Raw genomic sequence first — 144,179 nt, 5'->3', positions numbered from 1 at the left:
GTGAGTACAGGCCCAGAGCTATCAAATGTTCCTCATATGTTAACCCTTTCATTCCTGGGATCTTTTTTGTGAACCTCCGCTGGCCCTCTCCAATGCCAGCACAGCATTTCTTAGATAAGGGACCCAAATCTGCTCACGGTACCCCAGATGCAGTCTGACCTTCAGCCAGCTTCACTTGCGTTTTGAGATGTGAATTGCAAGCACAGAAGTGGGGATGGGTAGTTATGGTGAGTCATACATCAGTAACTTAACTAACCTCTGCGGAAATCAGCTGAGAGTTAAAGTAGACCTTGGGGATTTGTCTATTTCCTCTGAAGTTGCAGAGGCAGAATTCTCTTGGCTCCGAGAACATTCCAGCCCAAAGTGATTAAAGATGACATATTTGTGTGTAACCAATAAAAAGAGCCACACTCATCATAGTGCATCATTCTGCATTTCCATAACATGTAACACATGGAAAAGAGTTTGGTTTTCTGCATTTTGAAAGGACTGCTCATCAATTAATTTGAGATAATGCTGTAGGCTCTATCATGTGTTAAATCAAATATTCATTGCACAAATCCACTCACTACGTGCCACAATCAGATTGTCTAACAGTTAATCTAACAACCTAATTTTGTAAGTTTGCTTTCTCAAGTCTGTTTTACACTTTGACTTGAGTTGCTATGATACATGCTGCAGCACATGTGAACGAAATGCTGTAAGTTGTGGGTGTAGGCCTCACCTTTGAGAATGAGATGTTAGGCTGAAGAATCAGCATCAGGTTTAATATCACTGGCAATACCTGTGGTGATTTTTTAAATTTTTGCAGCAGCAGAACAGTGCAATACATAAAAAAATACTGTAACTGACAATATAAAAAGTAATTAAGTAAGTAGTGCAAGAAGAGAGGGGGCAGTAGCGAGGTGGTGTTCATGGGTTCATTGTCCATTCAGAAAACAGATGGCAGAGGGGAGGAAGCTGTTCCTGAATCTCTGAGTGTGTGCTTTCAGCCCCCTGTACCTCTTTCCAGATGGTAACAATGAGAAGAGGGCATGTCCTGGGTGATAGGTATCCTTAATGATTAATCCCATCTTTTTGAGGCATCGCCTTTTAAAGATGTCTTTAATGTTGGGGAGGCTAGTGCCCATGATGGAGCTGGCTGAGTTTATAAGCTTCTGCAGCTCTTTCTGATCCTCCATACCAGACAGTGATGCAATCAGTCACAGTGCTATACACGGTACATCTGTAGAAACTTGCAAGAGTCTTTGGTGACATACCAAATCTCCTTAAGCTCCCAATGAAATACAGCCGGTGTCGTGCCTTCTTTGTAATTGCATCAATATGTTGGGCACATCTTCAGAGATGTTGACAAGGAGCTTATGGATTTTTCCTAAGAACTTGAAATTTCATCCTTTGCACTGCTGATCACTCAATGAGGACTGGTGTGTGTACTCTTGACTTCCTCGACCTGAAATCAAATTCAACCCCTTGGTCTTTCTGACACTGAGTGTAAGATTGTTGTTGCCGCACCACTCATCCACCTCATTCTTGTACACCTCCTTGTCACCATCTGAAATTCTTCCAACAATACTTGTGTCATTGGCAAATTTATAGACAGTGTTTGAACTGTGCCTACCTGCTCAGTGATGGGCGTAGAGAGAGTAGAGCTGGGGGCTAAGCATGCAAGAGTGTTGATTGTCAGCATGGAGGGGATAATATTGCCAATCTGCACAGGCTGTTGTAACTATTGTAACAAAGTGTACTTTATTGACATAGTTGACTACTGACACAAATAGGAATGGGAAATGAATCTTTACTGGATGTACAGGTAGTTGAATGCGGTTCCTGGATTTGTATGATGTTCTTATATTGGAGATAATAGATAAAAAGGGTTAAGAATACAATCAGAAGAACAGAACTCACAACCTGGATACCTGAATTTGATGATTATTCCAGGGAAAGTGAGACTGTTAAACAAAATTTGAAAATGGATGTTGATGGATTTTCTGAAAATACCGAGTCAAGACCAACAGTGATTCTGAGTGGTCCTCAGAGGAGGAGAGCATCAGCAACTTTAAATTCCTTGGTGTTATGATTTTAGGGGACCTGACTTGGGCCCAGCATGTAAATGCAATTGTGAAGAAAGCACAGCAGCACCTCTACTTCCTTAGGAGTTTGCAAAGATTTGGCATGACTTTGGCAATACTTTGACAAACTTCTATAGATATGTGCTGAAGAGTATATAACTAGTTACATCACAGTCTGGTATGGAAACACCAATGCCTTTGAATGGAAAATCCTACAGAAAATAGTGGCTATGACCCACTCCATCATGGGTGAAACCATCCCCATCATTGAGCAAATCTACACGAAGCGCTGTCACAGGAAAGCTGCATCCATTGGCAGGGACACCCTGACAAGGTCATGGTATCTTCTCACTGCTGCCATCAGGAGGGTAGTACAGGAACCAGGACTCACAGCACTAGGTTCAGGAACAGTTATTGCATCTCAACCAGCAGGCTCTTGAACCAGAGGGGAAAACTTCACGCCCCATCACTGAATTATTCCCACAGGCAATGGGCTCACTTTCAAGGATTTTTTATCTCGTTATTGATATTTATCGCTTGCTTATTTATTGATCTATTTATCTATCTATCTATGTATTCATTCATTCTTTCATTCATTCATTCATTATTTATTTATTATTTTTTTCTTTTTTTTGTATTTGCACAGTTTGTTGTCTTTTGCACAGTGGTTGTCCATCCTGTTGGAGCAATCTTACACTGATTCTGTAATCGTTATTGGATTTATTGAATATGCCTGCAAGAAAGTGAATCTCAAGTCTGTAGATGGTACTTTGATAATAAATTTAGTTGAACTTTGAATGTTGATCATTTCAAAAAGTGTACAAACTTGCATACTATTAGTCTTTGACATAATTAGGAACTTTGACCTGTTTCTGGCCCCTACTGGGTTCAGTTCCTACTGCTGTCTGTAAGGAGTTTGTACGCTCTCCCTGAAATTACAAATCACCCGCCAGCTTACACTCCTCTCGTCACCTTCTGCCTTGGGCTTTTACCCCTTTCCTTTCAACGCCTGATGAAGGGCCTCGGCCTGAAACCTCAACTTTTCATTCTCCTCCGTAGATGATGCCTGATCTGCAGAGGCCCTCCAGCCTGTGAATAGACGGGGAATGGAGGATACATTTAACTTGGCATCATGGTCAGCACCACCATAGTGGTCTGAAGAGCCTGTTTCTGTCGTGTACTCTCCCAAGTTCTTCTCCTGTGTCCAAATAAGATATCACTTTCATTGGCCTTCGTGAAAGACTCATGACCCTCAGAGAAATACATTCGCCTCATCTCTGTCACGGTCAGTACAGTGGCAAGCAGTTGGTACACAGCTCCATTCGATGTTGTTCCCCACTGCTGTCTGGATGGAGCCTGCGGTTTCTTGCTATTTCTGCATGGATTTTCCCTGGTGCTTTAGCTGCCTCCCAAATCCCAAAGACTTGCCGGTTGGTGGGTAATTGGTTACTTTAAATGCTGGCTAGAGCAGGTGAGTTACGGTAAATGATCACCGCAACCAATGAAGAGTCGAGGCATTTTTGAGATGAAGTTGGGGCAAGTGGAACAGTGAAAACCTGGAGTGGAGGAGAGGCAGATTTGGGGCCCATCCGCCTAAACTGATTTAAGCGCAGGGCTGACTGGAAAGCTTGGGTAGAGGCCGAAACGTGGCCATGCTGTCCAGGCGCAGAGTATATCAGTACGACAGGGCCTGGGCCTCAGAGTGAGGAATGACCCGATGCTTGGGTGATTTAAATGTTGGGTCAGATGGATTGAGAGGACAGGGTGTCGGGACCAGGGATGAGGGTCAGGCTGGTTTTGATTGTTACTCCACAAGGTCTACTCGGCTCTTTGCTGCACGGAGGCTGAGGATGTGGGCTGCTTCGGCTGCTCCGGGCTTCATGTTGAGGACTCACTTTCATTCAAAAAACTATTTGCGTCCTTTTACTACTCGCACGATTTGTTTCTTTTTCTTTTCCCTCTCTCTGCACATTGGGTATTTGTTGGTCGTTTCCTTTTAATGGGTTCTCTTGGATTTCTTGCTCTGTGGCTGCCTGTAAGGAGAGGAATTGCAAGATAGTATATAATGTACACATACTCCAATAATAAATGTGCTTTGAATGTTTAGAGAATCAGTGTGGTGTTCATCAGCACGTGAAAAAGAATGGATTCCAAGGAGATAAGTGGTGGATTGGGAAAGACGAGAGCTTGTCTGGACTCAATAAACACCTATGTTGCAAAAGTAGATGAGAATAAGAGAAAAGGGAAAGCTACCCTCTTACCACAGTGTTTGCCCCTTCTCCTCTTTACCTGAAGGTGATATGTTCATCCAACTTACACCATCAGTGTGATTGGAGCAGGACTTAGTCAGATTGGAAGAATGGGTAAAAAAGTGGCAGATGGAATACAGTGTTAGGAAATGTATGATAATGCATTTTGGCAAAAGGAACAATAGTGAGGACTATTATCCAAATGGGGAGAACATTCAAACATCAGAGGTGCAGAGGGACTTGGGAGTCCTTGTGCAAGATTCCCAGAAGGTTAATTTACAGGTTGAGTCTGTGGTAAAGAAGGCAAATGTAATGTTGGCATTTATTTCAATGGGAATAGAATATAAAAGCAAGGAGATATTGCTGAGGCTTTGTAAGTCACTAGTCAGACCACACTTGGAGTATTGTCAACAGTTTTGGGCCCCAAATCTCAGAAAGGAGGAGTTGTCATTAGAGAGAGTCCAGAGGAGGTTCACGAGGATAATTCTGGGAATGAAAAGGTTAATATATGAGGAGCTTTGGCAGCCTTGGGGCTGTACTCACTGGAATTTAGAAGAATGCAGTGGGGGTGGGGGGAATCTCATTGAAATCTACCAAATGTTGAAAGCATTAGATAGGATGGATGTGGAGAGGATGTTTCCTATGGTGGGGGTATCCAGAACTAGAGGGCACAGCCTCAAAATTGAGGGGTGTCCCTTTAGAACAGAGGTAACAAGGAATTTCTTTAGCCAGAGAGTAGTAAATCTGTTGAATGTTCTGTCACAGACTGTGGTGGGGGCCGATTCTGTGGGTATATTTAAGGTGGAAGTCGATAGTGTCCTGATTGGTCAAGGCATCAAAGGATATGGTGAAAAGGCAGGAGTATAGGGTTGAGTGGGATCTGGGATCAGGCAAGATGGAATGGCAGTGCAGACTCAATGGGCTGAATGGCCTAATTCTGCTCCTATGTCTTATGGTCTTAAGAGTGAATAACTATATGACATTGTGTCAGATTGCCTTTTTGTTGATGGTCTAATTGAGGATAAATACAGTACTGTACAAAAAGTCTTAGACACACACACACACACACACACACACACACACACACACACACACACACACACACACACACACACACACACACACACACACACACACACACACCTTGGGTGCCTAAGGCTTTTGCACAGTACTGTATTTGTCAACATGAAGTGGAGAATGAGTTTGTAAATCTGGTGGGAGGAAAGGATGTTGGGAATGGTGAGTGCAGAGCACCACAGTAGAGGTATGGGACAGGTGGCAGAGAAGGAGTGCCAGGGGTGGGGGGTTGGTGTGGGTGCAGACACACCCAGTCCTGGGACACCAGGCAAGGTCGCTTGAATCCAAACGATTGGTTTATTCGTCATTACAGCATATCTCTCTGGTGCTTCCCGCATCCCGCCCTCTCCCTGCCCACTTCGCACTCTCAGTTCACAATAGAGACCCATATCAGAATCAGGTTTATCATCACTCTATAATGTTATGAAATTAATTTTTTTTGCAGCAGTACAGTGCAATACTTAAAATTACTGAGCAAAAGTCAAAGGCACCCTAGCTATATATAATATGTGCCTAAGACATTTGCACTGTACTGTATATGCAAGATTACTAGAACATACCTTCAGAATTTCTGTAAATAGTGCCATGGAATATTCTAACAGCAGAGCATAGGAAACAGAAGCAGGGATGTGACTCTCACAGCTGCTCCACAGTTCAATATAAACAAGTAGTTGTTTCCCCTCACTTTGCAGTTCTAAATCCATATCTCTTGACTCTCTGAACATTGAAAAAGATCAACATACTGACTGTTTTGCTGACTGTTTGACAAACCTGCATGCTGCAGTGATTTGTGTGAAAGAGCAACAGATCTCTCTGAACACCAACACCTTTCCATTCATCACCATTTCCTTCAGTCACCTTATGTACAGACATTCCTGTGCCTCGCGTCGCTATATAGGCACATTATCAAATTATGTATTTATGTTTATTGTGTTTTTAATTATTATTGTTTTCTTTATCTTATTGTGCTGCATCAATGCCAGAGTGACAACTGTTTTGTTTTTCATCGCGCTTGTGTACAGGAAATGACAACAATCTTGAATTTTGAATTTTCAACCTTGAGCTTAATAAATACTCTTCTAATTATGTCTATTGAAGTGGGTAACACACTTATTCAGCCTCATGTGGGGCTTCAACCTTAAATGCCAGCAATTTCCACCCCCTTCAGCCCAACAAATGCTGCTTGACCCATGGATTTCCTCCAGCAGATCATCTGGTATTCCAGTTTCATGCATCTACAGTCTCTTGTGTTTTTATTTATTTATTGAACTACAGAGCGTAATTGGCTCTTCCAGCTCTACAAGCCACGCCACCCAGCAATCCCCCAATTTAATCTTAGCTTAATCACAGGACAATTTTACAAAGACCAATTAACCTACTAACCAGTGCATCTTTGAACGGTGGGAAGAAACTGGAACACCCTGAGAAAACTCATTCAGTCATGGGGAGAATTCCTTACAAGCAGCAGCGGGAATTGAACCTGGCTCGCCTGTAGCGTAAAGCGTTGTGCTAACCATTACACCTCACGTTACTTACGTTTTTCTCCATTTGCTGTATTCTCGCCTATTTATTTATCCTTCTGAAGCCTCTGTGCATCTTCCTCTTATCTCCCACTACTGCCCAGCTTTGTATTGTGGGCAAGCTAGGAGCCCTCATTGACACCGATTGTGAAGATCTGAGACCTTACCAAGGCCTCCTAAGGCACGCCAGCTTCAGACGCCAAAAATGGAGCAGATCAGATCCGTATTGTTTGTTCTTAATGAAGACAAACTCGGTGTGGGTAAATGCTAGAAGATGTTATTACAGCTCTGATGTTCAGCACAACACGTGCAGCCAGCTCACCATTGGAGCTTCTGGTGTCAAACTTAAATGAAATTACTCTCTCAGTCACAATTCATTCTGTTTTACCAGCAACAGCAGTCAGAGGAGAATCTACAAAGACCTCCTCCACTTCCTCATCAATCATGTGTACCTTTCTCTTGGTAGTCCCAGCTTTGCACGATCCAGCTTTAAGTAAGGGAAGTGCCCGATTAATCCCTCTGTGTATGCTGCGTCTCATTCCTGAAGTTATTGGAATTGAATTCTGGAATGCAATTTCCAAAAGCTACTACTCCTTCATTGAATGTAATCAAAGGTCAGTTTCCACCCCTTGCACTTTGAACAAACTGCTCGACATTAGACTTGAGCTTATGACCTACTCTGGAAGTGGTGAAATGGCGATGAAATACCATACATGGAGCACCGTGTCATAGAATAATGGACTGGAGTTGGCCTCATAAACCGTACAATGGAGGAGCAGAATTAGACCATTCAGCCCATCCGGTCTGCTCCACCATTCCATCATGGCTGATACTTCTTTTCAACCTTATTCTCTTGCCTTTTCCCAGTAACTTTAACCTCCTTACAAATCAAGAATCTACAGATTTCTGCCATAAATACACAGAATAACTTGGCCCTCTGTGGCAGCAAATTCCAGAGATTAACCACCCTCTGTCTAAAAAAATTCTTCCTCGTTCTAGTTCTAAATGGATACCCTTTGTTCTGAGGCTGTGCCCTCAGATCCTGGGAACTGAACATAGCCTTCAATGATGGGCCCCTCATGTATTACAGGGGCTCTGAAAAAGTTTCAGACTTCAGTCATAGACTGCCAATTAGAGTTCAATGTAAATTTATCAGCAAAGTACCTATGAGTCCCCATATATACCCTTGAGATTCATGTTTTGTGGGCATTCATAGTAAATGCAAAGAAACACAATAGAACCAATGGAAAAACCGAGACAGCAAAGATGGGCAAACAAGCAATGTGCAAGCACAACATGTGCAAGTACAAAAAGAGGAAAAAATCAAAAATAATTACAATAAATAAGCAATATATATCAGAAACATGGAGTTAAGCAAATATGTTCTCAGTCGTGATGTTGTTTTGACCAATGTTTCAGTAGCAATAGCGAGGTGGAATCGTTGGCTAAATGCTTCAGATGAAAGCATGTTTTAATCATCCTGTGTAATGGATGCTCCCTGATTTGAAACATCTTCATGTTTTTGGCAAGGCCCGGTGCCCTGGATACGTAGCTGATTCTTCATTGAAAGCCTAATGCTTAAGGCACGCCTATCATTGACAGTAGCAGCTAAGATAGTGGTTGTCAGACAATGGCGAACAGTTTTGCAGGTACAGTTTTAAGGCCAAGACTCTGCAAGGCTGAAAATGAAAGGAAGCCTTCGTGAGACTGTGCTGTGGAAGATTTCTTTATTTGTTTTTTCCCCCTGTCTTGTGCTTGCTCGTCTGACATCACACAACACAGGGAACTTCTTTCTTACTGCCTCTAAATAAGGGCTGATCAAATACTTCCTTTAATGTTAGATAGACTTTCACTTGTGCAAGGCTTATTTTGATAGCAGCTGTTTCGAGATGTCAGAAACGTTTTTCATCACAGTTATTGATATCTTTGATATGAACTCTTTTAACTTAAAGATGAAAGAGAATCCTCAGTCCTTCCTGCACAGAACTAGAACTGTTTTTTTTTCTCTTAGTATGGCACCCCGTAAATCCTATCAATTTTCTTTCAAACAAACTTTTTACTGTAAGTTTATCTCTGTCAGTTATACTAAGCTAGAGTGACTTCTGGCAAAAACTAGCACAATTGTTTTGATTGATCCATAGAATTTAATATTTCAGTCCAATATAGACAATTGCTCACTGACTTCCATTCATCTTCCACAGCATTTCATGTTAATGTTAACCACAATCCCTTAATTCTACTTTATCCATAGACAAATAATTATACTATTCACAGCCTATTGCATTAACTTATATCATTCTTCATAATGTTTGAAAGTTGTGAAATGCACTTCATCCAATGAAATACTGTGAAGCTGTTGGTATGGAAACACCAATGGCCAAGAAAAGTCTACTGAAAGTGATGGATACAGGCCAGTCCATCACAGACAAAGCCCTCCCCCTATTGAACACATTCACATGGATAACTGCCACCAGAAATCAGCATTCACCATGCAGGTCATGCTGTCTTCTCACTGCTTCCATTGGGAATGTCATGGTCCTGGCTGGCATTTCCCACCTTTTCCCTTTCCTCCCTAATTGGCCTTAATCCCCACACTTGATTCCCAATCTTTCCCAATTCCTCTCAATCACCAGCACCTGGTTACCATCAGCCACCAGAGGATAAGACTCTGACAGCTCCGATCAGCCCTTGTCAGATTGTTGGTTGACTCCCAGAGAGAGAGGAACCTTGCTCCAAGTCTTCAACCCCGTATCTCTCCATAAACCAAGTCTCCCAGGTCCCGACTCAGCCTGGTCCTGATTCTACACTCGCTACGGAGATTCTGCCTCCTGATCCTGCCTCCGTGTCGGTGTCCTGCACTTGGGTTCATTTTCCTGTCACATCCATGTCACAGGGAAGGAGGTTCAGGAGCCTTTGCTCCCACACCACCAGGTTCAGGAGCAGTTATTACCCCTCAGTAATCAGGCTCCTGAACCAGTGCGGATAACTTCACTCACCACAAATCCAAACAGAACCTACAACCTGCAGACACACTTTCAAGGGTTCTTTACAACTCATATTCTCAGTTTTTTTTTATTGTTTGCTCAATTTGTCTTCTTTTGCATATTGTTTGTTAATGATTCTTGTAAATTATTTTGTATTTCTTTATTTTTTTGTCAATGCCTGCAAGAAAATGCATCTCAAGGTTGTATATTGCAACATGTGCATACCTGTACTTTGATAATAAATTTTACTTTGATGTGGGAAATATTTCAATGGATTTATTCACATAGCTACCCCAACAAACTATAATCATAAGATATCAGAATCAGGTTTATTACCTTTGACTTGCATCCCATGATAATTGTTGCTTTGCAGCAGCAATATAGTGCAAAATTATAAAATTATTCTAAATTACTAAAATCAATATGAAGTGCAAAGAAAAGGAATAGTGAGGCAATTTTTATGTTCGAGGACCGTTCAGACACTTTTGTCCTCACCCCATTTTCCTGCCACCTTAACAGAAATGGAGATCCTCTTGTCTTTGCCTACCACACCATGCGCCTCCACATTCAGCACCTCATTCTCTGCAACTTCTGCTCACTCTTTGCCTTCTACTCTCTCAGTAATTCTTATCCCTGCAAGTGGAGTAAATGCTATGCCTGCCTATTCACCTCCTCCCTCACCTCCATTTAGGGCTGCAAACAGTCCTTCCAGGTGAGGCAACACTTCACCTGCACCTTGGTAGGTCAAAGGTTCATTTTTCTTCAGGCCTTTATCTTTATATACAGTATATAGATATAGCTGGGGTGCTTAAGACTTTTTCATAGTGTTGTATAATGCTCCACAGTTCATTTTTATATTTTCTACAAGCTGAGTCTCATACTCTATTTTTTGCTGTATCAATTTATTTGTTCTCTTTGCTAAAATCTAAACTCTTGGTATTGGTGCTAATATATTATTGTCAGTTGTACCAAGATTCAGTGAACATACATATGGTGCTCATACAGATCAATTCATTACACAGTGCATTGAGGTAGAACAAGGTAAACAATAACAATGCAGAATAAAGTGTAACAACACAGAGGAAGTGCAGTGCAGGTAGACAGTAAAGTGGAAGATCATAACAAGGCATACCATGAGGTCAAGAATCTTATTGTGCAATAGTTCCTTTCATGAGTCTCATAACAGTGAGATAGCAGCTCCTAACTTTTAGATTCGCTGCTTTGTCTGGAAACCTCCTCTATGTATCTTAAGTTTTTGATACTCGTGGCTGGGTTTCTTTATTCTGTATTTTATAGACTAGGCATTATAGATCCTGTGTTTGTTATTTGTCTTGCCTATTCACTGTCATGCATTGTAATGAAGTACCCAGGTCACAGCCAGCTGACTTCTTGCATTTTCAGTTCCTTTGGTTGAGATTTAGGAACTTAACTTTGGTTGGAACATTTTTGTTTCTGACTTAATGAAAAACTCAATCATGTATTGGTCACCCCTTTCTCACAAACACCACGTGACAATGTTATTAAATAACCCAGTACTGGAGGGTGTAGGTTTAAAGTAAGGGAGGGATATGAGGGCCAACTTTATCACATAGAGGGTGGTGACTAACTGGAACCAGCTACCAGATGAAATGGTAGTGACATTTATAAGATATGTGGACAGTTAATGGCTAGGAAAGATCAAGAGTGATATAACCCAAATGCATATAAATGAGGTTAATTCAATTAGGCTGCAGTCAGAATGGATGAGTTGGGTCAAGGGGCCTAGTGTATAACTCTCTCACTCTTCCCTTTTCTCATTGCACAATGTCCAGCCCAGAATCCCTGGTCCTTATTCAATTGTTTAATATACTGGACCAAATGAAACATCTGAACACACACCAGGAATTCTTCCTCCACAAGGATTCATGTCAATTACAGTCACGCATAAGTAATGTGGTAGTTTAGTTCTTTTGCACAGTACCATATGCTGGTTAAAACAGGAAGGTGGTTGGGAAACAGAAATGCTTAGCTTTGTATTAGATCAGTGGTATTAAGTGTGATTTTGTAACTGGAAATACATAACATACAGGACCAGTCATTTAGTTTCTGGTTGGTGCAACTGTGTGAAGATACATAGGCAACTCCCATTGATGTCCTTGACCTCTTGCTACTTCTTAGTTTTACTTTTTTAACAAACATTGTGTCACCGTTCCAATTTCACTCTTATTAACAATTCCAACCTACCACTTTTCATTTTTTTGCTTGCCTTTTCCAAGTATCAAACATCTTTTGACATTCAGCTCACAGTCTTGTCATCTTTGTTTCAGCATTCACACCTTTCAGTGCTGTTCAGTCATCTTGAAATCTTTTGCTGTCCCCTCACTGTTTATTACAGGTCCAGGATTTGTCTCCTGGGGAACACCACTTTGCACCAATGATTGAACAAAAAATCAGAAAAATCTGCAGATCCTGGCAATGTGAAATGAATCCAAATAAAGCTGGAAATAGTCAGCAGGATGGGCAGTTTCTGTGGAGAGAGCAACAAAATTGATGATCCTTTGCCAATGTTCCAATGAAAGATGACTGCCGTGAAGCTCATCTTCTCCCTCCACAGTTTGACTTCCTGTCTGCCACTTTTGGTTGATAAATTTAATGTGCAGTACTGTGCAAAGATCTGCGGTACATATAGCATATAAATCTGGGGTGGCTAAGATGTTTGCATAGTATTGTGTTTGTCAACGTGGAATGGAGAGCGAGTTTGTAAATCTGGCGGGGAGCAAAGGTTGTTGGAAATGGCAAGGTTTGAGTGCCATGGGAGGGGTGTGGACAGGAGGTAGAGATGGAGAGCCAGGGATGAGAGGTGGTGTGGATGCAGACATGCCCAGTGCTGACTCACCAGGCAAGATCATTGGATTCCAAACAACTAGTTTATTGAACATTACCGAAAGTGCCTCTGGTGCTTCCCACACCATCCCCTCTCCCTCCCTCTTTTCCCAACCATGAATCCCCTTTCCTTGCCCCCTTCCCACTCTCTGTTCACAGTAGAGATCCGTATCTCAATCAGATTTATCATCACTCACATATGCCATGAAAATTTGCTGCTGCAGAGCAGTGCAATGCATAAGATTAAGACTTTTGCACATTACTGTATTTGCATTTTAACTTCCATCCGATGTTATTGTTTAATAATCAAAAGCAAGTCCTTAAACTTTTTCTCCTGTATCACCCCAGGAAGACCCCCCAGTGTTTCTTGGAAAATAAAAGTACTTCTGGTTTGTGCATTCTGTTACCATGTTGGACATGAGAACATTATTGCAGAGCGATATGAGTGAAAGCACGAAGTTCCATATTTGATTATTCAGCATTACAAATTCTCTGCTTTCGTGTTCATACATATTGTTTGCATTAGTGCCTCAAGATGTAATGCAACATATAATTTTTAAATAATCGTGCTAGGCAACTTTCAAATGAAATTCCATTCTGTTACATGAGAACCAGAAACATAAACTGTATCTATTAACTTATGAATCTGTTATTCTAGTTTAGTGTTACATTTATGTCAATTTCAGTTCACTTACCGAGGTGTTTTATTATCCAGATGATCATCAGTTTGATATTTCTTTAGAGAACTATATTATGAGCGAGCATTATATTTCAGTTTTCGGCATGCATTATATGTTGAAAACCTTACTTTCCTTGTTATCTTAAGATCTTGCTTTCTCTTTGAAGTGAAGAGTTTTGAACCACGTCTATTGAAGCTAAGCATTATTGAACTGAAAGGTATTGTGTGTGGGCCTGAAAGGGACAGCATTATTTTGAGATATGGAAGTTTTGACCGGGAAGGGCTCCTGTTTACGGCTAATTGTCATCTCATTTAGTAGGTCAAGGATACCACTACCGGGTACCAGATAATAACCTGGCCACAGGAGTGAATAAAAGGAAGGAAACCTGGGGATTTTGAAGTCCAGAGGCTTGTAATAGTGCCCTGAAGTCACAACACTTAGACTTCCATGTGAAACTTACTGATGGATCATGGGTAAGGGGTTGACTTACCTCTTTGCCTGCACAAATACTGATGGACATTTTGAATTCCTGTCATTCTTGTTCTCTGTTTTCATTCATATTCACTCCATCCCTGACTTCCCTTTGTCTCTCTCCTTACTATATCAATGCTCACATTTCCTGTCTTCTCCCCCTTAGTACCAGTGTTACATTAGATTCATAGAGTCATAGAACACTACAGTGGAGAAACAGGCCATTCTGTCTATCTAGTCCATGCTGAACCATTTCAGTTGTCTACTCCCATGGATCTGCACCCGGACCATTGCCATCCATGTATCTATCCAACTTTCTCCTAAATGTTGAAATCGAGATTGCATCCACCACTTGCGTTGGCAGCTCATTCCACACTCTCACCACCCTCTGAGTGAAGACATTTCCCCTCAGGTTCTCCTAAACATTTCACCTTTCATCCTTAGCCCAGGACCTCTGGTTGTAGCTGTGGTGAACTACATATACCTGTCTGGACACGCCCCCTGCTGACTGCTCCTGTGGCTCCTCCCACAGACCCCTGTATAAAGGAGATTGAGGCCTGAGCCCGGCCTCTCAGTCTCCAGGATGTAGTATGGTGGTCACTCACTGCTTGTTCCTTCTTCCAGTCAATAAAAGCCAATATCTTGCCTTCACATCTCAGACTGAGTGCATCAGTAGTCTCACCCAACATCCGTGGAAAAAGCCTGCTTGCTTTTACTCTATACCCCTCATAATTTTGTATACCTTTATTTAATTTCCTCACATTTTACTAGATTGTAGGTAATAAACTCTTAACCTATTCAACCTTCCCTATAACTCAGGTCCCCAAGTCCCAACAACATTCTTGTAAATTTTCTCTGCACTCTTTCAATTTTATTTACATCTTTCCTGTAGGTGGTTTACCAAAACTGCACACAATACTCCAATTTAGGCCTTGCCAATGTCTTATACAACTTCAACATAACATCCCATTTAATGTGTTCAGTACATTGATTTATGAAAGCCAATGTGCCAAAAACTTTACAACCATATTTACCTATGAATCAACTTTCTACTATCTACTTTCAATGAGTTGTACGTCTGTACTCCCTGGTCCCTCTGTTCTACTGGTTGGTCCTCCCAAATTGCATCACCTTTGTCTGCATTAAATTCCATCTGCCATTTTTCAGCCCATTTTTCCAGCTGGTCCTGATCGTGTTGAAAGCTTTGATAGTTTTCCTCGCTGTCCACTATTCTCCCAGTCTTGCTGTTGTCTGTAAATTTGCTATTCCAGTTAACCACATTATCATCCAGATCATTGATGTAGAAGACAAACAACAAAAGGCCCAGCACCGATCCCTGCAGCACACCACTAGTCACTGGCCTCCAGTCAGAGAAGCAAGCATTTCTGCAAAGCCAATATCCAATCCAGTTTACAACCTCACCGTGAACGCCAAGTGACTGAACCTTCTTGACCAATCTCCCCTGCGGGGCCACGTCAAAGGCTTCACTAAACTCTGTGTAAATAACATCTTTTGACCTTCCTTCATCAACTTCCCTTGTAACTTTCTCTAAAAGTTCTACAAGTTAGGTTAGACATGACCTTCCATGCTTGAAGCCACGTTGACAATCCCTATTCATTCAGCATCTTTCCAAATGCTTATATATCTGGTCTATTAGAATACCTTCCAATAATTTTCCTACTACTGATGTCAGGTCTATAATTTCCTAGTTTGTTCTCAGAGCCTTCCTTGAACAATGGAACAACATTAACCATCCTCCAATCCTCTGGCACCTCACCTGTGGCTAAGGATGTTTTAAATATCTCTGCTAGGGCCTCTGCAATTTCTGCACTTGCCTCCCACAGGATCCAGGGGAACACATTATCAGGACCTGGGGATTTATCCACCTTAATCTGCCTCAAAACAGTAAACCCCTCCTCCTCTTTATTCTGCTGCTCTGCCTCACTTCTAGACTCTGTGTCCATCTCCCGAGTAAATACAGTTGTAGAAAATCTATTTAACATCACTCCATCTTGTTCAGCTCCACGTATAGATTTCCACTCTGATTTTCCAGAGCATCAGTTTTGTCCCTTCCTATCCTTTTGATCTTAATATATCTTTAGAAGCCCTTGAAATTCTCCTTCACCTTGTCATGTCTTGTCTGCTAGAGCAACCGCATGCCTTCTTTTAGCCTTCCTGATTTCCTGCACAAGTGTTCTCTTGCATTTCTTGTACTCAAGTACAAGATTTGTTCCTGCCTGCCTGTACCCGCTCTGCACCTCCTTTTTTTAAATTTCTCTCAAAAACCAAGGTTCCCTAAGCCTGTTATCCTTGCCTTTTATTTTGACAGGAACATACAAACTGTGTACTCCCAAAATTTCCCTTTTGACACCCTCACAATTACCAAGAACACCTTTTCCAGAAAGCAGATTGTCCCAAACCACACTTGCCAAATCCTTTCTGATAACATCAAAATTGGCCTTTTGCCAATTTAGATTCTCAACCCATGGGCCAGACCTATCCTTTTACATTTTTACTTTGAAACAAATGGCATTATGATCACTAGATGTAAAATGTTCCCCTACACATATTTCTGTCAACTGCCCTGTCTCGTTCGAAATAGGAGATAAGTATCACACTCTCTCTAGTTGTAACTTCTATGTACTGATTAAGGAAACTTACCTGAACACATTTGACAAACTATTTCCCACCCAGCCCTTTTACAGAGAACCCCTGAAGGAAAACCTCTACTGACTTGTGGCCATTCCCACCCATGGGAAAGGCTTCAGGAGTAAACCCTGAGGGAGAAATCCGGAGCCGGGGTCCCTAAGGCAGTTTGATGTTGTTTACAACTTCACTCTGGCAATCTCCGTGACGACACTGGTGCCAAGCTGTATCGACACTCGCCCTTCCCTTGGACTACATCAGTGATGTGGAGAGGGGGAACCTGCTGCATGGGCTTCAGCCGGTTCTTCAAATCTTCCTGCCTGGGCTTGTTCCCTGGAGAGGACACGGTCCACCAGATGCGCAAACCCACAATTCCCTGGGATCAACAGCTGCCTACTACTATCACAACTTTATGTTTCTTGCAACAGTCTGCAATTTCTCTATAAATTTGCTCCTCTAAATCTATAATACTATCCCATGAATATGGTCATACCTTTCTATTTTCTCACTTCCACCCATAAATCTTCACTCGACACGTTCTCTAGTCTGTCCTGACCGAGCACTGCCATGACATTTTCCCTGACTAGTAACACCACCCCTCCCCATTTAATCTCTTTTGTTCTATCACATCTAAAGCGCAGAGCCCTGGTACATTGAGCTGCCAGTCCTGCCCCTCCTGCGACCAAGTCACACTAATGACTAAAATATCATAATTCCAGGTACTGATCCATGCCTTGAGCTCATCTGCCTTTCCTATAATACTCCTTACATTGAAGTACACCGTATGTAGCTCAGATCATTACTCTTACAACGTTTGACCTTTTGATTCCTAACTTTGTATGTAGGCTTAAAAATATCTTTCTCTATAGCCACCTCACTATCTGTTCTGGCGCTCTAGTTCCCATTGCCCTGCAATCCTGGTTTAAACACCTCCCCTATGCTACACTAGCAAACCTTTCCACTAGGATATTAGTCCCCCTCCAGTTCAGGTGCATACCTGTGTGGGTCTCACCTTCCCTGGAAGAGAGTCCAATGATCCAAAAATCTGAAGCCCTCCCTCCTGCACTATTTCCTTAGCCACCTGTTAAACTGTATTATCTTTATTAACTTCTTACTTCTGGCCTTATTAGTATGTGGCATGGGTAGCAATCCTGAGATCACAACCTTTGCCTAACCCCCTGAACTGACTGTGTAGAACCTCATCACCCATCGAACCCACGTCATTGGTACTGACGTGGAGCCCCACCAGCTCCCTCCCACTTAAGAATGCTGTGGACTTGACCCAAAATGTCCCTGACCCTGGCACCCAGGTGATAACATTTTATCTGTTCTCATCCACAGAACCTTCTTTCTGTTCCCCTAGCCAGCAAATCCTCATAATGTCATCATACCATTTTGTCCCTTCTCCCCCCTTCCCTTGTGAGCCACAGAGCCAGACTTAGTGCCAGAGACACGATCGCAGTGGATTTCCTTTGCTAGGCCATCTCCTGACCCCCACCAACAGTGGCTGTTATTAAATAGTATGATTATGGAACGCCAATGCTTCATCAAATGTTGTAGGAATTTCACAAATATTGGGTGTTGTTAATACATAATAAGAACTTATATTAACCATAAGTGTGGGACAGAATCAAAAGCTTTTTGTTAATCAATATAACAACATGAAAGATTTCTGCTTTAACACCAGGCTTGATGTAGAATAACAGAATCTATTACCGGCTGTTCTTTACATCTTCTAATACCCTTACGATATCCTTTCTGTTCTTCTGTAAGTATATTGTGATTATCTAAGTGAGTGGTGATTGATTATTATTATTATTTTCTTTTCCTTTCTTTTTGTATTTTCCGTTTGTTGTCTTTTACACACTGGTTGTTTGTCTGTCCTGCTGGGGATGGTCTTTCATTGATTCCATTGTGCTTCTTGTATTTACTGTGATTGCCCGCAAGAAAAAGAATCCCAGGATTGTATATGGTGACATACATCTACTTTGATAATAAATTTGCTTTGAACTTCTGAAAAACTGCTCACAAAGACTGACAAACAACCAACATGCAAAAGAAGACAAAATGAGCAGATAGAAAAAATTGATAATCACCATCCTCATCATTGTTATCATAAATAAGTAATTAAATATTACTGAGAACAAGAGAGATGGAGACCTTGTAAGTGAGTCTGTAGATTGTGGAATTAGTTCAGAGTTGAGGTGAGCAAAGTTATCCACGCTGGTTCAGGAGTCTGATGGTTGAGGGGTAATAACTGTTCCTGAACCTGGTGGTTTGGGGCCCAAGGCTTCTGTACCTCCTTCCCGATGTTAGTCGCAAAACAAGGGCATGGGCTGGATGTTGGGGGTCTCTGATGATGGATGTGGCAGTGCTCTTTGTAAATGTATATATACAGTAATATTGGTCCTTCTCAGCCTGTTTGTACAAGGCCCACATCACTCAGTACCTCGTAACATATCCAATCATTCACCTTAGTGACAGCTTCCAGTGTGCAAGTTGATAAATGCATTTCTTCCCTTACAACAGTGTCTTCATTCAAAAAAATTTCACTTATATTAAATTTCTCTGTGATGTCCTTGAGTTCATGAAAGACTCTATTAAAATTAAATTGTTCCTTTCCTGACTTTAATGTGTGGTGCCTCAGCTGAAGAAGAATGTTTGTCCTTATTTAACCATTCAATGTGATAGTCTACATTGGATTATTCTAATGCTAGGAAAAGGTACTGCAAATAGGTTGGGACTCTATCGCTGGAGCACAGGGAATTAGGGGAGATCTTATTATGATTACAAAACTATGAGGGGTGTAGGTTGGGTGAATACACGCCGGCTTTTTGTGTGAGACTAGAAGCAGAGGCTGAGGGAGAAAGGATTAATATTTAAGGGGATCTGAGGGGAACTTCTTCATTCAGAGGGTGGTGATGAAGACTGCAATCACAGAGGCTGATGCGAAGAGCAAGTGGGTGGTCAGGGCCCTCTACCAAACTCTCGTTCACTGCTGCTTCTGCATGTGATGGTTCTTCTCTCCCTCTAGCTTGCTGCTCCCAGCACTGGAATAGTGTCTCTCTCTCCCTTGAAGTTGTCAGAGGATGATGCCAGATTTCTGGGCCTTGGGCGAAGTTTAATCAACATGGTTTGTGGATTGGACTCGCTGGTCCAGTCATGATGTGTCCCTGGCTCTGGTTGCTCCTTTTTATCAGTGCTATTTTGGATGATTTTGAATTTATCACCTCTCTGGACATCCAAGGTTCTCTTATATTTCCATCCCTGTCCTTCTTTCTAAAAGGAACATACCTTTCCTGTACTCTGTGCAATTGATCCTTAAACACTCTCCACATGTCTGAAGTAGACTTGCCAGAGAAAAGGTGTTCCCAATTAACTCTTCTTAGTTCATGCCTAATGCCCTGATAATTTGCCCGACTCCGATTTAAAACTCTCACGCAAGGACCACACCTGTCCTTAACTACAGCTTTTCTGAAAGTTAAGGTGTTGTGGCTACTGTTCCCTAACTGTTCACCCACTGAAAGGCCAAAACCAGGTCCAGTACAGCCCCTCCTCTCTTTGGACTGTCCACATATTGGTTTCAGAACACCCCCCCCCCCGGGTACACTTAACAAATTCTTCCCCGTCCAGGCCCTTCATGGTATAATGATCCCAGTTTATTTCAGGGAAGTTGAAATCCCCCATGACAACAACCTTATTATTTTTACAAATTTCCTTAATCCGAATACTTATCTGAACCTCAATGGCAGTACAATCCCATCAACGTGATTGCTCCCTTCCTATTTCTGAGCTCCACCCAAGTGAACTCTGTGTCTGACCCCTCAGTCACGTGTTCCCTGAGTGCAGCTGTGATATTGTTCCTGATCAGTCGTGCAACTCCCCCTTTAAAAACTCCTTCTCCATCTTTTCTAAAACTTTGAAAACCTGTTACATTAATCATCTATTCCTGCCCCTCTCTCAACCAAGTTCCAGTAATGGGTACAACATCATAGTTCCATGTACTGATCCATGCTCAAGTTTATCACCCTTACCCATAATACTCCCAGCATTAAAATAAACACACTTTGAACTATCCTACCATCATGCCTGTTATTTCAATTTTGTCTTTCAATACTTCCCCTGACATCCACCTTCTGGTCTGATCTGGTGCTCTGGATCTCAGGCCCCTGAAAAACTAGTTTAAACTCTCCTGAGTAGCATCAGCAAACCTCCCGGCCAGGATATTGGTTCCTTCCAGTTTGGATGCAACCTATCCTATTCTACATGTTACCCCCTTCCCCAGAAAATGTTTCAATGATCCAGGAACTTGAACCTCTGTCCCTTGCACCACCTCCTCAGCACATCTATGTTTCACCCCATAGCCTGTGGCACAGAGACTAATCTGGAGATTACAACCTTGGAGGTCCTTCGCTTCAGCCTCTTCCCTGACTTGATGTACTCGCTGTTGTTGTCCCTCTGTTCAGGAGGAGAAGGGTAAGAGCAGAGTGGAAACACTCTCTTTCACCTTTCACCTCTTGTTTTTCCGCAGCCCAAACGGCCTTTCCAGGTGAAGATTCCTCCAATTGAGTGTACTGCACAGAACGTTCACGATGATGCTTCCTCTATATTGGAAAACCCAAAGAAAGATTGTGTGGTCTTCTTAGACTACAACACCGTAAGATACAGAAGCAGAATTAGGCCTTTGACCCATCGAGTCCTCTCTGCCATTCCTTCATGGCTGATTTATTGTCCTTCTCAATCCCATTCTCCTGCTTTCTCCCTGTAACTTTTGATGCCCTGACTAACTAATAGCCTGTCAATCCCAGCTTTAAATATACTCAATTACTTGGTCTCCCCAGCCATCTGTGGCAATGAATTCCACAGATTCACCACCCTCTGCCTAAAGAAATTCCTCATCGTTTCTGTTCTAAAGGAACATCCCTCTATTCTGAGGCAGTGCCCTCTGGTCGTTAGGGAAGATCCTCTCCATATCCACTCGATCTAGGCCTTTCAACATTCAGTAGGTTTCAATGAGATCCCCCATCATTCTAAGCTCTAGCAAGCAGAGGCACAAGACCATAAAATGTTCTTCATGCATTAACCCTTTCATTCCTGGAATTCTCCTGAGCCTCCTCTGAACCTTCTCCAAAGCCAATGCACCTTTTCTTCGAAAAGGGGCCCAAAACTTATAAATGCCTTATAAAGCCTTAGCATTACATCCTTGCTTCCAATCCTCTTAAAATTAATGTTAACATTGCATTTGCTTTCCTCACCACAGACTCAAGTCAAGTCACTTTTTTATTGTCATTTTGACCATAACTGCTGGTACAGTACATAGTAAAAATGAGACAACGTTTTTCAGGACCATGGTGTTACACGAAACAGTACAAAAACTAGACTGAACTATGTAAAAAATAACACAGAAAAAAAAACTACACTAGATTACAGACCTACCCAGGACTGCATAAAGTGCACAGAACAGTGCAAGCATTACAATAAATAATAAACAGGACAGTAGGGCAGTAAGGTGTCAGTCCAGGCTCTGGGTATTGAGGTGTCTGATAGCTTGGGGGAAGAAACTGTCACATAGTCTGGTCATGAGAGCCCGAATGCTTTGGTGCCTTTTCCCAGATGGCAGGAGGGAGAAGAGTTTGTATGAGGGGTGCGTGGGGTCCTTCATAATGCTGTTTGCTTTGCGGATGCAGCGTGTAGTGTAAATGTCCGTAATGGCGGGAAGAGAGACCCCGATGATTTTCTCAGCTGACCTCACTATCCGCTGCAGGGTCTTGCGATCCAAGGTGGTGCAATTTCTGAACCAGGCAGTGATGCATCTGCTCAGGATGCTCTCAATACCACCCCTGTAGGATGTGATGAGGATGGGGGTGGGAGATGGACTTTCCTCTGCCTTTGCAGAAAGTAGAGATGCTGTTGGGCTTTCTTTGCTATGGAGCTGGTGTTGAGGGACCAGGTGAGATTCTCCACCAGGTGAACACCAAGAAATTTAGTCCTCTTAATGATCTGTACCGAGGAGCCGTCGATGTTCAGCGAGGAGTGGTCACTCCGTGGCCTCCTGAAGCCAACAACCATCTCTTTTGTTTTGTTCACATTCAGAGACAGGTTGTTGGCTCTGCACCAGTCCATTAACTGCTGCACCTCCTCTCTGTAAGCTGACTCGTCATTCTTGCTGATGAGACCCACCACGGTCGTGTCATCGGCGAACTTGATGATGTGGTTCGAGCTGTGTGTTGCAGCACAGTCATGGGTCAGCAGAGTGAACAGCAGTGGACTGAGCCCTGGGGCCCCCCGTGCTCAGTGTGATGGTGTTGGAGATGCTGCTTCCGATCCGGACTGACTGAGATCTCCCAGTCAGGAAGTCCAGGATCCAGTTGCAGAGGGAGGTGTACAGGCCCAGTAGGCTCAGCTGCAAGTTAACCTTTAGAGAATCCTGCACAAGGACTTGCAGTCCCTTTTCACCTCTGATGTTTGAATTTTCTCCCTGTTTACAAAACAGGCTTTCCTTTTATTCCTTCTATTAAAATTCATGACGATGCAGTTCCCAACAGTATATTCCATCTGCCACTTTTCCCGTGCTTCCAATGTGTCTTTGTCCTTCTGTAGACTCTCTGCTTCCTCAACAAAACCTGCCTCTCTGCCTCCTTCATATCACCTGAAAATCTGGCCACAAAACCATCGATTTCATTATCCAAATCATTGACATAATGTGAAAAGAAGAGCTCCCAATATCTCTCCGTCAGAACAAACCTAGCAACTGGCAGCCAACTAGAAAAGGTCTCCTTTATTCCCTTTATTCCCATTCTTTGCCTCCTGCCAGTCAACCAATCTTCTAGCCATGCTAGTACCTTTCCTGTAATACCATGGGCTCTTATCTTGTTAAGCAGTCTCACATATGGCACCTTGTCAAAGACCTTCTGAAAATCCATGTAACTTGTCCAGGTGACTTATCCACTGACTCCCATTTGTCTGTCCTGCCTGTTATTTCAGTAAAAAATTCCAACAGATTTGTCAGGCAAGATTTCCCCTTGAGGAAACCATGCTGACTTTGGTCTACTTTATCATGTGCCTCCAAGTACCCCGAAACTTCATCCTTAATAAAGGATCACAGAAGTCAGGCTAATTGGACTATAATTTCCTCTCTTCAACCTCCCTCCTTCATTAAAGAATAAAATGACATTTGAGATTTTCCAGTCCTCCAGAAACATTCCAGAATCTCATTATTCTTGAAATATCATTGCTAATACCTCAGCAATCTCTTTAGCTACATTACTTCTTCCAGAACCCTGGGGAGTACACTATCTGGTCCAGGTGACTTATCCTCTTCTCAAAATCTAAAGGTATACTAGATAGAGAAATAGTCATTGTAAATTGTCCTGTGATTAGGTGAGCATTAAATTGGGGTTGTGGGGTTGCTAGGTGGTGCAGCTTGTCTCACTCTGAATAAATAAATAAACTTATATATATATATGAAGATTCAGAGAAGGGATCTGATCCTCCTGCCAAGGTTCACTCTTATCATGCAGGCTACTCAAATCAATCCAATTTGACTCAAGGTTACAATAATTAATTATTTGGAAACATTTATCTTTTTAGATTTTTGAAAGGAGAGTATTTCACTCAGGTCCAGTGCCTGAGTTGAAAAAGGCAGCAGTGTAATTGAGCTTTGACCAGCGATCAATCCGCGTTTGGAATTGATTAGCAAGAGCAAATTAAAGGAGGGCAGGGGCAAGCATTTCAGACATCATTGCAGAGGCCATCGTCTGTGTGGAAAAGTCAGAGTGGTGAACTTGAGGCTTTAGCTCTTCGAGGCTTCAACAAAGAGAGGCGTCAGGTAAGGAAAGAAAAGAAAAGCTCTCGGTAAAGTTTTTTTCCATTCCTTTACATGTACAAAGCTTGTATGTGCCTGTCAGAATAAAAGGAAAAGATGACAAGTGTAGGGAACATAGGTTTCAAGAGATATTGAGGTCCTGCTTAAGAGAAAAAAGAGGGTGTATAGCCGATATAGGCAGGAACAAATGTCGTGCTTATGGAGTACAAGAAATGCAAGAAAACACTTAAGAAAGAAATCAAGAAGGCTAAAAGAAGGCATGAAGTTGTCCTAGCAGACAACGTGAAGGGGAATCCTAAGGGATTCTACAGATACGTTAAGAGCAAAAGGATTGCAAGGAACAAAATTGGTCCTCTGGAAGATCAGAATGGGAATCATTGTGTGGAGCCAAAACAGATGAGAGAGATCTCAAAGGATTTTTTTGCACCAGTATTTACTCAGGAGATGGACACAGAGTCTAATGAAGAGAGGCAAAGTGGTATCAGCTTCTTGGACCTTGTACAGATTACAGGGTAGGAGGTGCAGAGTTTGGAGCATGCGCAGAAATGACAGCATGTTCGAGAAGCTTGTATGGTTAAGATGTGGTTGCTGTTTGCTGTTAAGTAAAAGTTCTAGTTAAGTTCTTCCAGAATTTGTGTCTTTATGAGTAACCCATGATGCGTATAAAGGACACAACTACCCCACTACCCCACTACCCCATTTCTGTTTTGCACTGCTTTTTTAGCTAAGCTATATATATATTTACTGTAATTCAATATTTTTCTATATTTTTCATGTATTGCATTGTACTGCTGCCACCATGTTAACAAGTTTCATGGTATATGCCCGTGATATTAAAGCTGATTCTGATTCCTCAGGCTATTAATGAAGTAGAGCTGCTGGTCTGCCTTCATGATTACGTCAATATTCAGGCCACAGGATAGATCCTCTGGGATGCTGATGCCCAGAAGCTTGACGCCGCTCATCCTTTCCACCCTCAAGAAGAGCTGGCGGATGTTCTCCTGACTTATGCTTTCCCATGTCCACAATCAATTCCTTGGCCTTGCTGACTTTAGCCAGTTCCTCCTCTATTTTTCAATCATTTAGAATGCACTGGGACAGCTGGGAAACTGCTGGAAGAGGGTTGGGTGGCAAGGTGTTGAAAGAATCTGGGTGCAAGTTCAGAACTACTCCATTCACAAGCTCTACTCCTGAGATTTATATTGTTTAAAAATGCAATTGCTAATTTCATAAATGCTAGTGAATACATGCTACTGATGCTCCTCTGTTTAACTAGGCTGGTATTCATTACCTTCTCACTTAGGGAAACAAGATATAGACCAAGAAAAAATAGTATTTACATTAAAAATAGATCATATTTATGCTCCATCTAGACTAGACACAGTGCCTGGTATCAGGCACCTCTGCTTTCCTGGAATTTCCATGGCTGCGCCTAAAATAGAATTGATTAGATCTTTATTGTCATTGCTCAAGATAACAAGATTGTGGTGTTACTCCAGTCTGTGCAAAGCCGATATGTACAATGCATGCTGTATGTAATAAGTACAAAGAAAATTTACAAGGTTGTTTCTAGGACTGGAAGACCTGAGTTATCAAGAAACACTGAATAGGTTATTCCTTGGGATGTAAAAGACTGAGGGGAGATTTGATAGAGGTATACAAAATTATGAGGATTATAGACAGGATAAATGAAAGCAGGCTATTTCCACTGAGGTTGGGTGGGACTACAACCAGAGATCATGGGTTAAGGACGAAAGGTGAAAAGTTTAAGGGGAACATAAAGTATGTGAAGTTACCATAACTAGGAGAAGGTTCTTGGGGAATGGAAAAGTCTGAAGGTAAATAAGTCACCTGGAGCGGATGGTGTACACCCCAGAATTCAGAAAGGGGTGGCTGAAGAGAGTGTGGTTGCATTAGTAATGATCTTTCTAGAATCACAAGATTCTGGGAAATTGCAAATGTTACTCCACTCTTCAGGAAAGGAGAGAAGCAAAAGAAAGGAAACCATAAGCTGGATAGTCTGACCTTGGTGGTTGGAAAGACGTTAGAGTCAACTATTAAGGATAAGGTCTCAGGGTATTTGGAGGCACATGATAAAATAGACCATAGTTAGCATGGTTTCCTCAAGGGGAAATCTTGCCTGACAAATCTGTTGAAATTCTTTGAAAAAAATAACAAGCAGGATAGACAAAGGAGAATCAGTTGAAGTTATATACTTAGATTTTCAGAAAGCATTTGACAAGGCTCCACACATGAAGCTGTGAGCCTATGGCATTCCAGGAAAGATTCTAGCAGTAGTGGTGAGTACTGGTGTTCCACAGAGGTCTCTGCTAGAACCGATTCTTTTAATGTTATATGTCAACGATTTGGATGATGGAATTGATGGTTTGGTTGCAAAGTTTGCAGATGGTGTGAAGATAAGTGGAAGGGCGGGTAGTTTGAGGAAGTAGAGAGGCTACAGAAGGACTTGGACAGATTAGGAGAATGGGCATTGAAATGGCAGATGGAATACAGTTTTGGGAAATGTATATTCATGCACTTTGATAGAAGAAATGAAAGGGTTGACTACTTTCTAAATAGAGAGAAAACACAAAAAAACTGAGGTGCAAAGGGGCCTGAGAGTCCTTGTGCAGGATTCCCTAAAGGTTAACTTGCAGGTTGAATCTATAGCGAGGAAAGCAAATATAATGTTAGCATTCAATTCAAGAGGCCTAGAATATAAAAGTAATGACGTAATGCTGAAACCTTATAAAGCACTGGTGAGGCCTCACTTGGAGTATTTTGAGCAGACTTGGGCCTCTTATCTTAGAAAGGATGTGCTGAAACTGGAGAGGGTTCAAAGGAGATTCATGAAAATGATTCTAGGATTGAATGGTTGGTTATATGAAGAACGTTTGATGTCTTTGAGTCTGTATCCACCAGAATTCAGAAGAATAAGGAGTGACCTCATTAAACCTTTCAAATGGTAGAGTGGGTGGAGAGAGGATGTGTCCTAAGGTGGGGAATCTAAGACTAGAAGACATAGCCACAGAATAGAGGTGTGTCCTTTTAGAATGGAGATGAGGAGGAATTTCTTTAGTCAGAGAGTGATGAATTTGTGGAATTCTTTGCCATAGACAGCTGTGGAGGCCAAGTATTTATGTATATTTAAGGCAGAGGTTGACAGATTCTTGATTGGTCAGGGCATGAAGGAATATGGGGAGAAGGCAGGAGATCGGCACTGAGAGGAAATTTAGATCAGCCATGACCAAATGGCAGAGCAGATTTGATGGGCAAAATGGCCTAATTCTGCACCCATATCTTATGGTCTCTTAAGTGGAAACCTCTTCACTCAGAGGGTCATGAGAGTGTGGAACGAGCTGCCGGCACAAGTGATGCATGCAAGCTTGATTTCAATGTTTAAGACAAGTTTAGATAGGTAGATGGATGGTAGGGGTGTGAAGGGCAAATGGTCCAGGTGCAGGTCAATGGGAGTAGGCTGTTTAAAGGGTTCAATGTGGACTAGATGGGCTGAAGGGCCTGTTTTGTGCTGTTCTTTTCCATGACTCTTAGTGAATTCGATGGTCCAGAACACTCAAGGCCGTTGGCAAGCCGGGAGGTAGCATTATCCAGCCGCCCAACAGCTCTCGGGGAGAAGCTGTTTTCCAGACTTACTGTCTTTGCTGCTACCGGCTGGCAGAAGGTTGAATAGACGGTGTCCAGGATGGGATGGCTCCTTAATGATGTTACGAGTGCGCCGTAGGCATTGAGAGCTATAGATTGTCTCCAGGTCCGGTAGTTGACACTTGTAACCCTATGGGTCCATTTCTCATCAAGCCTCATTGAAATTGCCATGACGCTGAGTGCTCTTTATATATAAATTTAGTCCTTATTACTGGATCCTGAGGAGCACAATCGCGAGGTCAGTAGAGTGGCTTCCTCGCAGTTCCAGTGGCCTGATTCAGGCTTTACCTCTGGTGCTGACTGTGTGGAGTTTGCAAGTTCTCGTGCGACCGTGAAGGATTCCTCCAGGTGTTCTGGCTTCTTCCCACATCGGTGCAATTAGCCCGATGGAAGTTCAAGGAGCTGGGTTAGGTACAATAGACAGTGTTTTAAGCAAAGAGAGGAAGAATGGGCTAAGAATTCTATACCTGAATGTGCGTAGTGTCAGAAATAAGTCAGATGAGCTTGAAGCTCAGATGAAAATGGGGAACTACGATATTGTTGGGATAACGGAGACATGGCTGCAAGGGGATCAGGCCTGGGAATTGAGTGTACCAGGGTATACGTGCTATCGTAGAGACAGAAATATGGGAAGAGGGGGTGGGGTGGCCCTGTTGGTGAGGAATGAGATTCAGTCCTTAGCAAGAGGTGACTTGGGAACAGTGGAAGTAGAGTCTGTGTGGATTGAGCTGAGGAACAGTAAGGGTAAAAAGACCCTAATGGGTGTTGTGTACAGGCCCCCAAACAGTAGCGTGGATATTGGGTACAAGTTGATTAGGGAGTTAACATTGGCATGTGCTAAAGGCAATGCAGTCGTTATGGGAGATTTCAACATGCAGGTGAACTGGGAGAATCAGGTAGGTACTGGACCCCAGGATAGGGAGTTTGTGGAGTGTCTAAGGGATGTATTTTTGGAACAGCTTGTGCTTGAGCTATTTTAGACTTGGTGATGTGTAATGAACAGGAATTGATAAGTGATCTTGAAGTAAAGGAGCCATTAGGAAGTAGTGATCATAACATGATAAGTTTTTATCTACAATTTGAGAGGGATAAGGGCAGATCAGAGGTGTCAGTGTTGCAATTAAATAAAGGAGACTATGGAGCCATGAGGGAAGAGCTGGCCAAAGTTAAATGGGTGGATGCCCTGGCAGGAAAGACAGTGGATCAGCAGTGGCAGATATTCTTGGGGATAATACAAAAGATGCAAAAGCAGTTCATTCCAATGAGAAGGAAGGATTCAAAGAGGGGAAAGGGGCCACAGTGGTTGACAAAGGAAGTCAGAGATTGTATAGCATTAAAGAAAAAGAAATATGACAGGGCTAAGATGAGTGGGAATACAGATGATTGGAAAAGTTTTAAGGAACAGCAGATCTTAACTAAAAAAGCAATACGGAGAGAAAAAATCAGGTATGAGCTCAGTCTAGCCAGGAATATAAAAGGGGATAGCAAAAGCTTTTTTAGCTATGTGAAGAGAAAGAAGATAGTTAAGAACAATGTTGGCCCCTTGAAGAATGAATTGGGAGAAATTGTTATGGGAAACAGGGAAATGGCAATAGAATTTAATGCATACTTTAGATCTGTCTTCACCAGGGAGGACACAAGCAATCTCCTAGATGTATGGATGGGCCAGGGTCATAAGATAACAGAGGAATTGAGACAAATTGACATTAGGAAAGAAACTGTGATGAGTAGACTGGTAGGACTGAAGGCTAATAAATCCCCGGGTCCAGATCGTCTGCATCCAAGGGTTCTAAAAGAGGTGGCTCAGGAAATTGAGGATGCATTGGTAATCATTTTCCAATGTTCCTTAGATTCAGGATCAGTTCCTGAAGATTGGAGAGTGGCTAATGTTATCCCACTTTTCAAGAAGGGAGGGAAGGAGAAAACGGAGAACTATCGCCCTGTTAGCCTAACGTCAGTAGTGGGGAAGATGCTTGAGTCCATTATTAAGGACGAAATAGTGGCACATCTTGATGGCAGTAATAGGATTAGGCTGAGCCAGCATGGATTTACCAAGGACAAATCATGCTTGACTGAACTGTTGGAGTTTTTTGAGGGTGTAACAAGGATGTTAGACGAGGGTAAGCCAGTGGATGTTGTGTACCTAGATTTTCAGAAGGCATTCGATAAGGTGCCACATAGGAGATTGGTGAGTAAAATCAGAGCTCATAGCATTGGGGGCAGGGTTTCAACATGGATAGAAAACTGGTTGGCAGACAGAAAGCAAAGGGTAGCAGTGAATGGGTGTTTCTCGGACTGGCTGGAGGTGACTAGTGGGGTACCACAGGGCTCTGTATTGGGACCACAGCTCTTTACGATTTATGTCAATGATTTAGATGAGGGCATTGAAAACTATATCAGCAATTTTGCTGACGATACTAAACTGGGTGGCAGTGTGACATGCGAAGAGGACGTTAGGAGAATACAGGGAGACTTGGATAGGCTGGGTGAGTGGGCAGATACTTGGCAGATGTCATTCAATGTGAATAAATGTGAAGTTATCCACTGTGGAAGCAGGAACAAGAGGGCAGAGTATTGTCTGAACGGTGTAGAGTTAGGTTAAGGGAGAAAAGCAAAGAGACCTAGGAGTCCTAGTTCATCAGTCAATGAAGGTGAATGAGCAAGTGCAACAGGCAGTGAAGAGGGCAAATGGAATGTTGGCCTTTGTTACAAGGGGAATTGAATACAAGAGCAAGGATGTTCTTTTGCATTTGTACAGGGCCCTGGTGAGACCACACCTGGAATATTGTGCACAGTTTTGGTCTCCAGGTTTAAGGAAGGACATTCTGGCAATTGAGGAAGTGCAGCATAGATTCACTAGGTTGATTCCTGGGATGGCAGGGCTGTCTTATGCAGAGAGATTGGAGAGATTGGGCTTGTCCACACTGGAATTGAGGAGATTGAGAGGGGATCTGATTGAAACGTTTAAGATAATTAAAGGATTTGATAGGATTGAGGCAGGAAATATGTTCCAGATGTTGGGAGAGTCCAGTACCAGAGGGCATGGATTGAGAATAAGAGGTCAGTTATTTAAAACAGAGTTGAGGAAGAACTTCTTCTCCCAGAGAGTTGTGGAGGTGTGAAATGCACTGCCTCGGAAGATGGTGGAGGCCAATTCTCTGGATGCTTTCAAGAAGGAGCTAGATAGATATCTGATGGATAGGGGAATCAAGGGATATGGGGACAAGGTAGGGACTGGGTATTGATAGTGAATGATCAGCCATGATCTCAGAATGGCGGTGCAGACTCGAGGGGCCGAATGGTCTACTTCTGCACCTATTGTCTATTGTCTATTGTCTATTATCCCAGAATTGTGAGGGTTAGTAAATTAATTGGCTGGTGTAAAATTGCTTCAGATATCCCCAAATATGTGAATCTGGGTGGTAGAATCGTGAGGGAGTTGATGGCAATGTTAAAAGAGTAGAAAATGTGGTATTAGTGGTAAACGTGTAAGTTTAAATCAAGGTTCCGTGCCATTTGGGTCATATGTTATTCTCACTGCTTTTGTTGGACAGAAAGTGCAGAAACCTGAAGTTCCTCACCACCAGGCTCAGGAACTCTTAGAGCCATTGGCTTCTTAAAATGACCTGCACAAGTCTAACCCTTCTTCGGTCATGGAACACTGCCCACGACTTCTTGCACCACCATGGACACCTCTGATTATGTTCTTTATGTTCTCTATGCTGTCTGAGCCTTTGTGCCTGTGAAGCAGCTGCAAACAAGCTTTTCATAGATCTTGTACCTCACTGTAGAACATAGAACAGTACAGCACAGTACTGGCTCTACAGCCAAGATCAATCTAAACTTCCCTCTAGATTCAAAGATTCAAAGTCCATTTATTATCAAGGAATGTATAAATTATACAACCTTGAGATTTGCTTGCTCATGGGTAGCCTCAAATCAAGAAATCAGAAAGAACCCAATTAAAGAAAAAATTAAAAATAAAAGACCAACATCCGATGTGCAAGAGAAAGAAAAAAAACACAAACCATGCAAACAATAGAAGTGAACAACAACATTCCAAACCAAAGTGGAGACCTCAGGTCCAAATTCTGGGAGAAGCCTAGAGCATGCCCAAAGCCTTGCGTCTCCGTTCATTATATTAGCAGGCACAGAGCCCAGCAACCAGGGCAGTCTTCATAGCCTCAGGCCATGGAGGGAGGCGAGACTATAGCAGAGAATGAATGATATAGGCTCTCTCCTCAGATCCTGACACCCTGTATGTTCAGTCTATGCAGGCTGATGTTTAAACTGACTGAATAATGGACAGTGAAAGCCCGGTGCCCTGGAGGAAGGAGTGAACATCGCAAAGTGCAAGTGAAATTGGCTCTCACCTCCGAACTGGGCTGATGTTTAAATTGTCTAAACAGCAGATTGTACCTTGCACTATGACCTGGTTACTGTGAAGTACTTGGGCTTAGACCACACTGCCTGCTGACCTGCTCTGGGCCCAGATTTTGCTGTCCAGCCCGAAGATACTTTCAAGCTCTTCAAATCAGCTTAGTGCCCAGAGCAATTTAACTTCGCACCTGGGCCAGTTGTGCAGGCACTGAATCTCCTCACCCTGGGCCCTGTCTTCTCACAGCGCCCAAAGTGATCCAACCTCACACCTGAGCCAGTCATACGGGCATCAGAACTCCATCTACAATGAATCTGCAACCCACCACCTCAGCTCATCCCCCAAACTCACCTTGACCTTCACTGTTTGCAGCAATAACTGAACACAATTTACCTCAGAAAAAGTATCTTCAGTGGTTTTAGTTGGATCTCTTAACTTTTTAACTACCAGCGAGCTGTTGCCATGGTAGCACCATCTTAGCCAGAAGTGCTATATTTCATTTCTCCATGTGCCTATCTATGCAATGTTAGCATTCATTTTGAGAGGACTGGAATATAAGAGCAAGGATGTAATGCTGAGGCTTTATAAGGCATTGGTCAGACCGTAGTTGGAGCAGTTTTGGGCCCTTTATCTAAGCAAGGATGTGCTAGCATTGGAGAAGGTCCAGAGGAATGTTTCCAATAATGAAAGAGTTAATGTATCAGGAGCATTTGATGGCTCTGGGCCCGTACTCACTGGTATTTAAAAGAATGAAGGCAGGGGGTCTCACTGAAAAATATTGAGTGTTGAAATGCCTAGGTCGAGTGGATGCGGAGAGGATGTTTCCTGGTGTGGGGGAGTAATTACACTGGCCTGTAATTACGTGGTTTAGTTTTGGAGCCTTTTTTAAACAACCGAAGAGAATGAGCTACCGTCCGATCCACTGGCACCGCGAACTGTGGCTAAGGACATTTTAAATATTTCTGCCAGGGCCCTGCAATTTCTACATCAGATGACACATGTAGAATAGAAGGACATCCCTTTAGAACAGAGATAAGGAGGAGGAATTTCTTTATCCAGAGGGTGGTGAATCTATGAAATTCATTGTCACTGATGGCTGTGGAGGCCAAGTCATTGAATATATTTAAAGTGGAGATTGATAAGAGTCTTGATAAGACAGGTGTCAAAGGTTGCAGGGAGAATGCAAGAGAATGGGGTTGAGAAGGATAATACCATTGATGGAATGGAGGAGAAAAATTGATGGGCTGAATGGCCTAATTCTGCTCCTAACTATGGTCCTGTCTAGGAGTCTCTTTATTCTCCTTAATGTGCACAAGACAACAAACTCAACCTGACTAACAAATTGGTTTTTAGTCACTGGTGTAGATGTAGTGAGCCAAAGGGGTCTGTTTTCTGATGTATGACTCGAAGACAACACTCACCATTAAAGATTATCTCTTTAACACCCACTGTTAATAATGGAAGACTTTTCTAAACAATTTAAAATGATTAAAATAATTGAAAGTGAATAAAATTATTAAAATGAATAAAAATTGAGAATAATAAAATGTTAATGAGTAAACATATTAAGATTAATTAAAATAAACAGAAGTTCTCAAAACAATTAGCTACAATTACCATTCTAATTAGTGTCAGAATATCTTATTTAATATGAATGAGCTGTGCTACAGGCTGTAGTGATGGCTGGTCTAAAACCAAGGGGCCAATTGTGCTGCATCCTTATTGGTGGGTCAGTACTCTGTCTGTGCTCAGAACAGGGCCTCGCAGTGGAACAGCAGGTCAGGTGTTAACCTTTGCTGTGGATACCTATGAGCTGTGGATGACACAGTAGCATAGCATTAGTGCAGTGTGTTACAGCACCAACAATCACTGATCTCGGTTCAATTGCCTAAAGAGGTTCTGCATCCTCCCCATGTCTATGCAAGTTCCTCTGGGTGATTCCATTTTCTCCCACATACCAGAGATGAATGGTTCCGGTTAGTGAGTTCTGGGCATACCATGTTGGTGCTGGAAGCTTGGTGACACTTGCCATGTACCAAGGACAATTCTGGTAGGTCGGATCTCTCTTCCAATAGGCTAGTGACAACCAATCATTAAAGCCCACACTCCAACTTCTGTCTATAATAATAGAAAAAAAACTGTGAATTACAGTAAGTATATAAGTTAAATAGTTAAATAAGTAGTGCAAAACAGGAAATTAAATAAGTGGTGCAAAACAGGAAATTAAAAAGTAGTGAGGTAGTGTTCAAGGGTTCAATGTACATTCAGAAATCTGATGGCAGAAAGGAAGAAGCTGCTCCTGAATCGTTGAGTGTGTGACTTCAGGCTTCTGTACCTCCTCCCTGATGGTAGCAATGAGAAGAGGCATGTCCTGAGTGATGGGGTTCCGTAATGATGGATGCTGCCTTTTAGAGGTGTTATTCCTTTAATACTAGATATGGAGCTGACTAGAAACATAGAAATATAGAAAACCTACAGCACAATACAGGCCCTTCGACCCACAAATGTGTCCCTACTTTTGAACTACCTAGGCTTTACCCATAGCCCTCTATTTTTCTAAGCTCCATGTAGTCATCCAGGAGTGTCTTAAAGGACCCTATCGTTTCCACCTCCACCACCGTTGCCGGCAGCCCATTCCATGCATTCACCACTCTCTGTGTAAAAAAACTCACCCCAGACATCTCCTCTGTACCTGCTTCCAGGCACCTTAAAACTATGCCCTCTCATGCTAACCATTTCAGCCCTGGGGAAAAGCCTTTGACTATCCACATGATCAATGCCACTCATTATCTTGTACACCTCTATCAGGTCACCTCTCATCCTCCGTTGCTCCAAGGAGAAAAGGCCAAGTTCACTCAACTTATTCTCATAAGGCATGCTCCCCAATCCAGGTAACATCCTTGTAAGTTTCCTCTGCACCCTTTTTATGGTTTCTATGTCCTTCCTGTAGAGGTGACCAGAACTGAGCACAGTACTCCAAGTGGGGTCTGACCAGGGTCCTATGTAGCTGCAACATTACATTGCATCTCGGCTCTTAAACTCAATCCCATGGTTGATGAAGGCCAATGCACTGTATGCCTTCTTAACCACAGAGTCAACCTGCGTAGCAGCTTTGAGTGTTCTATGGACTTGGACCCCAAGATCCCTCTGATCCTCTACACTGCCAAGAGTCTTACCATTAATACTATATTCTGCCATCATATTTGACCTACCAAGTTTACAACTCTCTGCGGCTTATTCCGATCCTGTGCATTAGACCCAACCCTATACCATTCAGTGACGCATCTAAGTTAGAATGTTCTCCACAGTGCCTCTGTAAAAATTTGCTAGTATCTTTGGTGACTTACCAAATCTCCTCAAACTCATAATGAAATACAGTCACTGTCATGCCTTCTTTTGAGCTGCATCAATGTATTGGGCCCAGGATAGATCTGCAGAAGTATTGACACCCAGAATCTTGAAATTCCTTACTCTCTCTACTTCTGATCCCTCCATGAGGACTGTTGTATGTTCCCTTTCTGAAATCCACAATCAGATCTTTGTGTCACTGACGTTGAGTGCAAGGTTGTTGCTATGACACCACTCAACTACCTGATGTATCTTGCTCCTGTACGCCCTCTTGTCACTATCCCCCGATAGTAGTAGCATCATCAGCAAATTTATAGATGCCATTTGAGTGGTGCTTAGCCTCACATTCATGGGTGTGGAGAGAGTAGAACAGTGGGCCAAGCACACTTCCCGGAGGTTAGACAGTGTTGATGGTTGTTGAGGTGGAGATTGTTTCCAATCCACATGGATTGTAGTCTTCTGGTAAGGAAGTTGAGGATCCAGTTGCAGAGGTCCAGCTTCTGGAGCTTTTCGATCAGAATGATGGTGTATCAAAATGATGTAGGAATGATGGTTTTAAGCGCTGAACTGTAGTCAATGAACAACATCCTGAAATACAGTAGGTACTTGTGCTGTCCAGGTGATACAAGGCCAAGGGGAGAGCCAATAAGATCACATTGTGATGATAGGCAAATAGCAGTGGTCCAGGTCCTTGCTGAGGCAGGAGTTAATTCTAGACATAATTATCCTTCCAAACACTTCATCACCATAGATGTGAGTGCAACTAGACAATAGTTATTAAGGCAACTCGCCCTGCTCTTCCTGGCTACTAGTATGATTGTTGCCCTTTTGAGCAGGCGGGAACTACTGACCGTAGCAATGAGAGATTGAAAATGTCTTGGAGCACCCCCGCCTGTTGTTTGGCACAGGTTTTCAGAGCCTTACCAAGTACTCCATCGGATCCTGTCACATTGTGAGGCTTCACCCTCTTGAAAGGCAGCCTGACATCGGCCTTGGAGATCGAGATCGCAGGGCCACCAGGCGTTGCAGGGATCCTCCTAGCTGTGGTTTTATTCTCCCTTTCGAAAGGGTGTTAGCCTTGTCTGGGTGTGAAGCGTGTGCTGGCATTCACGATGATGACTCATGATGAGAAAATGATGAGTGAACTGAGATGAGACAGTAAAATAAAAAAAAAATCAACATAAACATTTTAAAAGATGGTAGAATTATGAAATACTGGATTATTTTTTCTGGAGCAGTGGTGACGGGTGACCTGATAGAATTATATACAGTACTTTTAAACAATCTTAGGCATACATATATAGAGTGCCTAAGACTTTTGGTCAATACAGTTAACCAGAAAGAACTAGAGTCTACAAATCAGTAGATTTGGATGAATCAAGGACAGGGGGAGTAAAACACACAAATTGTCTTTGTTTTCCCCCATTTTGTGATTCTTGATCTGGGATAATCTAATCAGAGCAATTGAATACAGACACAAGGAGCTTCAGCGAATAACCTGCTAAAGTGTCTGATTTACCGGAGAAGCGATCTGTAATCTAGTTAGACTCAGCATCTGGGTCACCCAGTTTTGACTGGTTTGAGCCAGTCAGGGTTGAAATGGGCAAAAGCCACAAGGCTGGGGGATAGAAGGTGTATAAAAATGTTGGTTGCAATCCTGGACTAGAGCCAGGAAGAAGGTGACCCAGGTAGGTCAGGTGACCTTGAGCCAGTGGGACGGAGATCCACTAACTCAACTGATGAGAACACTATAAGAGGTAGGAGGTCCAAATAGAAGCAGCACTGACTCATCAGCAACCAGAAAGCAAACATTGCTGTTGAGGAGGACCCCATGGATGTGTGGAGATCGGGACCACGAAGATCACCTGGCCAGCATAGACTCTTTTCCCAGGTAGCATCTTTTCTCTTCATTGGCTGTTCATGGAAGGTCAAGGAATTCTGGTGGGGGTGCACTTATGTGCTTGTGAACCCATGTGCTTTTTGGTTGAGATAATAAAGGTTACTTGTTGGTAAATCCAGATTCTGTTTGTGCCTCTCTGATCATTATTACTAAGGGCTAGATCCTTATAACAGTCGTGTATTTGTCAACGTGAAGCAGAGAACGAGTTTGTAAATCTGGCAAGAGCAAAGGCAGTTGGGAATGGTGAGGGTGGAGTGCCTTGAGAAGAGTATGGGGCAGGTGGCAGAGAAGGGTGCAGACACACCCAGCCCTGAGACACCAGGCAAAGTCATTTGATTTCAAACAATTGGTTTAGTGATCATTACAGAATGTCTCTCTTGTGCTTCCCACTCCCTCCCCTCTCCCTTCCCCTTTTCCCAACCATGATTCCCATCTCCCTGCCCCCTTACCCTCTTGGTCCATAAAAGAGACCCATATCACTATCAGGTTTATCATTTACAAATGTCATGAAATCTTTTTTTTTTGTGGCAGCTATACAGAGCAAGACATAAAATTATTACAGTCCTGTGCAAAAGTTTTAGGCACCCTAGCTAAATATATGTGCCTAAGACTTTAGCACTGTACTGTAAAATTATGAGAGGCAGAGAGAGGGTCAGATTTTTTTCTTCCCAAGGGGGAGAATTTATCATTAGATGGAATTAGCTTAAAGTGAGGGGAAAGTTTAAAGGAGAAACACAAGAGAGTGGCGAGGGCCTAGAATGCATTGCCTGGGGAAGTGGTAGAAGTAGGTATGACAGCAGTAATAAGATTTATTTGAGAGGCATTTAGACAGACACATGAACAGACAGGAAATGGAGGCATATGGACCATAAGCTGGCTGACGGAATTCACTTAATTTGGCTTCACGGCTGGAACCCGCTCCTGTGGCTGTAAATTTCTGTGTCCCATGCTGTACTTTAAAGAGGGGGGAAGATTGTATGGTATCGATTGGTTTTGGGTTAGGGCAATGGCAAGGAATTTTCATCAGGACGTGGGCATGGGAACAAGGATGAAATGACGTAAGCACTAACTACTCTTACAGCCGTAGCCTCTGTTCATGATCACGTGCAGGACTGCAGGTACCACACCTTGATGCAGGTGGAATTTGGCCACCTTCGCTGGAAGAGATGGCTGGTGCGGACTTCAAGTCAGATTAAAGTGTTGAGGCCCAAGAACTGAAATCGAACCAGTGCTCATCCCCATTGCTCTGTGCCAGCCAAGATCTCCCTCCTGTGACCTTCTCCCTTTCTTCTCACCATCGGACAGGGGGTGCAGGAGGCTTGGGATCCACACCTTCAAGTTCAGTGCAGTTATTACCCTACAGCCCATCACGCCTCCTGGACTGGGCATCACTCGCCTCTGTGCTGAACTGACTGCAGACTGTGGATTAACTTGCGAGGACTCGCCGGCTCGTGTTCTATATACTAATTGCTTACCTTTGTATTATTTGCACCATTTGTTCTCTTGCACATTGGTGTCTGTCAGTCTTTGTTCAGTGTGGTTTTTCATGGATTCTGCTCTATTTCTTTATTTTCCTGTGGGTGCCTGCAAGAAAATGAATCTCAACATTGTATATAGTATACATACTTTGATAATAAACCTATTTTGAGCTTTGAGCTTTTCTGGGTGTTGTTCAGCCTCTTTTTTTTACCTATGGCTTCTAAATCCCTTGATGGATGGTAACAGCCCTTGGCAAGATTAAATTCTATAAACACAAAATACTCTGCAGATGCTGGGGTCAAAGCAACATGCACAACATGCCGGAGGAACTCAGCAGGTCAGGCAGCATCCGTGGAAACGAACAGTCAACCGAGAAGGTCCTGACAAAGGGTCTTGGCCCGAAACATTGACTGTTCGTTTCCACAGATGCTGCCCGACCTGCTGAGTTTCTCCAGCGTGTTGTGTGTGTTGCTTAAATTCTATAAATTGTATTGGATTAAAATTACCTAGGCTGTATTGACCAGGTTGTCTCATAAGATTTGTTCTGAAAAATATGGAGTCACAGACCCCAGGAGTGAGACTGCTCAGTAAGATGCCCTTCAGCCTCATGGCCTCTGCTGACAAGATGCCTATTCAAGCTCATCCCATTGCCAGCATTTGGCCCATTACATATCTGCCTCAATCACTTCCTCTGGCAGTTCAGATAACCAACCTTTGTGCAAAAACGTTGCCCCTCATGTACCCATTAAATCTTTCCTCTCTCATCTTAAGCTTATGCCCTCAAGTTCTTGATTCCCCAACCCTAGGAAATGATTTCCAAACCTGGGGTACTTTTCTCCACCAAGTCTATATGCCCTCATTGCACCTCTTTGTATAAATGCAAGCCTTCCTTTTTAATGCTATTTCCTTTTTAATCATTTTTTATCTTTTATGGCAATGTGCAGCAACCTTCAAATGTTTTAATGGACATCCAAGCACTTTGCCACATACAAAGGCAAAACCTGAAATTGTTTTTGTTTCGGGATGTGGGAAAGCTAAAAGGTTATTTGACAGAACAGATGCAAGAATTCCTCCCACTTCAGCAACTGTTGATAAGCTCATCTTCTGAAAGAGCGTCTCATTGAAGTGTGAAGCTAGATTGTTTGGGTCGACATTCTTTCTGCCCTTGAGAAGGTTCAAGCTGGCATTTCGTGAGGACACAAAAGAGCTTCACAAACAAAACTAGGAGATTGTGCAACCTATGAGAATGTGCAAGCAATTTTGTTAGTGCAGTTTAACTGAGGTCAATATTGGATCCGTTAAGTGTCGCATTATAACAATAATACAAGTAGGAGTGAACTGAAGAAGTTGAATAATATTAGTTATGCATCAGCAGAAAAGTAGCTAATTCATTTATTTTAATTGATTGCAATCTGACTTCCGTGTTGTTAAAATGCTAAGAATGGACAAAAATAAATGGCCTAATAATCACTATTCTCAAGCAAAGTCGTGAATGGACACATCAGTGGAAACAAATTGCTTGGCATTTATCAAAATTATAGTCCCTAACAGCTTCATAAGTCCTTGTACTGTATGTTTGTAGAGTATGGAAAACTTGTTGCTAAGATACTTAACTGAATCCACAATAAGCTTCTATACTTTTTGTCTTTTGTTTAGAATAGAAAGAATAGCTTTTGATTAAGTTAATTTGATCTTTCTGTATGAAGTATACTTACAGTTTTATCTGTTTTTGATAGTTTCAGAGGGTTTCCTTCTTTAAATTGAAATCAGGAAATAATGTCCTTGAATATACAGAGGAGATTTGATAAAGGTATACAAATTATGTGGGGTATAGATAGGATAAATGCAAGCAGGCTTTTTCCCCTGAGGTCGGGTGGGACTACAACCAGAGGTCATGGTTAACAGTGAAAGGTGAAAAGTTTAATGAGAACATGAAGGGAAGCTTCTGCACTCTGAGGGTCGTGAGAGTGTGGATTAAGCTTCCAGCACAAGTGGTGCACGCGAGCTCGATTTCAATGTTTCAGAGAAGTTTGGATAGGTACATGGATGGTAGGGGTTCGAAGGGCTATGGTCACAATGCAAGTCGATGGGAGAAGGGAGTTTAAAAGGTTCAGTATGGACTAGATGGGCCGAAGGGTCTTTCTGTAATGTACTTTTCTATGTCCCTGTGACTCTATGAATCTGCTTGCAACAAAGTGGAGAAAGTATTTCGAGATAATTATTGTTAAGTCAGTTGAAATCTTTTGTATAAATACCACACTAATTTTGTGTAATGATAGTTCTGAAGACCTACGTAAATACCCCTATTAAACTATTAATTCTATGCAGTCACTCATATTCTATGTTTGCTAAATTAGTGACTCATTTCCTGTGGTCACACACATCAAATCTGTGACACATAGTGTTAACTGTTGAACAACTGTTCTGTTATTTAAATCTGTTACTTCATAATCCATGATTACAAATTTGGAATGAGTTATTTTGTTGAAAATTTAATTGCAAATCTTGCGTTATTAGGGAAAATTATAAATTGAGGCAGGCTTTTGTGAACCAAGCACTTGATTTAGAGCAAGGGAAGTCAAAGAGAGGCAGAATGAGGGGAATAACGTGTGCAGCACTGCAGCTGGTGCTGGGCTGCTCATCTAATGAGTGTTGCAATGGTGCAGTGGTCACCATGGCAAAGTTTTTCATGATGGCAAACCTGATGGAGGCTCCAGCATTATGCTGAAACAAAAAAAAAACACAACAGCGAACCTCTTGGCTGTGATGAGGTTTGATTCCTTCAACATTCTCTCTCCCTGAGGTACAGAGGTGAGGGATCGACCGTGTTTTTATCAGGGAGCAAAGGAGAGTGTGGGGAAAGAAGAGTTTGGGAGCTAGCTATTGGGTGATGTTACATCTGAGCAAAAAGTCACTGAAAGAGGTATAAGAGCTTCATGTTGGAATGAAAATATTATTTAGAGTAACAGATGATGCATCAGGGCACTAGGACTGAGTTGCAGGAGAACAAAAATACAGCAATTCTCATAATTTTTCCTTGAGGTAGTATAAATCAACTGGATACCTCATTTTACTGAACAGCATGTGAGCTCTTCTAGTTTAACTCAGAAATGCCATTTCGGTTATGATAATATTTTCCCTGCTAAGCATTAAAAGCCATTTAACGAGGCTGGATCAGGAATTAGAAAAAAGGCTGGGAGTGCTATTAATGGTCCAAAAGCAAGACTTTGAAGGGAGGAAAGCAGATATAGGACTAACTTACATTTGTATTTATAGTGCTTTTAAAAACAAACAGCAGTATTAATCACTGGTGGAACAAATCTGGTGACTCTTTAAAAGCACCAGCACGAGGCAGGCAGCCTGAATGGACTTCTGCTTAGTGCCCTTCTGGGGTAGATAGTGATCTTCAAGGGCGTGTCACCTAAAGGTACTCATTGGTGAATGAACATTATAGACCCAAAACAGTTCGAAGTGTGACTAACAATTTTGCATTCCTCACCGTAGTTAGTCACAGAACCACATGCAGAGGCTTGATCTACCTCTGTGAAGCAGGGTAAGGCAGGTCCAACATTTGGTGCAGGGTTCCTGATGGAACCATGATGTGACCCTGGGCATTTATCTTCACCTGAGGGAATCAGAAGTGAATAATGCTGAGATCTGAATGCTTATGTTGAAGTATTCTCTTCTGTTAGTCTGTATTATGTACAGATGTGCGCGGGCAGCACAGATGATCTCAGTTTGTATCCTGCAGAATACTCAGTTAAGACTTTTGGCTGCTGCTTCACAAAGCAAAGCCTGTGAAATCCTGATGGCACGGTGATGTGCAAATGCAGTTCATCCAAATACATTCACTATCAAGAACCCAGAACTCTCCGTCAGGTCTAAATTCCACTCTGTGGCAATGCCAACCATCAGCAAAATATCCATCTGAATATGAATATCTTCAGAATCTGCTCAAGCAAGTATTTGGCAATAATTATACATATTCTTACTTTCACTATTTATTGTTCTTATTGCATGTATTTAATTTTTATTGTTCTGACTCAACTATGTTGTTATTTTTTCTGCTCAGTACTTCTTTTAATCAAATGTGCAAATGTGGTTTAATTTGCATCTTTCTGTTCTGATTGGCTGTCTACCAACTTGGGGAGTGATAACCTTTTTGTTCTATGTCCAAACCATGATGCCTGGATTATAAAGTCATAAAGTCCTAGAGTTGAAAGGAACAGAAACAGGCCCTTCAATTCATCACATGTTTATAATGATCATAATGTTTACCTGCACAAATTCCACATGCCTTTATTAATCCTATCTCTCTCTCTCTCTCTATGGCTTGCCCATTCAAACAGCTGGCAAGATGCCCCTTATGCATCCTTATTACTCCTACATCCACCATCTCCTCTCACAGCTCATTCCAGATACCAACTGTTCTTTGTGTGAAAAATGTACTTTTCCAATACTTCATCCCTTTCAAGTTAACCCTATACCCTCTAGTTTTAAACACTCCAAATATATGATACTGACTCTGGGTATCTACCCTACCTATATACCCTATCAATCTACCCTGTCTGTGTGCTCTTGTCTATCAACCCTCTATATGTACCTTGCCTATGGACCCTTGTCTATCAACCCACAGAAGGCAAAGAGTGGTTGTAGACGGCTCATATTCTGCATGGAGGTTGGTGACCAGTGGTGTGCTTCAGGAATCTGTTCTGGGACCCATACCCTTCATGATTTTTATAAATGACCTGGATGAAGAAGTGGAGGGGTGGGTTGACAAATTTGCTAATGACACAAAAGTTGAGGGTGTAGCGGATAATGTGGAGGGCTGTCAGAGGTTACAGCGGGACATTGATATGATGCAAAACTGGGCTGAGAAGTGGCAGGTGGAGTTCAACCCAGCTAAGTGTGAGGTGGTTCATTTTGGTAGGTCAAATATGATGACAGAGTACAGCATTAATGGTCAGACTCTTGGCAGTGTGAAGGAACAGAGGGAACTTGCTGTCCCAGTCTATAGGACTCTCAAAGCTGCTGCACAGGCTGACTGTGTGGTTAAGAAAGCATATGGTGCATTGGCCTTCATCAACCATGGGACTGAGATGTAATGTTGCACCTATATAGGACCCTGGCAGACCCCGCTTGGAGTACTGTTCTGGCCGCCTCACTATAGGAGGGATGTGGAAACCATAGAAAGGGTGCAGAGGAGATTTACAAGGATGTTGCCTGGATTGGGGAGTATGCCTTATGAGAACAGGTTGAGTGAACTTGACCTTTTCTCCTTGGAACGGTGGAGGATGAGAGGTGACCTGACATAGGTGTATAAGATGATGAGAGGCATTGATTATGTGGATAGTCAGAGGCTTTTTCTCAGTGCTGAAATGGCTATCGTGAGAGGGCACAGTTGTAAAGTGTTTGGAAACAGATACAGAGGAGATGTCAGGGGTAAGTTTTTTACGCAGAGAGTGGCGAGTGCGTGGAATGGCCTGTCGGTGGCTGTGGTGGAGATGGATACGACAGGGTCTTTTAAGAGACTCCTGGACAGGTACATGGAGCTCTGAAAAATAGAGGGCTATGGGTAACCACAGGTAATTTCTCAGGTAAGGACATGTTTGGCACAGCTTTGTGAGCCAAAGAGCCTGTATTGTGCTGTAGGTTTTCTATGTTTCTATGTTCCTATGTCTATCAACCCTGTCCGTCTACCCTCTCTATGTACCCTGTCTATGAACCCTTGTCTATCAACCCCGTCTATCTACCCTATCTGTCTACCCTATCTATGTATGCTATCTGTCTATCCTGTCTGTTCATTCTATTTGTCTTCCCTGTTTATCTACCTTGTCTAAGTGTTGTATCTGAATGTGCGCAACGTACAGAATAAGGTAGATGAACTTGCAGCACAGTTGCAGATTAACAGCTATGATGTTGTAGGTATCACTGAATCATGGCTGAAAGGAGATTATAGCTGGGTGCTTAATGTTCAAGGATACACATTGTATTAAAAGGGCATGCAGGAAGGCAGGGGAACTGGCTCCGCTGGTGAAAAAAAATGAAATCAAGTCGTTAGAGAGAAGTGACATAGGGTCAGAAGGTGTTGAATCGTTGTTGGTAGAGCAAGGGTAAAAATACCCTGATGGGAGTTGTATACAGACCCCCAAACAGTAGTCAGGATGTGGCCTACGAATTACAAAGGGAGATAGAAAATGCATGCCAAAAGGGCACTGTTGCGATAGTCGTGGAAGACTTCAATATGCAGATGGATTGGGAAAGTCAGGTTGGTGCTGGATTCCAAGAGGGGTTGAGCTCACTGGGGGATCAGCTGTTCTGGATTGGGTGTTGTGCAATGAATCAGAATTGATTAGAGAGCTTAAGGTAAAAGAACCCTCAGGCGCAGAGATCATAAAATGATTGAATTCACCCTGAAATTTGAGAAGGAGAAGCTAAAGTTAAATGTATTTGTATTGCAGTAGAGTAAAAAGAATTATAGAGGCACAAAAGAGAGGAGCTGGCCAGAATTGATTGTAAAAGAACCCTGGCAGGGATGACGGCAGAGCAGCAAAGCTGGAATTTCTGGAAGCAATTCGGAAGGCACAGGATATATACATCCCAAAGAAGAAGAAGTATTCTGAAGAAAAGATGACACAACAATAGCTAACAAGAGAAGTCAAATTCAACATTAAAGCCAAAGAGAGAGCATATAATAGAGCAAAGATTAGTGGGAAGTTAGAGGATTGGGCAGCTTTTAAAAACTAACAGAAGGTAACTAAAAAGTCATTAAGACAGTAAGGATAGAATATGAAAGTAAGCTAGCCAGTAATATTAAAGAGGATACCAAAAGCTTCTTCTGATATATGAAGTGTAAAAGAGAAGTGAGCGTGGATATTAGTCCACTGGAAAATTGTGCTGGAAAGGTAGTAAAGGGGCACAATGAAATAGCAGATGAGCTGAATGAGTATTTTGCATCAGTATTTTGGAAAACCCCAGCAGTATGATGGAAGTTCCAGGGGTCAGCGGTCTTGAAGTATGTGAAGTTATCATTATGAGGGAGAAGGTTCTCGGGAAACTGAAAACTCTGAAAATAGATAAGTCACCTGGACCAGATGGTGTACACCCCAGAATTCAGAAAGGGGTGGCTGAAGAGATTGTGGGGGCATTGGTAATGATCTTTCAAGAATCACAAGATTCTGGAATGGTATCAGAAGACTGGAAAATTACAAATGTCATTCCACTTTTCAAGAAGGGAGAGAGGCAGAAGAAGGGAAACTATCAGCCAGAGGGTCTGATCTCAGTGGTTGGGAAGATGTTGGAGTCGACTATTTAGAATAAGGTCTTAGGGTACTTGGAAGTACATGACAAACTACGCTGTAGTCAGCATAGTGTTCTCAAGGGAAAACCTTGCTTGATAAATCTGTTGGAATTCTTTGAAGAAATAACAAGTAGGATAAATGTTGTGTATATAGATTTAAAGAAGGTCTTTGACAAGGTGCCACACATGAGGCTGCATAACAAGTCATGAGCCCATGGTATTACATGGATAAAGCAGTGGCAGATTGTCAGAAGGCAAAGAGTGGGAATAAAGGGAGTCTTTTCCAATTGTATGTCGGTGACTTGTGATGTTCTACAGGGATCTACAGGGACCAATTCTTTTTATGTTATATGCCAATAATTTGGATGATGGAAATTATGGCTTTGTTACAAATTTTGCAGATGATATGAAGATAGGATGATATGGAGGGGCAAGTAGTTTTAAGGAAGTAGAGAGGCTACAGAAGGACAAAGGCAGATTAGGAGAATGGACAAAGAAATGGCAGATGAAATATGGTATTGGGAAGTGTATGGCCATACACTTTGATATAAGAAATTAAAAGGTTGACTGTTTTCTAAATTGGGAGAAGATACAAAAACTGAGATGCAGAGGACTTGGGAGTCCTTATGCAGGATTCTTTAAATGTTAGTTTGCAGGTTGAGTCTATGGTCAGGAAGGCAAAATGCAATGTTAGCATTCATTTCAAGAGGACTGGAATATGAAAGCAAGGATAAAATGTTTAAACTTTATAAAGCACCAGTGAGGGCTCACTTGGAGTATTGTGATCAGATTTGGGCCCCTTAGAAAGGATGTGCTGAAACTGGAGAGCGTACCAAAGGAGGTTCATGAAAATGATTCCAGGATTGAATGGCTTATCATATGAAGAGTGTCTGATGGTTCTGTGCCTGTATTCACTAGAATTCAGAAGAATAAGGAGTTATCTCATCGAAGTCTATCAAAGAGTGAAAGGTCTTGATAGAGTGGATATGGAGAAGATGTTTCTTATTGTGGGAGAGTCTAAGACCAGAGGACACAGCCTCAGGAAGTACAGAATCTGGAAGGCACACACTCAGTGATTCAGGAACAGCTTCTTTCCCTCTGCCATCTGATTCCTAAAATGCATTGATCCTATGAGCACAACCTCACTTTTAAAATATATATTATTTCTGTTTTTGCATGATTTTTAATCTAGTCATTATATGTATACTGTAATTGATTTATTTATTTATATTTAATTTTTTTCTTCCTCTATATTATGTATTGCATTAAACTGCTGCTGCTAAGTTAACAAATTTCACGACACATGATAGTGATAATAAACCTGATACTGATTCTGAATAGTGGGGTGTCCTTTTAGAACAGAGATGAGAAGGAATTTAGAGAGTGGTGAATTTGTGAAATTCTTTGCAACAGTTGGCTGAGGGGGGCAAGCCTTTATGTATATTTAAGGCAGAGTTTGATGGATTCTTGATTGGTCAGGACATGAAGGGATATAGGAAGGAGGTAGAAGAATGGGGCTGAGAAGAAAATTGGATCAGATATGATGAAATGGTAGAGTAGACTCTAAGGGCCAAACACTCTAATTCTGCTCTTCTATCTCATGACCTTATGGTTTTATGGGTTATATACCCCGTCCATCTACACTGTCTCTGTACCTTGTCTATCTAGCTTGACTGTGTACCCTCTGCGTACCATGTCTGCGTATCCTGTCCATCTGCCCTGTCTGGGTATATAGTCTATCAATGCGTTCTACACAGCCTGTCTATCTATCAGTCTATCTATCCTGTCTATCTTCTCTGTCTCTCAGCCCTTTTAATCTGCCCTGTATACGGACCCTATCTATCTATCCTGTCTGGCTACCCTGTCTATCTACCCTGAGTGTGTACCCTGTCTACTTATCCTGTCTGTGTACCCTCTCTGGGTATGTTGTCTATCTATGTGTTCTACATATCCCATCAACCTACCCTGACTACCTTCCCTATCTGTGTACCGTTACTGTCTACCCTGTCCATCTACCCTGCCTGTCTATCTACACTGTCTGTCTACCCAGTCTATCTACACTGTCTGTGTACCATATCTGATTCCCATGTCTGTCTACCCTGACTGTCCACCCTATGTCCCCTGGCTATGTACTTTATCTACCCTGTCCATGTCTCCTGTCTATGTACTGTCTGTCTGACCTGTCTATGTACTCTATCTACCCTGTCCATGTCTCCTGTCTATGTACCGTCTGTCTGACCTGTCTATGTACTCTATCTACTCTGTCCATGTCTCCTGTCTATGTACCGTCTGTCTGACCTGTCTATGTACTCTATCTACCCTGTCCATGTCTCCTGTCTATGTACCGTCTGTCTGACCTGTCTATGTACTCTATCTACTCTGTCCATGTCTCCTGTCTATGTACCATCTGTCTGACCTGTCTATGTACTCTATCTACCCTGTCCATGTCTCCTGTCTATGTACCGTCTGTCTGACCTGTCTATGTACTCTATCTACCCTGTCCATGTCTCCTGTCTATGTACCGTCTGTCTGACCTGTCTATGTACTCTATCTACTCTGTCCATGTCTCCTGTCGATGTACTGTCTGTCTGACCTGTCTATGTACTCTATCTACCCTGTCCATGTATCCTGTCTATATACCGTCTGTCTGACCTGTCTATGTACTCTATCTACCCTGTCCATGTCTCCTGTCTATGTACCGTCTGTCTGACCTGTCTATGTACTCTATCTACTCTGTCCATGTCTCCTGTCTATGTACCGTCTGTCTGACCTGTCTATGCACTCTATCTGTTCTGTCCAAGTTCCCACTCTATGTACTGTATCTATCTGCACACTCTATAGTTCTCATAATTTTATTATGTCATGTTATCTCATGGTTTCTATTGTTTCCATGTGATCCAAAATAGACTGGTACATACTCTGTCGAGTGCTTTATCTGCCGGAAATGATACAGTCTCCCCATTGACTACCATTTCGATTTACTTCCCAGTCCCATTCTGACATGTTTGTCCATGGACTCTTCTACTTCCATGATGTGGCCATAATCATTTTGGAGGAGCAACACCTCATATTCCCCCTCATCTTCTTATTCTAGCTTCTGCCCTCTTCCTTTCCAATCTTAATGAAAGGTCTCAGTCTGAAACATCGACTGATTACTCCCCTCCATAGATGCTGCCTTACTTGCCAAGTTCCTCCAGCATCTTGTGTGTATTTCTCTGGATTTCTAGTATCTGCAGAACCTCTTGTAACCAATTTGTCCATCTCTCTTTATAACTCAAGCTCTCCAACCCAGAGATGATCATTGTGATATTTTTACACATACTCTCTGAATCATTACATTGTTCTTGTAGTGTAACAACCAGAACTGTACACAGTGCTCCAAGTGTGGTCTAACCAATCAATCTCCTGTATTCAGTTCCTCAGCATGGTGTGCACCTTCTTTAGTAACCCGATTATAACTGCCAATAGAGACTTGCATCCATCAAAGATTGGCATTGGAAATTTACAGGTGCCTGCATGTTATTTTTTGGCAGTTTATTGATATAGCAGGTCCCAAAGCTAAGTGCTTGAAGATATTCTAGAATGTTAGAGGTGCAATGTTTTGAATAAGATTCTAAATCCAGAACTTTAGTTGTCTTATGATATTAACAGGATGTTGTTAGAAGAAGAGCTGGAGAAATCGAACCTCATGCAGCACCGCTAAAGTGAAGTCACCTGACCACATATCTCACATGTTATTGGTGGAAATTGACGCACATTAATTGTGTGCATTTACTTATGTGACAAGTATGACAACAATTCAAAAGTACTGAACTTCACTACGTTCTGAAATCATGAAGTACCTCCATCATTTCTTTTAGGATCAGTTAATACCACTAACTCCCAGCCTGCAAATGAGCAGTCTGAATTTAGAACTTTCCCAATAGTAGGACCTTGTTGTTCTGTTTTCTATTTCCAACATGTTTTCCTGCTATTCATTGTGGTTAAGTTTGTGCATGGTTGGATTCAAGCCACAATCCATAGATTTACCATAGAACAAAGAACATTATAGCACTGAATGAGTCCTTCAGCCTAGAAGTTGTGCAGGTCTTTTAATCTACTCCAAGATCAATCAAACCCTTCTCTCCCATGTAGCCCTCCATTTTTCTTACAGCTAAGTGCTTATGGAAGAGTCTCTTAAATGTCCCGAATGTACTTTTCTCTACTGCCAACCCTGGCATAGTGTTTCAAAAGTTTCATAGTGTTTTTACTGTTGTGTTTTATAAGTCCAAAAAACGGGAGTGCATGGATAAACTCATTCCCTCTTAGTTTCATTTTTGCTTCTTTAGTTGGCTGCTCACTAATGATGTGGTGGTGTAATGACGTATGCCATTTGTACTTTTAGATATCACCCATAATGAACATGTAATCAAACAAAGAATGCCTAATTAAACAATATATTTACAATATTTCTCAAGTATTACCCAAGTATTAAATGCACAACCCTTGTCCCTGTTTACCTATAAACTCCAACTCAATATAGAATGCTGTGAAACAATCTCAGGTTTTGGGAGCTCGTCTGTGGTGTTTGTAGGAGTTGACTCTGGGACTGCAGGAAGTGGTTTTGATGGCTCTGGGCACCTTCCTTCTGGGCATGTTCACATCCCGAGCAGCTTGATCTGTTGATCCATCACAATCAAGCTTTGAGCCAGCACTTCCATTTTGACCACTCCAAGATGGCCAGTATGTAGCCTCACTAACAATTTAGCTCTCAGCTGTGATGGCACAACAACTCTGAATTCCCACGTAAGGCAACCCCCATCAAGGGAAAGTTCATCTTGGTATGGGTTTTTTTTCCGGTTTCCCTTTGGATCATCTCTGCCATAATAGGGACATCAAGAGGAGTGTCTTCTTTTGTGAGTTTTTCAGGTATTTCCATCTCCATGATTAGCTGTTCTCTTGAATTCAATATTGTAATTATGTCCTCCAAGAAACAGAGTCCATCTCTGTATTTGTACTGCCACTATTAGTGGAACACCCTTCTGTGGATTGAAAATCAGCACTAATGATCAGTAATGAGGGTAAACTCTCTCCAATACAAGTACTGGTTGAAAGGTTTTATACCTCCAACCAGATTCAAGGCCTCTGTCAATCTGTGCATATTTTTTCTCTGCAGTGATAAGGGAATATAATGCAAAGTCTATGGGGCATCACTCATAACATCTGACATGAATGCACCTACAGTATGCATACGGCAAGATGTCACCGCCAAGCTTCCTTGGACAATGTGAACCATAATGCGTGAGTACAGTGTCTGATCTTGCCATTTCCTTTGCCTTTTGGAAAGCCACCTTACACGGCTTTGTCCATTGTCATTTCTTCCTGATCTGTGGTAATGAGTTCAAGGGGTGGAGCACTCTAGCCAGGTTTGGCAGGAACCTGTTATAGTAATTGACAAATCCTGCAAAGCACCACAGCTGTGACATGTCCTTTGGCCTTGGGGCATCCACCTCTGCTTGTATTTTCTCAGCACTCTTGTGTAATCTTGTGCGTTAATGGTGTGACCGCGGTAAGTGATGCTTGGTTTAAAGAAGTTACATTTCATGCTCAGAGACCTTTGGTCTTCTAACCTTTTTAACACTGCCCTGAGAATTTGGAGATGCTACCTCACTGGCAGCAATGACATCATCCAGGTAACACTGAGTGCCCGGGCTGCCTCGCAGCATCTGGTCCATGGCTTTCCGCCAGAGTACAAGTGCAGATGCTACTCCAAAAAATAAGCTAGTTATAGCAATAAAGCCCTTTGTGAGTGTTTATAGTGAGAAGCACTTCGATCTTTTCTTTCATCTCCATCTGTAAGTAGGCCGCAGCTAAGTCCACTTTGCTGAAGTATTTTTCTCCAGAAAGGTTTGCAAAGATATCCTCTATTCTGGGCAGGAGGTATTGATCAACTTTCAGTACTGGATTGATGGTGACTTTAAAACCACCACAGATTCTGCCAGACCCTACATTTTTGGCTACTGGGACCACTGACATTGCCCATGGGCTCCACTCAAACTTAAATGAATACCTTCAGCCTCCATGCAATCTAGTTCCCTTTAGCATGGGTGGTATAAGCAACTGGATGGGCTTTGTGAAACCTGGCTGTGGCATTTTCATTTAACACTATTTTCCCCTTGATATGTCCGAATTTTTAAATGCCCTCTTTGAACACTGTGGTGGCAGCCTCCAGTAGTTTTATTTAAATTTAATTTCAGTTGTCTCTGTTGCAAGGGATGTGGCGTGTAAATGGTGGATGGATCTCCAAACAAGCTGCAGTTACATATAAAAGATCTCATGACAATATTTCAAAGCAATTACCCTTCATAACCTGGACAGTGTTTATTTAAGGCTTGATTAAGGCTCACTTAAAAGGAAGGTGAATTATGTGGTCACTTTCACATGTGATTTGTGGGAGCTTGCCGTGTACATATTAGTAGATCGATTTCTAAAGTAGTAACCATGACTGTGAAACAAGTACTTCATTGGCCTTAAAGTGCTAGTTGTTAATGATGCAGTAAAAATGCTTTCTTTCTTTTTCTTTCATCTGAGAAGCAAGCGATGCCGATTTAGGTCTAAGCTACAAGACAGATTATCTCTAACTGCCTACAAGACATCAACTATCTCTGCAAGAAACCATCTCTCACCAGTTCAGCTTTGGTGTTCCATCTGTATCTCCATTTTCACTTCTGAGCATTCAGAAACCATCTTTATTGAGCATTTGGCAAACTTTAATTGTTGCCTGTTTGCCAAACTCTGTGAAGGCTCAATTTGCATTGGAACATGTTATTATTTCACAAAAACCTCATTACATTGATGTCATTATGACCAAACCAGTCCATCAATGACCACTTTCCAAAAGATGGAAACATCTCCTCTTTAATTTCCCTCTATTTTTATCTTAATGCGTAAAAGGAGAACCAAGTAAGCTTTTTTTAATAGGCAACTTATTTTTTTCAATGACGGAGATCATGATGTATAGCTTTACATTGCAGTTTGTTACTTCTTGTCCTTTCTCCTTAATAATTTTAGTGTAAAATCACAGGGCATTGAATGTTGGTCACTTATTATGGTTATGATTTCAGGATTTTCATTCTGAGCTTCGCGTTTGTTTTCCAGTTATTTTTGTATGGCAAGCATAAGTATTAGTTATTAAGAATGTTAGGCATTCAGTATCAATAATTAATTAATCTAAATTGACGATCTAAAACTAAATCTAAAACATATAATTTTTGCGTGTTTAAGGTGGTACATTGTGGGCTCTGTAAATAATGATCTGAATTTTCCCCTTGAGTTAGTGCGTCATATCATTATTCCCTGCTCATAATGTGTACATTCTAACAGCCAGACTCTGAAAGTGAAAAAAATATAATTCAACAGTCATTGTATTGGGGGTGTTTATTTGGTTATTACTGTTGAAAACCAGAAATTTATTTTTTCTCTGAGGTTAGCCTTTAATATACTGCAACAATTATTTTTTTTTACATTTAAGTAGGTTCCTTATTTATCAATGTGTTACATTTTCATTAAACATGAATACTAACAACTTTGATATTAAGCCATCCACGATGAGTGGGAGAACTTCAAGCCTAACACCTTCAATGTGAGCAACATGTCACAACTTACCTGCAGCCGTTTAACAAGAGTGGACAAAAGAATATGTGCTTATAAAGCCATGAACAATCAGCATAGATAATCAATACATTGAAGTGGGGCCCTATATATCCTAATACATTGTAATTGGGTTGCCAAATTTTCCACTTTGGTTTACTGATGTACTCAAACTAGGATTTTTACACTGCCCCTCCCAGTACTGCATCTGGGAAATAAATCTCTGCCAGATGAATGTAATTCATCAAAAATTTGCAGACGAGTCAAAGCTTAGAGTGAAAATGAGATGTCAAAAGAATACAAAGAGCTATAAGTGAGGTTATCATTAAATTAGTTTTTTTTATTAATAAAAGTACTGAGTTGTCCTGATAATGTGATGTTATAACTCCGGACATCTCAAAACAAATTTGTTCGTTCGTTATGTGCCGTGTCACATGACAGAGGCAATCATGGTACTTCCATGTCCATGATTGTTTCAGACAAATTTTACTACAGAGGTTGTTTGCCATTACTGCCTTCTGGGTAGTGGCTTTACGATTACTCTTCAGAGATTCTCTACCTGACGTCAGTGGTTGCATAACCAGGACTTGTGATATTCACCAGCTGCTCATATGGCTGTCCACCACCTGCTCCCATGGCTTCATGTGACCCTGATCGGGGGGCTAAGCAGGTGCTACACCTTGCCCAAGGGTGACCTGCAGACAAGGGGAGGGAGGGAGTGCAATATGCCTCCTTTGGTAGTGACGATTTCCACCCCACCACCCCAAAGTGCCCAGTGAAATGTTGTCACTGAAAAAATGTTGCAAAGTTCTTCAAGAATTCCTGGCACTTTATCGCAACTATTTGTCACAGCTTCGGAACCCTGGTTCGATTCTAATCTAGGATGTTATCTATGTTGAGTATGTGAATGCTTGCCTTTGTTTTCCTCAAACATTCCCAGAGACTTGCTACTTATTTGATTAATATTCCTATATAAATGTTCTTTGTTTAGGTAGGCAGGAGAATCATGACGACTTAATGGGTAATTGAGACCATGAAAGCACAGGAAAGTAGTGGCGACCATCGAATTGTGTTAAGAGCTGGCATAGACTCAATGAGCAGAATGGCCTTCATTTGCATAGATGGGGAATGGGAAATATAGGCAAGGAATGTACATAGGAACCTTCTATACATTAACTTTAGCAGGCAAATTATAATTTGCTCTTATTTTTCCAATAAGCCACAGCTGGTTTCCATCTGGGATTTTTGCCCAAGATCAGTCTTTAGTCCCGAAGAAGGGTCTTAGTTCAAAACATTGACGGCTTATTCCTCTCCATAGATGCTGCCTGACCTGCTGAGCTCCTTCAGCATTTTGTGTGTGTGTCACTCTGGCTTTCCAGCATCTGCAGATATTTCTTGTGTTAATAATATGCTCTGTTAATGCTGGCAGAGGGCTAAGTAATGACCAGTGCACCCAGAAAAATTCCACTAGCTTAATTTAAAAAAATTCATGTACTTTAAATAGAAGGCCAGATGGGGCCTCAATTTCTGCTTCATCTGAAGGATGGCACCTTTGACAGTGCCAGCCTAGATCACGACTCTCTGGAGTCAGATTTGAACTCACTGCCCTCTGAACCATAGGCAATAATATTTCCAGTAAGCCACAGCTGGTTTCCAGCTGGAGCTCTTGCCCATAATCAGCCTTCGGCCACAGCTGTGGAATGTAAATGTACATGAATGAGGCTTGCTGACATTTCACCCTATCGCCTGAAAACATGTAGTGTCAGGGGACATATTCTGCAGAAGGGAATCACCAACTTTAGTGGGTGAAAGTTACAAATAAAAGAAATTATATCAGGACATATTTTCCTCTAAAAGACACTCATCTTATCACAGTTTTAAAGCTGCAGATGAAATATCCGATTTAGCTTGGCAATGATGGTAAACTTTCTTTAGGGGTAGCAGGGCATGGGAGTTAAAACATGATACATCCGCTAACAAAACACTGCAATAATAATCTGCACTTCTTTAGCAGCTTAAATGTATAAATCTCTCAATTCACTTGCAGATATAAGAAAGTTATCTCATAAAAACTGTCACTGAGCAAATAAAGAAATATTAAGTTGCCTGTTGTATTTTACTTCTTAATTTGAAGTTGCATAAAGAACCCTTCAGAATTAGAATCATAGAATCATAGAGTCATAGAAAAGTACAGCATAGAAACAGGCCCTTCAGCCCATCTAGTCATGGCCAAAACCATTTAAACTGCCTTCTCCCATCAACCTGCACTGGGACCACACCCCTCCCACCTTGTACCTATCCAAACTTCCCTTAAATGTTGAAATCGAGCTCGCATACACCACTTTTGCTGGCAGCTCTCACACCGAGTGAAGAAGTTTCCCCTCATGTTCCCATTAAACTTTCCACCTTCACCCTTAAGCCATGGTTGTAGTCCCACCCAACTTCAGTGGAAAGAGAGACTGCTTGCATTTACCTTGCCTATACCCCCTTACTTTTGTTTATCGCTATCACATCTTCTCTCAACTTTCTATGTTCTAAGGAATTAAGTCATAACCTATTCAATCTTTCCTTAGACCTCAGGTCCTACAGACCTGACATCATCCTTGTAAGTTTTCTCTGTACTCTTTCAAACTTATTTACATCTTTTCTATAGGTAGGTGACCAAAACTGCACACAGTGCTCCCAATTAGGCCTCACCAATGTTTTATACAACTTCAAAGTTTAATATCACTGGAAGAAGTTGTGAAACTTGTAGTTTTGTGGCAGCAGTACATTGAAATAGATAAAAATCAATATATGTATAGTGGGTTCTGGTTAACTGGGACATGTCGGGACCAGGACATTTTGGCCTAATCAGGCAGCTGCCCCAGTTAGCCAAAATTTCTTGGAAATTGTTAAAAAGGTGTAAAAAAGACAAACTATCATTTTACTGAGTAACAAATTATGTACAGTGGATTCGGATTATTCAGTTGATCAGTTATTCAGTGGATCAGTTGATCAGGGGAACGCTCAATGAACAAAAATGAAATCATTAAAATAGCCTGGATTGCCCTCATTTATTCGAGATGTTATGCCACTTAATTGGGGGGGACAGGAGACTGCTGGGTGGTGTGGCTCAAGGGGCCCATTTCGCGCTCTACCTCTATATAAAGTAAATAAACACTGATGATAAAGCATTAGTAATAATACCCATCTGAATGGGAACACTGATCCTAACTGGCTATGTGAGACCTGATGGGTAAGCTCACCATTCTAGCGGAGGGGATCCTATAGCTTGGCACCGGTTGAACCCCAATGACCAGGTAATTTGATGGAACCACAGTTCACAGCCAGCACAATTTGGCTTAATACAAATGTCAATAGTAGTTGTGCACACACTGGATTGACTGAGAACAAAGGAAGGATATTTGGAATGAGAACCAAAAAGCAAGAAGAATATTAATTGAAGTGGAAAGATAAAAGCTTTGGCGGTCACACGTTGCTTATAACAAGCAAAGTGTCTGCACTGATGTATGAGCCTCAGTAAATGTTCCTTCTGTTCATAATCTGTTATTCAAATGTTTGTGTTTATTCTTCTCGACTTTGCTCATCTCCACAATGCTGAATAACTTCTGTCTGGTGGACAAAGGGAATAATTAAAATTATTAACCAAATTTTGGCTCAATTACCTTTTAAAGGAGTGAATCAGAGCAATATTAACTAAATGTGTATATTTCCATTACAGAAAGAGGGAAAATAAGTCTTTAAAATCCTTAAAACATATCAATATCCCAGTCAGATTCCCAAGCTCTGGTTACAAAATTTATGTCAAATAACTTGCTTACTCTTACAATATTGATATTTCTCATTCTTGATAACATATTTTATGCCGTATCTGTTTTATTTTACAATTAGGATGCATCCAGGTTCAAATGTGCTGTTAGGCAATACAAAGGAACGAATTCCAAAACCTTCTGTGTGGCAAGTTAATTAATCTCAGCTATATGGCTGATGTGGTACTCCTAATGAATTAAAAACACTTGGGCTTGTGTGGAACAAACTCAGCCATATTCTTGTGGTATCTATCAGTCTTTGGTTCTGTTGTTTAATAAAGCAAATAACAGAAGTACATTGACTAACAAATCATTCTCTGTGCAAGGCTCTAAACTTCCAACAAAGAGCAGTGGCTGGTACAACAATCTATTGAAAGTCACACTACATGGTACACTCTGTTCTTAAGGTAAAACTACATTTTCCGTTCGCATCTGGGTCAGCCAGCAAATCACACTGAAGCTGTGTTTCTGTGCACTTTAAATGAGGAGGACACGAAAATTGCTGAGAAGTTCCCACACTTGATTAGGCTTCCAGCACTCATTGCCAAGAAGTGCATATGCAGAATGACCCATTGGGCAATTGTTGACACAGGAACTGTGTCACAGCGAGTGGCGATGCTTTTCCGGAAAACAGGAAGGGTAAAAAGGCACAGTGCAAAGAAAATCATTGGCATCAATACTGGGAAATGTCGATATTGCATGAGGAACCAGGTTATTTAATTTAAAACTGTGATCATAATACTAAAAGGTCCAAATCAAGTTCAAGTTCAAATTATGGTTATCCAACCATACACATGTATACAGCTAAACAAAACAACATTCCTCAGGGACTGAGGTGAAAAACACAGTATGTATGTATATATATATATATATATATATATATATATATATATTTATATTTATATATATATATATATATATACATATATCTCATAAAATAATATTAACAGATAAGTATTCTATAGATATACAAGTTGACATAAAGTGCATATACAACATATAGTTAAATATACAACAGGTTTACTGCTACTGGTGCTGTCATAAATAGTGTGTACTAGGTGGTAGCAGATGAAATGATAAAAAGCTTTAAGAAAGATTAATGATTGATGGATATAGTTTCATCCCCTTGTTGACTAACTCTTTCATGAAGCAATACACCTAATATCTGGTTAAGACTAGGATACACAGGAATGGCTAAAAACTTTTCTGTAGAAGACTGATGGATTACAGTTGCAATACATTAGAATTCTATCCACAGAGTGTAAATAACCAGCCCTGAGTTATCATAGTACTTGTAATGTTGAAAATAATACCTTAGAGATTTCACTCAATGTCTTTTGGAGGGGTGGAGATTATTTTGTAAGCATTCTCTTCTTTTTATCTTCTTTGAAATATAAACCGATTCACCTTGCTCAGGGGATTAAATGTTACTTTACACGTGTTCAGCAGAAACACTCAGCTGAGCAGATGGCCCTCCTTCATTCCATGATTTCTTTTGTTCATAATGTGAGGATAATCCATGTATCAGAAGACAGGAAAAAGATTCAATATATCACCAGTTTTATGTATTGGTGGAGAACAAGATTCACGACCTAAAGGCAAGATTGCAGTATCATTCTGTGTTTAATGGAGACATGGTTCACTCCAGACGTGCCAGATGCAGCAGTAAGACCCCAAGGTTTCTCAATACTCAGAGTGGACCAGACTACTGAGTCAGAGATTGCAAAAGGTGTGGGTCTGTTTTTCATGATATGCTCCTCGTAGTGCTCAGACATAGTGGTCTTGTTACACTCTTAACCCCCACGACCTGGAATTTCTAACAATTAAGTGCTGACCATTCTACTTACCAAGGGAGTTCTCCTCCATGATCCTGACCACAGTTTATATAACTCAAAAGCCGACATTAAGCCGAGATATTGAATGCTGCCATCATCAAACAAGAAACAACCCAACTCAATGCATTTCATATCATAGTTGGGGACTTCAGTCAGGCTTCTCTGAAGAAATCTCTGCCCAATTATCATCAGCGTATTACCTACAGCACCAGGGGTTGCAACACACTAGACTATGATTAGGAATGCCTACCATTCCATGCTAGACTGTATTTTGGGAAATCTGATCAGTTGGCTATCTACCTCCTATCTACATACAGGCAGAGGCTAAATATCAAGGTTCCAGAGTTAAGGACACCAAAGAGCTGGTTGTTGAAGGCAGAGGATTGCTTTGAATTGATGGGTTGGGCCATGTCTAAGGACTCACCTGTGGATCTGAATGAATACCCCATGGTTGTCACAGACTTTATAAAAACAGTTGTAAATGAGAATGTCCTGCAAAATCATATAGAATCTTCTAGAAACAGAAACATGAGATGCGCAATCTGCTGAGAGTCAGATCAGAGACATTCATGCCTAGAGACTAAAGAAGATACAAGAGGTCCACGTACAATATCTGGAAAGTCATCTCATGTGCAATACAGCAATTCCAGGCCAAACTTGAATCGCTGAAGGATGCTCAACGTACTTGAAATCCATTACCTCTTACAAACTGAAACCAAGTGACAGATGTGACAATAAAGTTTTACACCCAGATGAGCTCAATGCCTTGTATGCTCACTTTGACCATCAAAACATGGAAGAAACTTCATGAACTCCCAGAGCCCTTGATGACCCTGTGATTTCATTATCTGAAGCTGATGTCTGAACAGCCTTCAAGTGGCTGAACCTATGGTAATCATCCGGCCCAGATGGGGTATCTGGCAAGTACTAAAGACCTGTGCTGACCAGCTGGCTGGTATGCTCACTGAAATCTTTAACCTCTCATGTCAACAGTCTGAGGTACCCACAAGTTTCAAGCAGGCTTCAATTATACTGGTGCCTAAGAAGAATGTAGTAGCCTGCCTCAATGACCATCATCATGTAGCATTTACATACACTGTGATGAAGTGTTTTGAGAAGTTGGTGATGAAACATATCATCTCCTGCCTGAGAAACAACTTGGATCCACTCCAATTTGACTACTGGGGCAACAGGTCCACAGCAAACACCATCTCTTTGGCTCATCACTCATCCTTGGAACATTTGGACAGCAAAGCTGCATATAATAGGATGCTCCTTATCAACTACAGTTCAAGAGTCTGATAGTTGAAGTGTAATGACTGTTCCTGGACCTAATAATGTGTGTCCTGAGGCTTCTGTACCTTCTTCCACATTCAACACTATCATTCCCTCAAAACTAATCAAGGAGCTTCAAGACCAATAGAGGGTATGGCCTAATCTATAATGGGTAAAACTATTGGGCACACTTAAATGGAGTTCTGTCACAAGAAAACAGCATCCATCATCAGGGACCCCATCGCCCAGGACACACTCTCTTCTCACGGCTGCAATCAAAAAGAAGGTACAAGAGCCTCAGAACCCACACTACCAAGTTCAGGCACAGTTATTACCCTCACCCATCAGGCTCTTGAACCAGAGGGGATAACTTCACTCAACTTTTATTGATTCTATTGTGTTTCTTGGACTTACTCTGTATGTCTGCAAGAAAAGGTATTTCAGAGTTGCATAGGGTGACGTGTGCGTGCTTTGATATTAAATTTACTTTGAACTTCTATTTATATTTTTTCACCCCTTAAGGGTAGTGTGTATTTGTATTTTTCCCTCAATCTTGGGTCCTCTAACAGAGGTCCGGGAGTTGAGGGTTTGGCGCAGTATCCTTGCTGTTCCTTGTAGTATATTCCTCTAGACCGAGGTATCAGATGTTGTTCCTGGGATTTGTTGGAGCCACTCTCCCAGTCCAGGTGTCACAGCTCCAAGTGCTCCTATCACTCTCGCTTTAACTTTCCATCTGCTTTTTCAAGCCCTAGCATTTCTTCAGCTTCCCATGTTCTTTCTTCCTGATGTTACTGCCATTTGGGATTGCCACATCTATCACTATTGCTTTCTTCTGTCCCTTGTCCAGTACTACTGTGTCTGGTCGGATGGCCAGTACCTGCTTATCAGTCTATGTTTGGAAGTTCCACAGGATCTTAGCTCTGCCATTCTCCACTACCTTCTCGGGTGTCTCTCACTTGGACTGGGGTGTGCCCAATCCACACTCAGCTCAGATATTCCTGTACTCAACTCCTGCAACTTGGTTGTGTTGTTTAGTGTATGCTGTCCCTGCCTGCATCTTGCACCCTGCTACTATGTGCTGAAGGGTTTCAGTGGATTCCTTGCACAGTCTGAACTTGGGTCTCATTCGGTGTGATAGACCCCTGCTTCTATTACTCTTGTACTCAGTGCCTGTTCTTGTGCAGCCATAAGAAGTACCTCTGTGGTGTCCCTCAACCCTGCCATATCTAGCCATTGGTAGAGCTTTCTTATGTCAGCTACCTCTGATATCTGGTGATGGTACATCCCATGCAGTGGCTTGTCCTGCTATGGCCTCTGTTCTCTGGCTTTGCTTCAACCACTTCCATTTCCATGTGCCCTGCCTGCTGTCTGAGGCATTCTCCTAGCAGGTTGGCCCTGGGGATCAGCTTCCTGACATACTCATGGATGTTTCGTATTTCTTCCAGGACTGTGGCCTTGACACTTCCAAGTCCTAGTCCTCCTTTATTCTGACGGGTGTACAGTCACTCGATGTTGGACTTTAGATGGAATCCTCCATGTATTGTTAGTAGTTTCCATTTCTTGGTGTCAGTGGTTTCCAGTTTGTTCCTTGGTCAGCACACTATTGCGGCTAGATATCTGATGACTGGTAGGGTGAATGTGATGATGGCTCTGATCTTGTTCTTCTCATTCAGCTAGCTTTTTAGTACCTGCCTCTTTAGAGATACTTGGGTATTGGAGCCTTCCTGGTGTCCTAACGGTGGATTCCATGCGCCTGCAGGACCCCCAGGTATTTGTAGCTGTCTTATGCACTTGATACGTGGCCCTCAGGTAACTCAACTCCTTTAATCTTGGTGAGTTTGCCCCTTTCCATTACCTGCACTTTTCTGGTCCAAATGACATCCCGATGTCTCTGCTGTACGTCAGGCGGATTGGTGAGTCAATGTCTCTTTCATTTCTGGCATACAGCTTGATGTCATCCATGTACAGTAGATGGCTGATGGTCACTCCTCTCATGAACTTCAAGGTGATCTGGCTGAGGGGGTTCAAGCCTATGCAGAACAGCAGTGGGGATAGTGCATCACCCTGATATATTCCACATCTGATAGCCACTTGTGTTATTGGCTTTGAGTTAACTTCTAGCAATGTCCTCCAACAGCTTGTTGAGTTCTTGATGAAGGTTTTTAGTGTCTTGTTGACCTTGTACAGAGACAGGCATTCCTGGATCCATGTGTGGGACATTGAGTTGTATGCTTTCTAGTGGTCAATCCAGGCTGTGTCTGGGTCGGTTTACCTGGTCTTGGAGTCTTGTATGGCTGCTTTGCCTAATGATAGATGCCACCTTTTGAAGCCACACTCTGTGAATAGTAAGATTTCAAAGTAATTTACTAGACATAAAAGAGCTTGTAAAATCACCATAAGACTCAACTGCATTAGAGAAACAATTTCTGGTGTTCATTTCTATCCTAGCAGAGTCTTCAAAAAGCACAGCCAAGGAGGACTAGCAATCTGTAAATGGGAAATCAGAGCATTTTGTCTTCCCATAAAGGCAATCCCTCAGAGAAGGTGTTAAGACTGGTATTGCATGTCTGAAAAAAGGCAATGTACCAACTCATGCTGCCAATGTTCACAGGTTACATAATAAACACCATGCACTTGATCTGAACAATATGTGTCACTGATTAAAAAAGAGAATCAGAGCACATTGTGAAATGGCAACAGATATTATTGAATGACTGAGCACAAGAGTGAGGGATATGACTGAGCAATGCTACTTTTGAAGGAAGTTTTGAATTAATGTGTGTGCAAAATTCTTGCCTGCCTGCCTGCTTATTGAGAGAAATCGAAGGAGACGATTTTCATGAAGCAATGTTAGGGCAGTTACGGATGATTTGTCAGATGAATGGGTGGCTGAGTAAGTGGTGGAGAGGGTAGGGTTTTAGATCTCTTCTGGGGAAGATATGACCTGGTCAAAAAGGGAAGGTTACAGCTGATCCTGAGGGGATCAATATCCATGTGGACAGGTATGCTAGAGCTGTTGGGGAGGGTTTGGCGGGGTGGGGGGTGGTGGGAAGCGAGGGATGGGGCTGGGGATGAGGCAGTTGGTATACAAGCAGATGCAGTATATAGTGAGACTGTGAGGAAGGACAGGCGGATGATAGGGTGAAATTGCAGTCAGTGGGATGAGGCGAAGTGTAAATCAAAAAAGGTGATGAATGCAGCACCGAAGGTGTTATATTTGAATACATGCAAATTTAAAATTTATAAAGAGTAAAAGAGAGGAGAGAGAGGATTTTGGACTGCTGGAAAATGATTCTGGAGAGGTAGTAATTGGGAACAAAGAAACAGTGGATGAATTTACAAACATCCTTGGGCAGGATTCACTAAAGGTTAACTTGCCAGTTGAGCTGGTGGTAAGGAAGGCAAATACAATGTTAGCGTTCATTTCAAGTGGACTAGAGTATAAAAGCAAGGATAAGGCATTGGTCAGACTGTATTTGGAGTATAGTGAGATGTTTTGGTCCGCTTGTCTAAGAAAAGAAATGCTGGCATTATAGAGGGTCCAGAGCAGGTACATGAGAATGATTCCAGGAATGAAAAGGTTAATGCATGAGAAATGTTCGATGGATTTGGGCTTGTACTCATTGGAGTTTAGAAAAATATAGGGATGTGGAGAGGATGTTTTTTATAGTGGGCGAGTCTAGGACCAGAGGGCACAGCCTTAGAACAGAGGGACATCTGTTTAGAATAGAGATGAGAAGGAACTTCTTTAGCCAGAGAATGGTAAATCTGTGGAATTATTGCCACGGACACCATGAAGGCCAAATTGTTGAGTATATTAAAAGCAAATTTCGATAGGTTCATGGTTAGTCAAGACGGCAAAAGTTACAGGGAGAAGGCAAGAAAATAGGGTTGAGAGGGATATTAAATCAGCCATGACTGAGCAGACTGGATGGGCCAAATGGCCTAAATCTGCTCCTGTGTCTTATGATCTAATTGTGGACATTGTACTAGGCTTTGTAAAGGAGAATCCCTGCAGCACCGAGTTACCCTGTGATCACTGGCTCTCCACCCAGCCTTGGGTCACCTGGACAATAGTAATATCTGCGTCAGGCTGCTGGTTATTGAAACAGCTCAGTGTTTAGCACAATCACACCCTCAGTTCTAATCAACAAGCTCCCAAACCTGGACTTCTATATCACCCTCTGCCACTGCAACCTTAACTTACTCATTGGGAGATTACAGTTTGTGCAGGTCAACAATAGCATCTCTCACTGGCAATCAACACTGGTGCACCTCAAGGACACATGCTCTCTACTCTCTCTACACCCACGATCGTGAAGCTATGTGCAGCTCAGACATCATCTATAGGTTTGTTGACAACACAAGCATTGTTGGCAGAATTTCAGATGGTGATGAGAAGGCGTACAGGAGCAAGATTGCTGAGCAGATAGACTTCAGGCAGAGGAAGCTGGGGGAAAACACATCAGTTCTCAGCAAGGGATCAGCAGTGAAAAGGGTGGGTACTTTACTGTTCCTGCATGTCAACATCCTAGGCCCAACATATTGACACAATTAGAAGAAGGCTATTTTTCATTAGGGGTATGAGGAGATTTGGTATGTCACCAAAGACAGTCGCAAATTTCTACAGATGTATTGTGGAGAGCATTCTAACTGATTGCATCAGAGTTTGGTATGACGGGGCCACTTCACAGGATTGGAAAGAACTGCAGAACATTGTAAACTCAGCCAGTTCCATCATGGGCACTGGCTCCTGCAGCATCCAATTCAACTTCAACATGTGGCAGCAACTCAATGCATAAAAGCATGCAGACGTGGTCAAGAGGTTCATCTGTTATTCAAACCAAACATCAGATTGGGGATAAGGTGCATTCTAAATTATTGTTGGTGCCAGATAGGGTGGTTTGAGTATCCCAGAAACTGCTGATCTCCTGGGATTTTCATGCACACCAGCCTCTAGAGTTTACAGAGAATGGTGCAGAGAGAAAAAACATCCAGTGAGTGGTGGTCCTCTCCACGGAAACACCTTGTTAATGAGAGAGGTCAGAGAATGGCTAGATGAGTTCGAGCTGACAGGAATGTGACAGCAACTCAAATAATCGTGCATTACAACAGTGGCATACAGAAGAACATCTCTGAACCCTCAACATGTCAAACCTTGAAGTGGATGGGCTTCAGAAGCAAAAGGACATGAAAATACTCTCAGAATCTCTTTATCAGAGTCAGGTACAGGACTAATAAAGTGGCCACTGAGTGTAAGAATATAACCTTATGAGCATGGGTGATAATTATGACCCCTCAACCCTGTTCTTCCATCTGGTAACAGTATTCCAAATGGGGCATCTCTTCCCCTGCTGCCCCATCCAGGGCATACACAAAATTGCTGTGTTCACAGTGTTCTCAGCATTGTCAAGGACCCCTCCCATCTGTACCATGACCACTTTCACCCCCTGCATCAGGCAGAAAGTACTGCAAAATAAGAACTAGGGCTGTTAGGCTGGGTGACAGCTTCCTCCCCACCCCCCAGGCTGAGAGACTTCTGAATACCCTGCTACCACCCCAGTACACATTATTTATGACAGCGCTAGTGACGGTATCATTAAACTCTATGTCATAAGTACACTTTATATCAACTTGTAAATCTAAAGAATACCTCCTTCTATCTGTTAGTATTATTTTATGTGCTGTGAGTGATATATACTGTATATTGGGCTTTACACCTTGGTCGATGAGGATCATTGTTTCATTTCGCGGTATGCATGTGTACGGTTGAGTGACAATGAACTTGAACTTGAAATGCATTGCTGAACTGATTTAGGCCCCAGCTTTACTTTCTTGCCTGTTACATGTAAACCTTACTTTCGTTATTGTTGAAACATTGTCTATCCTCGGCAGGATTTGGACGATCCACATCAGAGGTGCATAAAAAGAGCTACCTTTTAATCAGGACGGCAATCGAGATTTTAAGAGCAGAGTTTCGCGTATGTTTCTCTGAGTTGAGGAGTGACCAATCAGCAAGAGGGATTCATTAGAAAAATAATTCAAGTGCAACCAGAGTGTCCATTCTTTCGGAGTGTGCAGTGTCTAATGTAGCTTTTCCTCATTATGCTTGGGTCAGGAAAATTGTTTTGTAAGTTTCTCTCTCTCTTCTCATTCGTTCATTTCTCATCTGTTAGGCAGAGTAGTTTAGTGAGATTGGCTCCAGAGGCAGTGTTTTGTAGTCTTGAGTGGGATGTGGGAGGTCTCCAGACCTCCAGTCTCCCAGTTGAACACATCTGCACCAGGTGCACTGAGTTGCAGCAACTGAGAGAACGTATTAAGGAAATGGTGCTGCAGCTCGATGATCTTCAACTCATACGGGAGAATGAGGAGGAGATAGACAGGAGTTACAGGGAGGTAGTCACAACGAAGTTGCAGGAGTCAGGAGGGGAAATGGACAGACAGTGCAGAGTACACCTGTCGCCGCCCCCCTCAATAATCAGAATACAACTTTAGACAATACTGAGGAGGATGACCTACCAGGGAGGAACCACAGTGACCGGGTCTCTGGCACTGAGTCTGGTGCTGTGGCTCAGAAGAGCAGAGAGGTGAAGAGGACTGCAGTGTTGATAGAGGAGATTGCTTAGTCACAGGAACAGAGACGAGGTTCTGTGGGAGCGATAGAGACATCCAGATGATAGGTTGCCCCCCCACCCCCACCGGTGCCCGGAACATGGATGTCTGGGATTGTGACCATGACAATCTCAAGGGTTTTGGGTGAGCAGCCAGAGTCTTGGTACATATTGGCACCAATGACATAGGTGGACAAGGTGAGGAGGTCCTGCAGAAAGATCGGAGGGAGCTAGGTGAAAGCTATGAAACAGGACCACCAGGGTAGTAGTGTCTGGATTACGACCTGTGTCACATGCAAGTGAGGGTAAGAATAGGATGATTTGGCAGGTGAGTGCATGGCTGAGGAATTGGTGCAGGGGGGATAGGGGATCAGGTTTCTGGATCATTGGAATCTCTTCTGGGGTAGGTATGACCTGTACAAAAGGGACGGGTTACATGTGAACCCAAGGGGGTCCAATATCCTTGTGACAGGTTGGCTAGGGTTGATTGGGTGGGGTTAAACTAATTTGGCAGTGGGGTGGGAACCAGAGTGAGAGTGCTGAAGGTGAGGTAGTTGGTATACAAACAGAGGCAATGTGTAGTAAGGATCCTAGCAAGTAGAGGCTGTTGATAGGGTAAAATTGCAGTCAACAGGATGAGTTGCAATGTAAAAGGCAGACAAAATCTAAAAGGGTGAATACAGGACTGAAGGTGTAATATTCAAATCCATGCAATATATGGAAGAAGGTAGATGAATTTGAAGCACAGTTACAGACTGGCATGTATGATGCTATAGTCACCTCTGAATCATGGCTAAAAGAAGATATAGCTGGGGTACACATTGCATCAATAGGACAGGCAGGAATCAGAAGGGGTGGCATTGCTTTAATGGTAAGAGATGAAATGAAATTGTTAGAAAGAAGTGACATAGGGCTGAAAAGTGTTGAATAGTTGTGGATGGAGCTAAGGAACTGCAAAGGTAACAAGACCCTGTTGGGAGTTGTATACAGATCCTCAAACAATAGTAAGGATGTGGTCAGAAAATAGCAATGGGAGGTAGAAAATGCTAAAAAGGCAATGTTATAATAGTTATGAGGAAATTTAATACATAAGTAGATTGGAAAAATCAGATTGGTGCTGGATTCCAACAGGAAGGAATTTCTAGAATGCCTATAAAATGGCTTTTTTGAGCAGTTCATGGTTGAGGGGACAAGGGGATCAGCTATTCTGGATTGAGTGTTGTGCAATGAACTGAAATTGATTAGAGAGCTTAAGGTAAAAGAACCCTTAGGGGTAGGATCATAATATGATCGAATTCACCCGGAAATCTGAGAAGGAGAAGCTACAATCAGATGTATCAGAATTATAGTAGGAGGAAAGGGAATAACAGAGACATGGGAGAGGAGTTGGCCAGAATTGATTGAAAAACGACACTGACAGGGGTGACAGCAGAGCTGGAATTTCTGCAAGAAATTTAGAAGAAACAGGATACATACATCCCAAAGAGGAAAATGTACTCTCAAGGCAAGATGACACAATCTTAGTTAACAAAAGAAAACAAAGCAACATAAAAGCTAACGAGAGGGCAGATATTAGAGCAAAAATTAGTGGGAAGTTAGAGGATTGGGAAGGTAAATACCAAAAGAAGGCAAATAAAAGTCATTAAGAAGGTAAAGATAGAATACGAAAATAAGCTAGCCAATAATATTAAAGAGGATACCAAAAGTTTGTTCAGATATATAAAGTGTAAAAGGGAGGTGAGAGTGGATATTAGACCACTGGAAACAAAGCTGGAGAGGTAGTGATGGGGGACAAGGAAATGGCAGAACAACTGAGTAAGTATTTTGTTTAAGTTTTCACTGTGGAAGACACTAGCAATGTGGTGGAAGTTCTTGGTGGCAGGTGTTATGAACTGTTTGAAGTTACCATTCCTAGGGAGAAGGCTATTGGTAAACCAAAGGTCTGAAGGTAGATAAGTCATTTGGACAGATGGTCTACATCCCATGGTTCTGAAAGAGGTGGCTGAAGTGATAGTAATGATCTTTCAAGAATCACTAGGTTCTTGAATAGTTCCAGAAGACTGGAAAATTGCATTTGCCACTCCACTCATCAAGAAGGGAGAGAGGCAGAAGAAAAGAAACTATAGGCCAGTTAGTCTGACCTCACTGGTTGAGAAGATGTTGGAGTCAATTATTAAGTATGAGATCTCAGGGTACTTGCAGGCACATGCTAAAATAGGCCATAGTTAGCATTGTTTCTTCATGGGAAAATCTTGCCTGAGAAATCTGTTGGAGCACTTTGAAGGAATAATAAGCAAGATAGACAAAGGAGAATCAGTTGATATTATGCACTTGGATTTTCAGAAGACCTTTGACAAGGTGCCACACATGAGGTTGTTTAACAAGTTATGAGCCCATGGTACTAAAGGGAAGATTCTAGCATGGATAAAGCCTGGCTGATTGGCCGGAGGCAAAAGAGTGGGAATAAAGAGAGCCTTTTCTGGTTGGCTGTTGGTGACTAGTGGTGTTCCATGGGGGTTTGTGTTGATGCCAATTCTTTTTACTTTATATGTCAATGATTTGGAATGATGGAATTGATGGTTTTGTTGCAAAGTTTGCAGACAATTTGAAGATAGATGGAGGTTCGGGTAGTTTTGAGAAAATAGAGAGGCTACAGGACAGACAGATTAGGGGAATGGGCAAAGAAATGGCAGATCAAATAGAGTGGCAGGAAGTGTACAGTCATACACCTTGGTAGAAAAAATGAAAGGGTTGACTATTTTCTAAATTTAGAGAAAATGCAAAAAAGCTGAAGTGCAAAAGGACTTGGGAGCCCTTGTGCAGGATTCCCTAAAGGTTAATTTGCAGGTTGGGTGGATAGTGAGAAAGGCAAATGCAATGTTGACATTTACTTCAAGAGGATTGAATATAAAAGCAAAGATGTAATGTTGAGACTTTACAAGGCACTGGTGAGGTCTCACTTGGAGTATTGTCAGCAGTTGTCGGACCCTTAGATAAGATGTGCTGAAACTGGAGAGGGTTCAAAGGAGGTTCACAAAAATGATTCCAGGATTGAATGGCTTGTCATATGAAGAGTGTTTGATGGCTCAGCCTGTAGTCACTAGAAATCAGAAGAATGCGGGGTGACCTAATTGAAACCTATTGAATGGTGAAAGGTCTTGATAAAGTGGATGTTTCCTATGATGCAAGAGTTTAAGACCCCTGGACACAGCCTCAGAATAGAGGGGGGCCCTTTTAGAATGGAGATGAGGGAGACTTTCTTTAGCCAGAGAGTGGTGAATATATGGAATTCATTGCCACTAGCTGCTGTGGAGACCAAGTCTTTATGTATACTTATGGCAGAGGTTGATAGACTCTTCATTGGTCATGGCATGAAGAGGTACAAGGAGAAGGCAGAGGATTGGGGCTGAAAGGGAAAATGATTCAGCCATGATGAAATGGTGGAGCAGACTCAATGGGCCAAATAGCCTAATTCTGCTCCTATATCTTATGGTTTTATGGTTTTACCTCATCCTGGAAAATATTTTAAGACTCATCCTAAACCGAACCATGAGAAAGGGAATTCCTAGGATTTTCTGAATATACAGACTTGACTCTGGTGGATCTGCACTGGTTGCAGTCAATCTCCACCAGAATCTGAGCAACACACAAAATACTGGAGGAACTCAGCAGGCCAGGCAGCATCCACAGAAGTGAATAAACAGTCAATGTTTTGGACTGAAACCCTTTATCAGAACTGGAAAGGAAGGGAGAAGAAGCCAAATTAAGCAGGTGGGGAGGAGGGGAAGGGGTACAAGCCGGCAGGTGATGAGTGAAGCCAGGTGACTGTGGGTAGAGGATGAATTAAGAAGCTGGGAGGTGATAGGTGGAAAAGTATTGAATAAACAGGAATCTAATAGGAGAGGAGAGTAGACCATGGAAGGTGGTGGGGCACCAGAGGGAGCTGATGACCAGGTGAGGAGAAGAGTAATTGAAGAACATGACAAGGTAATTGAAAAAAGACAAGGGGAGGGGAGAGAAATTACCAGGTGTAGAGAAATCGTTGTTCCTGCCTTCAGGTTGGTGGCTACCCAGACAGAATATGAGATGTGCCTCCAGCCTGATGGTGTCCTCATCATGGCAGTAGGGGAGGTCATGGACTAGCATCTAGGAATGGGAATGAGAGTCACATCTTTTGGGTAGTCCAGCAGTGCAACTGGTTGAGTTGCTGCCTCAAAGATCCAGCAAGACAAGTTCATTGATAACTTCTGGTGCTAGGTGCTGGCTGTTTCCCTGTTCTCCCTTTGACCACACCCATTTCCTTCGGATGCTTCTGCTTCCCGAAGATGTGCAGGTTGGTGTGCTAATTGGACGCTGTAAATTACCCCGTGTATCAGTATAAAATGGAATCCAGGGCATGCTGATGAGAACATGGGGAAAGAGAATAGGATTAAGGTAGAATTAATGTTAATTAAAGCTTGCTGGCACTAACTCAATGGGCCAAAGGCCTAGTTTCTAACTTGCATGATTCTATGAAGACATATTAAACATAAAATGTGTGCAACAAAGCTGTAAACATACTACTATCAAATAGTTCAATAATTTTGTAATACACATAACTTTCCTCTCATATTATTAAATAATTTCTCTGGATAAACTGTTTCCAGAAGTCTAAGACCTCTTAGAGGATTAATACTACTGATTATAAAATGGGCTTAATGTTATAAATCAATATCTTAATGCTTGAAGCATTAACACATTGCATTAGATGTAATGGCATCCCAATATCTTATTAAAGTTGCTGATTTTCTTGATTATCATCAACTAGTTCTCTCAGCATATATTTTTGTGATGAAAATGAATATGATTTCTTGGAAATTAATTTAATATTTTATTGGTAGCAGAAGGATAATGTGAGTTGTCCATTCTTCGAAATCGAAATACCACATATCTCCAGGACCACAATTAAACCAAGCATGGAGACATGCCTTGATCTTACAGTGTATTCTCTCAGACCCTGGCAACAGAAAAGCACGCAGAGCTAGCCTGTGTGAAAATCTTTCAATGGATTGTGGTCTCTGCAAGAGACTTTGATTACAGGAATTTGGCATGATACCCAATAAAATTTTTGAATAGGTTTCTGCTCATTTGTCACATTCACAATAGGAAATTTATCTTCTGCCCTTGAAGAATAAATTAAATTAATTTAAGCTTTGCTAACTAAAGTGACAATAAAGCTTAATTTGTTGATTAGTTTGATTAAAAATATTCTTGATCATTAATATCTATTGATGGATATTTTGCCTAACTCCAAATTGAACTGAGTGATATTTGAGATTTGATATTAAAGTAAATTCAATGACAGAAATGCTTAACATATTATTCTGGAGTGTCATTTCTGTTTATATTTTTAGGGGTTTTTTCCTCGAGTTGAGATGACAAGTTTGCTGAATGATAGTCTGTGCCTACCCAAATGAGGGATAATATCACAAAACTATTTGGTGTTTTCCTTGAGGTTATGCCGGTAAATTCACATGGCACCTATTGGGTTAAAAAAACCAAGCAACTAGTCTGGCAGCTCCACAGGAAGACAAACCGATGCTGAGCTGAAACAGCACCCGACCACCAAACACAACTTTACTTCCCCTCCACTCTCCGCTTCCCACAGCAGTCGCTCCCTTCCTGACTCACGTGCCCATCAGTCCCTCCCGGCACTTACCCCTGTAAACAGCAGAAGTGCTACAACTTCCCATTCACCTCCTCCATCACCTCCATTCAGAGCCCCAAACAGTCAACACTTCTCCTGCGAAACCGTTAGTGTTGTCTATTGTATCTGGTGTTCTCGATGCATTGTTGAAACCTGATGTAGATTGGGGGACGGTTTTGTCAAGCTGCTCTGCTCCAATTGCAAAGAGCAGGATTTGCTGGTGGCCAAGCATTTTGATTCCTGTCCGCATTCGTGTCCCAGTGCCTGTGCTCGATCTAAGTTCAATACACTGTTGAAAGACTGAAAGTACAAAGATCCTAATGACAAAAGGTAGAATCGGTGACAACCACTCCTTTCACTGTGGTGTTCCAATAACCACTGACCATCTCAGCTTCATGTGCCATGATTCATAGTGCATGCTGCCTTCAATATTTCATAGAAAAGACATTTCACGGGTGAATTAACGATACGGAGCACTACAACACAGATACAGACCCTTTGGCTTAACCAGTTTAAGCCAGTCCAGACTATCTCCCTTTAAGCACCATCCCTCCATGCACCTCTAACTATTTCAAGTGCTTCTTAAATGATATTGCTGTACCTGCATCAACCCCCCCTCCTCTGGCCGCTCATTCCATATACTCACCACCTTCTGTATACAAAAGTTACCCCTCAGGTCTCTCATAAATCTTTCCCCTCTCATCCTAAATCTCTGCCCCTAGTTTTGGGCTCTTGGGGAAATGACTGTTACCATTTACCTTATAGATGCCTGTCATAATTTTAAACCACTCTGTGATGTTCCCCCTCATTCTCCCATGTTCTAAGGATTAGAGAGCCAGCCTATCTGATCTCTGCCTATAATTCAGCCCCTGTAGTCCTGGCAATATCCCGTAAGTCTTCTCTTCACCCCTCCCACTCTGCACTCCTTTCTACTCTTTCCAGTACAGGTCACGTCTTTCCTACAACCAGGTAACCAAAAGTGTACATAGTACATAGTACTCCAAGTGCAGCCTCACCAACAACTGAACGATAATCTGTGCCTATCCAGCTGACAGACAATACCACAAAACCATTCCATGCTTTCCTTGAGGTTAGGCCGGTAAATTCACATGGCACCTAATGTGTTAAAAATAAAACGAGCAACTAGTCTGGCAGCTCCGCAGGAAGACAAACCGATGCTGAGCTGAAACAGCACCCGACCACCAAACACAACTTTTCCTCCCCTCCACTCTCCGCTTCCCACAGCAGTCGCTCCCTTCCTGACTCACGTGCCCATCAGTCCCTCCCGGCACTTACCCCTGTAAACAGCAGAAGTGCTACAACTGCCCACTCACCTCCTCTATCACCTCCATGCAGGGCCCCAAGCAGTCCTTCCAGGTGAGGTGACTGCAATATAATGTCCCAACTCCTAGACACAATGGCCTAACTGATGAAGGCCAGCAGGCTAAATGTCCTTTTTATCAACCTGACATGCTGACTTCAATGAACTATGCACTTGTGCTGCTGGGTCCCTCAGTTCTATTGCACTCCCTGGTGCTCTACCATTCACAGTATGTCTGCACTCGTCTTATTTTACAAAGTGTATCACTGCACACTTACTAGTATTGGTGGTGGTGTAGTGGCATCAGCACTGGACTTCAAGGCGGATGGTCCTGAGTTCAAATCCAGCCAGGTCCTAACCTGGGCAGCAGCAGTATCTGCACGGAAGAAAGGCCTGGCAGTCTACTTCCGTGTCTTGCCACGAAAACCCTGTGGACCCTATGGTCCATGAGGTCAGGAAGAGTCGGGCTGAACTTAACAATTGAACAACAACAAAGCTGCTGGTATCACTTCCCTAAGTAATCAATATTCTCCCTTTAGTCTACAATAATTCCACAATCAACAGCACCGTGCCCAAAAATCCCTCAAGGTTGTGGCACAAGTCATTAGGGTGGCTAAGAAGGCATATGGTGTGTTGGTCTTCATTAGTCAGTGGAAACGGTTAATATGAGGAAGCATAATTCTGCAATAATTGGAGGCATGTATGGGATATTTCGCTTACAATACTTTAACAACTTGCTCTGTCATATCCCCATCCCAATTAGTTATCAAAGATTGCACTTGTTCATAATGTGCCGTGTCGTATGACACGGGTGATCATGGTCTTTCCTTTCTTTGCTCTGGGCATATTTTTCTACAGAAGTGGCTGTCAGAAGTAGTTTTTTTACACAGAAAATTGTGGGCACATGGAACGATGACAGGAGTGATGACAGAGGCAGATACATAGGGAATATTTAAGAGGCTCTTGTAACACGTTTCAGTTTGTGACACTGCAGGTTCTCAGACAGACACCACTCTGAGAGACGTGGGACTGTACATGAAGTATGGTGTCAACCCTACAGATCCCCATTGCAAATCTCAACACGGTGCTATCAAACTTACAGAACAGAAATGACGCCATCAGGCAGGCGGTCCCGTAGCATTAGGAGAAGAACTGTTAGAATGGGAAACAGCTTCCTCCCCTAGGCCATGAGACTACTGAACTCCCCGCCACCACTTAGGTCTCATAACATATGAAGTGCCAGTAACATTATACTGTTTATTTTTTAACTTGTGTCACAAATGCGCCTTATTATTTGTTAATTTATTTGTGGTGCAATTACTCTACGTATGGTGTGTGTTATTTGTACTTTGTGGTGCACCTTGGCCTGGACGAACGTTGCTTTGTTTGGCAGTTTCGATGTGTACAGTTGAATGACAATAAACTGAATTTGAACTTGAACTTCATGCATTCATTTAAAATGCACTGATTTTGCCACATTCACAAACAGAAATAGGAAAAATGTAGCCGGTGATTACATTCAGTTCTTCGGAACACACTTCTACAGACATTCATACCACCACAAGGAAGAGGAGGGGACGTGAAGACAGAGGCAATGTAAGAATTGGTGGGGGGACCTGTGGAATAGCTGGGATAATGGGATATTTCACTTACAATACTTTAACAACTTGCTCTGTCATATCCCCGTCCCAATTAGTCATCAAAGATTGCATTTGTTCATAATGTGCAGTGTCGTATGACATGGGCAATCATGGTCTTTCCTTTCTTTGCTCTGGGCATATTTTTCTACAGAAGTGGTTTGTCATTTCCTTCTTCTGGGCTGTGTCTTTACAAGACAGTGACCCCAGCCATGATCAATACTCTTTATAGATTGTCTGTTTGGCATCAGTGATATGCACCAGCTGCTCATACAACCATCCACCACCTGCTCCCACGACGCTGATTGGGGTGGGGGGGGGTGCTACACCTTGCCTAAGGGTGACCTGCAGGCTAGCGGAGGGAAGGGGTGTATTACACCTCCTTTGGTTGATATATATCTCCTCCTTGCCACCCATTCAAAGCCACTAAAAATCTATTAGAATGAATTAAACTATGAATTGAGAGATTACAGATTAATTAATAATAATTAACTAAGATCTTTGAAAGGGATTAGTGGTATGCTATTTAACAATGTATTCACAACTGTTTTTAAATACAAATTCCACAATTAATTATGAATATACATTTTAATTGCTCAGAAAGTCTAAATAAAACTCTTAGCTAGGGGTCTATAAATGATCAACTCATCATATCTTGCTTGTTTTTGACTATTGTATTCTAGGTGATTGTGGTGTATGGGAGTTCACCTTTAGGGTATCAACTAAGTACCCCCCCAAAAAAAATCACAGCAATTTTACACAATCCCATATTTCCGTTGATATTTAAATGCAACTCAATAAAGAACATTGAAAATGTCATATCATTTCTTTTGCCCCTTCTCCATTTACCACCATTGCATAGTGGTTGGCGCAATGCTATTACAGCTCAAGGAATTGGAGTTCAGACTTCAATTCCGGCGCCCCCTGTAGGAAAATCCTGTATGTCCTTCCTGCATGTGAGTGGGTTTCCTCCAGGTGCTCCAGCTTCCTCCCACATTCCAAAGATGTGCTGGTTAGTAATTCAACTGATCGTTGTAAATTCTCCTGTGATTAGGCTAGGGTTAAATCAGTGGTTTACTGAGTGGCATGGCTTGGTGGGCCAGGAGAGCCTGTTGCACATTGTATCTCTAAATAAAAATTTAGTCAGCCTTCAGAATGAGGTAATCATACACCCACTAAAAAAGGTTATTTCTTTGGCTCCATTCATTAACTCTTAACAATAAAGCAACATGGGTTTCAAAGTATCACTGTGAGCTTTTAATATACTTTGCTCAATAGTAACTGGGTTAAACCCACTACCATTTCTACATTTACACAAACTTAGTGATCATAGTATTATGATTAACACCACCCCACTCTTGTCTCCCATCCTCATATCCTCTCTTTTTCCCATGTGTTGCCGTTTATATAGCACCTTTCCCAGCCTTCATGATATCATAAGACATAGAAGCAGAATTAGGCCACTCAATCCATTGAATCTGCTCTGCCATTCCATCATGGCTGATTTATCATCCCTCTCAACCCCATTCTTGTTCCTTCTCCCAGTAACCTTTGACATCAAGAACCTATCAACCCTGCTTTAATTATACTCAAAGACTTGGCCTCCACACCGTCTGTGGCAATAAATTCCACAGATTCGCCAGCCTCTGCCTAAAGAAATTCCTCCTCATCTCTGTTCTAAATGGACATCCTGTTAATCTGAGGCTTGCCCTTTTGCCCGAGTCTCCCCCTCACTCCACATCCTCTCCAAGTCCACTCAACCTAGGCCTTTCAATATTTGATAGGTTTCAATGAGATCTCCCCTCATTCATCTAAACCCCAGTGAGCACAGGCCCAGAGCCACCAAACTCTCCTCATATGTTAACCCTTTCATTGATGGAATCATTCTCACAAACTTCCTATCCCAAAGCAGAGTTGCCAGTGTAGGAACATTGTGGCCATCATGCGCATTGTCACCAATTATTTTAGGAACTGTTCATTTAGCCCATCACTGTATTGTTGGAAAATACTTCCGAGGGAGTCTGTCCATCTCCACAATTCCCGATGTATCAGCTTCTCTGCAGGAAAAGATGTTGTTCTGAGCGTCTCTCAGTCAGCTGGTGTATAGCAGTATGTGGTGACAGGATGTCTGCCATGGTCTAATTAGAACAAAGTTATGTTAATACATTGTGCTGTCCCTTGCTGGGAGATATGATGAGAGGTGACATGTACCGCGCAGTCCAATGGTATGTAGTTCCTTGGTAGTTTCAGACAGATCGGAACTGGGAATGCATTGACAATTCAGCTATAGTACCACTCATTCCACAAGTGACTTTGAGAACAATACATGACAATGGTCTGGTAATTTACATCTTAATCAATTCAGGGCTGAACAAGATCAAAGACTCATGCTGGATCTATAGTGCTGTGTTGGCAACCAAAAACACAGTTCCTAAGATGAGGCATTTGCCATTTTCTTGATCACAGGTCCATATGAATCCCTTCAACCCACCAATATTTATCCGACTAGGAAAAGGGGAAAATCTAGCTTTTTCACTCCGTAACACCCTGTTAGAGATTTAGTCACAAAGTCATAGAGTCATACAACAGAAATGTACCCTTCAGCTCTAGACTGTGCCAATCTATTAATCTGCCGAGTCTTTTCAACCTGCACCTGGACCATAGCCCTCCAATCCCCTCCAACCCATGTACTATCTAAATTTCTCTTAAACTTTGAAATCGAGCTTGCACTGCCTTCTCATTCCACACTCTCATTACCCTCTGAGTGAAGAAGTTCCCCCTCATATTCCCCTTAAGCATTTCACCTTTCACCCTCAACCCATGACCTCTAGTTGTCGTCTCACGCAACCTCAGTGGAAAAAACCTGCTTGCATTTACCCTATCTATACCCCTCATAATTTTGTATACCTCTATCAAATCTCTCCTCAGTCTTCTATGTTGTAGGAAATAAAATCCTATCCTATTCAACCTTTCCCAATAACTGAGGTTCTTAGGTCTTGGCAAAATCCTTCTAAACTTTCTCTGCATTCTTTCAATCTTATTAATATCTTTCCTGTTGGTACGTGACCAAACCTGCAAACAAAACAATAACATCTAATACAATTTTAACACAACATCCCAATTCCGGTGCTCAATATGGTGATTTATGAAGGAATTATGCATCTGTATTCCCAGATTACCGGTACTTTGTTCTACCACACCCCTCAGTGCCCTATTGCTCACCGTATAAGACCAACTTTACACTGTGGATTTTTATTTGAGCAGTTAAATATCTTGAATCAAGTGTGGTTAAAATGCTCTTCGGTTGCAATGTGCAGAACTTGGCAGACACATACCGCTTGTTATTGACCAGAACAGTCCCAGCCTGCCCCAGGTGATCTTAAATTCTTAAATCAATTTTACCTTATAAAATCACACAAGCCCCTTAAAGGTGTAAACTTGTAATTGTTAATAAATGCACTGAGCAACTGTTCAATTTTTTACATCCATATGTTTTAGTCATTAAAGCCAACTATCTGGTGAACCTTCATTAAATTGCAAGTGACAAATTCACTATCAAGATATATCCAAAACTGTCATCTAGATTATTCTAGCAAAGCTAACGTAATTGCTGTTAAGATACCTAGCCTCAGATAACAAATTAATTTTGCAAAATAGTCTCAGAGGTGGCAAATTTATTCAAGTATGATAAACACACTCGGGAATGGGTTTTAAAAAGCTAAATTGTAAATAATTCAGAAAATGCTAACATACACAAATGTTTTCTTCTTGTATATAATTTGTTGCCTTGTATACATGGTTTCTGATTACAAAGTTAAACTAACATTTAGACCATAGAACATTACAGCACAGTACAGACCCTTCAGCCCATGATGTTGTTCCGAACTTTTAACCTAATCTAAGATTAATCTGACCTTTCCTTCCCACATAAACCTCCATTTTCCTATCATCCATGTGCTTATCTAAGAGTCTCTTAAATGTCCCTAATGTATCTGCCTCTACCACTACCCCTGGCAGCGTGTTCCATGCACTCACCACTCTCTGTTCAAAAAGCTTACCTCCGACATTCCCCTAATAATTTAATCACATTAAAATTCTGCTCCCTTGTGTTAGCCATTTCCACCCTGGGAAAATGTCTCTGGCTATCCACTCCATCTGTAGTCTCTGATTACACAATTTAATTAGCTCCATTTCTAACTGATGAACTCACAACTTCAAATTCCCACACTTGAGATTCACTTTGCAAATCCTTGCATTTCTGACTTTCCATGATGATGTGGGAGGATTGGGTGTTTATGTTCTAATGCTGATAGAAAACACTTCATGGCTGAAGAAGTTATTATTAGTCGCAGGTTGGGAACTTTCTACTGTGAGCTGCTTCATGCCATATAATACAACTCCCCCTACACCGTTAAATGTCCATCTGCATCTCCTTATGGGACAAACATTTTGTCCTCCTGAATGAGCCTTCATTCAAGCTGTCTTCAGGCATTGTCCTTGCAAGTTAAACAAGCAGCTTTGATCAGGGGTTTTGATGGTTACATCTCAGTGCTTATGAGTTCACTGACTTTTATCTTAATAAATGTGAATGCTCTGACAGATGTAACGCACAAACACAGAATGTAAAATGCTCTGCCTAGATCCCCAGGTGTCTGGAATTAGGAAAGACGCACCTGTTACTGCAAACAAAGGCGGCAATTAGGCAATGCTCTTCAGGAGAATCTTTATCAACGCGGCCAAATGCAATGGATCAGTTTACCAGGAAAGTTTATCAGTTCACCCTCGTGGGGTACAGGCCAACAGATGGTTCAGATGTTTCAAACCTGCTGGTCTTTAGGAGTCTATTTTGTTGACAGTTTCATCTTTTTTCATGAGAAAAGCTATTCAATTTCCTGTTGATTGGAGGTTGTGTCAATCATTCTTGAGAATGATCAATTGCATGAAATTACACAGAAATAGGCCAAAACATGTCTGCCCACATAAACTATTTCCCATCCGAAATCAGTAAAATGTCTCCCATATGAACATATTCAGCTTCGCTCCGTATGAATCTTTGTTATGTGATTCTAGCATTCCATAAGTTCTCAGATTCTGCATTCTTGGCATTCTCAGTAAAGGAGTGAGTATGTGGACTAATTGTTCATGAAATAACGAAAAGGTGCTTGTTATGGTGTAATGGTGTAAATCTGTGGCCAGGAACTGCTTCAGTCTCCAATGGTTTATAATTCAAAAGAAAGATAACTACTCCCTAAATGTAATGTTTCCCACTCCAAATCAATTTTGCCTCTTCACCTGAAGGTACTTACACTTGGTAACTGCTTTAGTAAGTACACCGGTACACTTCCTTGTAATTAAAACTCAAGACAAAGGAGCACAATTAGGCTATTCAGCCCATCACCCCCCACCTCTGCTTTAAATGACTTGGCCTCCACTGCATCTGTGGCCATGAATTCTACAGATTTATTACACTCTGGCTAAAGAAATTCCCGCTCATCTCTGGGTTCTAAATGGATGTCCGTCTATTCTGAGGCTGTGCCCCCTAGTCCTGGTCTCGCCCACTAGAGGAAATATCCACTCCACATCCACTCTGTCTAGGCCTTTCAATATTTGATAGGTTTCAATCAGATGCCCCAATATTCTTCTAAACTCCAGTGAGTATAGGCCGAGAGCCATCAAACACTTCGCTTCTTATATGAACTCCTTCATTCCTGTAAGCATTCTTGTGAACCTCCACTGAACCCTCTCCAATACCAACACATCCTTTCTTAGATAAGGGGCCCGAAACTGCTCACAATGCTCCAACAGCAGTCTGACTGATGTCTTATAATGCCTCAGCATCATATCCTTGCACTTATATACTAGTCCTCTCAAAATGAATGCTAATATTGTATTTGACCATAAGACCATAAGCTAGAGGAGCAGAATTAGGCCACTCAGCCCATCGAGTCTGGTCCACTATACCATCTTGGCTGATTTATTATCCCTCTCAACCTTATTCTCCTGTGCCTTTGACATCCTGACTAATCAAGAACCTATTAACCTCTGGTTTAAATATATCCTGTGGCTTGGCCTCCACAGCCATCTGTGGCAATGAATTCCACAGATTTCTCTACCATCTGGCTAACAAAATTCTTCCTCATCTCTGTTCTGACCAATACCTTTTAAAGCCTCAGCATCACATCCCTGCTCTTATAATCTAGTCCTCTCGAAATGAATGATAACTTAGCATTTTCCTTCTTTACCACCGACTCAACCTGCAAGTTAACATTTTGGGAATCCTGTATAAGGACTCCCAAGTCCCATTTCACCTCTGATTTTTGAATTTTCTCCCCGATTAGAAAATATTCAGCTCCTTTAATCCTGCTACCAAAGTGCATGACCATACAATGCCTGACACTATATTCCATCTCCCAATCTGTCCAAGCCTTTCTGCAGACTCCCTGGTTCCTCAACTCTACCTGCCCCTCCAACTATCTGTCTATCATCTGCAAATCTGGCCACAAAGCCATCAATTCCATCATCCAAGTCATTGAGATATAATGTGAAAGATGCTCTCCTAATTTCAACCCCCGCAGAATACCATTTGTCACCGGCATCCAATCAGAAAAGGCCCCTTTATTTTGACCCTTTGCCTCCTGCCAATCAGGCTATCTTCTATCCATGCTAGTATCTTTTCTGGGCTCTTATTATGTTCATCAGCCTCATGTGTGGCAGCTTGTTGGAAGTGTTCTGAAAATCCAAGTAAACAACATCCACTGACTCTCCTTTGTCTATCCTGTTGTTATTTCCTCAAAGGATCCTAACAGATTTGTCAGGCAAGATTTCCCCTGAAGGAAACCATGTTGACTTTGGGCTACTTTATCATGTGCCTCTGAGTATCCCAAAACTTCATCTTTGATAAAGGATTCCAACATCTTCCCAAATAATGAAGTCAGGCTAACTGGCCTTTAATTACCTTTCTTTTGCCTCCCTCCATTACAAGAGCTAAGCAGCATTTGCAATTTTCCAGTCCTTGGGAACCATTGCAGAATCTAGTGATTCTTGTAAGAATATTACCAACACATCCACAATCTCTCCAGCTACCTCTTTCAGAACACCAGGATGTCTAGGTGACTTAATCTAACTTTTGATATTTCACCTTCCCAAGCATCTTCTCCATAGTGATAGCAATTACACTCACTTTTGCCCTCTGACATTCTCAAATATCTGGCATACTATTTGTGTCTTCCACAGTGAAGACTAATGCAAAATACTTGATAATTTCATCTGCCATTTGGTTGTCTGCCATTGCTACCTCTCCAGTGTTATTTCCCGCCAGTCCAATATGCATTCATGCCTCTCTTTTACTCTTAAAACTATATATCTGAAATTCTTTTGGTATTGTCTTTGATATTTTAGGCCTTCATATTTCATCTTTCTCTCCATTTGGTATTTTTAGTTGCCATCTGTTGTTTTTTAAAAGTTTCTCAATCCTCTAACCTCCCACTAATTTCCTTGTTTATTATATGTTATTTCTTCGGCAGTTTGAACGGGGCACAACTGCACAGGCACATGGATGTCAGCCAGTGGGAAGAGCGGGAAGAGTTTAAAAGGAAGACAGATTTACAGAGCAGGCGTTGGAGGAGTGGGAGACAGAGTAGGAAGGCTTTGGCTCAATGGGGCTTCGGTGATAAAGGGTCGAGGCGAGGTAGGTTATCTGTTTAAAATAGAGACAGAAAGTATGTGTGTGAGGCCGGTTATCTGTGCTCGGCGTCAGATGTGGGAGATCCTGGAGACTCCCAGCCTCCCAGACAGCCACATCTGCAGCAGGTGCATCGAGCTGTGACTCCCTAGAGACCATGTTAGGGAACTGGCGATGCAGCTCGATGACCTTCGTCTGGTCAGGGAGAGTGAGGAGGTGATAGAGAGGAGCTATTGACATGACAGGTAGTCACTCCGGGACCACGGGAGACAGAGAAGTGGGTAACAGTCAGGAGAGGGAAGGGCAAGAAGCAGGTACAAGAGACTACCCCAGTGGCTGTCCCCCTTAACAATAAGTATTCCTGCTTGAGTACTGTTGGGGGAGGGGGTGATGGCCTACCTGGGGGAAGCAACAGTGGCTGTGCCTCTGGCATATAGTCTGGCCCTGTGGCTCAAAAGGGTTGGGAAAGGAAAAAGGCAGAAGTGATAGGGGACGCTGTAGTTAGGGGGTCAGATAGGCGATTCTGTGGATGCAGGAAAGAAACACAGATGCCTCCCAAGTGCGAGGGTCCGGGATGTTTCTGATTGCGTCCATGATATCTTGAAGTGAGAAGGAGAACAGCCAGAGGTCTGGGTACATACTGGTACCAATAACGTAGGAAAAGGGAGGAGGTCCTTAAAAAAGACTACAGGGAATTAGGAAAGAAGTTGAAAAGCAGGACCTCAAAGGTAATCTCGGGAATACTGCCTGTGCCACATGACAGTGAGTACAGAAATAGAATGATAAATAGATATGAATAAGATAATAGAATGATAATAGAAGGCTAAATGCGTGGCTGAGCAATTGGAGCGGGGGCAGGGATTCAGATTTCTGGATCACTGGGACCTCTTCTGGGGCAGGTGTGACCTGTACAAAAAGGATGGGTTGCACTTGAATCCCAGGGGGACCAATATCCTGGTAGGGAGGTTTGCTAAGCCTATTGGGAAGAGTTTAAACTAGAATTGCTGGGGGGTGGGAACAAAACTGAAGTGACGGAGGAAAGGGTTGGCTCACAAATAGAGAAAGTTTGGAGATAGTGCGAAAGGGAGGATATGCAAGTGATAGAGAAGCGATATGCTCAGTCCGATGGTTTGAGATGTGTTTATTTTAATGTGAGGAGTCTCATGAATAAAGCCGTTATAAAGACTTGGATGGCTCAGGGACAGGAATGGCTATTTCAAGTGCCAGGCTTTAGATGTTTCAGTAAGGATAGGGAGGGAGGCAAAAGAGGTGGGGGCGCGGCACTGCTGATCAGAGATAGTGTCACGGCTGCAGAAAACGAGGAAGTCATGGAGGGATTGTCTACAGAGTCTCTGTAGGTGTAAGTTAGAAACAGGAAAGAGTCAATAACTCTGCTGGGTGTTTTTTATAGACCACCCAATAGTAACAGGGACATCGAGGAGCAGATAGGGAGACAGATTCTGGAAAGGAGTAATAATAACAGGGTTGTTGTGGTGGGAGATTTTAATTCCCCAAATATTGATTGGCATCTCCCTGGAGTGAGGGGTTTAGATGGGGTGGAGTTTGTTAGGTGTGTTCAGGAAGGTTTCTTGACCCAATATGTAGATAAGCCTACAAGAGGAGAGGCTGTAGTAGATCGGATATTGGGAAATGAACCTGGTCAGGTGTCAGGTCTCCCAGTGGGAGAGCATTTTGGAGATAGTGATCAAAATTCTATCTCCTTTACCCTAGCATTGGAGTGGGATAGGAACAGACAAGTTAGGGAAACGTTTAATTGGAGTAAGGGGAATTATGAGGCTATCAGGCAGGAACTTTGAAGCATAAATTAGAAACAGATGTTCTCAGGGAAACGTACAGAAGAAATGTGGCAAATGTTCAGGGGATATTTGTGTTGCGTTCTGTATAGGTATATTCCAATGAGACAGGGGAAGGATGGTAGGGTACAGGAATCATGGGGTACAAAGGCTGTTGTAAATCTAGTCAAGAAGAAAAGCAGAGCTTACAGAAGGTTCAAAACACTAGGTAATGATCTAGAAAATTATAAAGCTAGCAGGAAGGAGCTTAAGAAGAAATTAGGAGAACCAGAAGGGGCCATGAGAAAGCCTTGACAGACAGTATTAAAGAAAACCCCAAGGCATTCTACAAATATGTGAAGAGTAAGAGGATAAGACATGCGAGAATAGGAACAATCAAGTGTGACAATGGAAAAGTGTGTATGGAACCGGAGGAAATAGCGGAGGTACTTAATGAATACTTTGCTTCAGTATTCAATACAGAGAAGGATCTTGGCAATTGTAGGGATGACTTGCAGTGGACTGAAAAACTTGAGAATATAGATATTAAGAAAGAGGATGTGCTGGAGCTTTTGGAAAGCACCAAGTTGGATATGTCACCGGGACCAGACGGGATGTATCCCAGGCTACTGTAGGAAGTGAGGAAGGAGATTGCTGAGCCTCTGGTAATGATCTTTGCATCATCAATGAAGACGAGAGGGTTTCCAGAGGACTGGAGGGTTAAGGATGTTGTTCCCTTATTCAAGAAAGAGAGTAGGAGTATCCCAGCAAATTATAGGCCAGTGAGCCTTACTTCAGTGATTGGTAAGTTGATGGAGAAGATCCTGAGAGGCAGGATTTTTGAACATTTGGGAAAGGCATAATATGATTAAGAATAGTCAGCATGGCTTTGTCAAAGGCAGGTCGTGCCTTACAAGCCTGATTGTGGTGGAGGTGGAAATGGTAGGGTCTTTTAAGAGACTCCTGGATGGCTACATGGATCTTAGGTAAAGCCTAGGTAGTTCTAAGGTAGGGACATGTTCGACACAGCTTTGAGGGCTGAAGTGCCTGTATTATGCTGTATGTTTTCAATGTTTCTATGCCCTCTTATTTGCTTTTATGCTGTCTTTAACTTCCCTGTTAGTCACAGTTGCCTCATCCTCTCTTTAAAATACCTCTTCATCTTTGGGATGTATCTATCCTGTGCCTTCCAAGTTGCCCTGAGAAACTCCAGTCATTGCTGTTCTGAATTCATCCCTGTGAGTATCCTCTTCCAAACAACTTTAGCCAGCTCCTGTCTCATGCCTCTGGATATTCCTTTTACTCCACTGTAACACTGGTACATCTGACTTGAACTTCTCTATCTCAAATTGCAGGGTAAACTTTGTCTGCCTTGCAAGGGTTCTTTTACCTTAAGCTCCCTAATCAAATACGGTTCACTACACAATACCTGATCCATAATTGCCCTTCCCCTAGTGGGCTCAACTGTAAGCTGCTCCAAGAAACCATTTCGTAGGTATTCTACAAATTCCCTTGCTTGGGATCCAGCACCAACCTGATTTTCCAATTCTACCTGCATATTGAAATCCCCTTGACTATCGTAACTTGTCCTGATTACATGCCTTTTCAATTTCCTGTTGAAATTAATATACCATATCCTGGCTACTGCTTGGGGCCTTGTATATAACTCCCATTAGGGTCTTTTTTACCCTTGCAGTTTTTTAACTCTACCAACAAGTATTCAACAACTTCCAATACTATATCACCTCTTTCTAAGAATTTGATTTAATTTTTTTAGCAACAGGGCCATGACACCACCCACCTAACTGCCTGTCCTTTCAATACAAACTTCAAAGTTAAAAGTCAAAGTAAATTTTATCAAAGTACATTTATCTTACTGTTTACCACCCTGAGATTTATTTTTTTGTAGGCATACTCAATAAATCTATGGAACCGTGCCTACAACAGGATCAATGAAAGATCAACCAGAGTGCGGAAGACAATAAATTGTGCAAATGCGAACATAAATAAATAGCAATAGATATTGTGAACATAAGATGAAGAGTTCCTTGAAAGTGAGTCCAGCAGTTGTGGGCAAGTGAAGTTGAGTGAAGTTTTCACTTTTGATTCAGGAGCTTGAAGGTAGAGGGGTAATAACTGTTCCTGAACCTGGTGGTGTGAATCCTGAGGCTCCTGGACCTTCCTGATGAAGAGAGCATGTTCTGGGAGCTGGGGTCCTTGATGATGAATGCCACTTTCCTGTGACAGTGCTCTGTGTAGATGTGCTCAATGGTGGGGAAAGTTTTACCTGTGATGGACTGGCCGTATCTACTACATTTTGTAGGATTTTCCATTCAAAAGCGCTCATGTTTCCATACTAGGCTGTGATGCAACCAGTCAATACATTCTCAACTGCACATCTATAGAAGTTTGTCAATGTTTTACATGTTATGCTGAATCTTTTCAAACTCATAAGGAAGTAGAGGAGCTGTGGTGCTTTCTTTACAATTGCCCTTGTGCTAGACCCAGGACAGTCCCACTGAAATGTTAACACTGAGGAATTTAAAGTTGCTAAACCTCTCCATCTCAGATCCTCCAGTGAGGACTGACACATGGACCTCTGGTTTCCCTCTCCTGGTCTGTAATCAGTTCCTCGGTCTTGCTGGCATTAAGTAAGAGGTTGTTGTTATGGCACCACTCAGCCAGATTTTCAATCTCCCTCCTGTATGCTGATTCATTACCACCTTTGATTCAACCAGTGTCAGTGGTGTCATCAGCAAACTTGAGTATGGCATTGGTGCTGTGCCTAGCCATGCAGTCTTAAATGTAAAACGAGTAGAGCTGGGGGCTAAGCACACAGACTGTGCTGATGGAGATCGTGGAGGGTGTGTTTTTGCTAATCTGAGCAAGTGAGGAAATCCAGGATCCAATTACATAAGGCATATTGAAGCGAAGGTCTTGGAGCTTGTACAGTGAGTATAAGGGGATAGGAAAGATAGCAGAACATCGAAGCATACCAAGTGTATCCTTAGATGTTACACTCCCAGCTAGGACCTTCTTTCAGCCACAATTCAGTGATGCCCACAACATCATATCTGCCAATCATTAACCATGCTACAAGACCATCTTCCTTATTCTGGTTACTGCCTACATTTAAACATTACACCTTCAGTCCTGTACTCACCACCCTTTTCAATTTTGTCCTGATGTTACACTTCAGCTCATCCCACTAATTGCAATTTTGCCCTGTCATCTGCCTGTCCTTCCTCACAGTCTCAATACACATTGCATCAACCCATATATCAAATGCCCCATCACTCCGGTTCCCATTCCCCAGTCAACTTAGTTTAAACCCTCCCCAACAGCTCCAGCAAAACTGCCTGGAGAGATATTGGCTTCCTTAGGGTTCAGGTGTGACCTTTTTTGTACAGGTTGCACCTTCCCCAGAAGAGATCCCAATGATCCAGAAAACTGGAACCCTGCCGCCTGCAACAGCTCCTCAGCCATTCATTCATCTGTACCATCATCCTTTTCCTGCCCTGACTGGCGCGTGACACTGGGAGAAATCCAGATTACTACCTTGCTGGTTCTGTTCTTCAGCCTTTTTTCTGTCTCCTATATATAACGGTCTACTGCTAGTTCCAGGAATGATATATTTTAGCTATAGGGCTATAGTAGAAATTCCGAGGATGCTCAGCTTAGTAAAGGAACTAGAAGAGATTTTTAACAACCAGAAATGTGCGCAGTTTTGATATGGTGAATAGTGAGTTGCAGTTCCTCATCGAGGTGATGAGATTCAAAGTGATGGACAGATGACAGAGTGGCAAGCTTTCATGATGCAGAATGTAGTCAGAAACTCGTTGCCTGTAAGGTTGATGGAAACACAGTATATCAGCATTTTCTAATTGGATAAGGAAAATAATTTCTAGAAATAATGACAAAAGAGAGGTGCAGTGTGACTTTAGGCTACTGTGAAACAGGAATCACTGAATGATACAATAAGTTTGTTCTGACCTTAGTGGAATGAATTTTGGAGGGTGTGTGCAACATGCACACTCCATTGTTTAACACAACCAACAACAATGAATTTCTGGGCAGCTATTCTCTCACCTCGCTGTGTCTGAAGCACTCAGGGAAGTGTTGGTATTGGCTTAATGTCAGATTTACCAAAGTAGGTGCCATGCTGTTTTTGGTTTCACCTTGTATGGTGGCCCTCCCACACCTTCTCATTGCTTCCCCTGCCCTCATAACTTGCCCATTACTTTATTGATTTATTGATCTACTTATCTAACTAGTTATTTATGTATCTATCCACATTATTTGTTTATGTATGTATTTATTCATTCATCTATCTGTTTATCTATTTACCTATTTATTTATTCATTTATTCACCCACTTATTTATCTGTTTGTTTTTAGCTTGTTTATTTATTTATTGAGATACTGCATGGAATAGGCCCTTCCAGCCCTTCAAGTTGTGCCGGTCAGCAATTCTCCAATCTAATCTGAGCCTAACCATGGGACAATTTACAATGATCAATTAACCTACCAACTGTTATGTTTCTGGACTGTGGGAGGAAACCGGAGCACCTGGAGGAGACCCACATGGTCACAGGGAGAATATACAAACTCCTTGCAAGCAGCAGCAGGAATTGAACCTGGATCGCCTGTACTGTAACCACTATGCTACCATGCCCCTCTGTTCCCCTCTTCCTTCAATTTATTCCATGGTCCACAGTCCCCTTCTATCAGATTCCATTTTCTTCAGCCTTTTTACCTCTTCCACCTATCACCTGCCAACTTCTTATATCGTTCCCTCACCCCTCCCCAACCCACTCACTTTCCTGCTCATCTGCTCTTACTCACCACCTTGGTAACATGTTCCTGAAGCAGACCTGGTCAAAGTCATCGGCAATGATGTGAAGCATCTCTGGGAGGCTGGACAGAGTCCATGAGCCTGGTGATAAATGCTTTCAGTTAATGATGACCTCAGAGCAACCTGGTTCAAGGCTGTTGTCTACAGAGTGGTTCATTGAGGGCAGGATGCAGACCACCACCAGAACAGCTGATCTGAACTCGTGTGGCAGGTAGTGTGGGTGCCACTTCACTGTTAGATATTCCAGCTGGGTGAGCAGAAACTTGTTGGGACTATCAATGTGCTGATAGGAAGTCAGGCACCTCTGCCTCTAATTTTGCATGAGCACGTCACACTGTTGAGTCCAAATGGTCAGAGCTGAGATTCAGTGATCTATTTCGGTATTCCAGCACATATTAAGCAGTCAGGGAGCTCTGACAAGTTTATTTGTTTTTAATATTAATTATAATGTATTCCAGAATTCTTGGACGCGGCGTGGAGATACGTCTCTGCCAAAGGAGGGGTAAGATCAACCTGCAGGTCACCCTTGGACAAGGAGTGCACCTACTTAGCTCCCTGCCCCCACCCCCTCTGAGGAGGGTCACAGGAAGCCATGGCAGCAGGAGGTGGGTGTTCTTATGAGCAGCTGGTTCGTATCACAAGTCCTGGTAATGCGACCACTGATGCCAGGCAGACAGTCTCTGGAAAGAATAGATGATGGCTGGGGTCACCCATCTTGTAAAGACACTGCCCAGAAGAAGGCAACAGCAAGTAACTTCTGTAGAAAAATTTGCCAAGAACAATCATGGTCAAGACTGTGATTGCCCACAATGTGGGTCCCGGTGCATAATGATGGTGGTGATGGTTCCTGAACTCAACAATATCTGCATCCTCCATTTACACTGAAGCTCAGATCAACACGATGTCCGAAGGTTCTTCACAGGAACACAATAAACACAAATAACCATTGCCCTTCCTTACGAGGTGTAAAGGGTAAATGAACAGAAACTGGACCAAAGTGACAGATTTGGTGAAAGAGTGGACCAAAGTGAGGCCCTGACGGTGAGAGCTGAAAGCCCCAACTACTGACAGCGTGAATTAGACAAGTGAGGGAAAATCAGAGGAGGATTCTTCCAGATTGTCACTCATTTACTTTGGGAGAGTTACCATGGCTGGCTGTATTTTTGAAAATACATTCTTCCATTGAAATTCATTACTTGACTTCCAGAATGCCGATGAGTCATGCCGATTCCCAGCTGCACTAGCGGAAGTGACAATTACATGTTGGAATTTGACAGATTGAGAAAATAATTATGCAACTAAATTACGATAATCCACCATTCCTCTGCACAGTCTCACCAGTGTAGAAAGGGTCAATTTGTAATAACTCTTCCATGCAGTAACTTTAAAGGAATAAGTTGCACTGAATTTAAGCATCAGGCTACCTTTGACGGCATTTGGCTGTGACGTCTGTGGCTTGATTTGGAGATCTGGTGGGTGCCCTGGAGCTGAGGACCTCTGTAATTGTAGCTAAAGCCACAAATGGTGTACTGAATAAAATCAGGTTCTTGCAAGAGGCCAGACCTGGAAGAGCCCAAAAAAACATGAATGATTGCTCTCTCCATCAGATTATGATAAGAACTCATCAGGGATGATCTCCCATTAAGGAGATGGTTACCAACATCCACGACGGGGCCACCAGACTCAAAACAGTTACTTTCTCCAAGCTGTAAGACTGATCAACACCTCCACCCACTTTACTCTTTCCTTTCAGTCACCTTATGGACATATAATCAATATACTTTTACAAGCTATCTTATGCTTTCCATATTTATATTTATTGTGTTTTATTAATATTATTGTGTTCATTATCTTTTGTAGGGGGGTTTGGTGTAAAAAATTATTTTGTTCGCCTTTACAGTTGTCTAGAGGAAATAACATTAAACAATCTTGAATCTTGAAAGCTGCTGTCTGAAGTCATAGAATCAATCCTTTCTCAACAGAATCTCACACTTATCTGAGTTGAACATCTGCCACTTCTCAGCCCAGTTTTGCATGCTATCGATGTCCTACTGTAACCTCTGACAGCCCTCCACACTATCCACACATGGTAGCGTAACACTATTACAGCGCTAACAACCCGTGTTCCATTCCGCTGCGGTCTGTAAGGAGTTTGTACATTCTACCCATCAGCACGTGGGTCTACTCAGGGTACACTGGTTTCCTCCATACTTCAAAGTCGTACGGTCAATAGGTTAACTGGTCCAGTGGATGTAATTGCGTGTTGTGCGATCATTTCACTGGAAGCTGTTACCAGCTGAATCTCTTTATAAAATTTAAAAAGACGACATTCGATGTGCTACATTAGGCAATGTACTGGCATGCTCCGAGTGAACATGGGTTCATCGGCAGAAAACAGAGAACAGACGCAAGCCTAATGATTTTGGGGTAAAGAAGCTGTGAATGACCTTGTTCTGAGGTTCCAGCCACTCACGATTTATCTCAATAAGCATTCCTCCAAACTGCACTGGGCCTCACCAATGGTGATATATGACCCGAAACAATCCAGACCTGGAAGAATATCACTGGGTGTAAATCCTGAAAATCCCTACACAGTAGCAGTGTGAGTACCTCCATCAGATGGACTGCAATGGTATACACACATGATTCACCACCACTTTCTCAGATCCATTATAAATGAGGAATAAATACAGACCTCAGCCTGACCCCAAAATTTAATAATAAAGTATTCTTGTGTCTTTATGTACTCCAAAGAAGGGCCCAGAAAACCATCTGCAGCTCAGTTCTGCAGTCCAGCACCTTACCTAAATGGAGGCAATAATGTTTTTAGTTTTGGTTGGGTTAGAAGGAATGGCTGGATAGGACAGGTTTTTTTCTCCTGGGGAATGTAAATGGCTGAGGGGTAACCTTACAGAGGTACGTAAAATTATGAGGGACAGAAGTGAAGAGCTACAGTCGACAGTCGAGAGCTACAGAAGAACAAAACTAGAGGGCATGTGGTTTAGCGTCAGTGGGGAGCAATTTAAAAGGAGTCTGAGGGACAAGTTTCCACACAGGACGTGGTGGGTAGACCTGCCAGAGAAAGTGGTAGAGGCAGGTACACTTATAAGGACACATACATGGAGAGGAGAATTTTAAAAGGATATTGGCCAGACACAGGCAAATGAAACTACTGAGTTGGGAAACATGATTAACACAAGTATGATGGACCGAGGGATCTGTTTACTGTGCTGATTGGCTCCATGTCTGTATGACTCTTGATTATTGCTTCAATGAATCATCATTTCATGAAACTACCAGCAGGGAACCTTTTATTTACATATTACTGTGGCGCAGTGCATGATCTGGTGGACGCCCTGAGTGATTCCTGGCTGCCTGAACCAATATGCCTTGCAGTGCTCTTAAAGTGAAGGTCTACAGCAGGGGGTTCCCAACCTTTTTTATTCCATGGACCAATACCAATAAGCAAGGGGTCTGTGGACTCCAGGTTGGGAACCCCCGTCTTATACCAAGGCTTCTAGATGCACAATTTACGTCTGATAAATGAGCACTGGGCAACTGGATTTCTAAGTGATGCACACTTTCTATTTGTGGAGCAATTGCATTTTCATTAACCCCATCCCAGAAGCTAGTTTAAGGACTTGAAATACTGAAAGCAAAGGTGAGGTAGATGTTTACGATGCCATTTGGCATTGATATGATGTTGCCTGCCTTTTTTGCCCTGAAGATGGATTTTTTTTTTAGTACATTTCATTCATGATTTTTCTTGATACATGTAATACATGTTCCTATTAGAAGATCACGATTGTGCAGTGCAATGTTTTGGAGATTTTTACATCGAACCAAATCCCAGTGACAGTGGTAATTAAAAAAGCTTTATCAGTGAGCTGTGGGCTGTGACCAGCATTCTGTGAGTTACTTCTGTACATCCAGACAGGTTGGTCCTTATTCTTGGTCTCCCAAACTGATGGTCAGATCAAAAAATACTTCAATAACAAATCTCAAATTTACAAATGGAGACTTTATGTGAATAATAGTAAAGAATATTACTCATGTTAGATACAATTGAATGCAGCAAAGTTCTCTGCTGGTACTTTGGAAAAGATGAAAAATAAGTTGTTTTACATACTGGTTGAAAAGTTTTCCAGAAAAAACAAATATTATCTAATCTGTAACTGTCATTGCTTTATCTCTCTGTTTAATTATTTATAATTAACAGAAATGTATTGTAATTTTACAGATATTATTCTGAAATTTGAGTGATTTCTTACTTGTAAAACAAGTAGATGGGTGGGAGTATTGAGACACGGGAGAACTGCAGATGCTAGGAATTTTGATCAAAGCACACCAAATGTTGGAGGAAATCAGCAAGTAAGGCAGCATCTATACAAAGAAATGAACTGTTTACAGTTTTTGGTAGGGATGTTGTTGAAGTGATATAAATTTGGGGATTTCAATAGTTTCAGTCGGTCCACTTTTTATTTTGCATTGAAGCTGCTGGAAACCAAAATCAGATCAGATGAAAGCAATTGACGATCAGTCTAGTTAAATTGTGTGCAAAATGGTGCAGCCAACAGGGCTGATGCCTCAATGGTCTCACTTCAGTCCTGACCTTGTGTGTTGTTTATGTGGAATAAGCACTGTTTTGCTATGACTGTGCGGGTTTCATCAGACATACAGCACAGGAACTTCAACTCATGATGTTGTACTGAGCTATTTAAAATAATGACACTTAATGCCTTCTGCCAGCACCTGGTCCAAATCCCACTGTTCTCTAGATGTGTATCTCTAAGAGTCTTGAAAAATGGTTCGATCATATTTGCCCCCACTATGACTCCAGATAGTGCATTCCATGGAGCCATCACTCCTTTCTGTAAAAAGAAAACTTCTTCCACACATTCCCTTTAAACCTCTCCTGCTTCACTTTGAATACATGCCCTCTAGCATTAGATATTTCAAGCGTCAGGGAAAAGATATCAGGGCTCCCCTCAACTGCTCCAGAGAATATGACCCAAATTTGTACAACATCTCTTCATGGTAAATGACCCCTAATCCAGGCAGCACCCTGGTAAAGCTCTTCCGCGCTCCCTAGAGACTATTCATATCCTTCGTATAATGTGGAATATTCTAGATGGGGTCTACCAAAGATTTATAAAGCTGATAATATAGAAAACTTAAAATGTTCCTTTGAATACCCCAGTTAGAAACATAGTAACATAGAAAATAGGTGCAGGAGTAGGCCATTTGGCCCTTCGAGCCTGCACCGCCATTCAGTATGATCATGGCTGATCATCCAACTCAGAACCCTGTACCTGCTTTCTCTCCATACCCCCCGATCCCTTCAGCCACAAGGGCCATATCTAACTCCCTCTTAAATATAGCCAATGAACCGGCCTCAACTATTTCCAGTGGTAGAGAATTCCACAGATTCACCACTCTCTGTGTGAAGAACTTTTCTCCTCATCTCGGTCCTAAAAGTCTTCCCCTTTATCCTTAAACTGTGACCCCTCATTCTGGACTTCCCCAACATCGGGAACAATCTTCCTGCATCTGGCCTGTCCAATCCCTTTAGAATTTTATACGTTTCAATAAGATCCCCCCTCAATCTTCTAAATTCCAGCGAGTAAAAGCTTAGTCAATCCAGTCTTTCTTCATATGAAAGTCCTGCCATCCCAGGAATCAATCTGATGAACCTTCTCTGTACTCCCTCTATGGCAAGAATGTATTTCCTCAGATTAGGGGACCAAAACTGCACACAATACTCCAGGTGTGGTCTCACCAAGGCCTTTTACAACTGCAGTAGAACCTCCCTGCTCCTGTACTCAAATCCTTTTGCTATGAATGCCAACATACCATTTGCCCTTTTCACCGCCTGCTGTACCTGCATGCCCACTTTCAATGACTGGTGTACAATGACACCCAGGTTTCGTTGCACCTCCCCTTTTCCTAATCGGCCACCATTCAGATAATAATCTGTTCTCCTGTTCTTGCAACCAAAGTGAATATCCACATTAAATTGCATCTGCCATGAATTTGCCCACTCACCTAAACTATCCAAGTCACCCTGCATCCTCTTAGCATCCTCCTCACAGCTAACACTGCCGCCCAGCTGCATGTCATCTGCAAACTTGGAGATGCTGCATTTAATTCCCTCGTCTAAATCATTAATGTATATTGTAAATAAATGGGGTCCCAGCACTGAGCCTTGCGGTATCCCACTAGTCACTGCCTGCCATTCTAAAAAGGTCACGTTTACTCCCATAATTTGCTTCCTGTCTGCCAACCAATTCTCTATCCACATCAATACCATACCCCCAATACCATGTGCTTTAAGTTTGCACACTAATCTCCTGTGTGGGATCTTGTCAAAAGCCTTTTGAAAATCTAAATATACCACATCCACTGGTTCTCCCCTATCCACTCTACTAGTTACATCTTCAAGAAATTCTATAAGATTTGTCAGACATGATTTTCCTTTCACAAATACATGGTGACTTTGTCCGAAGATTTCACCGCTTTCCAAATGTGCTGTTATCACATCTTTGATAATCGACTCTAGCATTTTCCCCACCACCAATGTCAGACTCACCGGTCTATAATTCCCTGGTTTCTCTCTCCCTCCTGTTTTAAAAAGTGGGGTTACATTAGCCACCCTCCAATCCTCAGGAACTAATCGAGAATCTAAAGAGTTTTGAAAAATTATCACTAATGCATCCACTATTTCTTGGGCTACTTCCTTAAGCACTCTGGGATGATGACCATTTGACCCTGGGGATTTATCTGCCTTTAATCCCTTCAATTTACCTAACACCACTTCCCTACTAACATGTATTTCCCTCAGTTCCTTATCTCACTAGAACCTCGGTCCCCTACTACTTCCGGAAGATTATTTATGTCCTCCTTAATGAAGACAGAACCAAAGTAGTTATTCAATTGGTCTGCCATGTTCTTGTTCCCCATGATCAATTCACCTGTTTCTGACTGTAAGGGACCTACATTTGTCTTAACCAATCTTCTTCTTTTCACATATGTATGAAAGCTTTTACAGTCAGTTTTTATGTTCCCTGCCAGCTTTCTCTCATAATCTTTTTTCCCTTTCCTAATTAAGCCCATTGTCCTCCTCTGCTGGTCTCTGAATTTCTCTCAGTCCTTAGGTGTGCAGCTTTTTCTGGCTAATTTATATGTTTCTTCTTTGGACTTGGTACTATCCCTAATTTCCCTTGTCAGCCAAGGGTGCACTACCTTCCCTGGTTTATTCTTAGCCAAACTGGGATGAACAATTGTTGTAGTTCATCCATGCGATCTTTAAATGATTGCTATTGCATATCCACTGTCAACCCTTTAAGTATCATTTGCCAGTCCATCTTAGCTAATTCAAGTCTCATACCTTCAAAGTTACCCTTCTTTAAGTTCAGAACCTTTGTTTTTGAATTAACTATGTCACTCGCCATCTTAATGAAGAATTCCACCATATTATGGTCACTCTTACCCAAGGGACCTCGCACGACAAGATTGCTAACTAACCCTTCCTCATTACTCAATACCCAGTCTAGAATGGCCTGCTCTCTAGTTGGTTCCTCGACATGTTGGTTCGGAAAACTATCCCGCATACATTCCAAGAAATCCTCTTCCTCAGCACCCTTACCAATTTGGTTCAACCAATCTATATGTAGATTGAAGTCACCCATTTTAACTGCTGTTCCTTTATTGCACGCATTTCCTGTTTAATGCCATCCCCAATTTCACTACTACTGTTAGGTGGCCTATACACAACTCCCACCAGTGTTTTCTGCCCCTTAGTGCCTTAGTGTTATGCAGCTCTACACATGTTGATTCCACATCCTCCAGGCTAATGTCCTTCCTTTCTATTGCGTTAATCTCCTCTTTAACCAGCAATGCTACCCCACCTCCTTTTCTTTCCTGTCTATCCCTCCTAAATATTGAATATCCCTGGATGTTGAGCTCCCATCCATGGTCACCCTGGAGTCATATCTCTGTGATCCCAACTATATCATATTCATTAATAACTATCTGCACATTCAATTCATCCACGTTACGAATGCTCCTCGCATTGACACACAAAGCCTTCAGGCTTGTTTTTACAACACTCTTGGCCCTTTTACAATTATGTTGAAAAGTGGCCCTTTTTGATTTTTGCCCTGGATTTGCCTGCCTGCCACTTTTACTTTTCACCTTACTACTTTTTGCTTCTACCCTCATTTTACACCCGTCTGTCTCTCTGCTCTTGTTCCCACTCCCCTGCCATATTAGTTTAAATCCTCCTGAACAGCAATAGCAAATGCTCCCTCTAGGACATTGGTTCCAGTCCAGCCCAGGTGCAGACCGTCCAGTTTGCACTGGTCCCACTTCCCCCAGAATTAGTTCCAATGCCCCAGAAATTTGAATTCCTCCCCCTTGCACCATTTTTCAAGCCACGTATTCATCTGAAATATCCTCCTATTTCTACTCCGACTAGCACCTGGCTCTGGTAGTAATCCAGAGATTATTACCTTTGTGGTCCTACTTTTTAGTTTATTTCCTAACTCCCTAAATTCACCTTGTAGGACCTCATCCCGTTTTTTACCTATATTGTTGGTACCTATGTGCACCATGACCACTGGCTGTTCACTACCACCCCCACCCCACTCCAGAATGTCCTGCAGCCGCTCAGAGACATCCTTGACCCTTGCACCAGGGAGGCAACATACCCACCTGGAGTCTCATTTGCGGCCGCAGAAACGCCTATCTATTCCCCTTACAATTGAATCCCCTGTCACTATAGCTCTCCCACTCCTTTTCCTTCCCTCCTGTGCCACAGAGCCACCCATGGTGCCATGAACTCGGCTGCTGTTGCCTTCCCCTGATGAGACATCTCCCCCAACAGTATCCAAAATAGTATATCTGTTTAGGAGGGAGATGATCTCAGGGGACTCCTGCACTACCTGCCTACTGCTACGCTGTCTAGTGGCCACCCCTTCCCTTTCTGCCTGTGTAGCCTTTACCTGCGGTGTGGCCAACTCACTGAACGTGCTATTCACGACTTTCTCAGCATCGCGGATGCTCCAGTATGAATCCAATCGCAGCTCCAGCCACTCAATGTGGTCTGCCAGAAGCTGCAGCTGGACACATTTCCTGCACACATAGTCATCAGGGACACTGGAAGTATCCCTGATTTCCCACATGCTGCAGGATGAACAAACCACGGGGCCGATCTCAGCTGCCATGACCTACCCGATATGTTGCCTCAACTTTTGAAATGTTCTCCTTTTAAAGGAACTTACCCGGCCTTACCTCACTTGGAGTGAAGCTCATCCTCAGCCTCTGCTCATTGAAGCCTCTGGAGACAAAGCCTTCCTACTCTGTCTCTCTCTACTCCATCGCCCATCCATCAAACTGCTCGCTTTTAAATACTCCCGCTGCCTCACGGTCCGACTTACACACGCTTGCACAGTCATGCCCCGTTAAACTGCCGAAGTAGAGTTCTGTTCCACATCCCAAAGATCTTAGTAGGTTAATTGCCCCTGTTGAGTGGTAGAATGGCTGGTTGATAAGGGGAGATGGAAAGGTGTGAAATTGTTTAATGGGTAGTATGTTGTTAGTTGTCAGAAGGGCTCTCTTCCATGCTGCATTAAAAATCCAGAGTACAAACCCCATCTCGTTAAAGTTTAACCATGTAAACCAGGTATTCCTAAACTTTTTTTGTCATGGATTCCTACCATTAACCAAGGAGTCCATAGACCCTAGATTGGGGATCGCTGATGTAAGCAGATCTCTTCGATTCCTCACTTGGGTGAACCTGGATACTAATATTCAGCCACTGGGGAACAACAAATGGATGAATACAATTAAAACCCAATCTTTTCCTCCCCTGATGTTTCAGGTTTGCAGCAAAGATACTGAGTGGCATGGAGAGGCCACTGTGGAAAAAAACTGCAAAGGCTGTTAATTCATCCAGCATCATCATGGGCACTTGCCTCCCCAGCAATGAGGACATCTTCAAAAGGCAATGCTTCAGCAATGCAGCATCCGTCATCAAGGACCCACTCCACCCTAGGAGCTGGCCTAATCTTTTATACAAGCAAGTACTGAATTACGGGATGGATCAGTTGCCGTCTTCCAGAATTCGACGGATTCTGGAATGGTTCCCATAGATTGTAAGTGAGAAAATGAAACTCAACAACTTAAGATAAGAGGGATTGAGGAAATGCAAAATTAACAACCAAATAACTTGACATAAGTAGTATGGATGTGCTCAGAAATAGGAAATAGGATTGGGCAGATCATCCTAGGTTGGTGGAAGGGAAATTACATTTAGTAAATCATGGTTTTGAGCTTGTGGGTAGTAGAATAAATTTGAAATAATCCATGATTCATGAGGTTAATCCTCATCTCAGAAAATCAGGAGTAGATGAGCATGTGGGGGGGGGGGGGGTGTCATATACAGAGATTCAAGATGTTGGTAAGGTTCCATTTGGAATATTGCACTTAGTTGTGTTCTTTCAGGTTCATTGAGTGCAGAGGAGATTTGGTGTTGAAGCTGGACTGGGTGAAGAGTTGCTGACACTTGAAACTAAGTTTTGGGAAGAGATTAAGACCTTATTCATTGGTGCCTAGGTGTCTGAGAGGTGTTTAAAATCAAGAGGGGCATACATAGGGTGAATGTGTAGTCTTTATCCTGAAGTTGGGAGATTAAGAACCAGAGGTTTAAGGTGAGAGTGGAGAGGTTTTTAATAGGCACATTACACTCAGACCCTGATCAGTATATGCATAAGGTGCCAGAGGAAGTTGTTGAGGAAGATCCAAGAACAGCATTGAAGAAGTATTTAGATGCATGGGTAGGAAAGATTTAGTGAGATTTTGGCTATTTTGGACAAACGGGTCTAGTTTAGATAAAAACCCTGGTTGACATAGACCACTTTGGCTGAAGGGCCTGATTCTGTGCTGTATAGCTTAAAGAGGTTAATAAGTTACTGGAAAATGTGGAGAATAACACTAAGAACTGACATAGATTCAATTAATCCAATACCCCCACTTCTGAGAAAATTAATTATCAGCAGAAAGTAAAGAGATGGGAAAAAGGGCCCATTTAGTTTGGCAAGCCGTGACTAGTGTGATAATGCAGGACCCGTCTCTGGGGCTGAACTGTTCACAATCTACCTCAATGGTTTTGATGATGGAAAAAGGAGTTTGAATCCAATTTTACCTGATGCCGCTAAGTTAGGTTGCAGGGTGGGCTGTAGGAAGGATACGGAGAAGCTTGAGGAGATCTGACTGGGCAAAGAGATTGGGTGATATGCCAAATGGAATATAAAGTGCTAAGTAATGTGAGATTATCGTCAGTTTTGGCAAAAATATTAGAAAAGCTATGTAATTCTTGAAATATGAGAGAATGAAAGATGTTGGTGTTGGGAGGAAAACATACATCCTTCACCATAAAGCACTGAAAGTGAACCTATAGGTGCACAATGAAATTCAAAATGAGTCCGGATAGAGATGGTTGGGATGATGTTTCCCTTGGATGGGTCTCTAGAAGCAGTTTCATGGTCTCCTATTCATTGTGTGAAAAATTTTCTTCTCACCTTGGTCTTGAAAGGGAACAGGCTTTCAAGATTGAGAAGAGAAGAAATTTCTTCACAAGGGAAATAAATCTTCGGAATTATCTATCCCAAGGGCTTGGAGGTTCTCATGTGGGGAGTGAATTCTAGAGAAAAATCAGTAGACTCTTGCATGCAATAGAATCAAGAGAGATGGAATTGGCATTTGAAATGGTGCTGAGGTAAAATGCCAGGATATTATAGAATGGGCGTAAGGCATAAGAACCTCAATAGTCTACTTCTTCTGTTTCTTATGTCTTTGTTACTCTGTGTGGCGTTGTGGAGATGCATCTCTGCCAAAGGAGGTGTAAGGTGCTCCTTCCTTCCGCTAGCCTGCAGGTCACCCTTGGGCAAGTTATAACACCTGTTTAGCTACCACACCCTGCCCCACCAATCAAGGTTACATGAAGCCAAGGGAGTCAGTGTTTGGATGGTCGTAAGAGCAGCTGGTGCATATCACAAGTCCTGCTTATGTGACCACTGACAGCAGGAAGTCAATCTCTGAAGAATATTGATAATGGCTGTTGTCACCCATCTTGTAAAGACACTGCCCAGAAGAAGACAATGGAAAACCATTTCTGTCGAAAAGATTTGCCAAAAACAACCATGGTCATGGAAAGACTGTCAGTACAACTCAGTGTATAATGAATGAATGCATTACTCGTCATCTGTGGAGAGAGAAGTTGTATTCATGCTTGATGTCAATAATCAGAGATACACAATAGATGTTTGAGCTGGGCAGAGTCCAACATAGACTGAATGGCAGAAGTGGTAGCGGTGGTGAAGGATATCAATTGTAGGCTATCTGCCAGGAGGCAATGTAAAGAGGAGGAGATGAATGAGCAGAGGAAAGTAAAAAGAAAAGGTGATGACATTCTTGCGTACAGAAGTTGCTGTCTGAAGTTAAAAATAACACTCGAAATACCAAAACACCAGCGGCATCTGTGGAGTGAGAAAACTGAGTTAACAACATAAGCTGATGATCTTTCATCAGAACTTATCATTGGAAAGACTGTTTAATTAAAATTTCTGACTTTGTTGGTGTGCCAACCTGGACTAAATTTCAAAAGGACCGGAGCTGCAACTCCTTCATGTAGGAAGTAGTGTGAAAATGGAATGGGAGCATAAGACAGAGGAGCTGAGTTCGGGCATTTGGCCTATCAAGTCTGCTCTGCCATTCCATTGTGGCTGATTTATTTTCCCTCTCAACCCCCTGCCTTCAACCCGTAACCTTTGACACCCTTCTAATAAAGATCCTATCAATCTCCACTTTAAATATAGCCGACAACTTGGCCTCCACAGCTGACTGTGGCAAAAAATTCCACAGATTCACCACCATCTGGCTGAAGAAATTTCTTACGTGATCTGCTAGAGGAAGTGGCTGAGGAAGGTACAATAACAAAGTTGGATAAGTACATGAATATGAGGGTTTTAGAGACAGCTGGACCAAATGTGAGCAAGCTGGGCTAGCTTGGAGGACTATATTTGTCTATTACCTTATTTGCCCTCAGTGATTTCTATTTTCCTTTTTGGTTTTGATAAGTTGTTGACCAAAATTTATTTTCAAGACAAATATTTTCTTTAGCAAATGTTTCTGTTTTATTCAACGGGACTGTAACGGAAAAGCTATGCTTCAGATTGAGGATCCACCCATGATTTGAGAGTCAAAATCTTCAGCACTGAATACTTTTCTCCGAAGATTCAGAATTAATGGCACTTATCAGCACAAGCATGCTCAAAGTCCAAAATAAATTTACTATCAGAGTAATTGCATGTCACAACATATAGCCCTGAGATTCATTTTCTTGCAGGCCTTCACAGTTCTATTAAAAAATAAAATAGAATCAATAAAAAACTAACAGAATGACGCAGAAATGTGGCAAATGTTCAGGGGATATTTGCATGGTGTTCTGCATAGGTACGTTCCAATGTGACAGGGAAAGTATGGTAGGGTACAGGAACCGTGGTGTACAAAGGCTGTTGAAAATTTAGTCAAGCAGAAAAGAAGAGATTACGAAAGGTTCAAAAAACTAGGTACTGATAGAAATCTAGAAGATTATAAGACTAGCAGGAAGGAATTTAAGAATGAAATTAAGAGAGCCAGAAGGGGCCATGAGAAGGCTTTGGCAGACAGGATTAAACAAAACCCCAAGACATTCAATAAGTATGTGAAGAGCAAGAGGATAAGACATGAGAGAATAGGACCAATCAAGTGTGACAGTGGAAAAATGTGTATGAAACCTGAAAAGATAGCGGAGGTGCTTAATGAATACTTTGCATCAGCATGCACAATGGAAAAGGATCTTGGCAATTGTAGGGATGACTTTCAGCAGATTGAAAAACTTGAGGATATAGACATTAAGAAAGAGAATGTGCTGGAGTTTTTGGAAAGCATCAAGTTGGGTAAGTCTCCAGGACTGGATGAAATGTATCCCAGGCTACTGTGGGAAGTGAGGGAGGAGATTGCTGAGCCTCTGTCAATGAACTTTGCATCATCTATGGGGATGGGAGAGGTTCCTGAGGATTGGAGGGTTGCAGATGTTGTTCCTTTATTCAAGTAAGTGAGTAGAGATAGCCCAGGAAATTATAGAGGCAGGATTTGTGAACATTTGGAGAGGCATAATATGATTAGCATTAGTCAGCATGGCTTTGTCAAAAGCAAGTCATGCTTTACAGGCCTGATTGAATTTTTTGAGGATGTGACTAAACAAGTTGATGAAGATAGAGCATAGATGTAGTGTATATGAATTTTAGCAAGGCATTTGATAAGGTCCCCCATGCAAGGCTTATTGAGAAAGTGAGGAAGCATGGGATCCAAAGGGACATTGATTTGTGGATCCAGAACTGGCTTGCCCACAAAAGGCAAAGAGTAGTTGTAGATGGGTCATGTGCTACATGGAGGTCGGTCACCAGTGGTGTGCCTCAGGGATCTGTTCTGGGACCCCTTCTCTTTGTGATTTTTATAAATAACGTGGATGAGGAAGTGGAGAGATGGGTTAATAAATTTGCTGATGACACAAAGGCTGGGGGTGTTATGGGTAGTGTGGAGGCTGTCAGAGGTTACAGTGGGACATTGATAGGATGCAAAACTGGGCTGAGAAGTGGCAGATGGAATTCAACCCAGATAAGTGTGAAGTGGTACATTTTGGTAGGTCAAGTGTGATGGCAGAATATAGTTTTAACAGTAAGACTCTTGGCAGTGTGGCCGGTTAGAGGAATCTTGGGGTCCGAGTCCATAGGACACTCAAAGCTGCTGCGCAGGTTGACTGTATGGTTAAGAAGGCATACGGTGCATTGGCCTTCATCAATCGTGAGATTGAGTTTAGGAGTCAAGGCGTAATGTTGCAGCTAGAAAGGATTCTGGTCAGACCCCATTTGGAGTACTGTGCTCAGTTGTTTTCACCTCACTACAGGAATGCAGAGGAGATTTACAAGGATGTTGCCTGGATTGGGGAGCATGCCTTATCAGAATAGGTTGAGTGAACTTGGCCTTTTCTCCTTGGATCGACAAAAAATAAGGAGTGACCTGAAAGAGGTGTATGAAATGACGAGAGGCATTGATCATGTGGATAGTCAGAGGCTTTTTCCCCAGGGCTGAAAGAGTTAACATGAGAAGGCACAATTTTATGGTGCTTGAAATTATGTGCAGAGGAGATGTAAGAAGTAAGTTTTTTTATGCAGAGAGTGGTCAGTACATGGAATGGACTGCCAGTGACAGTGGTGGAGGTGGATATGATAGGATCTTTTAAGAGGCTCCTGGATAGGTACATTGAACTTAGAAAAACTTAGGGCTATGGGTAACCCTAGGTAATTTCTAAAGTAAGTACTTTTCAGCCCAGCATTGTGGGCCGAAGGGCCTGTATTGTGCTGGATGTTGTCTATGCTTCTACATTTCTACAAAGTTTGACAACCATTGTGCAAAAGAAGACAAATTGTCCAAATACAATAAAAGAAACAAATAATATAAAATAAGTAAGTAAATAAATATTACTGAGAACATGAGTTGTAGAGTGAGTCCATAGGTTGTAGAATCAGCTGAGGTGCGTGAAGTTATCCATGTTGGTTCAGGAGCCTGAAGATTGTAGAGTCCTGGACCTGGTGGTGTGGGGCTGAAGGCTCCTGTACCTCCTTCCTAATGGCAGCACCAAGAGGAGAGCGTCATCCAGGTGGTGGGGGTCTTTACCCCTCTTCATGTCTCTCTCAAATAGCACTGACGTTCCTCATCTTAAAGCCATCTTAATCTGGAGTTGGATTTTTCCTTCATCACATTTGAAAATTTCTACAACTCCTGAATTTTAAACTCCTGCAGATGTCCTTCCACTTTTCTCAGATCCCATCTCTTCTCCAGTTTTGCAGTTTGCTGTATTTGCGTTATCACTTCTGATCTTCTCTCTCTCTCTCTCTCTCTCTCTCTCTCTCTCTCTCTCTCTCTCTTTCTCTCTCTTTCTCTCTCTCTCTCTCTCTCTCTCTCTCTTTCTCTCCATATACAATTAGTCCTCAGCAGAGGTTTCAACATTATCCTTGCCCACCTGCATCTCAGTAGGTTTTGAGCCAAGCCTGATATTAGGCTCTTCTAACTTGTTTATCTCTCTACCCTTTCTCTAGCTTACAGCACTTTGAACAAGCTGTACTCCATGCTGTAAGGATTGTCATTAATGCTGACGTTTGTGGTGAACTAACTTCTCTTAACATTAGCCATCTGCCACATCCCTGCAGATTTTTCTCAACCCTCACAGCACAACGTCTGCATCTTCAGTTCTTCTCTCTCAGATGGACACTGAACTCATTACCTCCAGAGATCTTCCTTCCAGCTTCATAGATCCCAACACTGGCTTGATTCTTCTGCAAGCAGTGTTATCCTGTTCGGCCCATCCTTCTAGACAGATTGTGCTCTGCAAAACTCCTTCCTACCTTAACTTCTTATTTTCAACATCTCCCCACTTACATTTATGAACAGAATTAACCCGTGCCACATGGACAATTTCAAATTTCACAGTCTGAACAGGTAATTCCTCTCCACTTACTATCCACAGTACAGTGCCTCATGGCTTCTTGCCTGACCAAACTCTTGCTCACATTGAACAACTTCTTTAAGTCCTTGCATCCTCTAAAGTCAATGTTGTAGCTATGGAAACTCATACAATTCCATGTTATGTCATGGTGTCATGACAACAACCTTTCCCTCAATGTCAGCAAACAAAAGAGCTGGTCATTGACTTCTGGAAGGTGGGGGTGGGGGCGCGGTGTGCATGCTCCTGTTGGCATTAACTGTGCTGAGATTGGGAACACTCTTTGTGGGGGAACAGCAGTGCTTCTATTTCCTCAGGAGGCTACAGAAATTGTGCTTATCCCCTTTTTAAGGATGCACCAAAGAACGAATCTTAGTCTAGCTTGGTATAGCAACTGCTTTGCAGGTGACAGCAAGAAACTGCAGAGAGTTGTGGACACAGATCGGGGCATGACAGATGCTTGTCTTCCCTCCATGGAGTCTGACTATTCTTTTTGTTCTTTGGTAAAGAAGCCAGCATAATTAAAGATCTGACTAACCCTAGTTATTCCCTCTTATCGCCCTTCGTGTCGTACAGAAGATATAAAAGCCCAAAAGCATATACAGTGCTATCAGGCTCAGAGACAGCCTTTACCCTGCTGTTATAACAATACAGAATGATTCCCTAGTATGATAAGAAGCTCTCGTGACTTTCCAATTTACCTCATGTGACCTTGCACTCTGCTCTGTTACTGTGCTACCATTGTAAAGAATTGGTCAGCATGGACAATCAGTTGTGTCTGAGCAACTACATATTGATTAAATAAAAGCACGCACACATAGGTAACTTTAACTGGTGTATTCACATTGCAGCAAGAGAGAGGGAGAGTGCAATGCTCATGTGCATTGATCAATACATTGTGCTAATGGGGGTTATTGCTCTAAAAGAAATAGATCCATACATTACACTTCCTCCCCTTTATAATATAAAACTGTATATGAACATAACAGTCCATAACTAACTTCACTATACTAAAGATTCAGTCTTTTGGGTGGCGCTCTATTTCTTTCAGGATAACGCCTCTAGACCTGTGCAGTGGTATCAGATTTGGTAGGTGTCCAAGATAAGGTATCTAAGATAACATTCTTGGTTGATGGTGTCACGTTGCTGTCAGTGACATGGTCATCACTGAGAGGCAAGTCCGGTGGATGTACTGTGTCCGTCTTGTTGGATGCAGGCGACTTGGGTGTGTTCTTCAGTTGAGCATCCAGTATCTTGTCCACATGATGTCTGTTGGTCTGATGTCCTACATCCACTGAGTACATCAGTTGTCTCTTCCTTGTAGCTACCCTACCAGGTATCCACTTGTCTTCTTGGTAATCATGTGCTAGGACATCTTGTCTGATCTCGAAGCTCCTTGTTGCTTCACTTGGCAACTGGCTGAACTGTTTATTCTGTACTTCCCTCTGGAGGTCTGGTTTCAGGAGGACTATGTTAGATATTAGATTCCTATTCATGAACAACATTGCAGGTGTTTGATTTGTTGTGACATTGTTACATGCCACAGTGAGATCTTGTGAGTGGGATGATGTAAGGGTCTTGTGACAGTGGGGTGTTGTGATGTCATGTGATGGTATGGTATAAAAGAAAAGCCTGCGACTGCGACACAGTTCTTATTTGCATTTTATGTTGCAACCCTGTTGATGTTGGTTAGCTGTTTTGGAAAGACACTACTGGTTTTGTTTGTTGCACGTTTGTTTTTCCCATACAGTTTAGTATTGGAGAGTGAATACATTACCAGCATTATCCAAACCCAAAGGATTGGGTAAAGTGAATGTCATTCAATATTTCGGGAGTGATGGACCTTTTTGAATCTTTGTTCAGGAAATGGTGGCATGCATGTTTGAGTTAAACCCTTGCAAGGAGGAAGGTTTGTGCAGTGACCTCCCTTCAGTCAAAAGGTCAGGGACTTTAAGGCATTTCATTTCTTTGTGATTTCTTCGGACAAGGCATCTTTCATCTGTGATTGGCAGATTTGTAATTTCTTCAAAGGAATCATTGTTTCGGGAAAGTCTCTCCTTCATGACTGTATAAATCACTTGGACTTTTGAATTTACTGCTTTAAGTCTATGCTTGAATGAGAATTCTTTAAGAACTATTTCTAAGTTTGAGTGTTTGTTAGATATAGCCACATAACTGGTTACTTCTGGTTAAATTAGTCATTTGTTTACTTTTCTATGTTTTTGAGCAGAGGTTAATAAATCTTGTTGATTGTTTATAAATCTGGACTCATTTTCATGTCTATTGCTGCTGGGTCATAACAATAATTGGGGGCTCATCCGGGACTTGAACAAATTTGGGGCTTAATTGATTCTTTAAATATCAATCTGATTGAGGAAAAGGAAAAGCCCGGTTCCTTTTGTTTGATTAGTTTGATTCATTAGGCAGCAATGAATATTGACAACTTTCTGGCATCACCAACCTGAGCGGCATTAGCGAAGGTGAAAAAGGGTGATGTATTAGAGGTTGTTAGAAGGTTGGACCTTAAAGGAATACCACAAATTACAGCAAAGCCAGTAATTCAGAGGAAAATCGCAGAACACTATGCAACTATGGGAGCTTTTGATGAAGCGGAGTTAGAAAGATTCCCTGTGAATAAAGAGACAATCCAGTTACACCTGGAACAGGTAGCATTAGAGAAACTTAGAGTAGAAATTGAGTTAAAACAAAAGCAATTAGAAGCTGATTTGGAACGAAGTCAAATGGAAGCTGCAGAAAGACAATGGGGATTTGAAGCTAGGGAAGAGAAGAAGATAAAAAGAGAGAATTTGAACTAGCGATAGCAAGGTTAAGGTTCGAGACTCGGGCGCCTAGTTCTAGGAAACCATTTGTTGCTAGTCAGGAAGTTAAAATGGTTCCTCCATTTAATAAGCCAGAAGCTGATAAATACTTCCAGCATTTTGAGACAGTTGCTCTGAGTTCAGATTGGCTGAAAGAGAAATGGCCTATACTTATACAAAGTGCAATTAAAGGTAAAGCACAACAAGTTTATACAGCTGTAACTGCTGATCAGGCAGTTGATTATGATACTGTGAAGCAGTGTATACTTAAAGCTTATGAATTGGTTCTGGAATCTTATAGAGAAAGATTTAGAAATTTGATTCCACTTATGTGGAATTTACCTATGATAAATCTCTGTGTTTTGAGCAATGGGTCACCTCTAAAAATGTGAATGGGGGGTATGACAACTTGAAAGAGTCGGTTTTAATTGAAAAATTTTAAAAGTGTGTCCCTGATGACATAAATATATATCAAAATGAGAGGGACACTGCTACATTGCAGGAGTCCACTAAATTAGCAGATGAGTATGATTTTATCCATAACAGTAAGTTTCCTCTAGGTAAAACATTTTTAAAAAGTAGCATGAATAGTCAGGGTAAACCAGAAATTAAATCAGAGGTTAGTGAGAAAGGTAAGGATGAAGGAAAACAAGTAAAGGAAAGACATTTTGGTCCTATTTGTAATTATTACAAGGAATCTGGTCATATAATAGCTAACTGTTTCTGACTGAAGAAGAAGCAGAAGGAGGCAGTCCCAGATGCCTGTGTACAACATTTTGAAACACCTGTAGATCCGCAGGGTTCAGGAAATTCAAAAGAAGCTTTGTCAGGGTCTGACCAGGTTAAGAACAGGTATGATTATTTTAGGACTGAGGGATTTGTATCCTTGAAAGAGGGGTCCACTACAGTGCCAATAAAATTTCATAGGGGTACTGGGGCTTCTCAGTCACTTATATTAGACAGAGTTTAGTGAGGAGTCTGACACTGGTGAGGTAAATTATATATGAGGTGTTGGAAGTGCCCTTATGCCTGTATATTGGCATAGAGTAATTCTAAGGTCAGGGTTAGTTTTAGGACCTGTTAAAGAAGGACTACAACCAAGTTTACCCATGAGTGATGCTTCTTTATTGTTAGGAAATGACCTAGTAGATGGACAATTTTTTCCTGAAGTGCAATTGATAACTAAGTCCATCCCTGATGATCCATAGATGGATTGTAACATGTATTCCTCCTGTGTAGTAACATGAGCTATGGCCAAAAAGATTGCCGATGCAGATGGGTTTCTGCAGGATGGATCTGTTACCCATAACCATTCAACTCAGGGTACAAATTTTGATTATTTTGTCAGTAACTTTCCTACCTTCATTGTTTGATCAAGATTCTTGTAGTAAGTCTGACCATGAAGATTTGTCTGTGTCTCTGAAGGAGATTATAGTAGAGCAGAGTAGAGTCCCTGAGATTGTCAAATTAAGAGAACAAGCTCTCCCAGGTAGTGAAATTGAGAAGGTGCCAGTAGAGCATTATTTTAAGAGTGGAGTGTTAATGAGGAAATGGAGACCACCTACGATTCCTGCAAGTGAGGAATGTGTGGCTGTTCACCAGGTAGTAGTTCCTAAACTCTTTAGGAATGAGATTTTAACTTTGGCTCATAGTATGCCCTTGGGTGGCCATCTAGGTGTGAATAAAACTGCGAACAAGGTTTTTAAACACTTTTACTGGCCTGGTTAAAGAAAGGATGTGGTGACATTTTGCTGAACTTGTCACACTTGTCAGATTGTGGGTAAACCTGATCAAGTTACTCCAGTGGCCCCACTGCAGCCTATTCCTGCATTTGGTGGACCGTTTTCCAAAATTATTGGAGATTGTGTAGGCCCATTGCCAAAAACTAAAACTGGTCATGAATATTTGCTGATCATCATGTGCACAGTATCCAGGTTTCCAGAGGCAGTACCTCTCAGGACTATAAAAGCTAAAACTGTGATGAAGGCTCTCATAAAATTCTTTACCTTATTTGGGTCGCCTAAGGAGATGCAGCCTGCTCAAGGAAATAATTTTATGTCAGGATTATTTCAGCAGGTAGTTTATAAACTGGGAGCCAAGCAGATTACCTCATCTGCATACCATCCAGAATCGCAAGGGACCTTAGAGAGGTTCCATTCTACCATAAAAACCATGATTAGGACATATTGTGAGGAAAATGAAAAGGATTGGGATGAGGGAGTATATTTACTTTTATTTGCAGTATGGGAGTCAGTGCAGGAGGTCCTTTTGAACTTGTGCTTGGGCGTAGAGATCGAGGACATTTGGCATTGGTAAAAGAACAATGGATTAATAAAGAAGTACGTACTAATTTGCTGGATGATGTTTTAAAATTAAAGGAAAAATTACAAAAAGCTTGTAGCTTAGCAAGAGAAAATTTAAAATCTATTCAGAAGAGAATGAAAATTTGATATGATAAGGAAGTTAGAATGAGGTCATTTAAGCTGGGAGATAAGGTGTTCATTCTTTTCCCAGTGCAAACAAACCACTTACAAGCTAAATTTCATGGAATTTATGAGATTATATCTAAAGTTAATGATGTAGATTATGTGGTAAAAATACCAGATCGAAGTAGGCCAACATGTAAATATGATAAAACCATATTATGAGAATGTTGGCACGTGGCCTAGTGGGCAAGGCATCAGACTAGTAACCTGAAGGTCACTGGTTTGAGCCTCAGCTGAGGCAGTGTGTTTGTGTCCTTGAGCAAGGCACTTAACAACACATTGCTCTGCGACATCACCGGTGCCAAGCTGCATGGGTCCTAGTGCCCTTCCCTTGGACAATGTCGGTGGCGTGGAGAGGGGAAGGCCTGCAGCTTGGGCAACTGCTGGTCTCCCATATAACCCTGCCCAGGCCTGCTCCCTGGAAACTCCAGGCGCAGATCCATGGACTCTCGAGACCAATGGATGCCACCACCATATTATGAGAAACAGTCTGCTACTGTGACTGTTGAGGTCAATAATAATGAGTCTGATCCCTCTGGGAGGTTGGTGGATGATTCATCTGAGGCTCATTTTAAACCAAACATTATTTCTGCCAGATTACCAAATTCGACAATTCTGGAAAATATTGATGGGAAATTAGCTCATTTACAGCCACAGCAGAGGCAGCAGATGAAGCAGTTAATTTTGAAATACAGGAATTTATTTCCAGACGTTCCTAAAAGAACCACGGTAGCTTCACATGATGTAGATGTTGGAAATGCCAAACCCATAAAGCAACATCTATATCAGTTGAACATGGAAAAATGTGCACTTGCTGAACAAGAAGTTAAGTATATGTTAGAAAATAACATTATTATACCTTCTACTTCAAATTGGAGTTCAGCTTGTGTCACAGTGCCTAAACCAGATGGTAATATTCGGTTTTGTACTGATTACAAAAAGGTGAATTCTGTAACGAAAACAGATGCGTATCCAATCCCTAGGGTGGATGATTGTGTGGAAAATTTTGGAAAAGCAAAGTCCCTTGCAAAGATTGATTTGTTAAAAGGGTACTGGTGTGTTCCATTGTCGGATAGAGTTAGAGAGATTTCTGCATTTGTAACACCATCTGGGTTATATAAATATAAGGTTCTACTGTTTGGAACAAAGAATACACCAGGAAATTTCCAGTGAATAATTAATTCTGTGATTCATGGGTTAAAATATACAGATGCCTATATTGATGATTTAGTTACAGGAAATGACACTTGGGAAGCACATATCACTGCAGTGGAAAAACTGTTTGAAAGGCTTTCAAAAGCTAACCTAACTATTAACTTAGCAAAAGTGAATTTGGTCATGCCACTGTGACCTACCTTAGTCATGTTGTGGGTCAGGTTAGGTTGGCTCCTGTTCAGGCAAAAGTTCAGGCAATTTTGGAAGTAGCCATTTCAACTGGTAAAAAGGCTCTCAGAAGATTCTTGAGAATGGTCGGATATTACCACAAATTCTGTAAGAGCTTTGCTGACATTGCCCTTCCATTAACTAACATCCTGAAGAAAAGTAATAAGTTTGTTTGGACAGTGCTTTGTCAGGAGGCATTTGATAAATTGAAAACTATCCTATGTCATCAACCTGTGCTCAGGTCACCTGACTTTGAAAAACCATTTTCATTAGCTGTGGATGCCAGTGATGAGGCTGTGGGAGCAGTGTTACCCCAAAGGGATGATGGTGATCATTTGGTGGCTTACTTTTCCAAGAACTTTAATGAGCATCAAAGAAATTATTCAACCACAGAAGTAGAATTATTATCCCTTGTTTTGGCTCCACAACATTTAATGCGTATGTTGGTGCAACTCAGAAACCACTTCTGGTTTACACTGATCGTAATCCATTAGTGTTTTTGAGTAAGATGAAAAACAAAAAATAGGTTACTGGACTGGAGTTTAATTTTACAGGAATATGATATTTTAATAACTCATAATAAAGGCAAAGATAATGTAATTGCCAACTGTCCTGATGTTGAATTTACAATATTTTTTGAGTGGAATTTTGATATTTGTATATGCTCCTACATTATATTAGTTTGTAAAGTGCTGTATAATAATTATATGTACATTGCATATCTTGTGGGTTTTATACATTTGTATTTTTTTAATAGTTGTTAAAATTTTTCTCATAATTGACCAATTTTTTTTCTTTGAGGGGAGGCGTTACATACCACAGTGAGATCTTGTGAGTGGGATGATGTAATGGTCTTGTGACAGTGGGGTGATGTGATGTCATGTGATGGTATGGCATAAAAGAAAAGCCTGTGACTGTGACACAGTTCTTATTTGTATTTTACTTTGCAACTCTGTTGATGTTGGTTGGCTGTTTTGGTAAGATGCCACCGGTTTTGTTTGTTGCACATTTGTTTTTCCCATACAGTTTAATATCGGAGAGTGAAGACAGTAACAAGTGTTAACCAAACCCAAAGGATTGGGTAAAGTTACTATCGTTGTGTGTTTTGGGAGTGATCGACCTTTTTGAATCTTCGTTCTGGAAATTGTGGCATGCATGGTTGATTTGAACCCCTGCAAGGTCAGGAAGGCTTGTGCAGTGACCACGCTCCAGCCAAAAGTTCAGTTACTTTAAGACACTTCATTTCTTCGTGATTTCTTCAGACAAGGCATCTCTCAGTTGTGCTTGGCAAATTCGTCATTTCTTCGAAGGAATCGTTGTTTTGGGAAAGTCTCTCCTTAATGACTGTATAAATCATTTGGACTTTTAAATTTACCACTTTAAGTCTGTGCTTGAATGAGAAATTAAGAACCATTTCTAAGTTTGAGTGTTTGTTAGATATAGCCGCATAACTGGTTACTTCTGGTTATGTTAGTCATTTGTTTACTTTTCCATTTTTTGAGCAGAGGTTAATAAATTTTGTTGTTTGTTTACAAATCTGGACTCAATTTCATATCTATTGCTGCTGGTTCATAACAACAGGAACAGAGTTCCAATACACAAAAAGGAAATTGTCCACCTTGTGCTGTAGAGAAATGTCATTTAATAAATTGTTGGATCAACCATTCATGTCCGAAAAGTAATGACCCTCCATTAATAATACATAAAGGTCTAACTGTTGTGTTTCATCTCCATATGTCACATTCACTTTCAGTTTGCTTTTGGGAGACACTTTTTTGCTTTGTAGGTCTTTCCCATCACTGAGCTCTTCTCTATCTTTGAAAACAGTCTGTTGTAGACAGCCTCTGGAATTATGGACAGAGCTGACCTTATTTCCAGCTCCATTTTCAGTTTTACACCAGACACATCTATTGCGATCTATATTCATTTGTGATCTGCTTCTGTAATACTAGGCAATTTGAGATATGACAGTTCACCTTTGTCAGACTCTGTTTTGTCTGATTCTGTCTCACATTCGGTCACTTTATATATTTGCTTAGTTTTGTGTGTGGGATACTTGGTGTGATATTTCTCTTTGGTTGTGTTTTTGTCTGACTTGAACATTCTCTCTATGTGGCCTTGGCTGTGACACTTTCTGCAAACTTTCTTTGAACCAAAAGCCATTTGCATGCTAGGAGGATTTTCCACATCGATAACTTCTTTTGCTTTTTGCACCATTCAGGGACATTTTGTGCATTTCACACTCTGTACTCCTTTTTTGTAGTTCCACAGAATCCTTTGCTGCAGTCTCTAATGATATTGCAATGGTCAATGCCCATTCTAAGTTTACATCTCTTTCAGACGTTAGCCTCATTTGAGTGCTTTGAGCATGCATGCCACGTTCAAGCCTGCCCCCTAATGCATCATAAAATCCATCTTAAAAGTTGCAGTACTGAGAGAGTTTGCACAATTCTGCAATGTATTCAGAAATGCTTTCATCCTTTGACTGGTTCCTTTCGTAAAATCTAAATCTCTCAGCTGTTACCAGCAGTTTAGGGCTCAAGTGATTTTGTAAAATTGTAGCAATTTTGTTGAATGTCTTGTTTGCTGCTTTTCAAGAGTTACTAGGTTGCATAAGAGACTGTACGTTCTTGCACCCATTAAGCTAAGAAGCTTGGGGGCTTTCTTTGGCTGTACCATATCTTTCACCTAGCAATACTGTTCAACCCTCTCAATATATGACATCCAGCCTTCATTAGCACTGCTAAGTTCATCAGCTTCCCTGACTGAAGCCATCGCCATGTTATTTTCCCTTTAGTTTTGCTTGTTGTACGTCTTCCACTGTGTACTATGCTGTACTCACATGCCCATTTGTTAGTGTCCGTGATGGCCTGCACTGTACTGGTTAATCCTTTTCCCTTGCTGTTTCATTCCCTAACTGTCAGTGCAGTCCATAATATTTTCTGTCAGTCAGGTTTGTAAAACCGATTTGCTATGTCTGTGCAACTATATATCAATTAAATAAAAGTATGCATTTGGGAGATGCTTTAACTGGGGTATTCACATTACAGCAAGAGAGAGAGAGAGAGAGAGAGAGAGAGAGAGAGAGAGAGAGAGAGAGAGAGAGAGAGCAATGCGCATCCATAGACACCAGTTTAATAAACTAGTGCTAATAGAGACTCACAGAAACATAGAAAACCTACAGCACAATACAGGCCCTTCTGCCCACAAAGTTGTGCCGAACAAGACTTTACCTTAGAAATTACATAGGATTACCCATAGCCCTCTATTTTTCTGAGTCCAGGATGCTCTTCAAAGACCCTATCATATCTTCTTCCACCGCTGTCACCAGCAGCCCGTTCCACGCACTCAGCACTCTCTGCATAAAAAACTTACCTCTGATATCTCCTCTGTACCTACCTACAAGCACCTTAAAACTGTACCTTCTTGTGCTAGCCATTCCAGCCCTAGGTAAAAGCCTCTGACTATCCACACGATCAATGCCTCTCATCTTATACTCCTCTAACAGATCATCCCTCATTTTCCATCGCTCCAGGGAAAAAAAGGCCGAGTTTACTCAATCTACTGTCATAAGGCATGCTCTCCAATCCAGGCAACATCCTTGTAAATCTCCCTTGCACCCTTACTATGGTGTTCACATCCTTCCTGTAGTGAGGCGACCAGAACTGAGCACAGTACTTCAAGTGGGGTCTGACCAGGTTCCCATATAGCTGCAACATTACTTCTCGGCTCCTAAACTCAATCCCATGATTGATGAAGGCCAATGCACCGTATGCTTTCATTGCTCTAAAAGAAATAGATCCATACATTACAATCTGCAAGACAGGTTTTTCACTGTACTTTACTGCAGGTGATAATATTAAAGCAATTTACTGATTTATGCTGGTCTCTCTGTGGGATATATGGAACAGTTTTTATTTGGTTCCATATGGATTCAAAATTCAAGATCATTTATCATGTGTACATCAAAACATAGAATGAAATGCATTGTGTTAACAATCAACAACCTGAGGCTGTGCTGGGGGCAGCCCGCAAGCGTTACCACAAATTCTGGCACCAACATAGTATGCCCACAATGTTCAAAAGAACACAGCAAGCAATGAAACAGCAACAGCAAAACCCCGTTCTCCCTCCCACCCACACATGTACACCGTTCTTTAACCCCAGACCATGCTGTCTTCTACAGCCTCCAGTCTCCAATAGACTCGAACTCAGGCCTGTAGACATGGGCTTCCACTTCCCCAGTGGACTGGCAGTGATTCACAGTCTCAGCTCCAGCCTCTTATAGGTCTCTTCTCTGTTCTTTTTTCCTGTATGGTGATGACTATTTTGCCTCAGCCTGTTCCTAGCTTGAAGATCTCTCTGCTTCTTGTGACCCATGGATGTACATTATTTTGTTGATCATGAACTCAGTCAACAGCTTGTTCTTCGTCTGAAGCATTACTGATGATGTGGCAGTTTCTCCATGCTTTGGAACAGATTGTGATACAGAGAGTTAATACTAGGGACACTACTCCAGACCCACAAGTATTTTCATTTAGCTGAATAAACTATGCAAACATGGAAAGAGAGAAGGGTTAGACCATCTGAGCGCAAGGACAAAAGCATGCTGTTTAATTCTACTGCAGCCATTTTGACTTCTGCATTAATTATTAAAGGACATTGGAGTTTATTTTGTTCTAGTTTAAAACCTTACAAAGAGCAAAATTCCCATGGCCCTAGTGATGTGAAATTGTTACCGAAGCTCAGCAGCAGAAAGAGAAACGAAGAAAAAGCAGGTTCTGAAGAAAAATGTTCTGCTGAGTTTGTTTGTGGTTGTTACAGGTTTTTATTTATATGGAAATTGGACAACTAGGGAGGTAATCTTTGGAAATTTCAGCATAAATTAAACATGCAGTGCACATTGTATGTATTTAAAGACCATAAGGTAAATACAGACGAATAAGCCGTGACCCTTTTTTCACCCCTTGAGACAAACTAATGGTGTCCAGCACCACAGCCACCTTCTGCGGTGATCGCTTGTTTCTGGTATCCTAACAAGAAGACAATTCCTACTGATCTACGTATTTCCTGACACAGTGCGGAAAAGACCCTTCCGGCCCAGCAACCCACCTACTTAACACTAGCCTAAACACATGACAATTTACAGTGACCAACCAGTACATCTTTGGACTGTGGGAGGAAACCGGTGCACCCGGAGGATCCCATGTACTCAGAGGCAGAACGTACAAACTCCTGACAGACGGCACTGGAATTGAACTCTGAACTCCAAATGATTCGAACTGCAACAGCATCATGAAAAATGCTACCGTGGTGACCCTGTCTTGATTATACTTGCATGATTCCTTGGGTATCAGAAAAGGTAGCCCCTCTCTTCTTTGAGATGTTGAAGCACATGTTTGCTCATCATATAAATCATAATTATAAATGTATTTGCTGTGATATTCCAGATTTAAAGGAATTCACACTGTACAGATCATTTGACTGTCAATCTCTAATGCAAGTGTTATCCTTTAAGAGAAGAAATAGGAGGAGGCCATTTGTCACTTTAAGTCTGCTCTACCATTAATGATGACCATGGATGTTGTCCTCAAATCCATTTTCCTGGACTTTCTTCTTAGACTCTAATTCTCCTCTTATCCAGAAGTCTTTTAATCTCTGTTTTGAATGTACTGAAATCAAAAGCTTTTAGGGAGAGCAAATGGACCAGCTGCTATCAAATTTGTTTTCTCAGCTTTGTCACTTGTTATTCCCAATTCAATGAATCAATGCTGCAGAACCAAAGCTCCATTTCTTTGTGGATTTGCCTGCAGTGTTCCAGGGCTTCAGCAGACAGGCCGCATTCAGCGGTACCTGCAGATTTACCATGATCGGCATAGTTATTTTAATTCTTCCCAAATGTAGAGCACATGTAGAACATGAGTTAGCAGACTGAAAATGTCAATTTATTAGGACTTTAGTATGAGTTTCTACTGAGTTTTTAACTTACGTGGAAAGATAAACAATCCAGGTGTGTGGAAACATGTCTTACCTCAGAGAATTCCTCAGCATTTGTACAATTTACTCTGTCAAAGGTGCCAGATATAATTAGTTGGTTTAATTTAGCTGGAGGGCATTTGCACAAATCCCTACATATTTCTGTACATTCCTATTAACCTAGCCACACACATATATTTTATCATTAATCATGCAATCCATTTAATTATGGTTCTTATAGTAAGATTGAGTGAGAATCCATCCTTGTAATTATATAAATGTGTTATTTATTGATGGCAGGATCTTTCCATAGAATGACAATTTCTGTTATTGGGCTAACATCCACACTAAGTTCTCGTTATTCATGGGGGATAGGGACACGGTCTTCCTGCAGGTAATACATATGGTCTCCAGCAAGACCACAGACATTTAGACTAATGCTGCAATAGCAGATAGCAGTCCATACCCCTATGTAAACAGAACTTCTGTGTAAGTTGCAGCATGTTCCACCCAATAGTAACAGGGACATCGAGGAGCAGATAGGGAGACAGATTCTGGAAAGGAGTAATAATAACGGGGTTGTTGTGGTACAAAATTTTAATTTCCCAAATATTGATCAGCATCTTCCTAGAGTGAGGGGTTTAGATGGGGTGGAGTTTGTTAGGTGTGTTCAGGAAGGTTTCTTGACACAATATGTAGATAAGCCTACAAGAGGAGAGGCTATACTTGATCTGATATTGGGAAATGAACCTGGTCAGGTGTCAGGTCTCTCAGTGGGAGAGCATTTTGGAGATAGTGATCACACTTCTATCTCCCTTACCAGAGAATTGGAGAGGGATAGGAACAGACAAGTTAGGGAAACGTTTAATTGGAGTAAGAGGAACTATAAGGCTATTAGGCAGGAACTTATAAGCATAAATTGGAAAAAGAAATTCTCAGGGAAATGTACAGAAGAAATGTGGCAAATGTTCAGGGGATATTTGCATGGGGTTCTGAGTAGGTACGTTTCAATGAGACTTGGAAAGGATGGTAGGGTACAAGATCTGTGGTGCACAAAGGCTGTTATAAATCTAGTCAAGATGAAAAGAAGAGTCAAAAAACTAGGTAATGATGTGAATCTAGAAGATTATAAGGCTAGCAGGAAGGAGCTTAAGAATGAAATTAGGAGAGCTAGAAAGGGGCATGAGAAGGCCTTGGTGGACAGGATTAAGGAAAACCCCAAGTATGTGAAGAGCAAAAGGATAAGATGTGAGAGAATAGGACCAACCAAGTGTGAAAATGGAAACGTGTGTTTGGAACCAGATAAATAGCGGAGGTACTTAATGAATACTTTGCTTCAGTATTCACTAAGGAGAAGGATCTTGGCGATTGTAGGGATGTCTTGCAGTGGACTGTGAAGCCTGAGGGCATAGATATTGAGAAGGAGGATGTGCTGGAGCTTTTGGAAAGCATCAAGTTGGATAAGTTACCGGGACCAGATGGGATGTACCCCAGGCTACTGTGGGAAGTGAAGGAGGAGATAACTGAGCCTCTGGCAATGATCTTTGCATCATCAGTGAGGTCAGGAGAGGTTCCGGAGGATTGGAGGGTTGTGAATGTTGTTCCCTTATTCAAGAAAGGGAGTAGGGATAGCCCAGGAAATTATAGGCCAGTGAGTCTTATTTCAGAGATTGGTAAGTTGATGGAAAAGATCCTGAGAGGCAGGATTTATGAACATTTGGAGAGGCATAATATGATTAGGAATAGTCTGCATGACTTTGTCAAAGGCAGGTCGTGCCTTATGAGCCTGATTGAATTTTTTGAGGATGTGACTAAGCACATTGATGAACGTAGAGCCGTAGATGTAGTGTATATAGATTTTAGCAAGGCCTTTGATAAGGTAGCCCATGCAAGGCTTATTAAGAAATTAAGGAGGCATGGGATCCAAGGGGAGATTGCTTTGTGGATTGAGAACTGGCTTTCCCCAAGAAGGCAAAGAGTGGTTGTGAACGGGTCATATTCTGCATGGAGGCCGGTGACCAGTGGAGTGCCTCAGGGATCTATTCTGGGACCCCTACTCTTTGTGGTTTTTATAAATGACCTGGATGAGGAAGTGGAGGGATGAGTTAGTAAGTTTGCTGATGGCACAAAGGTTGGGGGTGTTTTGGATAGTGTTGAGGGCTGTCGAAGGTTACAACGGGACGTTGATAAGATGCAAAATCAGGCAGAGAAGTGGCAGATGGAATTCAACCCAGATAAGTGTGAGGTCGCTAATTGTGGTAGGTCAAATATGATGGCAGAATATAATATTAATGGTAAGACTCTTGGCAGTGTGGAGGATCAGAGGGATCTTGTGGTCCGAGTCCATAGAACACTCAAAGCAGCTGCACAGTTTGACTCTGTGGTTAAGAAGGCATACGATGTATTGGCCTTTGTGAACCATGGGATTGAGTTTAAGAGCCAAGAGGTAATGTTACAACTATATAGGACCCTGGTCAGACCCCACTTGGAGTACTGTGCTCAGTCCTTGTCGCCTCACTACAGGAAGGACGTGGAAACCATAGAAAGGGTGTAGAGGAGATTTACAAGGATGTTGCCTGGATTGGGGAGCATGACTTATAAGAATAGGTTGAACAAACGGTCTTTTCTCCTTGGAGTGATGGAGATTCAGAGGGGGCCTGATAGAGGTGTACAAGATAATGAGAGGCATTGATCATGTGGATAGTCAGAAGCTTTTCCCCAGGGCTGAAATGGCTGCCACAAGAGAGCATAGTTTTAAGATGCTTGGAAGTAGTTACAGAGGAGAAGTCGGGGGTAAGTTTTTTACTCAGAGAGTGGTGAGTGCATGGAATGGGCTGCCATAGCAATGGTGGAGGCGGATACGATAGGGTCTTTTAAGAGACTCCTGGATGGCTACATAGAGCTTAGAAAAATAGAAGGCTATGGGTAAAGCTTAGGTAGTTCTAAGGAAGGGACATATTCGGCACAGTTTTGTGGGCCGAAGGGCCTGTATTGTGCTGTATGTTTTTTATGTTTCTATGTCAAACCAACCTGAAATATACAAAGCATTCCACCCCAACCACCATTATCCTGACCTATTGGTCCTATCCTAAGCATTTTCAATCCTGGACCATAAGACATCAGAGCCGAATTGAGCCATTCATCCCATCGAATCTTCTATAACATTCCACCATGGCTGATTTATTACCTATTACCTTAGACGCCCATACTAATCAAGAAACAATCCATCTCCACTTTACATATACCCAAAGAGTTGGCCTCCACAGCCGTCTGTGGCAATGAATTCCACAGATTCACCACCCTCTGGCTAAAGAAATAACCCTAGCCTTTGTTCCAACAGTGCACCCAGCTCATATTCCGCACCCCAGCTCCAGCTGTAAATGTACCCACATACTTGACCCCCCACCAACCCAACAGCAGTCCTAATCACAAGCTTTGCTCTAACTACACACCACTCATAAAGTTGCAAAGCACAGAAGCAGGACTTCAGTCAGACATGGTGCCTTTCTATGCTCTATACCATTGGTGAAAATCAGGCATCTATCCTCCCACTCCTTTCCTATCCAAGTACTTGTTCAAGTGCCACTCAGGGATCTGGGATACATTTTTACTCTTTTTCTTTGTGACTGCCTGTCTTTTTGAAATTGTAACTCCATGTGCTATTTGTGCCATGTTCTATGTGGAGTGTGTTGTGTGCTGTTGGTGATGTGCATTGCGTCTTGGCCCCAGAGGAACGCTGTCTCATTTGGCTGTATTCCTGTATGGATGAAGGATAATTAAACTTGAACTTGTACTTTGTAACACTGAAGTTGGACCACTACCACTTCCACCAGCAGCTCGTCCCCTATAACCACTATCTTTGAGTTGAACAACTTACCTCTCAGAACTGCTTTAAATTTCTTCCCTTTCACCCTAAACCTATGAACCTTAGTTTTAGATTCTCCCACCAAAGGAAAAAGACAGAGACCATCTACCTTATCTACACACTTCATCATTCTATAAACCTCTGTATGATCAACCCTCCAAGAGGACCACAACCTTGTCCTGGTTTGGAGGCTTGCATGTCTCAATGACCCAGAGACCCGGAGTCAGGGTTTTGTGTGCTGGCCCTTGGTAGGGTCACCAATGCCAAACAGATCAAAGGGTAGAGGCCAGACCTAGAGTCACCTACCGGTCCAACAGGTTTGGAGGTTCAGCTCAGGGCCAACAACTCTGACTGGTTAAACAAAATAGTCACAGAAACAGCAGCGAAGAATCCTTCTACAGCTGAGTATGATGGTATTCCTGTGTCCAGGACTTGCATGGCTGACAGTACTGAAAACCAAGAGGAAGCTACAGGCTTGATGAAGGTATCCCTGAACACTGCCAGAGATGGAGAACCATCATTGCTTCCTGAAATGCCAGCAGACATAACAGGCAGTATGTAAGTAAGGATAAGATCAACCCTTCTCCCCCTACATTCCAGTGAGAATAACCCCAACCAATGCAATCTCCTTATAAACAAAGCCCCGAGTCCCAGTCCTGTCCTCTTTCGAATGTCAGAATCAGGTTTATTATCATTAACGTACACCATGAAATGTGTAGTTTTGTTGCAGCAATACAGTCTGCACATGACAGGTGCCACACCCCGATAAACCGCTTTGACAGGAGGGCTAGACCAGGTGAGGGTAGCTGGAAGCCTCATACCCTGGTGAGGTAGGGACGTGCCCATCCTAGCGTGCAGGGTTAACTCTAGTGGACTGGGTGGATGAGATCTGCAGTGAGATCCAACATCTAGGAACACTGGTACTGCAACACTCTGTGGAAAGTGAAGGGCATAGCAAGGCTCAGAAGACCTCATGATCATCCATTGCAACTGAGGAAGACCCCAGTTCGTGATGCTTGTTTGTACCACTGGACCTGGACTCAGAGAGTGGAACTGCCCCAGTGCATCGGCATTTCTACTTTAAAAACTCTCCCGCATAGCTTTCATGTTATTGTTGGACATGATGGACATTCACAAGATAGTGTACCATATAAAATATACTATAAATTACAGTGGGGTTATTTCCATTTGCTGTATATGTCCTGTTAGTAACTGACTTTGCAAAATGCATTACCTCACACGTGCCTGGAGTATTCGCCAACTGCCACTGCTTTGTCCAATTTTCCAGCTTCTCTGTCTCCCACCATCTTTCACAAACTCCTTCACTGTATACTGTTTGACCATTTGTTGTGCTTGTTAGAAAAACGTCCCTTAACCATTATCCTCTGTCTTCTATTTTGGACCCAGTTTATTGGCACACATTGGATCCCCTGTTTCCAAACCTTATGGACTTGCCTATTGTGTGGAACTTTGTCATAAGTTTTCCTAAGGTCCATGCAAACCATTTCCCTGTCTTAATCAATTTTATTAGTTACTTCTTTAAACAACTCAATCAGATTTATGAAATAAACTTTCCCTAATTTGCTACCTTATTTCTAGGAGCATTCTTGTCTTTTTGCATGGGCTACCTTGAAACTTATTACTGTTTCCAAAGGGTCCTTCGACAGACACTTGCACCACTTGCCCATCCACAGTCCTTGAGATAAGATGAAGCACAGTCCCTTCTCTGGTCAAACTATTGGGGAGGAAGAGGTCAGGATGACTTTCAGCAACATTTTGCATTTGCAGTGATCTGATATGAGCAAGCACAGGAAAAATGCACAAATAATGTGAATAGTATTGGTGCGTTAAAAGAGTTGCTCATGCTGTACTTAGGATGAGAATCACAGTAGAAAGCTGGGCAACAAAACCCCCAGCGAGGCACAAATCACACATGCAGCATAGATATAAATAATTAAGGGCTAAAGTATTTCATGTTCCAGCCGTACACCAATGATCCAGTCATACACCAACATCTACAATTTGTCAAGCCATTTAGAGCATAGAACTGTACAGCACATGATACTGTACTGAACTAAGTAAATGCCTAACTGAATTAACCCCATCTCTCTGTACAATATTCATATCCCTCCCTTCTCTGCACATTCCTGTGCCCATCTAGGAGGCTTTGAAACATCACTGTCATATTTGCCTCCAGTCCTACCCTTGTCAGTGTGTTCCATGCACACACTGTGTTAAAAAAAATCTTGCACTTTGCTTCTTCTTTGAACTTAAACATAAAAGATTAGCTTTACTTGTCACATGTGCATCGAAACATATAGTGTAATGCATTGTTTAGTCATATCAAATCAGCGAGGGTTGTGCTGGGTGTTAACTTTAACCATATGCTTATGGAATGTGGGAGGAAACCAGAGCATCGTGAGGAAACCCACATGATGGTGGACAGAATGTACAAACTCCTTACAGACAGCAGCAAGGATTGAAACCCAGTCCTACAGCTTGTACTGTAAACAATGCGCTAAACACTGCATTAATCCTCTCACTTTAAATACACGCCCTCTAGTATTAAACATCTCAACCCTGAAAAAGAGATACCAGCTGTCTCCTCTGTCTATGTCTGTCATAATCTTCTATCAGATCTCCCTTCAGCTTCCACCCAATGATCAACAAAATTTGCTGATAATTATTTTACATTTGCTGGTTTAAACTTGGGATTATCAATTTCATTTTTAAGTGAAGCTTCACAAATAAAATGTATCTTAAATAAGTCAATATTAAAACAGTGCTTGGAGAGCAATTTGTTAATCAGTAAAACTGAAATAATCTCTAACTTACCCTTGCACATTTTGTTCAGAGAGGTCACCACAATCAGAATTAATTTTCAGATATGTGTACTTTACTTTCCTTTGGTGTACATGTCATCTTGTTCGGAGCATGGATTTAGAACGTACCTGCTTTTCTTCACTTGTCACTGTTGTAGTTTACCCTGAGGCATTTTTCCCAGCAATGCCTTGGTTACCTATGTGCTACGCTGTATGCCTACAAACTTCAGTGGGTGGGAGGGTTGGTGACTTTATCAGCGGGTGCAGGGGGCCAGGGATAAAACAAGAGGGTGGGGAAGGTTGAGAGGAAAGGAGTGGGTAAGACAGAGAATCAGGAAGAAAGATATCAGTGGATGGGAGTGTTGGTGTTGAGTGATGGGTAGGAAGTGTCGGGGAGGAGATCAGTAGGTGAAGCACAGGGGAGTTCTATTCATGGGTGGTGTCACAGAATATGTAGAACATTACAGCTCACAGTGCATGCTCTTTATCCCACGATGTTATACCAACCTTTTAACCTACCGTCCTACATAGTCCCTCATTTTTCAATTGTCTGTAAGGAGTGCGGGATTGATAGGTGGAAGGGGGCTTAGAGAGTGAAGTCAGTAATTGGGTCGGTCAGTGGGTGAGATGTGTGATGAGTGGCACGTGGGAGGTCACAGGGCAGAACGGGTGCATCCATTGATGGAAACAGTTGGGAGAAATTGGTTCAGTGGAAGAAATGGGGGTTGAGATAAGCAGGCAGGTTGGTAAGCAGAGAAATCAGAGATGATGTCGGTAGGTGGAGTGGTGTTGGAAGGATCACATCATTGTGCTGGAGGGTGTTGTGGGTGAACTTCTCAGGGACAGTCAAACAGGAGGCAGATCAGGGGCTGGAGAAGAATTAGGGTGAGATGGATGAGTTGGGAAGCTAAGGAGTATGATTGGTGGATAGGGAGTGCAGAGGTAACGTTACACATAGAGCATGGAACCGTGCAGAGTAGCACAGGCCCTTAATCCCACAATGTCGAGTGGACCTTTTAAACTATTGCTCCCACATAGCCCTCTAGGAGGTTGTCTGAAATGTCCCTCGTGTATCCACCTCTGCCACCACCCTGGTAACGCATTCCATGCACCCATTAATCTGTGTAAAAAAAGACACCTATACTTTCCTGCAATGTCCCCTGACATACTCCTATACTTTCATTCAATACCACCTTCCCGCCCCCCCCCCCTCCCCCAGTATTAGCCATTTCTGCCCTGGGAGAAAGTCTCTGGATGTCCACTCGATCGGTGCCTCTTAATTAACTTGAATATCTTTATCATTCTCCCACTGTCGGTGGGTGAGTGAAAATGGTTGTGAGAAGGGTCTGGGTGGGGAGATACAGTGTGTGGGTGGGAGATACCATGTACGGGTAGCAAGTGAGACTGGTCGGTAGGAGAGTATCAGTGGGTGTGAATGTTGGGAATCAAGACTGACTGGGAGGGCTTATGGAGTATATTTGGCAATTGTTTCCAAGTTTCAAAGTGCATTTATTATCAAAGAATGTATAAATTATACAAACTAGAGATTTGTTTGCTTCCAGGCAGTTGTGGTGTGACAGGGTGAGATCAGTGGACAGGAATGTGGGATTGATGTCAGACAGGGGGTGAGATCAATGGGTGGGATGGAGTTTAAACCAGAAGGAGAAAGTGATAAGGAAATAAATCTTCCTGATGTGGTTCAAGACTCCAGGTGAGGACCTGCTCTGAGAGCAGTCCCTTTAAGGCACGGTCCCTGGAGAGTAGTTAACACCAGGGGCTTCTCAAAGCACTGTGACCTAAAGAGTGGTTGCGAGATAAATGAGATCAATCCACACTCATTTGATGTGGACATCACAAAGTTGAGGTGGATGTTGGACCAATGATCTACAGCTGTGTGATTCAATCTGGAAATGATCACAATCACAATCCACTCTGGGATTTCATGTGAATGGCACCAAGAAAGGTAAACATTTCCTGGGCAATGTACTTCTAGTTACAGTAGATTGTGAGGGATAATTATTAGCAGGGACACCAGGGATAATTCACTTTCAAGGTCTCTACAACTTATGTACTTGTGTTATTTATTTACTTTTTTATTATTTGCACTATTTGTCTTCTTTTGCACATTGGTTGTTTTTCAGTCGTCGGTCACACATAGCTTTTCATAAATTATATTGTATTTACTTATTTACTTACACCCTGTTAGGCCAATGGCATTTCGGGCAGGAATGAAGGTCCTCCATCTCTGGCAGTGTTCAGGGCTTCCTTCATCCTGTCAGTAGCTTCCTCTTGGTTTTCACTGTCAGTCACACAAGTCCCGGGTGGAGACTCAGGAATACAGTCACACTCAGATATAGAAAGATCCATCATTGCTGTTTCCATAACAATTTTGTTTTACCAGTCAGGGCTGTTAGTCCTGAGCTGAACCCCCAAACTTGGAGGACTGGTGGACCATCTTAGCCAGGCCTCTACCTTTTGTCCTGTTGGCATGGGTGACTCTGGCCAAGAGCCAAAGCATCAAGCCCTGACTCCAGCCAGTATAGCTCTCCACGGCATTGAGGAACACAGGTCTCCAAACTTGACATGGTTGAGGGCCTCATGGAGGATCGTATTTATTTATATTCCTCTAAATGCCTGTAAGGAAATAGAATCTCAGCTGATGGGAATATTTGGGGGAAAGTATTTCAATGAGAGAAATTGGGGTTCTGAATAGCAGGCAGGTTGGTGAGTAGAGAGAGCAGAGATGAGGTTGGTAGGTGGAGCGGTGTTGAAGGGACAAGATCAATGTACTGGACAGTGTTGTGGATGAAACTCTAGGGGAGAATCAGTGATGATAGGATTGGTGGCTGGAGAAGGTTTGGGATCTCATATTGGCATCAATATACTTAGATAATAATTTGACTTTGTCTTTTGACTCAATACTTGTTCAGAATTGTGCTGTGTGATGTTTATGTCCAAAGAGACCCCTATTTAACAACACAACTGAAGTTCAGCTGTACCAACATCACTTCCATTTCTGTGCTCATTACCGGAGCAGGATCAGACCCTGAATTTACAATTTTGCCAGGTGTACCGGAGTACATATATGTCATCATATAAAACCTTGAGATTCGTTTTCTTGCAGGCATTTACAGGAACATACTGAAATACAATATAATGTATATGTATATTGCATACATAGTTTGATAATAAATATACTTTGGACTTTGAAATTATGAAAATTTATAAATAACAAAGACTGGCAAGTAACCAATGTACTAAAGAAGATAGATTGTGCATCTATAGGCTGCGGAATCAGTTCAGTATTACAGTGAATGAAGTCATCCATGTGAGTTCAGGAGCCTGATGCTTGTAGGGTAATTGTTCCTGGCAACCTGGTGGTGTGGGACCTAAGGCTCCTGTAAGGCTAATGGTAGTAGCAAGAGGAGTGCATGGCCTCAACATTGGGGCCCTTAATGATGGAGACAAATATACTCAGTGGTGCGGAGGGCTTTGCCTGTGATGGACTGGGCTGTATCCACTATTTTCTGTAGACTATTCCACTCCTGGGCATTTGTAATTACATACCAGGTTGTGATGCAGTCAGTTAGGATAATTTCCATTGTGCATCTATAGAAATTTGTCAAAGTTTTTAGTGATATGCTGATCCTCGAACCTTAATTTTTGCTAAATTATGCTTTTATGCTGTCTTTGACTTCCCTTATGGTCTAATGTCACAGAAGTGTGGTAAGGACAAGGGTCCTTCGCTTTACGGACATTGGAAATCAGCTGGCTCCTTGCTACTTTTTTACATTGATAATAGCTTCATATTTTCAATTTTTTTAACCATATTCATATTTAGTTATTCAAGTTATTAGATTATTAGATGACTGTAACCACTGGACCACTGGTTAAGTTTACTGAGTGAATGTCGATGTGCTTCAGAATTTGTAACTATAGTAATTGGTATTTCGATCATAGATTAGCAGAATATTGTAACACTGCCCATTCAGACTGTTACATTTAACAACGTTCCTTTCAAAATAAGGGCTCATTCTTCCCCTTGCTTTTAAAATTCTTCTTCTTTAAGATAACAATTTAATTCCCTTTTAAAAATTTATGGATTGTTTCAAAAATGGTTTACATCAGATAGCTTCACATTCTAAGCAGCCTCTGTGTAAAGAATGTTTTCTAATCTCCCTTTTAATTCCCTGGGCTATTATCTTGCTTGTGTTTTTGTTATCAGCTTCTGACCAGTGAAAACAACTTGGCACTATTTATCTTATCATAAACCTTTAAAAATCTTGAAGGCCTCCCTCAGGTTACCTTTTAACATTCCCGGACCCAGTTAAAACAGCTTCAGTCTCTCACAGCTCATGGCGTCAGTAACAGTAATACCTTACTCCTGGTGACATCCCAGTGAGTTTGTACAGCGCTTTTTCCCAACCAATAAAAGATCTTACTTGTTGCCCTTTCCGCAATTCATGGATTCTCAAATGCACATCAAGAAACTATGCTGCCTTTGGCCTATCTCAGTGAGTGCCTCTAAGTACCCGGAAACCTCATCTTCAGTATTAGAATCAAACTTTTTTGCCAACAATTGAGTTCAGACTAAATGGCCTTTAATATTTTGGCTTCCGCCTCCTCCCTTCTTAATGAGTCACCATGATTTGCTTTGTGGTCTGGGTTAACTTGCCTCAGTGGTAAGGAAGGCAAATGCAATGTTAGTATACAGTTCGGGAGGTCTAGCATATAAGAGCAAGGCTGTAATGCTGAGGCTTTTCAAGGTGTTGGTCAGACCACAGTTGGAATGTCATAAGCAGTTGTAACACACACAAAATGCTGGAGGAACTCAGCAGGCCAGGCAGCATCCATGGAAAAGAGTGCAGTCGATGCTTCTGGCCAAGACCCTTCATTAGGACTGGGAAAAAAAGATGAGGAGTCATAGTTAGAAAGACTCTGAATAGGCAGTTTTGTGTCCCTTATCGAAGAAGAGATCTGCTAGGATTGTGAAGGATCCAGAGGAGGTTCAGACAATGATCCCAGGAATGAAAGAGTTAACATATGAGGAGAGTTTGATGGCTCTGGGCCTGTACTTGCTGGAAGTTAGAAGAATGAGGTGGAACCTCATTGAAACCTAGTGAATATTGAAAGGCCTAGACAGAGTGGATAAGGAGAGGATGGCTCCTATAGTGAATGAGTCTTTAACCAGAAGGTACAGTCTTAGTCTCAGAATAGAGGGATGCCCCTTTGGAACAGAGATGAGGGATAATAAGCCAGCCATGATGGAATGATAGAATAATCTACAAGGGCTGATTGGCCTAATTCTGCTCCCATGTTCTACAGTCTTAAAAACTGAGAAAAATAAATTTAAGTATTTCTTAATTGTCCCTAATACATCTGCCTCTACCAATACTTGGCAGCACATTCCACCCACCCTCCACACACATTGTTTAAAAATTTACCTCTAATATCCCCCCCCCCCATTCTATCCTCCAATCTCTTTAAAGTTATGCCACTTGTATTAGCTATTTCCACCCTGGGGAAAATCTCTGGCTGTTCATTCGATCTATTTCTCCCATCATCTTGTACACAATTCCTATTGCGGTAAGAGTGGTTTTGTAAATACTGGGGAGCTTCACAGGAGTGGATCTTCCCTGTCTCCCCTTTGGAGAGATCACATTAGCAAGTGCAGCATTCAGGACTTCTACATATGATGTCCCATTGCCCACTGATCTGATTTTTCTGTAATGACAGATCCACGAGTACACTTGGCTTAGCTACTCACAGATAAGGATGACAAATAAATGCTGGGTTTGACAGATTTTCCCTGAGCTCAGGATTATGAAAGACACACTGAAGAAGTATGTTTAGAATTTCATTAACTAGACATAATAAGGTACTGGGTGAACCCTACCTTTGCATGCTCTAACCATAGAGCCTTCTACTTCCTATTCCCATTCCTCCTCTACTGCCATGATGAACCCAATCTTGGGTTTGAGGACCAACATCTCATATTCCATCTGTGTAGCCTCCAACTTGATGGCATGAAGATTCATTTCTCTAATTTCCAGTCATTCCTCCACCCATCTGCTCTTCTGTTCCATTTCCCAATCTGGCTCCCCTCTTACCCCTTCTTTTCTCCTTACATGCCCATCACCTCCCTCTGGTTCCCCTTTTCCTTCCCTTTCCCCCATGCTCCACTCTCTTCTCCTAATGGATTCCTTCTTCTTCAGCCCTTTACATTAAGAAGGCAAGACAGTGGCTGTATTTCATTAGGAGTTTGAAGAAGTTTGGTTTGGCACCTAAAACACCTGAAAACTTCTATAGATGGAGAGCATTCTGATAGGCTGCAAATTGTCTCATATGGGGGGGGGGGGGGACACTGCACAGGACTGAAAAAAGCTACAGAAAGTTGCAAAGTACCCCTATCACCCAGGACATGCCCTCTTCTCATTGTTATCATCAGGAAAGAGGTTAGCGATTCAGGAACAGCTTTTTTTATATATTATTGTTCTGTATTTTCACTAATTTGAGTCTATTTAATATGCACATATATACTTACTGTAATTGATTTAAGTCAAGTCAAGTCACTTTTTATTGTCATTTCGACCATAACTGCTGGTACAGTACACAGTAAAAATGGGACTTTTTTTCAGGACCATGGTGTTACATGAAACAGTACAAAAACTAGACTGAACTACGTAAAAAACAACACAGAAAAAAACTACAGACCTACCCAGGTCTGCATAAAGTGCACAAAACAGTGCAGGCATTACAATAAATAATAAACAAGACAATAGCGCAGTAAGGTGTCAGTCCAGACTTTGGGAATTGAGGAGTCTGATAGTTTGTGGGAAGAAACTGTTACATAGTCTGGTTCTGAGAGCCCGAATGCTTCAGTGCCTTTTCCCAAATGGCAGGAGGGAGAAGAGTTTGTATGAGGGTTGTGTGGGGTCCTTCATAATGCTGTTTGCTTTGCGGATGCAGCATGTAGTGTAAATGTTCGTAATGGCAGGAACAGAGGCCCCGATGATCTTCTCAGCTGACCTCACTATCCGCTGCAGGGTCTTGCGATCCAAGATGGTGCAATTTCCGAACCAGGCAGTGATGCAGCTGCTCAGGATGTTCTCAATACAACCCCTGTAGGATGTGATGAGGATAGGGGGTGGGAGATGGACTTTCCTCAGCCTTTGCAGAAAGTAGAGACACTGCTGGGCTTTCTTTGCTATGGAGCTGGTGTTGAGGGACCAGGTGAGATTCTGCGCCAGGTGAACACCAAGAAATTTGGTCCTCTTAACGATCTCTACCGAGGAGCCGTCGATGTTCAGCGGGGAGTGGTCGCTCCGTGGCCTCCTGAGTCAACAACCATCTCTTTTGTTTTGTTCACATTCAGAGACAGGTTGTTGGCTCTGCACCAGTCTGTTAGCTGCTGCACCTCCTCTTTGTAAGCTGACTTGTTGTTCTTGCTGATCAGACCCACCATGGTCGTATCATCGGCAAACTTGATGATGTGGTTCGAGCTGTGTGTTGCAGCACAGTCGTGGGTCAGCAGAGTGAACAGCAATGGACTGAGCACACAGCCCTGGGGGGCCCCCCGTGCTCAGTGTGATGGCATTGGAGATGCTGCTCCCAATCCGGACTGACTCAGGTCTCCCAGTCAGGAAGTCTAGAATCCAGTTGCAGAGGGAGGTGTTCAGGCCCAGTTGGCTCAGCTTTCCAATCAGTTTCTGAGGGATGATTGTGTTGAATGCTGAACTAAAGTCTATAAACAGCATTCAAACATATATGTCTTTTTTGTCCAAGTGGATTAGGGCCAGGTGGAGGGTGGTGGCAATGGCATCATCTGTTGAACGGTTGGGACGGTACGCAAACTGCAGGGGGTCCTGTGAGGGGGACAGCAGGGTCTTGATGTGCCTCGTGACAAGCTTCTCGAAACACTTCATGATGATGGATGTGAGTGCAACGGGACAGTAGACATTTAGGCAGGATACTGAAGACTTCTTCGGCAGGGGGACGATGGTGGTGGCCTTGAAGCACATTGGAACAGTGGCGCTACTCAGGGAGATGTTGAAGATATCAGTGAGAACATCTGCTAGCTGGTCTACACATCCTTCGAGCACTCTACCAGGGATGTTGTCTGGTCCAGCAGCCTTCTGTGGGTTGACCCTGCACAGGATTCTTCTCACATCGGCCATGGTGAGACACAGCACCTGGTCATTCATAGGAGGGGTGGACGTCCTCGCCGCCACGTCATTTTCCGCCTCAAAATGAGCGTAGAAGTTATTCAGCACATCTGGGAGGGAGGCATCACCCGCACAGTCTGGAGATGTTGTCCTGTAATTGGTGATGTCCTGCATGCCCTTCCACATGCGCCGTGTGTAGCCGCTGTCCTGCAAGTGGCTGTTTTCACTATTTTTCTTTCCCTATTATCATGTATTGAACTGCTGCTGCTGCTGTTAACAAATTTCACAACGCATGCCAGTGATAATAAACCTGATTCTCATTCGGATTTTCCACCTATCATCTCCCAGCTTCTCACTTCATCGTCCCCCATTTCCCCCTCACCTGGTCTCACCTGTCACCTTCTAGCTTAAACTCCTTCCCCTCTTCCATGTTCTTATTCTGGCTTCTGCCCTCCTCCTTTCCAGTCTTGATGAAGGGTCTCGGTCCAAAATTTCAACTGTTTATTCCCTTCTATGGATGCTGCCTAATCTGCTGAGTTCCTTCGGCTTTTTTTGAGTCTGTACTGTTATCAGGTCACCTTGTCCCTCTAATCCGTGCGTGCCTTTTCCAACAGCAGAGTGATATTAGGAATGGGCATTGAAGAGGCCTTACCTTGCTGGAACAATATAAGGAGAACTAAAAAGAAGGAAAGCAACTTAAAGTGGAAGTCTGGCATTCAACCAAACAACACTTCTCAAATTATGCTCAGAAGCTCAGAAGGAAATTCAAAGTCAGGCTGTGAATTAGAACCATAAAAGGAACCAAGACAAATTAACAATGAAAATGTTGTAGTGATGCAGCTGGATCTGACCGCTCCTCTAGGACTGGGTACTTGCTCCCTTGTTGCTGAAAGCATTTATTAATGAGCTTTAAGAGATGACTACAAATGGCAACATTCCAGACCATCTTCAGATGCTTCCTGAATTTTATTTCTCCCTTTCACTCTTTATTCCCTTGACTGCTATCTGCTGTAAGCTGAAGATTTCATAAATTCTATTGTATTTCTTTATTTTCCTGTAAGTGCCTACAAGAAAATAAATCTCAAGGTGGAACATAGTGACGTACTTTGCATTGACTTTGACTCTGGAGGTAATATGGGGCAGTTCTCAACCCTATGGCAAGCCATTGGTCACCCAATAATTTGATTGTTAAAGATCAAAGTAGATTGTTTCACAGCCGAAGGGCACAAGGTTTAGTTCTGGTGGAGTTTACAAGATTTCCCTTAGATGTTTCAGGGTTCTTCTGTGTGCCGTGGTTTCCTGCCATGTCCCACGGACACGCTGCTTGGTAGGCGAGGTGTCCATTGCATATTGTACTTAGTGTATTTGGGTGTGGGAGAGGAAACGCGAGAAGGTGTTAATGGGCATGGGTAAGAGAATGGATCACATGAAGGCAGGCGGGATTGGTGGGGCACCTCTGAGAGCTGCCATGGATACAACGGGTTGAATGGCCTCCGTCTGTATCAAGAGAAAATATGAACAACATGGAATATATGGGGTGGAGTGTTTGCGGAATGTGTCAGACATGATCCTATTACCTCTGGCACTGAGATATAAGTTCAGGCCCAAATCCAGAGACATAAGCACAAAAATCTGCGCGGTTGCTGTGGTGCACACTGAGAACAGATGTGCTGTTGTAAATGTCAATTTTTGAATGAGAAACAAAACTGTTCTAACAAGTAAATGTGAAGAATCCCAGCAACTACTTCAAAGATTTGAGAAGATATCCCTAGTGTCCTTCCCAATACTTAGAGATATTAAGACAATCACATCTTTCCTGTGATAAACGCAAGAGATTCTGCAGATGCTGGAAATCCAAAACATTACACATAAAATTCTGGAGGAACTCAGCAGGTCAGTGGAAAAAAGTAAACAATCGACATTTCGGCCAAGGCCCTTCATCAGGAGTCCTGACGAAGGATCTCGGCCCAAAATGTTGACTGTTTACTGTTTTCCATAGATGCTGTCTGACCTGCTGAGTTCCTCCAGCATTTTGTGTGTGTTACCTTGACATCCAGCACCTGCAGATTTTCTCTTGTTTGTGAGAGGAACAATGCTGAATGTCATTCACCAGCAGTTTGCAAGCGATAATCTTCCAGCACGGCTTTTAATACAATGCAGTTAGCAAATGAAGAAAATACTCCATGGGTTAGATGACATCTGAGAAGAGGGTGAAAACAGGGGTTATGTTTCAGGTTGGAGAAGTGAAATAAAAAGCAGAGAGAGGGTCAGTGACAACAGGTGACCATGAAGTTGCTCACCTGGGCAAACTTAATCAGTGAAATTGAATGAAAACAGACTTTTCAAAAAATCCTTCTTTCCCTCTGTGAAATATACATACACTCAGTGGCCACTGAGTATATACGTACCTCCTGTACCTAATAAAGTGGCCACTGGGAGTATGTTCATTGTCTTCTGCTGCTGCAGCCCATCCACTCCAAGGGTTGATGTGTTGTACATTCAGGTCTGTTCTTTTGCACACCACTGTTGCAATACCAGGTCACCCTGGTGTTCACTGGATGTTTTATTTTCTGTCTCATGCCATTCTTTGTAAATTCTAGAGATTGTTGTGTGTGAAAATCCCAGGAGGCCAGCAGTTTCTGAGATACTCTAAACACCCTGTCTTGCACCAATAATCCTTCCACGGCCAAAATCACTTTGATTATGCTTCTTCCCCATTCTGATGTTCGCTCTGAACAACAGTTGATCCTCGTGACTATGTCTGCATGCTTTTATGCATTGAGTAGCTGCCACGTGATTGGCTGATTTGATATTTACATTAATGAGCAGGTGTACAGGTGTACCTAACGAAGTGGCCGCTAAGTTTATGTTCAATAAGTGTTAAAAGTGTTGTTAGCATTTGAGGGCCAGTTTGAACAACAGGTTAATATACAGTTGCAGACAATTGCATCCACCATTAAAGATTTAAGGCCTGTTTCCAAAAGTCTGACATTTGCCATGGAGATTTGGTTGAGAAGGAAGGAATCGCTGGTGGATGATGAGAGTTTCAGACTTGGTACTGATTGGTGAGAATGTGTAACAAGTAAAATTGGAAGGTAAATCAGTTGCCATAAATTTGACCCCTTTTTTGAAACAGCATGTTTTTTTAAAGACAGGCCTGAGAAAAAATATGGGCTTGGAAGTGGCAATCAAATCAATTTAGATTGGTGGTAGGAATAGCCTTCCCTCTCTCTGGGTCTAACTGCAGTACTCCAGCTCACTAAGTGACCAAAACATGCCATGGGATTGTCTCCTCGGCATTTTGAGGCCCAGCAATGGATAGATGTTTCAAACGGCGTTAAGTTCCTTAATCCGCAGTGGTGGTTGAATTCTTACTGTAAAACAACCGTAGGCGCAACCCTCAGAGATAAAGATAAACTGCGCTTCAGAATTCAAGCAAAGATTTCAGTGCAAGTAGATTCTTTGCTGTGTTGAAGGTCACATTGACATGTTGCCATATATGACATGCCATCTTGCTTCTCTCAATTTCAACATGTAATTGTAAAGTGCTTCCGGAGGGGAGGAATATTGTCCAGGAAGGTATAGAGAAGATGTTGTCATTTAGGAAAAAAAAAGTAATTGCTGTACTCATTTGGTTAGCTGGTAAATAGTGTTTAAATGTGTTTTTATTAAACATCCCTGAGTTTCTTTATATTCGACAGTGTCTTTCCGTCTATCTTTGTTTGCAGTGAAAGGGCTTTCCACATGTTGTCAACAATGAGATCTTTAGTTATTATTTGTACAACGCATGAGCTGATTGGTAATGAAACAAGATCTCAAGTTTCCATATGATTTCCACCTAGATATTGAATAAATCAACACGAAATTATAGTAGTTGAAGCAGATGTGCCAGCCCATGCTAGTTCAACAATAGTGTTGCCTCAAGCAGTCCCCACTGAAGAACCTGGCCAGGCTCCCAGGTTGCACCAGCAGGTGTACACCAATCATGCTTGTTAAAGGGGGTGGGGATGATCAACGCATTGCATGCAGATTCTCAATTAATCAAGCAATAATATTACATGCAAACTGGTGATCAGCAATCAATATCTGTGCTGGAAATTGGCAATCCAATCTATTCTCTTCCAATCCATTCCATTCCATTTGGATGCATGGTAAAAATGGCCCAAGCCACTAATGTTGAAAGGCTTAGAATTTTCACAAACACACAGTTAAATCTGTGAATTGATGGGATGTTTTAGGTGAAACTGTTTCCTCTTCATGATTCCACTCTTCCTTGATGGCGAATGTTGTTGAAGCTGCTGTCTGAAAAGGATTTCAATTCAACAGAGTGAACTCATCAGAGATTTTGGATCAGGGTTTTTCAAAGAAACTGCAGTGTAATTCCACCTGAGTAAAACTAGCAAAGTATTCATCAAATCTTGCATTCATTTTGTCCGTAGCAGTTGTGGCAGCAAAATAAAATGATCCAAAATCAAAACAGAACAATTGCCACCTGCTGAAAACCACAGAATTGCCACAGAATTGTTATACATGTGTGACATGCCCACAACTCCAAGTAATGCTCCAAAGAGTTGAATACCATACTCTGATCCTTTGTTAGCAATGAGCAAACATACAATTAAACATTATTGAGCGTTACCTCAGGCGGCAGTAAAGATATAAGGTCCTCTGACCCAAAGCTACAAACTGCTATGAAATAAATACAAATATGTGACATATCCCCTTTGCTTTTACCATGCCCTCACTCATGTGACTAGTTACTAGAAGAAACGTGTAATGCAGAATACAATGGAAATTGAGAACAGATATGTGGCTCCTACATCTTGCATAGGATGTAGCATATCCCAAATATTCTTAAAGTTATTATTTAATATTTCAGTAGTATTTAAGTAAGATTATAAATATATTGTTTGATTAAGCATGGATGAATCGGGAAGATTATGGAGAAAATTGTGTAATGAGTTATCGAATCAAGATGAATCAGAAAAATTGATATAGGATTTTTATAACCTGCTTCACAAAGAACATATAATATAATTTCACAGCCATCTAGTGCTTTTGAATTATGAACATTGTTCTATGGTAGAGAAATGCAGCAGCCAATTTGCTTACTCTAAATAAACTGGTTTAACAATAAGGGCTAATGGATAGGGGGTACATATGTATTTGGATAAATTCCACTATGTTTCTGAATTTATCATTTTTTACATTCACCTGATCATGCATGAAAAGAAAAACAACAATAAAATCATATTGTAGATGCTGGAAGTTTGACATAAACCCAAGAATTGACAGGAACACTCAGCAAGTCAAGCAGCATCTGTGGAAATGGAAACTATTAATATTTCATGCATATGCTCTTCCATCAGAATGGTCAGACTTAAAATATTAACTGTTCCTCTTTCCACAGATGCTAATTGTTTTCTCTTTATATAGTTAATTTGATAATTTGCTTTCAGTTAAAGCATAAGACCATAAGATATAGGAGCAGAATTAGGTCATTTGGCCCATTGAGTCTACTCAGCCATTTCATCATGACTGATCTATTTTCCTCTCAACCCTAATCTCCTGTCTTCTCCCCATATCCCTTTGTGTCCTGACCAAGCAATGATCTTTCAACCTCTGCCTTAAATATACATAAAGACTTGGCCTCCATTGCTGCCAGTGGAAATGAATTCCACAGATTCACCACTCTCTGGATCAGAGGTCGGCAACCTGCGGCTCCAGAGCCACATGCGGCTCTTTGATCTCTGTGATGCGGCTCCCCGTGGTTTGTTAGCTTTTGAAATGTAATTCGAAATTTGAAGATTATGGTGATCTTGTACAATCTGAAAACTTTGCGGAGACACCGTTTCCTGGCACATCCGAACCGGCTCACAATTAGCCACCGTTCCGGCTAAGGGAGATAGCCTACGGGGGTTTGTGAGTACGTGTCTTTTGGAGCATCCGCGCCCACGGGGGGTGGGTTGAGGGAGGCTTTAAAGCAAGGCTGTTTAGTTCGAATAAAGTTACCTTTGACTGCAGTCTTTATTTTAGCGCTGCATGTAGCACACCGCTACAACGTGTTTTTTTTATCGCTATTAATATACATCACAACTGCCAATGCCTGACACCCGCCAGTGCGCGCTTTCTTTTAATTCTTCGATCCAAGGTAGGCTAACTATGGAGTAACCTTCAACCCAACGTCTTTTTTTTCGGAGTTCAAAATGTTTTTGTTGCATGCAGAAATGTAATTTCGTTTTCTCTGCAGGAGTTCATCAATTTCATAAATGCAACACATTATAGTTTGTTTATACATAGCATAAAGGCAAAAAAAAACCGTTGTATGCAGTGTTATTTCATTTTGTGGCTCCCAGTGTTTTCTTTTCTGTGGGAAATGGGTCCATATTGGCTCTTTCAGTGGTAAACATTGCCGACCCCTGCTCTGGATAAAGCAATTCCTTGTCATCTGCATTTTAAAAGGATGCCCCTCTATTTGAGGGCTGTGTCCTCTGGTCCTGGACTTTCCCACTGTAGGAAACATCCTCTCCACATTCAATCTATCAAGGCCTTTCATCATTTGATAAGTTTCAATGAGGTCACACTTCACTCTTCAGGATTTGAGTGAACACAGGCCCTGAGCCATCAAACACGCTTCTTAAGACAAGCCACTCAATCCTGGAATCATTTCTGTGAGTCTCCTTGTAACCCTCTGCAGTGTCAGCACATCCTGCTCACAATACACCAAGTGAAGCGTCACCAGAGCTTTATAAAGCCTCAACGTTACATTCTTGCTTTTTGTGCTCATGTATTCTAGTACTAGTATTCATGAAGTAATACTTATTCTAGTACACATGAAGTAAATGCTAACATTGCACTTACCTTCCTCACCACAGATAGACCCTGCAAATTAACCTTTAGAGAATCCTGCACAAGGACTCCTAAGTCTCCTTGCACCTCAGTTTTTTTTAAATTTTCTCTCGTTAGAAAATAGTCTATGCTTTCCTTTCTTCTACCAAAGTGCATGATCATACGTTTCCCCACATTGTATTCCATCTGCCACTTCTTTGCCCATTCTCCTAAACTGTCATAGTCCTTCTGTTGCCTCTTTATTTTCTCAAAACTGCCTGCCCCTCCACCTATCTTCTTATCATCCCCAAGCTTTGCAACAAAGCCATCAATTCCATCATATAAAGTAAAAACCATTGATCGCAGCACAAATCCCTGTGGAGCACTAGTCATTGGTAGCCAACCAGAAAAGTCTCCCATTAGTTTCACTCTTTGCCTTCCACCAATCAGCCACTGCTTTATCCATGCTAGAATTTTTCTTGTAATATCATGGGCTCTTAAATTGTTATGCAGCCTCACGTGTGGCACCTTCTCAAATGCCTTCTGAAAATTCAAATACACAACATCAACAGATTCTCCTCTGTCTATCCTGCATATTATTTCCTCAAAGAATTCCAACAGATTTGTCAGGCAAGACTACCCCTCGAGGAAACTATGCTGGCTACAGCCTATTTTATCATGAGCCTCCAAGTACCCTGAGACCTTATCATTAATAGTCGACTCCAGCATCTTCCCAACCACTATCTGGCCTATAATTTCCTTTCTTCTGCCTCTCTCCCTTCTTGAGTGGGGTGACATTTGCAATTTTCCAGTCTTCTTCTGGAATCATTCTGAAATCTAGTGATTTTTGAAAGGTCATTACTAATGCCTCCATAAACTCTCCAGCCACCTCTTTCGGAACCCTGGGGTGTACACCATCTGGTCCAGGTGACTTATCTGCCTTCAGACCTCTGTGTACTTTACAACCTACATGGCAAAAAATAAATTATTGAAATCTATCAAGTTTTAGGAAGGCATTATTTTTGTCATTGTGCATGAGGCTTTTTGACAGATAAACTGGAAAATATTTCACTAACAGAGCTTAGTTGTGTGATAAAACTGGATAGACCTGTTTATGTTCTAGAAAATTAAATCCAAACAAGATTTCTGTAATTTGAAGCTAAGGAAACACTTCACATAAAAAAACATGCACCATCCATTTAGTTGCCAAAATGCACATCTGAAGCAAGTTGATGAGGAAGTCAACAGGAATGAAAAATTTTTCCAATTACTCAGATGCCAAATCCTTTCTTGATCATTCCCTCATCCCTTACTAAATGCTGCCTGGCCACTACAAAGTTCCAGGGTTTCAACTATTCTGCTTATCTTTCATATCACACTCATTTTCATGCCATGTGCAAAGTTCTCCAGAGGTGATTTTTTTATATGCCGTTCTCCGAACTCATCAATTGCACCTTAGTTAGCATAACGTTCTTACAGTGCCAGAGACCTGGGTTCATTTCCCACCGCTGTCTGCAAGGAGTTTGTACTTGGCGTGGATAGTGGATTGGTTAACCAATAGAAGGCAGAGAGTTGGTATAAATGGGTGTTTCTCCGGTTGGCAGTCAGTCGTGAGTGGGGTGCTGCAGGGATTGGTACTGGGCCTGTAGCTATTTGCCATTTACATTGATGATTTGGAAGAGATGACTGAGTGTAGCATAACAAAATTTGCTGATGACACTAAACTGAGTGGAATAGCAAATTGAACAGAGGATGTAGAGAATCTGCAGAGGGATATAGATAGGTTAAGTGAGTGGGCCAAGGTCTGGCAGATGGAATACAACACCGGTAAATGCAAGATCATCCACTGTGGAAGGAATAATAGAAGAGCAGATTATTATTTAAATAGTGAAAGATTGCAGCATGCTGTTGTACAAAGGGACTTGGGAGTGATTGTTCATGAATCGCTAAAAGTTGACTTGCAAGTACAACAGGTTATTAAGAAGGCAAACGGAATGTTGGCCTTCATTGCTAGAGGGATTGAATTCAAGAGCAGGGAGGTCATGCTGCAACTATACAGGGTACTGATGAGGCTGTGCCTGGAATACTGCGTGCAGTTCTGGTTTCCATACTTGAGGAAGTATGCCATACTGGCTTTGGAGGCAGTGCAGAGGAGGTTCACCACGTTGATTCCAGGGATGACGGGGTTAACCTATGAGGAGAGATTGAGTTTCCTGGGACTATACTCTCTGGAGTTCAGAAGAATGGGAGGAGATCTTATAGAAACATACAACAATTTGAAGGGGATAGATAAGATAGAAGTAGAAAAGTTGCTTCCATTGGTAGGTGAGACTAGAACTAAGGGACATTGCCTCAAGATTCAGGGGAGGAGATTTAGGAAGGAGATTAGGAGAAACTGTTTTTCCCAGAGAGTGGTGAATCTGTAGAATTCTCTGCCCAGGGAAACAGTTGAGGCTTCCTCACTAAATAAATTTAAGAAACAGTTAGATAGGTTTTTACATAGTAAGGGAATTAAGGGTTATGGGGAAAAGGCAGATAGATGGAGCTGAATTTATGGACAGATCAGCCAGATCTTATTGAATGGTGGGGTAAGCTCGATGGGCCAGATGGCCTACTCCTGCTCCTATTTCTTATGTTTCTGTGTTCT

The sequence above is a fragment of the Hypanus sabinus genome, chromosome 5 (assembly GCF_030144855.1).
Source record: "Hypanus sabinus isolate sHypSab1 chromosome 5, sHypSab1.hap1, whole genome shotgun sequence".
Lineage (NCBI taxonomy): Eukaryota > Metazoa > Chordata > Chondrichthyes > Myliobatiformes > Dasyatidae > Hypanus > Hypanus sabinus.
The sequence above is the reverse complement of the archived record's forward strand: the minus strand, read 5'-3'. Positions refer to the sequence as shown.